We start from the raw sequence: 121,896 nt of genomic DNA, 5'->3' as shown, positions 1-121,896 counted from the left end.
GTTCTGAATACTTTCCGTAGGCACTGTATACTATTCTATCCTACGTATTCTACAGATACACTAAATATTATACCCACATACTGTCCATAATGTCTATCACACCCACACACAGGAGAGGCATTTGAACCTTTATGATTTTTTTGTATTTTTTTTCTAAATGCGTTTTTTGGCAGAAATGCCTTATGGAACATTTGAACTTTCATGTGCCTTAATAACAAACTTGTATGCCATCTGTAAATACTTTTCCGCTAGCCATGATGGCCTGAAATAATGAAGGGGCTGGACATGCCGAGAGATGAGTTTCGGATTGGTCAACCACATAGCATCTTATCTCTATTTGAGCTGGTCAGTAGGTGTTGATAATCCTTTCTACTGCAGTTTTTTCAAAAGATATAATGTTAGCCATGGAGAAGTGAAAATGTGTTATCGAGAGCATTAGCAACATTGCTGTCCTAAATGTATCAGGTGCCATCGACAAAGGTCAGTGGAAAAAAGTTGTGATCGACTACTTTCAGGAGGACGATTGTAGCATGCTGACTCTCTCCGAAAGAAAACATTGTAGAATCTTCCGATGACAGCGACGGGGAAGAAACGGAGATCAACAGTGTTGTCACGGAAGACGTTGACATGAGTTTTGAAATCTGGGGAACGTCTGGTAGAAGCAGAGTATGATAAGGAGATTAATACAATTCTGGCGTTTGATTGCAAATGCAGAGGGAGTTGAAAAGAGAACACAGAAGGCGGTTGTATAAAACACTTTGTCTCCAGATTACATCTTCAAACTTAGGGCAACCATGGCATCCGTGACAGAGGGAGTAAGATCTGAAAATTCTCATGGCATTGCACACGGTCAGTGTGAACCAGAGTGACTTGACACAACGCGGGCCAAGCAAGTTGTACAAACAAAATGGAAATGACACAGGACGTGTCTTATTTAATGAAAGGGGTTGCAGTCTGCCGTGAAGCGTTCATCCATGTTTACGGGTGAGAGTCTAGCTACAGTTTCAGATATATGTTTCTAATTTGTCCAAGTTGTTTTCATTGCAAGTTAATGCTTACTGTTAAGATAGCTAGCTATCTGACGTTAGGGTGACTGGCTCACTAGCTAACATTAGCATTAAGTGTATGATCTGTGTAGCAATATTATCTCATAAAGCCATTTGCATTGCTAGTTATAGCCTAATGTTAGAAAGCTAACTAGCTAACATTGGTCCTATTTGGTTAACTTTAGCTAGCTACGACAATCTATTTTTATTGCTAGTACTCTATGGATTAGGATTATGGTTCCTTGTTTAGCTAGCTAGCTAGCTACATGATTTCATGACCCATCAAGTTAGCCAGGTGTGTCTGACAGTGATTACGGCCATCAATTGTATAATAATGCTAAAATGTGTGTCTGGAATGTCTTTCAGCATCAGTAGAGCACGCCTGACTCTCCTCCACCAGTCATACAAGGAGAACGGTCCTTGAACTTTAACTACGCAGAGAATAATGCAATAGTATTACCAGGACACAAATACTTTGGTAGAAAGCTGTTGCCATCTCATGTGACAAAAGCAGCGGTGTGGTGTCTCCACAAGGAATCGATGACAACACTTGGTATGTAAAGCATAAACACGTTTTGATTATTTAATTTACCTCCAACATGATTGGCATTACTTTTATTGATCTCAAGTCATTTCTGTATTCTCCAGAGGTACGTGTAGTCGGGTTGTCAAATGCTCCACAGAGTTCAAGTAAGAGACATCTCAACATCAACTGTTCAGGGGAGACTGTGTGAATCAGGCCTTCATGGTGAAATTGCTGCAAAGAAACCACTACTAACGGACACCAATAAGAAGAGACTTGCTTGGGCCAAGAAACACAAGCAATGGACATTAGACCGGTGGAAATCTGTCCTTTGGTCTGATGAGTCCAAATTGGAGATTTTTGGTTCGGACCACCGTGTCTTTGTGAGACGCAGAGTAGGTGAATGGATGGATGATCTCTTCATGTGTGGTTCCCACCGTGAAGCATAGACGAGGAGGTGTGATGGTGCTTTGCTGGTGACACGGTCTGTAATTTATTTAGCAATCAAGGCACACTTAACCACCATGGCGACCACAGCATTCTGCAGCGATACGGCATCCCATCTGGTTTGCACTTAGTGGGACTATCATTTGTTTTTCAACAGGACAATGACCCCAACACACCTCCAGGCTGTATAAGGGCTATTTGACCAAGAAGGAGAGTGATGAGTGCTGCATCAGATGACCTGGCCTCCACAATCACCCGACCTCAAACCAATTGAGATGGTTTGGGATGAGTTGGACAGTAGAGTGAAGGAAAAGCTGCCAACAAGTACTCAGCATGGTTGAGAGAATTCCAAAAGTGTGCAAAGCTGTCATCTAGCCAAAGGGTGGCTATTTTGAAGAATCTAAAATATAAAATGTACTTAGAATTTTTTTTAACACTTTTTTGGTAACGACATGATTCCATATGTTAATTTCATAGTTTGATGTATTCACTATTATTCTACAATGCAGAAAAGAGTAAAAAAAAATATACCTTGAATGAGTCCAAACTTTTGACTGGTACTGCATGCATTTTATATATATTTATATTATATATACACAGTTGAAGTCAGAAGTTTACAAGCGCCTTAGCCAAATACATTTAAACTCAGTTTTTCACAATTCATGACATTTAATCCAAGTAAAAATTCCCTGTCTTAGGTCAGTTAGGATCACCACTTGATTTTAAGAATGTGAAATGTCAGCATAATAGTAGAGAAAGATTTATTTCAGCTTTTATTTCTTTCATCACATTCCCAGTGGGTCAGAAGTTTACATACCCTCAATTAGTATTTGGTAGCATTGCCTTTAAATTGTTTAACTTGGGTCAAACGTTTTGGGTAGCCTTCCACAAGCTTCCCACAATAAGTTGGGTGAATTTTGGCCCATTCCTCCTGACAGAGCTGGTGTAACTGAGTCAGGTTTGTAGGCCTCCTTGCTCACACATGCTTTTTCAGTTCTGCCCACAATTTTCTATGGGTTGAGGTCAGGGCTTTGTGAAGGCCACTCCCAACATCTTGACTTTGTTGTCCATAAGCCATTTTGCCACAACTTTAGAAGAATGCTTGGGGTGAATGTCCATTTGGAAGACCCATTTGCCACCAAGCTTTAACTTACTGATTGATGTCTTGAGATGTTGCTTCAATATATCCACATAATTTTCCTCCCTCATGATGCCATCTATTTTGTGAAGTGCACCAGTTCCTCCTGCAGCAAACCACCCCCACAACATGATGCTGCCACCCCCGTGCTTCATGGTTGGGATGGTGTTCTTCAGCTTGCAAGCATCCCCTTTTTCCTCCAAACATAACGATGGTCATTATGGACAAACATTTTCATTTTTGTTTCATCAGACCAGAGGACATTTCTCCAAAAAGTACAATCTTTGTCCCCATGTGCAGTTGCAAACCGTAGTCTGGCTTTTTTATGGCGGTTTGGAGCAGTGCCATCTTCCTTGCTGAGCTGTCTTTCGGGTTATGTCGACTTGTTTTGCTGTGGATATAGATACTTTTGTACCCGTTTCCTCCAGCATCTTCACACGGTCCTTTGCTGCTGTTCTGGGATTGATTTGCACTTTTCACACCAAAGTATGTTCATCTCCAGGATTCAGAACGCGTCTCCTTCCTGAGCCGTATGACAACTACGTGGTCCCATGGTGTTTATACTTGCGTGCTATTGTTTGTACAGATGAACGTGGTACCTTCAGGCATTTGGAAATTGCTCCCAAGGATGAACCAGACTTGTGGAGGTCTACAATTTTGAGGTCTTGGCTAATTTCTTTTGATTTTCCCATGATGTCAAGCAAAGAGGCACTGAGTTTGAAGGTAGGCTTTGAAATACATCCACAGGTACACCTCCAATTGACTTAAATGATGTCAATTAGCCTATCAGTAGTTTCTAAAGCCAAGACATCATTTTCTGGAAATGTCCAAGTTGTTTAAAGGCACAGTCAACTTAGTGTATGTAAACTTCTGACCCACTTTAATTGTGATACACTGAATTATAGGGGAAATAATCTGTCTGTAAACAATTGTTGTAAAAATGACTTGTGTCATGCACAAAGTAGATGTCCTAACCGACTTGCCAAAAACAATAGATTGTTAACAAGCAATTTGTGGAGTGGTTGAAAAACGAGTTTTAATGACTCCAACCTAAGTGTATGTAAACTTCCGACTTCAACTGTATATACTCCGACAGGGCTCGTCTTAATAATTATACATTCATTAATTCCATTATTTTACTTTTAGATGTGTGTGTATTGTTGTGAATTGTTAGATACTACTGCAGTGCTGGAGCTAGGAACACAAGCATTTCGCTACACCTGCAATAACATCTGCACGTGACCAATAAAATTTGGTTTGACTATGAGCTTTCTTTGTATACGTGGGTTTTCCCCATTTACTGACTGACAAATGTGTTGTTATTACCACAACACATGCCATTTGCAAGATGCCAGAGCATGTCTCTGTACTGTGACTTATGTGCCAACCGTCCGTAGGCCAACAGCCATGTGAATGTGTGTGTGTACGCAGCATGCCAAAGCATGTCCCTGTGCTGAAGCATGTGCCAACCCTTCCACATTAAGGGCAACAGCCTTCCCAATATAGCCTTCACACAAACTGCCAATAGCTAAATAATTTAACAATTGAAATGTGTCAAACACAAATCCTTCAATATGTATATCTTAAAATGGCCATAACTAATGAACATAAGCTATTCACCATTTAGCTTTGAATGTGACACAATATGAAGGAACAGATTGGTTCCATCCAGTGAACGTCTTTAAGGACAAATCTAGCTGGATATAAAAAGTAAGGCAGAGCCGGCCCGCTCACTAGGCGGCCGCCTATGGCGGCAGATTGACAAGGGCGGCATTTTCTAAGCTTAACTGGCCAACACGCGCCTCCAACAACACATCATACCTCACATGATTCTGCCCAAAAACAATGACAATTTCTCTCAACCAGTGGCATATGGGCTTTTTAGGTGAGCGCTGATGCCGCCCTATGATTAGCAGTGCCCACTTTGTCAATGGCAGGGACGCAAAATATTTATCTTGTCCATTCCCAGCGCACCTCTCCAGGGTGCTGTTGGAGAGACGGGTGGCTGCGGCACTCAACCTACATTCCGCCCCCCACCCCCCAAAAAAATCAAACATAAACCATGTAGCAGATATGGAATAAAGAGTGTGTGGCCTTTTCTGTAGCCTTCAGGCTGGAGATAAAATGGATGACAATGTAATTGAGATGGAAACTTTTTAGGATACATCATGCAGGTTTCTCTGATCAAATAGCCTAACCTAAATGCAATCAAATAAAAATAAAAAATGCACTGACATGTTAACAAACAACATATCCTAAAAACAGGACAGGTCAAAGTAAAACAGATAATATGGAATGGACAATCACAACTGTTGTCCAGGAGTTTTACCCGGTTGTCATGATCAGTGGTTTCAAGTTTGTATCAGTATATTTTTGACAAGCGAAAAAGCAAATACTAATAGTGCATTTCCCGCTGTGTAAACACATTGCAAATAGGTTCAGGATAACTCCTGATAAAGTTGGGTAGCTGATATTTAGCACTTAAATAGACTAATTGATTAGTCACAGGAATCAGGAGTAATAAAGACAATGCAACGGCCTGTTTTACAAAACGGTGGGCCTACCACATGGATGGGAATTCATTCATGTTATGGGGGGTGCAACATGGTAGACTACACCCCAGTAAGCACGGTCCGACGTCTTTTGGACATCCTTTTTTGGTCCTGTCCGGACCGGCCATCTTTTTTCGGGCGTTTTACAAAATGATAGGCCTACAACATAGATGGGCACCTGAAATAACATTTCAAATGCCACTGTAGGCCAGGGATGCACAACTCCAGTCCTCTGGGCCCTGATTGGCGTCACACTAACACATCTGACAGCAACAGTGAACTAACTAATAATGATCCTCAGTTTAGAATGCAATTAGTTTCATCAGCTGTGTTGATTAGGGAAGGGGAAAAAGTGTGACACCACTCTGCCCCCCCCAAGGACTGGAGTTTCCCCATCCCTGTTGTAGGCTATACCTCAGTAAACACAGACCGATGTTGATGCCTTCTGGACGTCGTTTTTTTTTGCCCTGTCCAGACCGGACTTGTATTTTTGGTGCAGTCCGGACCGACCTTGGATTTACACAAAAGTTGTTTTTTGGTCCGGTCTGAACCAATCAGATTTTGTCTGGTCTGGACCAGCCTTGATTTGGCCCAAACATAAGACTCTAAAAATGACATATTTTCAACTTTCATTCAGAACCAAAAACAAACCTGATTTCAACTTCCGGAAAATTCATATCTCAGAACCTAAATTGAATAACTTCAATATCTGGACAAATACGTATTTTAGACATCTTTACAACGAAATTTTGCTTACTGTCACGATCCTTGTAGGGGCTGCAATTTTTTGGGTCTCACCTACGGTAGCAGAAAGGCCAGGACCGGCCCTGATGCATGGCTTGGTAATCCCCCCCATTACGATATTTCTCTAATTCAATCTGAACGAATGTGGACTAGAGCGCGACAGTGAGTGTATTTTGTTGTTACAACGTTTACATAAACACTCATAATTAAATATTAAACGGATTATGGCAGTAGGTAGATTACACAAATCATGTAAACACCATACTCTGTTTATCTTAATCGGCACAAGGTCAATATCGCCGATTAAAACACCTGGTTTTCTGAGTAATCTTTGTAACTATTAGAACATGTAAACACCTTAATCGGCGTTCCAGTGTTGCATTCAATCTGCGGATGTGCTAGCACCAGCCGAGCGAGCCTCCCTCTTTAGCGCGAGTGAGTTGTGTTCTGAACAACTGAATGTATGCGTCTTTTAGAAGTAGTTTTCACATATAAACTTTAATGTCCGAACATGTTCGCTGTTGTAGAAAGAGCGTTTATTTTGATTGGCGATGTTCTACATTTTATAGAGCCATTATGTAGCCTGATTTCAGATGTGTCCATGTAAACAGGATTATTATGGAAATCGTTCGTGCAAAGTATGTACACGTTTTAATCGAACTATTATTAATCTGATTATCTACAATCACATTATTGTGTGCATGTAACCGTACTAATTAATGTTCCAACGGTGTAATAGCATTAACGTCCGCTATATGGCAACATTGTAATCACATTTGTGGCGATGTATCATTTGCAAAACAAGGGGACGAGTTTCAACCGGCCTAAATCAAACCACCAGAAAATATCGGTTAGTATTGACAAATACTTCTCTACAATCTGTAGTTTGACAGCCTTTGAGGCACAGCGAAAGCAGCACCATTTAAACCGATTACATACACCGAAACTTGACACGTTATAAAATCTTACCCTGTGTGTGTTGAGGACTTCCAAACAAGCTGCTTTGCACCGTTAATCACACAGCGACATAAGCGGTCGTTTGTTTTCTGTCGCATCTACAGATGCAACTGGACCTCTTCTGGCGCACGTGGGCATGACGTTTGGGCGCTGGGCACGGCTCGTGCACTGGCTCGCCTGTTCAATTAGGCTACTAATGCAATATGTATTTTAATAAATGTCATTAAATTACGTTATTCTTTTTATTTCTTAGCCTAATAATTGATGTTCCAACACGACTCAATATCAGATAAAAAACATCCTATAGGTCTACTATTTGGAATGAAAAACTACAGATCGTGTGTGTGTGTGTGTGTCAGTCAGTCAGTCTTTTTTTTCTTACTGTTCTTTTTTTAAATTGTTAATTTCACATGTTTATTATCAATTTCACTTGCTTTGGCAATGTAAACATATGTTCCCATGTCAATAAAGGCCATAAATTGAATTGACATTTAATTGATACTGACCGGCACAGACAAGAAGCAGGACCGAGTTTGGGAAAGCCAAAGTCTGTTGTTACCTACCTCAATGGCTGCAACAGCATCAACCGACACAGACAAGCGAGATGGTGGGCTTTAAGGGTAAGACGTTTAACGCTACTAATTCATACATTAAGGACATAACCAGCTATAGATTTGACTGTTTAATATAGTTTTTTTGTGTTGTTTTTCGGGAATTCTCTTTACCGACAACTTTCTTTGCTGTGTCTAGCCAAAACGGCGGATTAGTCTATGACTAGCTAGGGTGTTATGATAACACTGGTTGTTCGTAATGAAGGCATTGATTTGAATAGTTGATTGCTATTTGGTAACTCAGAAGCTATTTGATAGCCTTTACATGTACACTACAGCGCTTGAGCAAAGGACGTAATGTATGCTTAGAATGGCATGCTAACCTTCAAGCCAACATCTACCGGTAGGTTTTTATTTATTTAATTAACTAGGTAGGCCAGTTGAGAACAAGTTCTCATTTACAACTGCGACCTGGCCAAGATAAAAGGTTTTTCCATCTCACAACCAAAATAAGAGCCTAAAAATGGGCCTGGTATAACCTACATGTATAAAGGTGCTCAATGTTGAACTATTTTTCAGACGTCCATGTCATCATCACAGGAAAAGATAAACGGTTTAGTTTGATATACTTTAAAAGCTTACAAACGGGGTTGCCAAACTATTTTATAATTTCTTTTAAAAAAAGCTTAAAATGTATGACTTTAACCTCAATTCTCAAAACTGTTTTTTTTTCTTCTCATAAGTGTATGTTGTAGTTTAGACCCTCATCTAAGGTGTGTGTTGTGCCTGCCATCGGTTGAAACACAACAAGCTCTTGAATACAGGGTAGGTGTCATTTTAATCATTGAAATAGATTTCATAAAATTGACCTATCCCTTCAAACCACTGCAGTTTAGCTGGTACCTGAAATTTAAATTGAACTGAAATGTTTACTTCTAATTACTACCACAAAGATGGCCGCCGATCCACCCACCGTCGAATCTCTTCTTCTATGGTGTCATAGCGGTCCGCAAACAATCTTTTAAGTGCATGCTGCCACCTACTGTGTTGGAATGTACGCTCAATCATGATCTGCCCAATTCTGTACTGTCATGAAAATAAAATTGTAAACCAAATGAATCCCAAACCAAATGAATCCCTAACTTCTACCTTCATTGTGTCTCTACCGATGGCAGGCACAGCACAAAAACCTCAGATGATATCAAATGGGGTCTAAGCTACAACATAGGCTAGGCAAATATGGAGAAAGAAAAAAAATCGGAGTTTACAGGTTTAGATAATTGACGTTTAATAGGTTAAAAATGTCCATTTTTATTAAACAACATTTTTAAATAGTTAAGCTTTAATATGTTTTCAATCTCAACCGTAATTTTTTTTCCAATGATGAAGACATGGATGTCTCATTGTATGGTGGGTATGCAAAATAGGTCAACTTTGAGCACCTATATTATCTTTGAGAACCTTTATCTATTTTGACATTGAGGTCCAAAAAGTCACTTTTTGAGCACTTCTACCAGAGGAGGTTGGTGGCACCTTTAATTTGGGAGGATGGGCTCGTGGTAATGGCTGGAGCGGAATAGGTGGAATGGTATCAAATACATCAAACAGAAGATTTCCATAGATTTCCCCTATATAGTCAACTATTTTATGCAGGTATTTATGCTATTTTATAGTGTTTGTTACTTGAGTACATTCAGCTTGTGATGTTGCAGACTGAGAATTTATAATAGAATTAGATAAAATACATTTCACATAAACCGACAAATGACATTGCGATATAAAGAAGACGAAACACCCCTTCCATTCCTTCCCGTACAGATGTGGAGGAGGCTCTACACTCCAATGGAGAGCTGATCCCTTGTAAGATCTATGGAAGGACCTTCTACACTACATTCCTGGGAAGACAAACACACAGATTTGTGTACAGATTCATGTTGCTTTCTCTGATGAGCCACAGCTGGTATACACCCCCCCCCCCCTTACCAAACACTGGTGAGGTTAAGTATCCATGTTTACAGCAGCTAAAAATATGGAGTCGGTGATGAAATAATGACCACTATCTGTGTTTTGTTGCCAGTTTCCACAGCAGTTGTCATCAGATGGAGGACCGAGGCAGCAGCTGCTAGTCATTCTGTTGCTGTATCGCTGAGTTGAGGTGTGACTCCCTCCACAGATTAATCAGGTGTGACTCCCTCCACAGATTAATCAGGTGTGACTCCCTTCACAGATTAATCAGGTGTGACTCCCTCCACAGATTAATCAGGTGTGACTCCCTCCACAGATTAATCAGGGATATTATGTACTGTTTCAACGTACACACACAAGCAGCTCTATTTTTGTGAAATTTCAGACTTTTTGGGGAGTAAAAACATTTGACCATTAAATTGTATTTTCCCTACACCTAACCATTACCTTAACACAAAACCCTCAACTTAACCCTTGAGCTTAAAATAGCATTTGAACAAATTCGGGACATTTAAAATAAGTCCTGACTTTTCAAAAAAGTTGTTGTTTTCCTACGTTGTCAAGATATTCAGGTGAATTTGTTTGTACACTGGGGCCCTGATAAGATAGGAAAACAAGTACATACACACACACACTATAGCAGTTGCATGCGTGTATTGAGGTTTAAACCTCCCTGCCCCTTTCCTTGTCCCCCTGTCGAAGAAACATACCCCCCCCCCATTTGTCAGCAAGCACCAGCTAAGACGAGGAAGGTGTTTGACTATGGCAAGCAGAGAGCTGAGGGAACAGAGATCGACATTTTCAAACCCGTCAAACCAAAGGTGAGACAAGACAACAGCACACGGTTCATAATAGGAGAACAGCTCCAATAACCATGCCAAAGCTTGCAGCAGACTGCTGTGGAAGGGACCTAGTGATGAATTGAATGAAGACAAAGACCCACTCTACTGTAATACAAGCCCACATTTATTAGCTAAATGTGAACGACACTATATATGCAAAAGTATGTGGACACCCCTTCAAATTAGTGGATTCTGTTATTTCAGCCACACCCATTGCTGACAGGTGTATAAAATCGAGAAAGAAAAAAATCGGAGTTTACAGGTTTTTAGATAATTGATGTTTAATAGGTTAAAAAAGTAATTTTTTTTATTAAACAACATTTTAAAATAGTTAAGCTTTAATATGTTGTCAGTCACAACCATAACATTTTTCCAATGATGAAGACATGGATGTCTCATTGTATGGTGGGTATGCTAAATAGGTCAACTTTGAGCACCTATATTATCTTTGAACCTTTATGTATTTTGGCAGTGAGGTCCAAAAAGTCACTTTTTGAGCACTTCTACCAGAGGAGGTTGGTGGCACCTTTAATTTGGGAGGATGGGCTCGTGGTAATGGCCGGAGCGGAATTGGTGGAATGGTATCAAACAGAAGATTTCCATGTATTTCCCCTATATAGTCAACTATTTTATGTAGTTAATCATGCTATCATATATTGTAAAATAAGCCTACATTTGTTAGCTAAATGTGACCTACACTATATATTTAAAAGTATGTGGACACCCATTCAAATTAGTGGATTTGGCTATTTCAGCCACACCTGTTGCTGACAGGTGTATAAAATCGAACACACAGCCATGCAATCTCCATAGACAGACATTGGCAGTATAGTGGCCTTACTGAACGTGGCACCGTCATAGGATGCCACCTTTCCAACAAGTCAGTTTGTCAAATGTCTGCCCTGCTAGAGATGCCCCAGGCAACTGTAAGTGCTGTTATTGTGAAGTGGAAACTTCTAGGAGTAACAACGGCTCAGCCGCTTAAGCGGTTGGCCACACGAGCTCACGGAACGGGACCGCAGAGTACTAAAGCGCGTAGCAGGTAAAAATCGTCTGTCCTCGGTTGCAACACTCACTACCGAGTTCCAAACTGCCTCTGGAAGCAACGTCTGCACAATTCAATATATATATATTTAAATGAATGAAATGTATGCAATGTAAGTCGCTCTGGATAAGAGCGTCTGCTAAATGACTAAAATGTAAATGTAATAACTGTTCGTCGGGAGCTTCATGAAATGGGTTTCCATGGCCGAGCAGCCGCACACAAGACTAAGATCACCATGCGCAATGCCAAACGTCGACTGGAGTGGTGTAAAGCTTGCTGCCATTGGACTCTGGAGCAGTGGAAATACGTTCTCTGGAATGATGAATCACGCTTTACCATCTGGCAGTCCGACGGAAGAATCTGGGTTTGGCGGATGCCAGGAGAACGCTATCTGCCTGAATGCATAGTGCCAACTGCAAATTTTGGTGGAGGAGGAATAATGATCTGGGGCTGTTTTTCATGGTTCAGGCCCCTTAGTTCCAGTGAAGGGAAATCTTAACACTACAGCATACAATGATGTTCTAGACGATACGGTGCTTCCAACTTTGTGGCAACAGTTTGGGGAAGGCCCTTTCCTGTTTCAGCATGACAATGCCTATGTGCACAAAGCGAGGTCCATACAGAAGTGATTTGTTGAGATCGGTGTGGAAGATCTTGACTGTCCTGCACAGATCCCTGACCTCAACCGCATCGAACACCTTTGGGATGAATTGAGCCAGGCCTAATCGCCCAACATCAGTGCACAACTTAATTAATACTCTTGTGGCTGAGTCCCCGCAGCAAAGGGGAGACCAACTCCATATTAATGCCCATGGTTTTGTTCGACGAGCAGGTGTTCACATACTTTTGGTCATTTAGTGTATCATAATTTCTGTTTCCAGATTTGTTATATACCTTAAACCACTTATGTATTTCAGTCAACTTCTACCACTGGGGCTGTGAAAGTAAGTTGAATAGTCTTTTTTATGTGTGGTTTTGAAAGACATCATTGCTGTGTGTATTAGCTAGAGTATTCAAACGTGTATTGGCCTAGCCCTTTGGGCACTGCAGAAGCATAATTAGTGTCAGAAGCATAATTAGAAACAGTAGCCTGACATCGGTAGTGCTGGCCTGTAGCCTGACATTGGTACCCTGGGCATTAACAGTGCCTTGATGCCAATTCAATACATGAACCTACAGGCCTGCACTACATATGGAAGAGATCATAACCATGAGAGGGAGACAAAGTATCTATCGTGTTGGAAAATCCTATGATCTCAGAATATCATATGACCAATTCAAGACTGTCGTCTGACAACTGCATGCACTAATCCACCGCTAAATTATCTCCCTATGTTTGAAATTAACTTTTTCAAACCAATCTATTTCGGAAACTGGAAATGTAATTCTGGTCTAAAGCTGTATGTGCTTGGGCCTTCCAGAGCAGAGCTTGGCTCCTAGCCCTGTCCCAGATCTGTTCTTTAGCTAAACTAGCTTGGTCCCAGATTTGTCTTTAGCTCAACTAGTCAGACTATTGCTTGTTGTGTAGACGGCAGTCCAATTGACAAGGAGTAGCTAGATGCCTAGACTATTATCCACTGCTTCTGCCTGAGTTTGCCACGCTGCCTGAGTTTGGCGCTCGTCACTTACTGTTGAACAGTGAAAGAAGGTTTGTTGTTTTGGGAAATTTTGAAGTCTATTGAGTTGAGTTACTAGCTAGCTACCTTTTTTTGAGTTTGAATCCTGCGATGTGATTGGCATCAGTTGCTGGGACTGTTATTATCTGTCCAGTGATCCTGCCCACCAAGGCCGGGTCTGAGGAGCAGTTTGTCGTAGCAGGTAACCTAGCTGCTACCTAGCTAGCTTGGTTTTCTTGAGGGCTTGAACGCAGCCCGCGATGCGGTTAGCCATTGTGGCTGGGACCGCGGATTGTGGCTGTCTAGATTCCTGCTGTTTGTTGTTATTTTCAATCTTCCTTGCGACCTGCCCTGTCTGGAACTGCGAGGAGTAACAGCGTAACCTCCGTTGTTACCATGACAAAGACCAAAGCCAGCGGGAGTAACGTTACCATTGAGGACAGTGGTGTCTCTGTCACAGGTGAAGGATCTTTTAAACTAACAAGAATTGCAGCATCTCTATAGGAGACCTGGGTGGAGTCTGAGGACAAAGTGAGAGAAATGATCTCAGAGAAACTGAAGCGGGACCACGGGATGATTAAGGTGGAGCGGGCCCACAGGACTGGAAAACCCACCACTGGCCCAGATGACAGGCCCAGGCCGATAGTGGTCAAGTTCCTGAGGTTCAAGGACAAGGTAGCTGTTCTGGAAAGAGCCAAGAACTTGAGAGGAACATATATCTTCCTCAATAAGGACTATCCTGAAGCTGAGCGCCAGAAGAGGAAAGAACTTATCCCAGCCAAGAAAGCTGCCAGAGCCCGTGGGGACTATGCTTACATCCAATATGACAGGCTCATTGTCCACCATCCCTCCCAAAAGTTTGGAAGGGCTGAGAGAGCCCATGGGTTCGTAGCATTGACCCCGCAGCGCTCACACACACACACACACACACACACACACTGATTAATGGAATGTATGTTTTTCTCTTGCTTTGTTTGCTCTTTTTTTGATAACAGTCAGTATCTAATATGCTTGCTAATGTATGTGATGTAAACAGAGAGGTCTACTTTCTTGGGGACCTGAATATTGACAGTCCACTCAAGAGGAAACTTCTCACTGTAACCATTGCCAGTAATCTGGTTCAGGTTATTAATCAACCTACCAGGGTGTTTACAAACACTACAGGAACAAGATCATCCACAGGTATTGATCACATTTTTACTAATGCTGTAGAACTTTGTTCTAAAGCTGTATCTGTACACATGCAGTGATCACATATAGTGACTATATCCAGGAAAGCCAAAGTTCCAACAGCTGGGCCTAAAATAGTATATAAAAGATCATACAAAAGAGTTTGCTGTGACTCTTATGTGGATGATGTTACAAAGATTTGTTGGTCTGATGTGATTAATGAGGAGCATCCAGACGCTGCACTTGATGAATTTATGAAATTGCTTCTTCCACAATTATTGATAAACGTGCACCTGTTAAGAAACCTTCCCTGTAGCTCAGTTGGTAGAGCATGGTGTTTGCAACGCCAGGGTTGTGGGTTCGATTCCCACGGGGGGCCAGCACAGGGGGAAAAAATGTATGAAATTTTATGAAATGTATGCATTCACTACTGTAAGTCGCTCTGGATAAGAGCGTCTGCTAAATGACTAAAATGTAAACTGACTGTTAGAACTGTTAAGGCTCCATGGATTGATGAGGAATTGAAAAACTGTATGGTTGAAAGAGATGGGGCAAAAGGAGTGGCTAATAAGTCTGGCTGCACATCTGACTTTCTGCAAATTGAGAAATGATGTGACTAAACAAAGAAAATAACTAAAAGAAGGATAAACTGTATTATGAAGCCAAGATCAATGATATGAAGAATTTTAAATGAAAGTATGGGCAGAAAGACAAGTTCAACTCCATCTTTCATTGAATCAGATTGTTTATTCATCACAAAACCATTTGATGTGGCCAATTATTTTGATGATTATTTAATTGTGGGCAAACTTAGGCAGGAAAGGTGAACAGTGAGCCATTGTATTCATGCATAAAAGAAAAACAAATAATGAAAGAAAAGCATTGAAAGTTGAATTTTGTAAAGTTAGTGTGGGAGACTTGGAAAAATTATTATTGATCAATATTGACAAACCTCCTGGCATTGACAACTTAGATGGAAAGCTACTGAGGATGGTAGCTGACTCTATATCCACTCCTATCTGTCATAACTTGTATCTGAGCCTAGAGGAAAGTCTTTGTCCTCAGGCCTGGAGGGAAGCCAAAGTAATTCCGCTACCCAATAGTGGTAAAGCGACCTTTACTGTTTCTAACAGCAGACCTATCAGCTTGCGTGTGTTTGACCAAATAGAATGCTATTTCTCTGTAAACAAATTAACACAGACTTTCAGCATGCTTATAGAGAAGGGCACTCAACATGTACTGCGTTAACACATATTACTGATGATTGGTTGAAAGAAATTGATAAGGAGATTGTGGGAGCTGTACTGTTAGATTTCAGTGAGCCTTTGATATTATTGACCATAACTGGTTGTTCAGAATCGTGGATTCAGAGCTATCTTTCTAATAGAACTGAGTGTTTTATTTTAATTGAAGCTTCTCTAATGTCAAAGCCCATCTACTCTTTTCTATTTTTACCAATGACCTACCACTGGCAATAAACAAACAAAGCATGTGTCCATGTATGCTGATGACTTAACCATATACACATCAGCAACCACACCTAATGAAGTCACTGAAACCCTTAATAACCTGTTGCATCTAGGCGTTCCCCTAGCGGAATGTCTAGCCAATATCCAATGGAACAGCGTGGCGCGAAATACAAACACCTCAAATCCAATCATTTCAAATTTCTCAAACATACGACTATTTTACACCATTTTATAGATACACTTGTCCTTGATGTAACCACATTGTCCGATTTCAAAAAGGCTTTACAGCGAAAGCAAAACATTAGATTATGTTAGGAGAGTACATAGACAAAAATAATCACACAGCCATTTTCCAAGCAAGCATATATGTCACAAAAACCCAAAACACAGCTAAATGAAGCACTAACCTTTGATGATCTTCATCAGATGACACTTCCAGGACATTATGTTATACAATACATGTTTGTTTTGTTCAATCAAGTTCATATTTATATCCAAAACAGCTTTTTACATTGGCGTGGGATGTTCAGAACATGTATTCCCACCAAAAACTTCCAGTGAATTTACAAAATTACTCATCATAAACGTTGACAAAATACATAAATAATTTAAAGAATTATAGATACAGAACTCCTTTATGCAATCGCTATGTCAGATTTTAAAATAGCTTTTCGGCGAAAGCACATTTTTCAATATTCTGAGTACATAGCTCAGCCATCACAGCTAGCTATTTTGACACCTGCCAAGTTCGGGGCAAACTAAACTCAGAATTAGTATTAGGAAAATTGTATTACCTTTGCTGAGCTTCATCAGAATGCACTCCCAGGACTGCTACTTCCACAAGAAATGTTGTTTTTGTTCCAAATAATTCATAGTTATGTCCAAATACCTCCGTTTTGTTCGTGCGTTCAGGTCACTATCCAAAGGGTAACGCGCGAGCGCATTTCGAGACAAAAAAAGTCAAAATGTTCCATTACCGTACTTAGAAGCATGTCAAACGCTGTTTAAAATAAATTTTTATGGTATTTTTCTCGTAAAATAGCGATAATATTCCAACCGGACAATAGTGTATTCATTCAAGGAGGAAAAGAAAAAACAGCGTGCTCGCGTGAATGCTCATATCCAATCCCTTTGTCCTCAGTCAGACCACTGAGAAACTGAGCTACTATACTCTGCCCAGAGACAGGAGAAGGCTCAATCCGCTTTCTGAAGGCAGCCAATGGAAGCCTTAGAAAGTGCAACGTAACCCCACAGATACTGTAGTTCCGATAGAGAATCAAAAGAAGAACTACAATTCTCAGACAGTCCACTTCCTGCTTGGAATTTTCTCAGGTTTTTGCCTGCCATATGAGTTCTGTTGTACTCACAGACACCATTCAAACAGTTTTAGATACTTCAGAGTGTTCTATCCAAATCTACTAATAATATGCATATTCTGGGCAAGAGTAGTAACCAGTTTAAATCGGGTACATTTTTTTCATCCGGCTGTGAAAATACTGCCCCCTATCCTAAACAGGTTTTAACAAAGAGTTGCAGTCTGTTTTGGAATGGGTGGCCAGTAATAAACTGGTCCTGAACATCCATTATACCCCTTTAACCTCTTACATCTAGATGTTCCGCTAGCGGAACGCCTCGCCAATATCCAATGATAGGGCGTGGTGCAAATTACAAACCCCTCAAAAATCCCAAAACTTCAATTTTTCAAACATATTTTAAAGACAAGACTCTCCTTTATCTAACCACATATATCCAAATAGCTGCGTTCTGTTCTTGCGTTCAAGACACTATCCGAAGGGTGACGCGCCGGCGCATATCGTGACAAAAAAATTCAAAATATTCCATTACCGTACTTCGAAGCATGTCAAACGCTGTTTAAAATCAATTTTTATGCGATTTCTCATAAAATAGCGAATTTTTTTTTTTTTTTTTTCCCCTGCGTGTAACTTGTCAACAAGTATTTTCTTTAGTGTAGACATTCATTTTTTTATGATTTCATGACTTTGATAGTAGATCCCTGAATGGTCAAAAAACCTCTAGAAATAGAAGTATGTTTGTTTGTAGCACAATATCTTACAGCTAGGCCCCCTTTCACTCACTCATGTAACAAGCGGATAGGCTGAAAAAGAATCGAATCAACAATTACATAATATGCAATTATTTTGTAAATCATTGTTACGGATACAGGTAGTGTGTATCCTGTATGTGTATTTCTTTTCTCTCCTTCTCCTCACAGGTGGCAATCATCATTCCCCAATCAGAAGACACCTGCTCCTTTTTCATTACCCTATCACATCCCTTTCCCTTGGTTTAAAACCCCAGTCAATCTCTCTCTGTAAGCTCGATCTCTCTGTGTTAAATCTCTGTCTCAAGCTCTTGCTATCTCGCTCTCTCTCTCTTTGTATGCAGATCGCTCGTTTGTGTTGCCCATTACATGTCACATTTGTCCGGTACCTGTGAGTATTGTTTTGTGGTGCATGATTGTTTGTTTGTGGGAAAAGGGGATACCAAGACAAGTCGCCCATGGGCATACACTACCCGTAGGTAATTGTCTAAATACCCTAGTTAGAACTGGGCAGACCACCCACTGTATTTTTGGTTAGTTAGCTGTTATTGGAATAGACTAGCCTATCTTAAGGGTGTTTTTGGATTGTTTCTTTCCTTGGGTCCAGGTCAGCCTCTTTTCTCACACCCCCATTACCGTGTGTTTTAGAAATAAACCAATAGTGTTTGACGGTAAATTTAAGTTGTCTGTGGTTATTTGTTCTGTTTCTTTTTCACTATTATAATTTTCATGAGTTATGTTACGGGTCTCGTCTCCATCCCCCCTAGACTGCAGGGCCAAAGGGATCCGTAACAATCATTATAACCCAAATTAAACCTAGAGTGTGGTTTATATAGCCATGGGGGGGAATGAATCCTAGAGTGTGGTTTATATAGCCATGGGGGGAATGAAAATTTGTATATGTATTAGGTTGTGAAGATCTTAGATTACATGGAAGGAGACGTGTTCTGTCTCCTAGAGATGAACGTACTTTGGTGCGAAAAGTGCAAATCAATCCCAGAACAACGGCAAAGGACCTTGTGAAGATGCTGGAGGAAACAGGTACAAAAGTATCAATATTCACAGTAAAACGAGTCCTATATCAACATAACCTGAAAGGCCGCTCAACAAGGAAGAAGCCACTGCTCCAAAACCGTCATAAAAAAGCAAGACTACGGTTTGCAACTGCACACGGGGACAAAGATCGTACTTTTTGGAGAAATGTCCTCTTGTCTGATGAAACAAAAATAGAACTGTTTGGCCATAATGACCATCGTTATGTTTGGAGGAAAAAGGGGGAGGCTTGCAAGCTGAAGAACACCATCCCAACTGTGAAGCACGGGGGTGGCAGCATCATGTTGTGGGGGTGCTTTGCTGCAGGAGGGACTGGTGCACTTCACAAAATAGATGGCATCATGAGGAGGGAAAATTGTTCTGTCTAGCAACAGAGATGCATTGGCTTTTCAGTTGTGGAGGAGAAGACTCAGCCTAGGCGGAAGGGTTAAATATCAGTGCTTGTGTGAAATGTGTTTTGTCTGAATTACAGCTGTATCGACCCTTTGGGAAGAATTAAACTTGGTTAAGCTTCTATAGTGTCTGATTTATTTACTCAAATTTAGAACCTAAAATGATCCTGCTGTTTAATCAGCTTCTTGATATGCCACACCTGTCAGGTGGATGGATTATCTTGGCAATGGAGAAATGCTCACTAACAGGGATGTAAACAAATTAGTGCACACAATTTGAGAGAAATAAGCTTTTTGTGCATATGGCAAATTTCTGGGATATTTTAGCTCATGAAACATGGGACCAACACTTTACATGTTGCATTTTTTAAATTTTTGTTCAGTGTAGATTCAATGGTTGTATAGATGGGGCTCTGCTTTTTTGACACCTCACTCCACAAAGCAAGTCCTGCAGGCTCTAGTTGTATCTTATCTTGATCATGGTCCATTCTTGTGCTGCAAGGAAAGACCTGGTTAAGCTGCAGCTGGACCAGAACAGAGCGGCACGTCTTGCTCTTCATTGTAATTAGAGAGATAATATTAATACTATGCATACCAGTCTCTCTTGGCTGAGAGTTGAGGAAAGAATGGCTGCGTAATGTCTTGTTTTTATAAGAAACATTCATGTGTTGTGAATTCCAAATTGTCTGCATAGTCAACTGACACACACACTTACCCCACCAGACAAATTCAAGGAAACGTATGGTATTATACAGAGCCATGAGTGCATTGAACTCCCTTCCATCTTATATAGCGCAAGTGAACAGCAAACCTGGTTTCAAAAAACAAATAAAGCAACACCTCACGGCACAACGCCTCTACCCCATGTGACCTACTTCTTGTGTGTATGTACTGACATGTGACCTACTTGTGTGTGTATGTACTGACATGTATGTGGAGCTGATAGATGCAAACACACTGTTAATGTTTTTAAATGTATGTATTGTAAAGTATTTTGTCTGTAATGTCTTTTTTGTTATGTGTCGGACCCCAGTAAGAATAGCTGTCACCATTGGTGTTGGCTAATGGGGATCCTAATAAATCAAATCAAAGCTAGCCACGGTGCCTGACAGCTAACTGAGGTAGCCACGCTGCCTGACAGCTAACTGAGCTAGTCACGCTGCCTGACAGCTAACTGAGCTAGTCACGCTGCCTGACAGCTAACTGAGGTAGCCACGCTGCCTGACAGCTAACTGAGGTAGCCACGCTGCCTGACAGCTAACTGAGGTAGCCACGCTGCCTGACAGCTAACTGAGGTAGCCACGCTGCCTGACAGCTAACTGAGCTAGCCACGCTGCCTGACAGCTAACTGAGCTAGCCACGCTGCCTGACAGCTAACTGAGCTAGTCACGCTGCCTGACAGCTAACTGAGGTAGCCACGCTGCCTGACAGCTAACTGAGGTAGCCACGCTGCCTGACAGCTAACTGAGGTAGCCACGCTGCCTGACAGCTAACTGAGGTAGCCACGCTGCCTGACAGCTAACTGAGGTAGCCACGCTGCCTGACAGCTAACTGAGCTAGCCACGCTGCCTGACAGCTAACAGCTAACCCAAATTACACCCCATTTCCTATAGTGCAATACTTTTGGGACAGAACTAGGTGTGTTCTCCTGTAGTAACGTTTTCATGGGAGAAATCAAATGTAGGTAGACTATGTGTAATAGGTAGGCATGCACTTTGGTACCTATAACATTAATTCAAATTTAGGAATCTAATTCACTGTCACTATTCTCCAGGGCTTGCAGGTGCTTAAACATTATGGTAAATGCAATGTTTTGGTACTGTCCTTTTAATGACCGTACTAAACCCGGAGCATGCAGATATCTAGAGGAGATAATGTGTTTTGAATTGGGACTGGTGAACTGCACTGCACTTTTAAAGGGAGTATCCACTTATTGGATGTGCATATACAGTGTAGTCTGTATTAAACCCAGTTTAATCACTGAGGGATACAAGCGTGTGATCTGAGCTGTAACCAGATATGAGGTGACTGCGAGTGTCATGTGACCAACCGTGAAGTGGTATGACGCCAAACCACTTCTGTCACTAGTGGTACATCTCAGAGTCCAGGAAGACCTAAAGCACTGTTATAGAGGACTTTACAATATATGCTGGCCAAATATATCAGCATCACAATCAGTGGACAAAACAGTTTCTTAGAAGCAATTGAGAGACTTTGCTCAGAGGATTCTTGGTGTTGCTCAAGGCTAAAAAAAACAACAGCCACCAACACTGACGGCACCACCTCGGACCTAGTTAGCCCTTCATCATTCTATACCAATGGGTCACTGAAGTGTGTGTGTTCCAGCCAGAGCCTTCCAAGAAGCAGTCCAACTGGTGTAGGAAACACGAGGACTTCATCGCCACCATCAGAGCTACCAAGGGCCTCACTCAGGTCAGGGAGGGGGGGGGCTTTCCCCTACTCCACCCCCCTCCTACGTACCAGGTAACACCACCCTTATCTCCCCCCCCCCCCCCCCCCCCACGTCCCAGTGACTGTGTTCCAGATTATATCCAGTGACTGTGTTGTTCCAGATTAATTCCAGTGACTGTATTGTTCCAGATTAATTCCAGTGACTGTGTTGTTCCAGATTAATTCCAGTGACTGTGTTGTTTCATATTAATTCCAGTGGCTGTGTTGTTTCATATTAATTCCAGTGACTGTTGTTTCATATTAATTCCAGTGGCTGTGTTGTTTCATATTAATTCCAGTGGCTGTGTTGTTTCATATTAATTCCAGTGGCTGTGTTGTTTCATATTAATTCCAGTGGCTGTGTTGTTTCCTATTAATTCCAGTGGCTGTGTTGTTTCATATTAATCCCAGTGACTGTGTTGTTTCATATTAATTCCAGTGGCTGTGTTGTTTCATATTAATTCCAGTGGCTGTGTTGTTTCATATTAATTCCAGTGACTGTGTTGTTCCAGATTAATTCCAGTGACTGTGTTGTTTCATATTAATTCCAGTGACTGTGTTGTTTCATATTAATTCCAGTGGCTGTGTTGTTTCATATTAATTCCAGTGGCTGTGTTGTTTCATATTAATTCCAGTGGCTGTGTTGTTTCCTATTAATTCCAGTGGCTGTGTTGTTTCATATTAATTCCAGTGGCTGTGTTGTTTCATATTAATTCCAGTGACTGTGTTGTTTCATATTATATCCAGTGGCTGTGTTGTTTCATATTATATCCAGTGGCTGTGTTGTTTCAGATTATATCCAGTGGCTGTGTTGTTTCAGATTATATCCAGTGGCTGTGTTGTTTCAGATTATATCCAGTGGCTGTGTTGTTTCAGATTATATCCAGTGACTATGTGATTGTGTTGTTTCAGATTCCATCCGGTGACTATGTGATCAAATAAAATGGTATTTGTCACATGCGTTGTAAAAAACAGGTGTACATATACAGTGAAATACACTCTTACAGGCGATTTCCAACACTGCAAAGCGAGAAGAAATAATTAAAAAATAAAATCACAAGGAATAAATACGCAATGAGTAACGAAAACTTGGCTATATACACGGGGTAACAGTACCGAGTAAATGTGCTGGGGTACGAGGTAATTGAGGTAGATATGTACATGTACAGTGCATTCAGAAAGTATTCAGACCCCTTGACTTTTTCCACATTTTGTTACGTTACAGCCTTATTCTAAAATGGATGAAATAAAAAAATCCTCAGCAATCTACACACAATACCCCATAATGACAAAGCGAAAACAGGTTTGTAAAAAGTTCTGAAAATGTATTAAAATAAATAACAGAAATACCTTACTTTCATAACCATTCAGACCCTTTGCTATGAGATGCGAAATTGAGCTCAGGTGCATCCTGTTTCCATTGATCATCCTTGAGATGTTTATACAACTTGATTGGAGTCCACCTGTGGTAAATTCAGTTGATTGGACATGATTTGGAAAGGCACACCTGTCTATATAAGGTCCCACAGTTGACAGTGCATGTCAGAGCAAAAATCAAGCTATGAGGTTGAAGGAATTGTTTGTAGAGCGCCGAGACAGGATTGTTTCGAGGCACAGATCTGGGGAAGGGTACCAAAACAATTCTGCAGCATTGAAGGTCCCCAAGAACACAGTGGCCTGTTGCATTCTTAAATGGAAGAAGTTTGGAACCACCAAGAATCTTCCTAGAGCTGGTTCCCGGCACAAACTGAGCAATCAGGGGAGAAAGGCCTTGGTCAGGGAGGTGACCAAGAACCCTATGGTCACTGACAGAGCTCCAGAGTTCCTCTGTGGAGATGGGAGAACCTTCCAGAAGGACAACCATCTTTGCAACACTCCACCGATCAGGCCTTTATGGTAGAGTGGCCAGATGGAAGCCACTCCTCAGTAAAAGGCCGTTGTCACCTTGGCTGCTGTAGGTTCATTCACCTCAGTCCACCAACAAACACATAGCCTATTAGCTTTACAATTGTAATGTTTTACCCCTGAAAGAGGGGGAAAATGATTCACACTGACACTTAGCATTAGCGATAAAACAAGTGTTTTGCCTTTCAATGTAGGTTTATAGGAGGCCTAGGCCCATGTGGAGATCTTCATATTGATTGGTAACTTGTTTCGTAAGATTAGTACAGATTTTCTCATGGGACCCCCAACCCCAAGAGCAAATGTACTAACTGATAAAGGAATTCTATATCTTGATGATAATAATCAATACTCAATACGCCTTGACTAATGCCCAAGGTTTGTAAGACAATGGGTTAAATAATTAGGCAAGGACTCAGCTTTCTGCAAAAGGTTTCTGTAGCTTTATTCAGAGAACGTTCTGAGGTCAGGATAACAAAACAGTCATTTTATAGTTCTTGCTTACTTACGCACATGCATTTACACACAAACTGTTGGTGAACTGCCTCTCCACTTTGACTCCCCACACTGTTTATCACTATCCAGCTCAGCCTGTTCCTTTCCTTCAAGGTTAGGAACTCTTTGAAGTTTTTACTCCCTTTACCATCTGGTTCCTGTTCCCATGGGCACACTAAATACTCACACACATTTCTTTCCCTCTACAGCCTCTACTAGATTTTCTGGGACTAATCGGACTAATCGATCACTACATTGATCATTACATTGATTATTCATTAACCATGCTGTATGACTAATAATTCATCATGGTTTATTGATTCATTTACCTTTATTAGATAATTCTCTTATCACTAACCTCTCTCTTTCTCTGCTTGCTTCCTCTCTCTGTCTCCACTGCTTCCTCCTGTATGCATTGCAGCTTGCCTCAGCCTCACCACTGAGCGCTGTATAGCAAAGTTAGTCTGAGAACTGTGTGATTATGTTGTCTCAGATTATGTCCAGTATCCATCCTGCCAGCGGCGGTTCAGTGAGAATGCAGCAGACACATTAAATTATGTAAGGAGCTGCACTGACGCATGGGTATGAGTGTTTAACGGTTCTTTTAAGTGTGTGAGCCATACACAGGGAGTGTGTTGCACAGCATAGAACAGTGTGGGTGTGCGCACACATGCACTCTCCACAGTTCAAGCCTCCTGCTCCTGTGAAGAAGGCCAACTCTCCTGCTGTGTCCTACTCTTCCTCCTGTTTACCCCAGAGATCTGGCCTGGCCCAGCACTCGGGTAACACACACATTTAACACACACTGACTGAAACTAACACTGGAGCTTGTACTCTGTAGTACTGTACTAAACTAATATGAGCTAGTACTCTGTAGTACTAAACTAATATGAGCTAGTACTCTGTAGTACTAAACTAATGGGAGCTAGTACTCTGTAGTACTAAACTAATGTGAGCTAGTACTCTGTAGTACTAAACTAATATGAGCTAGTACTCTGTAGTACTAAACTAATATGAGCTAGTACTCTGTAGTACTAAACTAACGCTGGAGCTAGCACTCTGTAGTACTAAACTAACACTGGAGCTAGCACTCTGTAGTACTAAACTAACGCTGGAGCTAGCACTCTGTAGTACTAAACTAACACTGGAGCTAGCACTCTGTAGTACTAAACTAACGCTGGAGCTAGCACTCTGTAGTACTAAACTAACGCTAGAGCTAGTACTCTGTAGTACTAAACTAACGCTGGAGCTAGTACTCTGTAGTACTAAAGTAATAGGAGCTAGTACTCTAGTACTTAACTAACACTGGAGCTAGCACTCTGTAGTACTAAACTAACACTGGAGCTAGCACTCTGTAGTACTAAACTAACGCTAGAGCTAGTACTCTGTAGTACTAAACTAATAGGAGCTAGTACTCTGTAGTACTTAACTAACACTGGAGCTAGCACTCTGTAGTACTAAACTAACACTGGAGCTAGTACTCTGTAGTACTAAACTAACGCTGGAGCTAGCACTCTGTAGTACTAGACTAACACTGGAGCTAGTACTCTGTAGTACTAAACTAATGCTGGAGCTAGCACTCTGTAGTACTAAACTAATGCTGGAGCTAGCACTCTGTAGTACTAGACTAACACTGGAGCTAGCACTCTGTAGTACTAAACTAACACTGGAGCTAGCACTCTGTAGTACTAAACTAACGCTGGAGCTAGCACTCTGTAGTACTAAACTAACGCTGGAGCTAGCACTGTAGTACTAAACTAACGCTAGAGCTAGTACTCTGTAGTACTAGACTAACACTGGAGCTAGTACTCTGTAGTACTAAACTAATAGGAGCTAGTACTCTGTAGTACTTAACTAAGACTGGAGCTAGCACTCTGTAGTACTAAACTAACACTGGAGCTAGCCCTCTGTAGTACTAAACTAACACTGGAGCTAGCACTCTGTAGTACTAAACTAACGCTGGAGCTAGCACTCTGTAGTACTAAACTAACGCTAGAGCTAGTACTCTGTAGTACTAAACTAACGCTGGAGCTAGTACTCTGTAGTACTAAAGTAATAGGAGCTAGTACTCTGTAGTACTTAACTAACACTGGAGCTAGCACTCTGTAGTACTAAACTAACACTGGAGCTAGCACTCTGTAGTACTAAACTAACGCTAGAGCTAGTACTCTGTAGTACTAAACTAATAGGAGCTAGTACTCTGTAGTACTTAACTAACACTGGAGCTAGCACTCTGTAGTACTAAACTAACACTGGAGCTAGTACTCTGTAGTACTAAACTAACGCTGGAGCTAGCACTCTGTAGTACTAGACTAACACTGGAGCTAGTACTCTGTAGTACTAAACTAATGCTGGAGCTAGCACTCTGTAGTACTAAACTAATGCTGGAGCTAGCACTCTGTAGTACTAGACTAACACTGGAGCTAGCACTCTGTAGTACTAAACTAACACTGGAGCTAGCACTCTGTAGTACTAAACTAACGCTGGAGCTAGCACTCTGTAGTACTAAACTAACGCTGGAGCTAGCACTGTAGTACTAGACTAACACAACCTCTTGGGCTGTGCAGCCATCAGCCATTCAGATACAACGTCACTGAACTAAAGCCACTTTGCTGGAGAGAAAGGACTGTCATGTTTTTGTCTACACCCTGTATTCCTCTCCCCTCTTCGCCTCCTCTCACCTCCTCTCTCCACTCATCCTCTCTCCACTCCTCCTCACATCCTCTCTCTGCCTTTCCTCTCTCTCCTCATCTCCTCTCGGCTTTCCTCCCCTCGTCTCCTCAAATCAAATTTTATTTGTCACATACACGTGGTTAGCAGATGTTAATGCGAGTGTAGCGAAATGCTTGTGCTTCTAGTTCCGACCATGCAGTAATATCTAACAAGTTATCCTCCTGTCTCCTCTCCACTCTCCTACTTTCCTGTCCTCATCCCCCCTCTTCTCTCCTCTCTCCCCTGATCTCCTCCCCTCTTCTCCGCTCTCCTCATCTCCCTTCCTCTCTCTGCTCTCCTCATCTCCCTTCCTCTCTCTGCTCTCCTCATCTCCCTTCCGCTCTCTGCTCTCCTCATCTCCCTTCCGCTCTCCTCATCTCCCTTCCTCTCTCTGCTCTCCTCATCTCCCTTCCTCTCTCTGCTCTCCTCATCTCCCTTCCTCTCTCTGCTCTCCTCATCTCCCTTCCTCTCTCTGCTCTCCTCATCTCCCTTCCTCTCTCCGCTCTCCTCATCTCCCTTCCTATCTCCTCATCTCCCTTCCTCTCTCCGCTCTCCTCATCTCCCTTCCTCTCTCCGCTCTCCTCATCTCCCTTCCGCTCTCCTCATCTCCTCATCTCTCTTCCTCTCTCCGCTCTCCTCATCTCCCTTCCTCTCTCCGCTCTCCTCATCTCCCCTTCCGCTCTCCTCATCTCCCCTTCCGCTCTCCGCTCTCCTCATCTCCCTTCCGCTCTCCGCTCTCCTCATCTCCCTTCCGCTCTCCTCATCTCCCTTCCTCTCTCCGCTCTCCGCATCTCCCTTCCTCTCTCCTCATCTCCCTTCCTCTCTCCGCATCTCCCTTCCTCTCTCCTCTCTCCGCATCTCCCTTCCGCTCTCCTCATCTCCCTTCCTCTCTCCGCTCTCCTCATCTCCCTTCCGCTCTCCGCATCTCCCTTCCTCTCTCCGCATCTCCCTTCCTCTCTCCGCTCTCCTCATCTCCCTTCCTCTCTCCGCTCTCCTCATCTCCCTTCCGCTCTCATCTCCCTTCCGCTCTCTGCTCATCTCTCTGCTCATCTCCCTTCCGCTCTCTGCTCATCTCTCTGCTCATCTCCCTTCCGCTCTCCTCATCTCCCTTCCTCTCTCTGCACCTCCTTTCTGTGCACCTCCTCTCCTGTCCTCATCCCCCTCTCCTCCTTCCTCTCCTCTATTCTCCTTTTCTCTCTCCTCCCCTCCCTATAGGGATCCCATCCATTAAGGTTACATCTGCAGGATCAGTGAGGAGCACCCCTTCTGGTTACTCTCCGAACTGCACTGCTGCGTCGGGCCTGACTAGTCCTCCTTTAGGGTTAGTACACACACACACACACATATAATGTACATACCATGAGTGTGCGCGTGCACACACACACACAATGTACATACCATGCGCGCGCACACACACACACACACACAATGCACATACCATGCGCGCGCACACACACATACGCACACGTCAATAAATCCTGTCAATATGTAACACAATATTAATGTAAGACCACCAGTAAAAACTATTCCCTATTCCTTCTTTCGCTTTCATTCCTTCTCCTTTCATTCTGTCCCTCCTCCTTTCTCCTCCTCTCAGTGTTGGAGGTAAGACCCGTCCAGTAGGTTCCTACGGCTCTGTGAAGACCTGTCTGTCAGCAGGGGGACTCAACAACAGGGAAGCAGACAGCTCCAACTCCAGGTAGGAAAGGGCCTGTCTGAGTGACTGGGAGTGTATTGTGTGTGATGACGTTAGACAACTCCAAGTCTGGAGAATGAATACTGATCTCTTGTAGTATTGCTCAGCATAATTAAACCTCTGCAGTGGTTGCCCTCTCTCTCGCTCTCTTTGCCTTTCTCCACTTCAGGAACGATGCTAAACGCGACAACGATGTGGATAATGGTGGAATGATGACAATGTTTTGCCATGAGTGTGTATCCAAGTACCCTGTAGACTGGGCCAAGTTCTGTTGTGAGTGTGGATCCAAGTACACTTTAGACTGGGCCAAGTTCTAATGAGAGGAGAAATAGAAGGGAGGAGGAGAATAGGAGAAAAGAGAAGTGGAGAGGAGAAAAATAGGAAATGAAATTGAAGGGTGGTAGTTTACTGGAACCCTGGGCTATATTGGTGTTATGACACATACCGTTACCTAGCTAAAATAGCACATGGCCTGCCAGACATTTTTGGGGGATCCTAACATCAGTCAATTTGGCATCAGTTGCCATAACTTTTTATGACATTATTAGGACAGGGTTATGTTGGCTTAATTTCCACTATAAACATGAGCCCATCCAGTCCCTATGAACCATGGTCTATAAACCCTCTCCAATGCAACTCACCCTCTCATCCCATTCAGTCACTCTCTACCGTATTCAATGTGTTACTATTGAAGCGCAATATGATTGACTACTGATTTTTTTTTAAATAAAAAATGTTTTAAATAGTTTCATAATTTTATAATGAAGCTGAATGGAATGTGTCATTTGTGCTAAGGGGACGCATTATTTTCATTGGGTCATGAGTAGAATGAACTGTTAAGTATTTGGCAAATACATTATTTTCACTGGGACCAATGTGAGGCCATTGCTGTTAAATAGTTGTGGTACAGGTCAGGGTTTTAAAGTCCACCATTTCAATACGATACAACATATACAATACCAAGCTTTGAAATGGACCATAATTCATACCCTGATATTTCCACATACAGTTGAAGTCGGAAGTTTACATACACTTAGGTTGGAGTCATTAAAACTAGTTTTTCAACCACTCCACAAATGTATTGTTATTAACAAACTATAATTTTGTCAAGTCGGTTAGGAGATCTACTTTGTGCATGACACAAGTAATTTTTTCCAACAATTGTTTACAGACAGATTATTTCACTGTATCACAATTCCAGTGGGTCAGAAGTTTACATACACTAAGTTGACTGTGCCTTTAAACAGCTTGGAAAATTACAGAAAATGAAGTCATGGCTTTAGAAGCTTCTGATAGGCTAATTGACGTAATTTGTGTCAATTGGAGGTGTACCTGTGGATGTATTTCAAGGCCTACCTTCAAACATCCTGTGGCGTTCTGCATTAGCATCGAATAGCCCCCGCGATATGCAACTTTTCAGGGAAGTTAGGAACAAATATACACAGGCAGTTAGAAAAGCGAAAGCCAGCTTTTTCAAACAGAAATTTGCATCCTGTAGTACTAACTCAAAAAAGTTCTGGGACACTAAAGTCCATGGAGAATAAGAGCACCTCCTCCTGCTCTGAGGCTAGGAAACACTGTTACCACCGATAAATCTACTATAATTGAGAATTTCAATAAGCATTTCTCTACGGCTGGCCATGCTTTCCACCTGGCTACCACTACCCCGGTCAACTGCCCGGCACACTCCACAGCAACCCGCCAAAGCCCCCACCATTTCTCCTTCACCCAAATCCAGATAGCTGATGTCCTGAAAGAGCTGCAAAATCTGGACCCATACAAATCAGCCGGGCTAGACAATCTGAACCCTCTCTTTCTAAAATTATCTGCCGAAATTGTTGCAACTCCTATTACTAGCCTGTTCAACCTCTCTTTCGTATTGTCTGAGATTCCCAAAGATTGGAAAGCTGCCGTGGTCATCCCCCTCTTCAAAGGGGGAGACACTCTAGACCCAAACTGCTACAGACATATCTATCCTACCTTGTCTTTCTAAGGTCTTCGAAAGCCAAGTTAACAAACAGATTACCGACCATTTCGAATCCCACCGTACCTTCTCCGCTACGCAATCTGGTTTCAGAGCTGGTCATGGGTGCACCTCAGCCACGCACAAGGTCCTAAACGACATCATAACCGCCATCGATAAGAAACAATACTGTGCAGCCATCTTCATCGACCTGGCCAAGGCTTTCGACTCTGTCAATCACCACATTCTTATCGGCAGACTCGACAGCCTTGGTTTCTCAAATGATTGCCTCGCCTGGTTTACCAACTACTTCTCTGATAGAGTTCAGTGTGTCAAATCGGAGGGCCTGTTGTCCAGACCTCTGGCAGTCTATGGGGGTGCCACAGGTTCAATTCTCGGGCCGACTCTCTTCTCTGTATACATCAATGATGTTGCTCTTGCTGCTGGTGAGTCTCTGATCCACCTCTATGCAGACCACACCATTCTGTATACTTCTGGCCCCTCTTTGGACACTGTGTTAACTAACCTCCAGACGAGCTTCAATGCCATACAACTCTCCTTGCGTGGCCTCCAACTGCTCTTAAACGCAGGTAAAACTAAATGCATGCTTTTCAATCGATCACTGCTCGCCCGTCCAGCATCACTACTCTGGACGGCTCTGACTGAGAATACGTGGACAACTACAAATACCTGGGTGTCTGGTTAGACTGTAAACTCTCCTTCCAGGCTCACATTAAGCATCTCCAATCCGAAATTAAATCTAGAATCGGCTTCCTATATCGCAACAAAGCATCCTTCACTCATGCTGCCAAACATACCCTTGTAAAACTGACCATCCTACCGATCCTCGACTTTGGTGATGTCATCTATAAAATAGCCTCCAACACTCTACTCAACAAACTGGATGCAGTACATCACAGTGCCATCCGTTTTGTTACCAAAGCGCCATACACTACCCACCATTGCGACCTGTACGCTCTCGTTGGTTGGCCCTCGCTTCATACACGTCGCCAAACCCACTGGCTACAGGTTATCTACAAGTCTCTGCTAGGTAAAGCCCCGCCTTATCTCAGCTCACTGGTCACCATAGCAGCACCCACCCGTAGCACGCGCTCCTGCAGGTATATCTCACTGGTCACCCCCAAAGCCAATTCCTCCTTTGGTTGTCTTTCCTTCCAGTTCTCTGCTGCCAATGACTGGAACGAACTGCAAAAATCTCTGAAGCTGGAGACTCATAGCTCCCTCACTAGCTTTAAGCACCAGCTGTCAGAGCAGCTCACAGATCACTGCACCTGTACATAGCCCATCTGTAAACAGCCCATCTATCTACCTACCTCATCCCCATACTGTATTTATTTATTTATCTTGCTCCTTTGCACCCCAGTATCTCTACTTGCACATTCATCTTTTGCACATCTACCATTCCAGTGTTTAATTGCTATATTGTAATTAATTTGCCACCATGGCCTATTTATTGTCTTAACTTACCTCAGTTACACTCATTGTATATTGACTTTTTGTTTTCTTTTGTTCTACAGTATTATTGACTGTATGTTTTGTTTATTCCATGTGTAACTACAGTGGATATAAAAAGTCTACACACCCCTGTTAAAATGCCAGGTTTTGTGATGTAAAAGAATGAGACAAAGATAAATCATGTCAGAACTTTTTCTTGTTAATGTGACCTATAATGTGAACAATTCAATTGAAAAACAAACTGAAATCTTTGAGGGGGGAAAAATAAAAAAAACTCACAACCTGGTTGCATAAGTGTGCACACCCTTAAACTAATACTTTGTTGAACACTCTTAAACTAATACTTTGTTGAAGCACCTATTGATTTTATTACAGCACTCAGTCTTTTTGGGTAGGAGTCTATTAGCATGGCACATCTGGATGTGGCAATATTTGCCCACTCTTCTTTGCAAAAGCGCTCCAAATCTGTCAGATTGCGAGGACATCTCCTGTGCACAGCCCTCTTCAGATCACCCCAGAGATGTTCAATTGGATTCAGGTCTGGGCTCTGGCTGGGCCATTCCAAAATGTTAATCTTCTTCTGGTGAAGCCATGCTTTCTTGGATTTGGATGTGTGCTTTGGGTCGTTGTCGTGCTGAAAGGTGAACTTCCTCTTCAGTTTTGTAACGGACACCTGAAGGTTTTGTGCCAAAATTGCCTGGTATTTGGAAATGTTCATAATTCCCTCCACCCTGACTAAGGCCCCGGTTCCAGCTGAAGAAAAACAGCCCCAAAGCATGACGCTGCCACCACCATGCTTCACTGTGGGTGTTCTTTGACTGATGTGCAGTGTTGTTTCTGCGCCAAACATACTTTTTTGGAATTATGGCCAAAAAGTTCAACCTTGGTTTCATCAGACCATAACACATTTTCCCACGTGCTTTTGGGGGACTTGATGTTTGTTTTTGCAAACTTCAGCCAGGCTTGGATGTTTTTCATTGTAAGAAAAGGCATCCGTCTTGCCACCCTACCCCATAGCCCATTCATATGAAGAATACGGGAGATTGTTGTCACATGTAGCACACAGCCAGTACTTGCCAGAAATTCCTGCAGTTCCTTTAATGTTGCTGTAGGCCTCTTGGAAGCCTCCCTGACCAGTTTTATCGTCTTTTCATACATTTTGGAGGAACGTCCAGTTCTTGGTGGTGTCATATTTTCTCCACTTGATGATGACTGTCTTCACTGTGTTCCATGGTATATGTAATGCTTTGGAAATTCTTTTGTACCCTTCTCCTGACTGATATCTTTCAACAATGAGATCCCTCTGATGCTTTGGAAGCTCTCTGCGGACCATGGCTTTTGCTCTGAGCTGCAACTAAGAAAATGTCAGGAAAATCCTACTAGAACAGCTGAACTTTATTTGTGATTAATCAGAGTCACTTTAAAATGATGGCAGGTGTGTAATGACTTCTATTTAACATGAGTTTGAATGTGATTGGTTCATTCTGAACACAGCCACATCCCCAGTTATAAGAGGGTGTGCACACTTATGCAACCAGGCTATTGTAAGGTTTTTATTTTTCATTTTTCCCCCTCGAAGATTTCAGTTTGTTTTTCAATTGAATTATTCACAATATAGGTCACATTAACAGTAGAAAAAGTTCTAACATGATTTATCTTTGTCTCATTCTTTTACATCACAAAAACCTGGCATTTTAACAGGGGGGTGTAGACTTTTTATATCCACTGTATGTGTTGTTGTATGCATCGAATTGCTACTCTTTATCTTGGCCAGGTCACAGTTGCAAATGAGAACTTGTTCTCAACTAGCCTACCTGGTTAAATAAAGGTGAAATAAAAAAAAACTCAGTGCCTCTGCTTGACATCATGGGAAAATCAAAAGAAATCAGCCAAGACCTCAGAAAACAATTGTAGACCTCCACAAGTCTTGTTCATCCTTAGGAGCAATTTCCAAATGCCTGAAGGTACCATGTTCATCTGTACAAACAATAGTATGCAAGTATAAACACCATGGGACCACATCGCCGTCATATCGCTCAGGAAGGAGACGCGTTCTGTCTCCTAGAGATGAACGTACTTTGGTGCGAAAAGTGCAAATCAATCCCAGAACAACAGCAAAGGACCTTGTGAAGATGCTGGAGGAAACGGGTACAAAAGTATCTATATCCACAGTAAAACGAGTCCTATATTGACATAACCTGAATGTCCACTCAGCAAGGAAGAAGCCACTGCACTAAAACCGCCATAAAAAAGCCAGACTACGGTTTGCAACTGCACATGGGGACAAAGATCGTACTTTTTGGAGAAATGTCCTCTGGTCTGATGAAACAAAATAGAACTGTTTGGCCATAATGGCCATCGTTATGTTTGGAGGAAAAAGGGGGAGGCTTGCAAGCCGAAGAACACCATCCCAACCATGAAGCACGGGGGTGGCAGCATCATGTTGTGGGGGTGCTTTGCTGCAGGAGGGACTGGTGCACTTCACAAAATAGATGGCTTCATGAGGGGGGAAAATTATGTGGATATATTGAAGCAACATATCAAGACATCAGTCAGGAAGTTAAAGCTTTGTCGCAAATGGGTCTTCCAAATGGACAATGACCCCAAGCATACTTCCAAAGTTGTGGCAAAATGGCTTAAGGACAAGAAAGTTAAGGTATTGGACTGGCCATCACAAAGCCTTGACCTCAACCCTATAGAAAATTTGTGGGCAGAACTGAAAAGGCGTGTGCAAGCAAGGAGGCCTACAAACCTGACTCAGTTACACCAGATCGATCAGGAGGAAGGGGCAAAATTCACCCAACTTATTGTGGGAAGCTTGTGGAAGGCTACCTGAAACGTTTGACCCAAGTTGAACAATGTAAAGGCAATGCTACCAAATACTAATTGAGTGTATGTAAACTTCTGACCCACTGGGAATGTGATGAAAGAAATAAAAGCAGAAATAAATCATTCTCTCTAATATTATTCTGACATTTCACATTCTTAAAATAAAGTGGTGATCCTAACTGACCTAAGACAGGGAATTTTTACTAGGATTATTTGCCATGAATTGTGAATAACTGAGTTTAAATTTATTTGGTTAAGGTGTATGTAAACTTCCGACTTCAACTGTACATGGGTAAGGACCCTAATTCATATTATGCTATTTCCACATACCTGGGTAAGGACCGTAATTCATACCCTGCTATTTCCACGTACTTGGGTAAGGACAATAATTCATATCCTGCGGCCCGCCTGGACCAGGGATGAAAAGCATGTTCACTACAATCACTTCCAACCACATCTGTCAGTTTCTATCTGGAAGAAAACTAAGATGTACAGTATCTGCCTGCTACCCAGCTCATTGTAAATAATAATTACTGTAAAGTCTGCCTAATGCAGACATTATTACTGTAAAATGATGCCTGATGTAGGCATTATTACTGTAAAATGCTCCCTGGTGCAGGCATTATTACTGTAAAATGCTCCCTGGTGCAGGCATTATTACTGTAAAATTCTCCCTGGTGCAGGCATTATTACTGTAAAATGCTCCCTGACGTAGGCATTATTACTGTAAAATGCAGCCTGATGCGGGCAATATTACCTGACTGAATAGGACATTCCTATTCTGGATATTGATTTGAGACGCACTAGTATGGACATGCTTTAATGCCACTTCCATCCTTTAAATTTAACAATAAACATTGATGAAGAATTGTCTGTGTGTGTGTGTGTGTGTGTGTGTGTGTGTGTGTGTGTGTGTGTGTGTGTGTGTGTGTGTGTGTGTGTGTGTGTGTGTGTTCTTTAGCTAGTAGAAACAGCAGACTGTTTTTAATGTCCTTTAATTTGCAGGTTAGTTGGTCTTTAAAGAAGGAATATACCGTAGAAGGTATTTGCTGTTGAATTTAAAAATATACACTGAACAAAAATATAAACACAAGATATAAAGTGAAAACTTGTTCCAAGGATCAAGCAAAGCTCATTTTCCAGTTGAGTTTATTCAAGCAATTGCAAGGAAGTTCTCTCTCTGGATATACCGGGGAGGAACTTCATTATTTACATGTTAGTCTTTATATGCTGTATATACACACACAAAAAGTATGTGGACACCCCTTCAAATTAGTGGATTCGGCTATTTCAACCACAAGCGTTGCAGACAGGTGTATAAAATCGAGCACACAGCTATGCAATCTCCATAAACAAACACTAGCACTAGAATGGCCTTACTGAAGAGCTCAGTGACTTTCAATGTCGCACCGTCAAAGGATGTTAGCTTTCCAACAAGTCAGTTCGTCAAATTGCTCCTCTGCTAGAGCTTCCCTGGTCAACTGTAAATGCTGTTATTGTGAAGTGGAAACATCTAGGAGCAACAACGGCTCTGCCTCGAAGTGGTAGGCCACACAATCTCACAGAACAGGACTGCCGAGTGCTGAAGCACAGCGCGTACAAATCATTTGTCCTCAGTTACAACACTCACTACCGAGTTCCAAACTGACTCTGGAAGCAACATCAGCACCAAAACAGTTTGTCGGGAGCTTCATGAAATGGGTTTCCATGGCCGAGCAGCCGCAGACAAGCCTAAGGTCACCATGCGCAATGCCAACGGTCGGCTGGAGTGGTGTAAAGCTCGCTACCATTGGACTTTGCAGCAGTGGAAACGCGTTCTCTGGAATGAGGAATCACGCTTCACCATCTGGCAGTCCAACGGCCAAATCTGGGTTTGGCAGATGCAAGGAGAACGCTATCTGCCTGAATGCATAGTGCCAACTGTAAGGTTTGATGGAGGAGGAATAATGGTCTGGGGCTGTTTTTCATGGTTCAGGCCCCTTAGTTCCAGTGAAGGGAATTCTTAACAGTACAGCATATTATAGACGATTCTGTGCTTCCAACTTTGTGGCAACAGTTTGGGGAAGGCACAAAAGTCAGATCCATACAGAAATGGTTTGTCGAGATTGGTGTGGAACAACTTGACTGGCCTGCACAAATCCCTGACTTCAACTGCATTGAACACCGATTAGCCAGGCCTAATCGCCCAACATCAGTGCCTGACCTCACTAAAGCTCATGGCTGAATGGAAGCAAGTCCCCGCAGCAATTCTTAAACATGTAGTGGAAAGCCTTCCCAGAAGAGTGGAGGCTGTCATAGCAGCAAAGGGGGGACTAACTCCATATTAATGGCCATGATTTTTGGAATGAGATGTTCGAAGAGCAGGTGTCCACATACTTTTGGTCATTTAGTGTACTTCATCTACAAAAAGAGCTATACTCCCTTCTAGGGAGAGGTAAGCTTACAAAAGAGAAGGGATAACATCCTGAGGTTCCACATCCTTAGAAGAATAGTACAAACAAGAACCGGTACTAACCAGTTCTCACAGCGTTCGTGTCGAAGATAGGGGAGTGATAAGATCTTTAGAGTCTAAACAGACAGAACAAGAATTTAGCCTGGTTGCTAATGAGACAATAACAAATCACTCCTTTCTGTGGTGTATGAAGAGGTTACTGGACATCAGGGGAAATTACCAGTGAATAGCACTATTCAACTCAAGCATTTCATAGCATTTTAGGCTAACGAAACCATTTTACCCCACACTACCTTACAAAGCTTGAAATCAAGATAAGCATCGTTCATCAAATAAGGGGAGAAGACCTGCACGAAGGCTATGGCTGAATTTCACAAGATCTAAGTTGGATTTAAAAAATGTTGGAAGTCTTTAGTAACTTGGATTTCATTTAAGAAACCAGAGTTGAAAGCAAACATTCAGCTTTGTATGTTTGCTTTGGGATAATTGTCACATGCTTACCATTGCAACAGAACAACTCCCACTCTGTCTTTTATTTACTTTGCCACGTACATATTTTCCCCTTTTTGTATATTATATACTGAACAAAAATATAAACGAAACATGCAACAATTTCAAATATTTGACTAAATTACAGTTTATTTGAGGAAATCAGACAATTGAAATAAATTCATTAGGCCCTTAATCTATGGATTTCACGACTGGGAGTACAGATCTGCATCTGTTAGTCACTGACTGATACCTCTGCGGTTGTGATGCCTGTTGCACCTACTGCCAAATTCTCTAAAACGACGTTTGAGGTGGCTTATGGTAGAGAAATTAACATTCAATTATCTGGCAACAGCTCTGGTGGACATTCCTGCAGTCAGCATGCCAATTGCACGCTCTCTCAACTTGAGACATCTGTGGCATTGTGTTGTGTGACAAAACTGCACATTTTAGAGTGGCCTTTTATTGTCCTCAGCACAAGGTGCACCTGTGTAATGATCATGCTGTTTAATCAGCTTCTTGATATGGCACACCTGCCAGGTGGATGGATTATCTTGGCAAAGTACAAATGCTCACTAACTGGGATGTATACAAATGTGTGAGATATAAGATTTTTGTGCCATTGGAACATTTCTGGGATCAATTATTTCAGCTCATGAAACATGGCCCCAACACTTTACATGTTGGGTTTATATTTTTGTTCAATGTAGTAATTCCATAGAATTTAGCATTTTTTCTAAACACGTTTTTATCAGGATTATACAACCTTAAAGGACTATATATAGACTATACTACCTTTACAGGAATTAACTACCTTACAGGATGATATAGTATACTGTACATAGACTGTCGTACCTCACAAGACCATACCACCTTAAGGACTATACACTATATACAGATAATACCACCTTACAGGATTGTACTGCCTTACAGGCCTATATACTATATATGGACAATACCACCTTACAGGACTATATATTAGACATAGACTATACTACCTTACAGGGCTATATATAAACTATACTTCATTACAGGTCTATACTACCTTACAGGACTATATACTATATATAGACCATACTACCTCCCAGGATTATACTAATTACAGGACTATAAGTAAATTACTATAAGTAATTACAGGACTATAAGTAATTTCCTTACCATCTTAAATAAGCATGCCCCTTCAAAAAAATGTAGAACTAAAAACAGATATAGCCCTTGGTTCACTCCAGACCTGACTGCTCTTGACCAGCACAAAAACATCCTGTGGCGGACTGCAATAGCATCGAATAGTCCCCGCGATGTGCAACTGTTCAGGTAAGTCAGGAACTAATACACACAGTCAGTCAGGAAAAAATGCTTTCTTTTTCAAACAGAAATTTGCATCCTGTAGCTCTAACTCCAAAAGGTTTTGGGACACCGTAAAGTTAATGGAGAACAAGAGCACCTCCTCCCAGCTGCCCACTGCACTGAGGCTAGGCGACACGGTCACCACCGATAAATCCATGATAATCGAAAATTTCAATAAGCGTTTCTTTACGGCTGGCCATGCTTTCCTCCTGGCTACACCAACCCCGGCCAACAGCTCCGCACCCCTCGCAGCTACTTGCCCGAGCCTCCCCGGCTTCTCCTTCACCCAAATCCAGATCGCAAATGTTCTGAAAGAGCTGCAAAACCTGGACCCGTACAAATCAGCTGGGCTAGACAATCTGGACCCTCTCTTTTTAAAATTATCCGCCGCCATTGTTGCAACCCCTATTACCAGTCTGTTCAACCTCTCTTTCATTTCGTCCGAGATCCCTAAAGATTGGAAAGCTGCCGTGGTCATCCCCCTCTTCGAAGGTGGTGACACTCTAGACCCAAACTGTTAAAGACCCATATCCATCCTGCCCTGCCTTTCTAAAGTCTTTGAAAGCAAAGTTAATAAACAGATCACTGACCATTTCGAATCCCACCCTACCTTCTCCGCTCTGCAATCCGGTTTCCGAGCTGGTCACTGGTGCACCTCAGCCACGCTCAAGGTACTAAACGATATCATAACCGCCATCAATAAAAGACAGTACTGTGGAGCCGTCTTCATCGACCTGGCCAAGGCTTTCGACTCATTCAATCACCGTATTCTTATTGGCAGACTCAATAGCCTTGGTTTCTCAAATGACTGCCTCGCCTAGTTCACCAACTACTTCACAGATAGAGTTCAGTGTGTAAAATCGGAGGGCCTTTTGTCCGGACCTCTGGCAGTCTCTATGGGGGTACCACTGGGTTCAATTCTTGGGCCGACTCTTTTCTCTGTATATATCAACGATGTTGCTCTTGCTGCGGGTGATTCCCTGATCCACCTCTATGCAGACGACACCATTCTGTATACATCTGGCCCTTCTTTGGGCACTGTGTTAACTAACCTCCAAACGAGCTTCAATGCCATACAACACTCCTTCCGTGGCCTCCAACTGCTCTTAAATACAAGTAAAACTAAATGCATGCTCTTCAACCGATCGCTGCCTGCACCCGCCCGCCCGACTAGCATCACTACTCTGGACGGTTCTGACCTAGAATACACGGACAACTACAAATACCTAGGTTTCTGGCTAGACTGTAAACTCTCCTTCCAGACTCATATCAAACATCTCCAATCCAAAATCAAATCTAGAATCAACTTTCTATTTCGCAAAAAAAGCCTCCTCCACTCACGCCGCCAAACTTACCCTAGTAAAACTGACTATCCTACCGATCCTAGACTTCGGTGATGTCATCTACAAAATAGCTTCCAATATTCTACTCAGCAAATTGGATGCAGTCCATCACAGTGCCATCCGTTTTGTTACCAAAGCGCCTTATACCACCCACCACTGTGACCTGTATGCTCTAGTCGGCTGGCCCTCGCTACATATTCGTTGCCAGACCCACTGGCTCCAGGTCATCTACAAGTCTATGCTAGGTAAAGCTCCGCCTTATCTCAGCTCACTGGTCACGATAACAACACCCACCCGTAGCACGCGCTCCAGCAGGTATATCTCACTGGTCATCCCCAAAGCCAACACCTCCTTTGGCCGCCTTTCCTTCCAGTTCTCTGCTGCCAGTGACTGGAACGAATTGCAAAAATCGCTGAAGCTGGAGACTTACATTTCCCTCACTAACTTTAAACATCAGCTATCTGAGCAGCTAACCGATCGCTGCAGCTGTACATAGTCCATCTGTAAATAGCCCACCCAATCTACCTACCTCATCCCCATATTGTTTTAATTTACTTTGCTGCTCTTTTGTACACCAGTATCACTACTTACACACCATCCTCTGCTCATCATCATCTATCACTCCAATATTAATCTGCTAAATTGTAATTACTTTGCTACTATGGCCTATTTATTGCCATACCTCCTCATGCAATTTGCACACACTGTATAATGACTTTCTTTTTTTTCTATTGTGTTATTGACTGTACGCTTGTTTATTCCATGTAACTCTGTGTTGTTGTTTCTGTCGCACTTCTTTGCTTTATGTTGGCCAGGTCGCAGTTGTAAATGAGAACTTGTTCTCAACTACCTTACCTGGTTAAATAAAAGGTGAAATAAAAAAATGTAATAAATAAATAAAAAGAGACTATACTACCTCACAGGATGATATACTAAAGATAGTCCTGTAAGGAAGTATAGTCTATGTACTATATAGAGACTTACAAACAGGACAATACTACCTTAAAGGATTAGATACTATACATAGATTATACTGCCTTACAGACTCATACTACCTTTCAGGACTATGTACTATATATAAACTATCCAACCTTACAGGACTATACTACATTATGGGAGTATATACTATACATAGACTTTACTATCTTACAGGAATGTATACTATATAAAAAGACTATACCACCTTACAGGTCTATGCTACCTTATAGGACCTTATACTCTATATATTGCAGGATATTCTACCTTACAGGACTATATATGGACTACACTACCTTACAGGACTATACCACCTTACAGGACTATATACTATATATATACTATACCACCTTACAGTACTATACTACCTTACAGGACCTTAAATCAAATCAAATTTATTTTTATATAGCCCTTCGTACATCAGCTGATATCTCAAAGTGCTGTACAGAAACCCAGCCTAAAACCCCAAACAGCAAGCAAAGCATGTGAAAGAAGCACGGTGGCTAGGAAAAACTCCCTAGGAAAAACTCCCTAGAAAGGCCAAAAACCTAGGAAGAAACCTAGAGAGGAACCAGGCTATGAGGGGTGGCCAGTCCTCTTCTGGCTGTGCAGGGTGGATATTATAACAGAACATGGTCAAGATGTTAAAATGTTCATAAATGACCAGCATGGTCAAATAATAATAATCATAGTAGTTGTCGAGGGTGCAACAAGCACGTCCGGTGAACAGGTCGGGGTTCCATAGCCGCAGGCAGAACAGTTGAAACTGGAGCAGCAGCACGGCCAGGTGGACTGGGGACAGCAAGGAGTCATCATACCAGGTAGTCCTGAGGCATGGTCCTAGGGCTCATGTCCTCCGAGAGAAAGAGAGAAAGAGAGAATTAGAGAGAGCATATTTAAATTCACACAGGACACCGGATAAGACAAGAGAAATACTCCAGATGTAACAGACTGACCCTAGCCCCCCGACACATAAACTACTGCAGCATAAATACTGGAGGCTGAGACAGGAGGGATCAGAAGACACTGTGGCCCCATCCGATGATACCCCCGGACAGGCAGGATATAACCCCACCCACTTTGCCAAAGCACAGCCCCCACACCACTAGAGGGATGTCTCCAACCACCAACTTACCGTCCTAAGACAAGGCCGAGTATAGCCCACAACGATCTCCGCCATGGCACAACCCAAGGGGGGGCGCCAACCCAGACAGGAAGACCACGTCAGTGACTCAACCCACTCAAGTGACGCACCCCTCCCATGGACGGCATGGAAGAACACCAGTAAGCCAGTGACTCAGCCCCTGTAAAAGGGTTAGAGGCAGAGAATCCCAGTGGAAAGAGGGGAACCGGCAAGGCAGAGACAGCAAGGGCGGTTCGTTGCTCCAGCCTTTCCGTTCACCTTCACACTCCTGGGCCAGACTATACTTAATCATAGGACCTACTGAAGAGATAAGTCTTCAGTAAAGACTTAAAGGTTGAGACTGAGTCTGCGTCTCTCACATTGGTAGGCAGACCATTCCATAAAAATGGAGCTCTATAGGAGAAAGCCCTACCTCCAGCCGTTTGCTTAGAAATTCTAGGGACAATTAGGAGGCCTGCGTCTTGTGACCGTAGCGTACGTGTAGGTATGTATGGCAGGACCAAATCGGAAAGATAGGTAGGAGCAAGCCCATGTAATGCTTTGTAGGTTAGCAGTAAAACCTTGAAATCAGCCCTTGCCTTAACAGGAAGCCAGTGTAGGGAGGCTAGCACTGGAGTAATATGATCAAATTTTTTGGTTCTAGTCAGGATTCTAGCAGCCGTATTTAGCACTAACTGAAGTTTATTTAGTGCTTTATCCGGGTAGCCGGAAAGTAGAGCATTGCAGTAGTCCAGCCTAGAAGTAACAAAAGCATGGATTAATTTTTCTTTCTTATACTATATATATATATATTGCAGGCTATATACCATACAGGACTATATACTATATATAGACTATACTACTGTCATGACGTTGGCCTCTTTTGGTACAATTTTGTGATACTCAGAAGAGACAATATAGCCATATTACCATAAAACTGTTTATATAATAGACTCAGTTTAAGACTTGCCTCATATGGGTGTATGGAATGTATTAATAAGGATAAAGCTTTTGTAAGACATTGAGATGCTATGTACTGATGTAATGTGATAGAATTGTATTTCTGTAACCAAATCTAACTCAGTCATAGGCACGCCCCAGGGACACATACAGGACCAGGCGTCATTTGACCAGCCTGTTCGATGGGCACTATAAAACACTCCCTGATTTACATTTCTCCAGACCAGGCCTACACTCTATGGCCAGAGGTTTGACCATCCAAGTACTCTACTGAAAGTGAACCATACCACGTGGTTAACTTTTAGACTATTGATACCGACAGAATAAGAACAAGTCTTTGATATTAATTATTAGTCTGCAGCTAAGTAAATTATATCATCGAACGCGAAGACCAACGAAACAACCATTCGATGACGACATTAATGAATGTCGCTCTGAAAGATCCATTCTAACCGAGAGAGAGAGAGAGAGAGAGAGAGAGAGAGAGAGAGAGAGAGAGAACGCGGACAAAACTCCCCAACAGAACTACTCTCCAACAAGAATCAGAACGACACACTGAGCGTAAATATATATTGATTGCAATTGTTCCCGAATGAGTGAGCCTTCAATTGTAATATTAATGAACTCTGTGTAAACTTCTCAGCTGACCATTTATGACCCATTGTTCAACAGGCCGACCAGCCTGTTTAGCCCACAAGGGCACATTCCGATACCAATCCTTTGTTGACAATAATTACTGTTTGTATGTTTTTCTGTTAATTAATTAGTGTAGTAAATAAATGATTTTAAGACAATTGATGTATGGATCATTTTAGTAAAGACTGGGTTCGTGCAGATTCAACAATTTACGACGTTTTGGAATGAGACTGGACTAGAGGTAAATCCACCATTTAAACTTAGAAGATAATCGACCTATACTATAATAGAATATAATATTATAGTACAGGAAAGTTATATTAGGAAAATTATAGCTTTGTAATTTGAATATTCTCCTTGGTGCCCCGACCTCCTAGTTAATTACAATTAAACGATTAATCAGTTTAATCGCGTGATAATAATTACAGGGAGCTAATTGATAAACATATCTTCAGTTTAATGGTACCCCCAAAGACACGACATATTGGTGCCCCCGTGTGAATCAAACGCACGTTGGTTCAATTTGATAATACATTTGGAGCCCCCGTGCGAGGAATCTAAGATAGAATTGGACTTTGCTGTGAAATTCTATATATCAATTGTGCAAACAGAATTGTACAAACAGCCTGCTATGTAAACAAAGTGATTGTGCATTTTCCATTGAGATAAGCTATTTAGAGTAGCTCCGGTCTTATGTCGATAGCAGTGAGGATTTAAATTCCAGATTTAGTCCGTTAGGCCAAACGGTACTATTTCTGTCGGTAAATATTAACTTCTAGAGTAAGGTTAGAAATTAGAAGATAACTGTCCGGGAACCGAGCCGAATAATTTGCCTACCGCACTAAGAAAGTGTGGGCAGACCGTATGCGTATTTGTAGTTAAGTACCGTGTCGCTCCGGTCAACATAAACGCTAGCAGAATATGCTGAATGGGGTTAAGGTGAGACGTCACTAGAAAACCGACCCTTTCCATAAGGGAAAGGATCCTATTTTGATGCTTGGAAGGATACTCCTGAACCAAGTAGCAATAGCTTAGCATTACGGGTAAGCTAACAGAGAGGGAACATTTTACCCTCCACCGTAACACGTTTAAAATTTCTCCGCTAGCGCGACGGAAGTCCGACCTTTGTACTTCCGTTTAAATTTCAGCATTCTGCACCCTGGTGGTGAAGAATTGCTAGTACATCTCTAGGGGAAATTCAAACGTGGAGCACGTCTCATTCAATTTAACTAACAAGTGAAATTGCCAGATTTACCTTTTCAAGTGGATCTTTCAAATAATATCCAAAATTGATTGGGCATCTACAATGAGACATGATTAACATTTTCCAAACTTAACTTAGATGAAGCAATGCTCTCAGGTTAATTGAAAGTTAATTCCCAGATAGCCTATACAGGTTTGATATATCATAAATAGATTAATCAGTAAAATCTGCTTTAGCAAGGCACAGTCAGTAAAACCCCTTTCCTGACGTTCAGCCCCAGGTAGGAGCGTACCCTAGTGGTGAAGGGTCCCAACATTTGAACTACGGTTTACACTTATGATATCCAATCAATGGAGATTGTATGGATTATCGTCTCATTCAATTTAATAAGTTAAATTGTCGAACATACCTTTCTAGGTTCTTCCAATTAAATGAGACAACTTAAACTTTGCATATTAACCTGGATGAAGCAACCTCTCAGGTAATTCAAGTTTAATACCCAGATAGCCTACCCAGGTAGGACTAATCATTGGCATTGATTAATTCAATTTGCTTTTGCAAATTCATTCACGTCCAACTTCCACAGTACTGTACAGTACTGATGGTTCATTAACGTCTATAAATAGATTAAAATCGTCTTTGCAGTTTTCCACATTCCAAAACCAAATTTTGGAAAATTAGGAAAAACAATTTTTTCCTTTCAAATGTTCTAATAATGTGCAAGCTATCAGAGGGGTGGTTCCCACTCGCCCGCTAATTAGTGAACCTCCACCCGTAAATGGATTGATCTCTGACCTCAGCAGCGATAACAACCCTAATTATGCCATTAGTGGAAAAGCAGACAACAATGTTTTCCAAAATCAACCATCGGGCGCAGGCCTCGTAAAGGTTCTCTCCAGTCTAGCTCTGATGTCTTGCCATCCGAGATTGCCATCTGTCCAATACTGCAGTGCACAGCTGAAGCACGAGCAGGTAACGGTAGACATAAAGGGACAGGTGGAGAGAACCGGGAAACCAATCACAAATGCAGAAAAGGGAAAAATTCTGCTAGCTATGGAACTGCGTTCGAAAACTGAACAATTAAATGTAATTGCAAAAACGTACGACGATGAACAAGCACAAGCTCTTCAACAAAATCGTTTTCTACAGGAACAAAATCATATGCTACAGGAACAACTTGATTTAGCCAAAACTAAATACGATGATGTCCACGCCAAACGAGATAAATCTGAAGAGTTATCTACAAACAGGAGCGCTCAACTTGACAACATGCATGCTGTTTTGTTGAATGTTACTCAAAATAACACGGTGCTCCTCAAAGCGCTGCAGACCAAAGACGATCAGTTAATGAACACAATGACAAAGTTGGATGATAAATCAGCAGAACTTATTGAAGTCGCTGACCAAATGAATGATGAGAGAACTCAGGTGATGAGGTTGGAAATATTGATTTCTAAGCAAGCAGAGGAAATCTCATCACTGAATCTCTCGCTCCGTACTCAAGACCTCTATCTGCAAACCATGACAGATAAGTTTGAGACCGAAAGGAGCAGGTGTGACACTCACGTGTCCAAAATCAGTACTCTAAGCGCTCAAGTGGACTCTGCAATGCAGCAGAATTCCACCATTAGGTACCATCTGGAGGAAATCCAGAATGGTCACGCTCTACAGCGCGACTTCCCATCCAAGCAACCGGAGCCCTGTACTCACAGGAGTGAAGACAATAGGTTTCAGACCTTGCCTCCCTCATGTGTCCCTCAGTCTTCTCCTCTTGGCCCTTCGGCACTGAGTAATATGGTGCCTCTTGGCCAACAACAACAAGGCTTGGCTTCTTCTCTTGGCCTTTCGGCCCCAATCTCTCCACAGGATGAAGCCAACCCTCTCCGCCCGCTTGGCGCAGAATACCTTGACAAACTCGTCAAGAATTTCCCCACCTTTGACCCCGTTCCAGGTCAGCCAAACGATACTGAGACGTTCCTAGCTGACATAGAAGACGCGTTGGGTGGCTAACCGAACGCTACGGGTTCTGACAGGGTTTACCTGTTGAAGCGAACGTCGAATAGACACGTGACGAGGTTCCTTCGTCTACAACAGCAACACGTGCTAAATGACTATGCTAAACTTGCCACAGCTTTGAAATTAGAATTCAGTGGTTCTGCGACTCGCAAACACGATAGCTCACTGGCTAACACCGTCAAACAAGCTCGGAACGAACACCCACAAGCTTTCTATCATAGGCTTCGTTCAGCTTACTTTGGCCTACTCACAGAAACAGGAATGGAAGAGCTGTTACCATTCAAACAAATGTTTCTGTCGAACATGTATCCCACCTTCATTACCTACTTGGGCCCTGCAGCCCACGTTGGCTTGCCTATCTTACAACTCAGAGAGCTTGCAAGCACAGCTTTTGAGGCATCAAAAGTTCACAACGCTAAGAGCCCTGACCACTCAGTTTTGAAGTTTAACCAGGAGCACTCACTCCAGTTAGAGGGTGCATTAACAGGTATTGGAGCATCGAGAGATGACGCACAACATCAGTTTCTACCACGAAACCCTGATTCCAATAACCTCCGCGGTCGAAATAACTGTAAAATACGTAGCCATCAACATGACTACCGCTACAATCGACCCGTTCGCTACGTTCCTGCACCCAACCCACAAAAAGTGTCAGAGCACAAGGGTAACAAAGGGTTGAAGGACGACCAAAACGTAGACCAATGTTCTCCAGAAGTCCCACTACGGGAAGAACTTAAGCGAGAACAATTTGAGAAAAGGGTAAAAGATAAGTCACAAGGACTAGACGGGGAATTACCGGACACCAGGTCCGCAGGAATTAACACCCATAGCATTGACGTTAAAGTTCAAATTTCTCCCGCTCTCATTCAAGACCCTATCCAGGGCCCGCTTGATCAAGAAACAAGCCCCGGGCTCTGTCTATAGACTCTGATACAAAAGTTGCGAAGAAAAAGGTCAAACGCTTCGTTAAAGCCAAGCCCACTCAAAATCAGAAAAGTCAATCTGCTTCCATCTTGAACAGACATGGCACATCACGTCGTTGCGAACGACCACTCCACTTTGTGGGGAATATGTCCACTAACCACGAATCTAAACGGCCATACCTGGAAACAGTCCTGGAGGACTGCTTAGCTTGTCATGCGCTAATTGATTCGGGTGCGACAATATCACTCATCTCTCAAACATTGTTTGATGATCTCAAAAGGGCTTTGAAGCCAACTAAACGTTGGTTAAAAGTGGAACGATGCGACACTAAACTTCGAGGGGTCACTCAGACTACCTCGCCTCTCACATTGAGAGTCATGCTGAAACTACACTTCCAGGACGTATCGCTCGTTCACCCTGTGTATGTTACCAGCCTCGAAACTGTAACCCTGCTACTTGGAGCAGACTTGATGGATCGGTTACTCCCATTGATGGATTGGAAAACCAACCAGGTATGGTCACAGGCCACAGTGCCTTCTCCACTGACCACACCGTCTCCCCTAACGCTAGCTGCAACGCAGTCCTTCACGAGGGGTATCTGTCGAAAGCACCCCTTGAGAAAAAGACGTTTAGAAACCTCTTGGTACAAAATCCGATCCACGGAGATAGTACGATATCTCGACACATTCCATCAGCCAACCTGATTGACCATTCTTTTCATGATTTTGAGCCAGCTGTCTCTGTGAATAAGCAACTTCCCTCCTCCTTGCAGTCATGTAATACGGTAGTTGAGATGAACTTTTCTTTCCCTTTGGACACTTCCGCAAGCACTGCGGCCGTCCCAGCAAGAAAAACATTGATGCGCAGAGTATACTCTGCTTCTGATGATACACCTTCCGCTTTGTTGGGGACTGTCACCCCTTACAATGACACTAATGGCGTCAGTCCAGCAACTGACCCGATGACTCCCACTTGTGAAACACTTTGCGATATCACAGACCGATATCCTCGTCTCAGTTCACAGGTAATGAAGAGGTTGCCACACGCGGACGCGGTGGTGACTGACATGCCTTGACAGCCACTGAGCGTTTTGAAGCACAAACACCAGGAGATTTGGTTGAAAGGTTACAGCCACTCTCATAAAAACGCGGCCGCTGACAACTCGTACATAGGGTCCGACCTTTTCATTTGCGCATCGGACACCAACACCACCCGCTGGTGGGGGGGTCCCGAGGCACAAAGGGGGGGAATAGTAGCCCAGACCCATGATGAGCCTCGTCGAGGCCGGTGGGGGGGTCGAGACTACGGACAACACCGTACGAGGCCGCCAGAGCATAAATCAAATCTAGTTGTAAACTCTCCTATGAGAACAGTGAGGAGCAGACAGGCCCCTAGACGGGGATTATCTTAGAAGACATCTAAGATAGTACTGAGGTGTACCACACTGGTCGTAAAGGAAGTCCAGTGGACTTGTCCACCTCCAAAACTAATGGCATCAATAATCATTCTTTGCCATGCGTAGGTTCAACTACAATACAACTAGTAAAATGCTCCAATCATGTGTTCCGGTAGATAATATTTCAGAATAAATCGGTAGGATAACTGGTCCCCTTGAGTACCAGTACCAATACCAGCTACACTCAGTAAGAGGATTAGTAACCTCACAAGTTAAATTGCTATTGATAATAGCGACATAGGAGTCACTCAGAGTGCAACACGTGGAGGGGAATCTCCAGTGCCCTCTTCAAATGGTTAACACACATGTCACTAATAAATAGGACCCTCCATTCAGGAGTAAAATTATTAGAAGTCATGAACCATGATCACACCACGTATGACTGGTCCAATACTTAAAGAGTACTTCCGTCGTGAGGTTAGCTCCTCCGTGGATAACATAGCTATGAAATAGACTTCATACCTATCGCCACTACAATAGTGGAAGACAGTGACTTGTAGAAAACTACTACAGACTCCCTTGACACCAATTCTGACTGACCTCCAGGCATTGACCTGAAAATTACCTGACTACGTCAGACTCATTCTGAACAAGTTGTAATCTGCCCGGATACTTGGTTTTCTTCCCTTGACATGCGCGCTTGTGTAAGCATAAACGCACATGCACAACGGAACATCCAATTAGGATTTATGCTAGGACCACTTAAGGGCCCAAGCAATATACCAGCCTTAGTAAAGTTGAACATTTACTTCTAGGCCTTTGACTCTACAGCACTCACCAGTTTTCTTCCCAGAAGTCCGTAGGTCATACCTGTAGACTGCCCAAAACTAGTGCATCACAGCTGTAGACTTATCATATTGTTATCAACTTAGGATAGCGCCTAAGCAACACACCAAGTAGGAAAACCCTAGATATGGCATTAGAGACAATGCCATGATAATCATTTTGCCAGAACATTGGACGTATATAGAATACAGTCCAATTAGATGATTTTTTTGTGTGAACTATATTTTGTATATTTTTGTTTTGTTTATGCTTTCATTCCTTTTCGGTTCAGTTCCTTTGACACTTAGGAAGTGATAGAGCCATAAACAAAGTCCCCATACAACCATCACTTAGTGCCACAACGCCGCTCATTGGGGAATGAATGTAATTATATATATTTCATGAGTGTGTGTGTGCGTTGTTAACATCTGCCTAAGTTACTGCCCAGATCTTCCAGTCTGGACGACGGGTCCGAACGGCGACCCCAAATCCGGACACCCACAGCCTATCCTTGTGGCGGCATGCCCGCTGTCAGAGAGACTACCAAGGTAAACCACCAGAGGGAGGGACCGCAACGGCGATCACCAACCAGGACATCCCCTGGCCGTTCCTGGGGTACTTTACAGCTTCCAGGGAACCTACCAAGGTACACCAATTGAGGAGACCGCAACGGCGATCACCAACCGGACATCAACTGCCCATCCTTGTGGTGGACGGCTCCGCTTTCAGAGAGCCTACCAAGTTCAACCACCAGAGAGGACTGCAACGATGATCTACCAATGAGACATCACGTGGTCATGATTTTATGTTGATTTGTAACTTGCAGGATAAACAAGATCCAAACCACCAGGGGGGGTATGTCATGACGTTGGCCTCTTTTGGTACAATTTTGTGATACTCAGAAGAGACAATATAGCCATATTACCATAAAACTGTTTATATAATAGACTCAGTTTAAGACTTGCCTCATATGGGTGTATGGAATGTATTAATAAGGATAAAGCTTTTGTAAGACATTGAGATGCTATGTACTGATGTAATGTGATAGAATTGTATTTCTGTAACCAAATCTAACTCAGGCACGCCCCAGGGACACATACAGGACCAGGCGTCATTTGACCAGCCTGTTCGATGGGCACTATAAAACACTCCCCTGATTTACATTTCTCCAGACCAGGCCTACACTCTATGGCCAGAGGTTTGACCATCCAAGTACTCTACTGAAAGTGAACCATACCACGTGGTTAACTTTTAGACTATTGATACCGACAGAATAAGAACAAGTCTTTGATATTAATTATTAGTCTGCAGCTAAGTAAATTATATCATCGAACGCGAAGACCAACGAAACAACCATTCGATGACGACATTAATGAATGTCGCTCTGAAAGATCCATTCTAACCGAGAGAGAGAGAGAGAGAGAGAGAGAGAGAGAGAGAGAGAACACGGACAAAACTCCCCAACAGAACTACTCTCCAACAAGAATCAGAACGACACACTGAGCGTAAATATATATTGATTGCAATTGTTCCCGAATGAGTGAGCCTTCAATTGTCAATTGTAATATTAATGAACTCTGTGTAAACTTCTCAGCTGACCATTTATGACCCATTGTTCAACAGGCCGACCAGCCTGTTTAGCCCACAAGGGCACATTCCGATACCAATCCTTTGTGACAATAATTACTGTTTGTATGTTTTTCTGTTAATTAATTAGTGTAGTAAATAAATGATTTTAAGACAATTGATGTATGGATGATTTTAGTAAAGACTGGGTTCGTGCAGATTCAACAATTTACGACGTTTTGGAATGAGACTGGACTAGAGGTAAATACACCATTTAAACTTAGAAGATAATCGACCTATACTATAATAGAATATAATATTATAGTACAGGAAAGTTATATTAGGAAAATTATAGCTTTGTAATCTGAATATTCTCCGTGGTGCCCCGACCTCCTAGTTAATTACAATTAAACGATTAATCAGTTTAATCGCGTGATAATAATTACAGGGAGCTAATTGATAAACATATCTTCAGTTTAATGGTACCCACAAAGACACGACACTACCTTACAGTACTATACTACTTTACAGCACCATATTACCTTGCAGGACTATATACAATATTTAACCTGTTAGGGCTAGGGGGCAGTATTTACACCGCCGGATAAAAAACGTACCCGATTTAATCTGGTTACCACTCCTACCCAGTAACTAGAATATGCATATACTTATTACATATGGATAGAAAACACCCTACAGTTTCTAAAACTGTTTGAATGGTGTCTGTGAGTATAACAGAACTCATTTGGCAGGCAAAAAACTGAGAAGGTTTCATGCAGGAAGTGGCCTGTCTGACAAGGTGTCGTTCTTCTTGTCTCTGTTTATTGAAGAGTGAGGATCTTAGCTGTCCCGTGACACTTCCTACGGCTGCCATAGGGTCTCAGAAGGCGGTAAAAAGCTGAATCGTGGCTTTGCAGGCTCTGGCTGAAAAAAAGTAGCTCGTTTGGGTAGTGGCTGGTTACAGTACTGTGAGACTCAGGCTCGTGCCCGCGTCGACCGAAAGCTTTGTTTACTTTCCTCTGTTTAGCGAAATGGACATTCCCGGTCGGAATATTATCGCTTTTTTATGAGAAAAATGGCATAAAAATGGATTTTAAACAGCGGTTGACATGCTTCGAAGTACGGTAATGGAATATTTAGATTTTTTTTGTCACGAATTGCGCCATGCGCACGACCCTGATTTACCATTTCAGATAGTGTCTGGGATGCACGAACAAAACGCCGCTATTCGGATATAACGATGGATTATTTTGGACCAAACCAACATTTGTTATTGAAGTAGCAGTCCTGGGAGTGCATTCTGACGAAGACAACAAAAGGTATTCAAACTTTTATAATAGTAAACCTGATATTGGTGAGTGCTAAACTTGCCGGGTGTCTAAATAGCTAGCCCGTGATGGCTGGGCTATGTACTTAGAATATTGCAAAATGTGCTTTCACCAAAAAGCTATTTTAAAATCGGACATATCGAGTGCATAGAGGAGTTCTGTATCTATAATTCTTTAAATAATTGTTATGCTTTTTGTGAACGTTTATCGTGAGTAATTTAGTAAATTCACTGGAGGTTTGCGGGGGGTATGCTAGTTCTGAACGTCACATGCTAATGTAAAAAGCTGGTTTTTGATATAAATATGAACTTGATTGAACAAAACATGCATGTATTGTATAACATAATGTCCTAGGGTTGTCATCTGATGAAGATCATCAAAGGTTAGTGCTGCATTTAGCTGTCTTCTGGGTTTTTGTGACATTATGTGCTAGCTTGAAAAATGGGTGTCTGATTATTTCTGGCTTGGTACTCTGCTGACATAATCTAATGTTTTGCTTTCGTTGTAAAGCCTTTTTGAAATCGGACAGTGTGGTTAGATTAACGAGAGTCTTGTCTTTAAATAGCTGTAATATAGTCATATGTTTGAGAAATTGAAGTAATAGCATTTCAAACGTTTTGAAAATCGTGCCACAAGATTCAACTGGCTGTTACGTAGGTGGGACGAATTCGTCCCGCCTAGCCCAGAGAGGATAAACTATGCTACCTTTGTCACAGGCGTCAAAGTGAGTAGACCAAGGTGCAGCGTGGAATATGTTCATCTTGATGTTTAATGAAAGAATGAACACTTACAAATTAAACAAGAATGACAGCAGACAGTTCCGTCAGGTACTCACAACTAAACGGAAAACAACTACCCACAAAAAACAAAGGAAAAACAGGCTGCCTAAGTATGGCTTCCAATCAGAGACAACGATAGACACCTGCCTCTGATTGGAAACCATACCCGGCCAAAACATAGAACACAAAACATAGGTGGGTGGGCATTCTATCACACCCTTGCCTAGCTAAACAGAGAAAACACAGCTCTCCTAGGTCAGAGCGAGACAGTACCCCCCCCCCCAAAGGTGCGGACTCCAGGCCACAAACCTGAACCTATTGGGGAGGGTCCGGGTGGGCATCTATAATTGGCGGCGGCTCTGTTTCGGGGTGTAGCCCCCACACCGCCTGCTGATCCCCCCGCTTCTGTGTCGCCGGAGGAACCAGACCATGGATCAGCGCCGGAGGCTCTGAACTGCCGACCGCCGCTGAAGACTCTGGACTGCCGGCCGCCGCTGAAGACTCTGGGCTGCGGGCCGCCGCTGAAGACTCTGGGCTGCGGGCCGCCGCTGAAGACTCTGGGCTGCGGGCCGCCGCTGAAGACTCTGGGCTGCGGGCCGCCGCTGAAGACTCTGGGCTGCGGGCCGCCGCTGAAGACTCTAGGCTGCGGGCCGCCGCTGAAGACTCTGGGCTGCGGGCCGTCGCTGAAGACTCTGGGCTGCGGACCGTCGCTGAAGACTCGGGGCTGCGGACCGTCGCTGGGGGCTCCGGGCTGAGGAGCGTCGCTGGGGGCTCCGGGCTGAGGAGCGTCGCTGGGGGCTCCGGGCTGGGGAGCGTCGCTAGGGGCTCCGGGCTGGGGAGCGTCGCTGGGGGCTCCGGGCTGGGGAGCGTCGCTAGGGGCTCCGGGCCGGGGAGCGTCGCTGGGGGCTCCGGGCCGGGGAGAGTCGCTGGGGGCTCCGGGCCGGGGAGCGTCGCTGGGGGCTCCGGGCCGGGGAGCGTCGCTGGGGGCTCCGGGCCGGGGAGCGTCGCTGGGGGCTCCGGGCCGGGGAGCGTCGCTGGGGGCTCCGGGCCGGAGAGCGTCTCTGTGGGTTCCGGACCAGGGACCTTCGCTGCCGGCTCCGGGCCATGGATCATCACTACTGGTTCCGCGCTATGGATCATCACTGGAGGCTTCATGCCATGGATCATCCCTACAGGCTCCGGGCCATGGGTCATCACAACTGGTTCCGCGCCATGGATCATCACTGGAGGCTTTGTGCCATGGATCATCATGGAGGCTCCGGGCCATGGATTATCACTGGAGGCTTCATGCCATGGATCATCCCTACAGGCTCCGGGCCATGGGTCATCACAACTGGTTCCGCGCCATGGATTATCACTGGAGGCTTTGTGCCATGGATCATCATGGAGGCTCCGGGCCATGGATTATCACTGGAGGCTTCGTGCCATGGATCATCACTGGAGGCTTCGTGCCATGGATCATACCTATACTATACTACCTTACATGACTCTATACTATATATAGACTATAGTACTTTACAGGGCTTATAAACACTACTACATTACAGGTCTACACTACATTACAGGACTATATACACTGTGCACAATTATTAGGCAAGTGAGTATTCTGATCTTATCATTGTTTCTATTCACATTTTCGAACTCCAAACCATATAAACTTGAATGCTTATTGGATTTAATCATTTTCAGGTGATATGTATTTGTGTAATGAGGGAGGGTGTGGCGACAGTGAATAACACCTTATATCAAGGTGTGCATAATTATTAGGCAGCCTCATTATGTCACGGGCTGGCTCGAGGAACAACAGGAGAGGTAGAGTCAGGCGCAGGAGACAGAGAGAGTTCGTGACCACACTTCTTTATTTGAAGCACTGTACGTGGTCGACAAGGTATAGGGGCGCAGCCCTGAACGATTCTGCGGTGGTGTACACAAATAAAAGAAACCACTGGCAGAAGGAAAAAACTCAATACACGTTCTTTACGAACACACAACACCCGGACAAGCAACACAATCACGTACAACCACATACATCCTACGCTAACCTAAATAACCCCCCCTTACTAATGACTAACCCAAAACAGGTGCGTGCCTACCTAGACCTAACCAAACGAAAGTGAAACAAAAAGGGATCGATGGTAGCTAGTAGGCCGGCGACGACGACCGCCGAGCTCCGCCCGGCCGAGGAGGGGCGCCACCATCCGTCACTGTCGTGACAGTACTCCCCCCCTGACGCGCGGCTCCCGCAGCGCGCCGACGCCGGCCTCGAGGACGCCTCGGAGGGCGAGGCGCAGGGCGATCCGGATGGAGGCTGCGGAACTCCCGGATGAGCGCTGGGTCCAGTATGTCCTCCACCGGTACCCAGCACCTCTCCTCCGGGCCGTACCCCTCCCAGTCCACGAGGTACTGCAGGCCCCTCGCCCGGCGTCTGGAGTCCAAGATGGACCTGACTGTGTACGCCGGGGGCCCCCCGATGTCCAGGGGGGGTGGAGGGACCTCCCGTACCTCATTTTCCTGCAGCGGACCAGCTACCACCGGCCTGAGGAGAGACACATGAAACGAGGGGTTAATGCGATAATAAGAAGGAAGTTGTAATCTGTGACACACCTCAGGACTTTAAATGGCCCCACAAACCGCGGACCCAGCTTCCGGCAGGGCAGGCGGAGGGGCAGGTTCCGGGTCGAGAGCCAGACTCTCTCCCCTGGGGTGAACACGGGGGCCTCGCTGCGGTGCCGGTCAGCGCTCGCTTTTTGTCGTACCCTGGTTCGTTCCAGGGATTCCTGCACAGCGTTCCAGGTCTCCCTTGAGCGCTGGACCCATTCCTCCACCGCAGGGGCCTCCGTCTGGCTCTGATGCCATGGCCCCAGGACCGGCTGATAACCCAACACACATTGGAATGGTGATATGTTGGTGGAGGAGTGGCGCAAAGAGTTCTGAGCCATTTCGGCCCATGGCACGAACCTTGCCCACTCCCCTGGCCGGTCCTGGCAGTAGGACCGCAGGAACCTGCCCACCATCCTGGTTTACCCTTTCCACCTGCCCATTACTTTCGGGTGAAACCCCGAGGTCAGACTGACCGAAACCCCCAGTCGCTCCATAAACGCCCGCCACACTCGGGACGTGAACTGGGGGCCTCGATCTGAGACGATATCCTCGGGCACCCCGTAGTGCCGGAAGACGTGGGTGAATAAGGCTTCCGCGGTCTGCAGGGCCGTAGGAAGACCGGGTAACGGAAGCAGACGGCAGGACTTAGAAAACCGGTCCACAACGACCAGGATCGTAGTGTTGCCCTGAGACGGCGGGAGATCGGTCAAGAAATCCACCGCCAGGTGGGACCATGGTCGTTGTGGAACCGGGAGGGGTTGTAATTTCCCTCTAGGCAGGTGCCTGGGAGCCTTACTCTGAGCGCACACCGAACAGGAGGAGACATAGTGCCTCACGTCCCTCACCAAGGTGGGCCACCAGTATCTCCCACTAAGACCACGCACTGTCCGCTCAACCCCTGGGTGACCCGAGGAGGGAAGCGTGTGAGCCCACCGAATCAGCCGATCGCGAACATCGAGCGGAACGTACTTACGACCCACTGGACACTGCGGAGGAGTAGGCTCCGTCCGTAACGCCCGCTCGATGTCCGCGTCCACCTCCCAGACCACCGGTGCCACCAGGCAGGAGGCTGGAAGTATGGGCGTGGGATCGGTGGACCGTTCCTCGGCATCATGGAGACGAAACAGTGGGTCGGCCTTAGTGTTCCGGGAACCTGGGATATACGAGATGTTAAACCGAAATCTCGTAAAGAACATCGCCCACCTGGCTTGACGCGGGTTCAGTCTCCTCGCCGCCCGGATGTACTCCAGATTGCGGTGGTCAGTCCAGATGAGAAAAGGGTGACGTGCCCCCTCAAGCCAATGTCTCCACACCTTCAGGGCTCTGACCACAGCCAACAGCTCCCTGTCCCCCACATCATAGTTACGCTCCGCCGGACTCAACTTCCTAGAGAAGAAGGCGCAGGGGCGGAGCTTTGGGGGGGCGCCCGAGCGCTGGGACAGCACGGCTCCTACCCCAGCCTCGGACGCGTCCACCTCCACTATGAAGGGCAAAGAGGGGTCCGGGTGCGCCAGCACCGGAGCGTCGGTGAACAAAACCTTCAGACGACTAAAGGCCCTGTCCGCCTCCGCGGACCACTGCAACCGCACCGGGCCCCCCTTCAACAGTGAGGTAATGGGAGCCGCCACCTGACCAAAGCCCCGGATAAACCTCCGGTAGTAATTGGCAAATCCCAAAAACCGCTGCACCTCCTTCACCGTGGTGGGAGTCGGCCAATTACGCACGGCTGAAACGCGGTCACATTCCATCACTACCCCTGATGAGGAAATGCGATACCCCAAGAAAGAGACGGCTGGTTTGGAAAACTCACATTTCTCAGCCTTGACGTATAGGTCATGCTCCACCAGTCGCCCAAGCACTTTACGCACCAGAGACACATGCTCGGCGCGTGTAGTGGAGTAGACCAGAATGTCATCGATGTACACCACTACACCCTGACCGAGCAGGTCCCGGAGAATCTCGTCCACAAAGGATTGAAAGACTGCGGGAGCATTCTTTAACCCATACGGCATGACGAGGTACTCATATCCGTATCCTCGGATACGCACCAGATTATATGCGCTCCTGAGATCCAATTTCGTGAAGAAGCGCACCCCGTGAAATGACTCCATCGCCGAGGCGATGAGAGGTAGTGGGTAACTGAAACCCACTGTGATGGCATTTAGACCTCTATAGTGAATGCACGGGCGCAGACCTCCCTCCTTCTTCTTCACGAAAAAGAAGCTCGAGGAGACGGGTGAGTGAGATGGCCGAATGTATCCCTGCCTCAAGGACTCAGTGACGTATGTCTCCATAGCCGCTGTTTCCTCCTGAGACAGGGGATAAACTTGATTACGAGGAAGGGCAGCGCCCACCTGGAGGTTTATCGCACAGTCTCCTCGTCGATGAGGTGGTAATTGGGTCACCTTCGTTTTACTGAAGGCGATAGCCAAATCGGCATACTCTGAGGGAATGTGCACGGTGGATACTTGGTCTGGACTCTCCACCGTAGTCGCACCGATGGAAACTCCTATGCACCTGCCCGAGCACTCATTTGACCACCCCTTAAGAGCCCTCTGTCCCCACGAAATCTTAGGGTTGTGAGTGGCTAGCCAGGGAATCCCTAGAACCACTGGAAATGCTGGGGAATCGATGAGGAAAAGACTAATCCGCTCCTCATGACCCCCCCGCATTACCATGACCAGAGGCACAGTGACCTCCCTGACCAGCCCTGACCCTAGTGGTCGACTGTCTAGGGCGTGCACAGGGAAGGGTTGGTCCAACTGGACCAGGGGAATCCCTAACTTAGCCGCGACCCCACGGTCCATAAAACTCCCTGCTGCGCCTGAATCGACTAGCGCCTTAAACCGGGAGTGAGGGGAGAAACAAGGAAAGGACACTGACACATACATGTGACGGACAGGGGGCTCTGGGTGAGGCTGGTGCTGACTCACCTGAGGTGTCAAAGGAGCGCTCTGCCTGCCCTCTGGACTCCTAGGGGAGTCTCCCCAGCACCGGTCCACAGTGTGCCCTCTGCGACCACATGAGGTGCAGGAGCGACCTCCCCCTCCAGTCTTCCTGGCTGCTGCCCCCCCTATCTCCATAGGCGTGGGAGCAGGAGGGCTGGAGGGTGGAATGAGCAGGGCCCGGGTCGGACGTCCGCGGGCGGCCAGCAGATTGTCCAGTCGGATGGACAGATCCACCAGTTGGTCCAGTATGTGGGTCGTGTCCCGACAGGCTAATTCCCGGCGGACGTCCTCCCTCAAACTACAACGGTAGTGATCTATAAGGGCCCTCTCATTCCACCCTGCTCCCGCGGCCAGGGTCTGGAACTCGAGAGCGAAGTCCTGCGCGCTCCTCGTCTCCTGCCTCAGGTGAAACAGCCGCTCACCGGGAAACAGCCGCTCACGTCCGGGAGCACGCAGCAATGCTTCACCATCTTGGCACCGCCATGGACCGCGTTGTCCATGGCGCTGGGAGAGACTGCTGGGAGAGACAGGGAGTTCTTCCAGCACCTCCACCAGCACAACCGGGGTCTCCCCTGAGCGCCCCTTTTCCACCTGGTTCTAGTGGGATTCGTCTCTCCCTGCCCCAGGAGTACGACGGAGAGGCTGCGAACTGCCAGGGGTTCCTGCTTCAACTGGAGCTATACCTGGCCACCGTCCACCCGGCTACATCAGGCCGTGAGAGGGTGTCCGCCCTCGTCTCGTGCCTCACTGGGAAAGCCCTGGAGTGGGCCAACGCCGTGGAGAGAGAGAGATGCGGCGTTGGACCAGTTTGAGGAGTTCACCCGCCGTTTCAGGGCAGTCTTCGACCACCCGCCCGAGGGTAGAGTGGCGGGTGAGTGCCTCTTTCATCTGAGGCAGGACCCTGGCTGCCGGCGCGGGATGGAGCGACAGAGCCCTGACTGACCATTACCGCTGAAGTCTGCACAAGGACGTCTGTCAGGAGTTGGCCTGCAGAGACACCACCCTCACGTTCGGCCAGCTGGTGGCCGTGTCCATCCGGCTGGACAACCTGCTAGCTACCCGCGGACGTTCTGATCGGGGTACGGTGGTTCCATCCTCCCGCACCCCCTCACCGATACCCATGGAGCTGGGAGGGGCGGTGCGCAGGGAGACCGGAGAGGGTTCCCGCTCGTGCACCATCTGTGGTCGCAGAGGTCACTGCTGGTCGGTGCCAGGTTGGTTCCTCTGGGGATCGAGGCAGCAGGCAGGGTGAGTCACCCCAGGTGAGCCGGCACCATTCTCACCCAGAGCCCTCTGTTGCACATATGTTTGTGTTTGTCACTTTCCCTGAGTTTTCCCCGCATTCCCAGCATAAGGTGCTCGTTGATTCAGGCGCGGCTGGGAATTTTATTGTTAGAGCTTTAGCCCATAGTTTAGGGATCCCCATTGTTCCCGTGGATGTATCTTTCCCCGTTCATGCCTCAGATAGTCGACCATTAGGGTCAGGGATGATTAGGGAGGTCACCGCTCCTTTAGGCATGGTGACGCAGGGGGGTCATACGGAGAGAATTAGTCTCTTCCTTATTGACTCTCCTGCGTTTCCCGTGGTGCTGGGCCTACCCTGGTTAGCTTGTCATAACCCCACTGTTTCTTGGCCACAGAGGGCTCTCACAGGGTGGTTGTGAGAGTGCTCAGGTAGGTGTGTAGGGGTTTCCGTTGGTGCTACTACGGTGGAAAGTCCAGACCAGGTCTCCACCGTGTGCATTCCCCCTGAATATGCCGATTTGGCTCTCGCCTTCTCCAAAAAGAAGGCGACTCAATTACCAACTCATCGACGGGGCGATTGTGCAATAGATCTCCTGGTAGACGCTGCACTCCCCAGCAGTCACGTGTATCCCCTCTCACAGGCGGAGACGGAGGCTATGGAAACATATGTCTCTGAATCCCTGCGTCAGGAGTACATTTGGTCCTCCACTTCACCCCTCCAATTTTTTTTGTGAAGAAGGAGGGAGGTCTGCGCCCGTGTATTGACTATCGGGGTCTGAATCAGATCACTGTGAGGTATAGTTACCCGCTACCGCTCATAGCCACAGCGATAGAGTCAATGCACGGGGCGCGCTTCTTCACCAAACAAGATCTCAGGAGTGCTTACAACCTGGTGCGTATCAGAGAGGGAGATGAGTGGAAGACGACTTTCAGTACCACCTCTGGGCACTATGAGTACCTCGTCATGCCGTACGGGTTGATGAATGCGCCATCAGTCTTCCAAGCATTTGTAGACGAGATTTACAGGGACCTGCATGGGCAGGGTGTAGTGGTGTATATTGATGACATTTTGATATACTCCGCTACATGCGCCGAGCATGTGTCCCTGGTGCGCAGAGTGCTTGGTCGCCTGTTGGAGCATGACCTGTACGTCAAGGCTGAGAAATGCTCTTCTTTCAACAGTCCGTCTCCTTCCTAGGGTATCGCATTTCCACCTCAGGGGTGGAGATGGAGAGTGACCGCATTGCAGCCATGCGTAATTGGCCGACTCCCACCACGTTAAAGGAGGTGCAGCGGTTCTTAGGGTTTGCCAACTACTACCGGAGGTTTATCCGGGGTTTTGGTCAGGTAGCGGCTCCCATTACCTCACTGCTGAAGGGGGGCCCGGTGCGCTTGCAGTGGACAGCTGAGGCGGACAGGGCTTTTAGTCACCTGAGGGCTCTGTTTACTTCGGCTCCCGTGCTGGCCCATCCGGATCACTCTTTGGCGTTCATAGTGGAGTTGGACGCATCCGAGGCTGGGATAGGAGCTGTGCTCTCTCAGCGTTCTGGTATGCCACCGAAGCTCCGCCCCTGTGCCTTCTTCTCGAAGAAGCTCAGCCCGGCGGAGCGAAACTATGACGTGGGGGACCGGGAATTGTTGGCTGTCGTCAAGGCCTTTCAGGTGTGGAGACATTGGCTTGAGGGGGCTAGACACCCTTTTCTCATCTGGACTGACCACCGCAATCTGGAGTACATCCAGGCAGCGAGGAGACTGAATCCTCGCCAGGCAAGGTGGGCCATGTTTTTCACCCGTTTTGTGTTTACCCTTTCTTACAGACCAGGCTTCCAGAATGCGAAGGCAGACGCATTGTCCCGGCTGTATGACACAGAGGAGCGGCCCATGGATCCCACTCCCATACTCCCCGCCACCTGCCTGGTGGCGCCAGTAGTGTGGGAGCTGGACACGGACATTGAGCAGGCGTTGCATGCAGAGCCCGCTCCCGTCCAGTGTCCCGCTGGGCATCTGTACGTTCCGTCTGCTGTCCGTGACCAGTTGATCTATTGGGCCCACACGTCACCCTCCTCTGGTCATCCTGGGATCGGTCGTACAGTGCGCTGTTTGAGCGGGAGGTACTGGTGGCCTCCCGCTCGGTGTGCACCCAGTGTAAGGCTCCTAGGCACCTGCCCAGAGGTAAGCTACACCCCTTACCCATTCCACAGCGGCCTTGGTCGCACCTGTCGGTGGATTTTCTTACTGATCTTCCACTCTCACAGGGTAACACCGCGATCCTGGTCGTTGTGGATCGTTTCTCTAAGTCCTGTCGTCTCCTCCCTCTGCCCGGTCTCCCTACGGCCCTACGGACTGTGGAGGCCTTGTTTACACATGTTTTCTGGCACTACGGGGTGCCTGAGGATATAGTGTCTGATCGGGGTCCCCAGTTCACGTCTAGGGTCTGGAAGGCGTTCATGGAACGTCTGGGGGTCTCGATCAGCCTTACTTCAGGGTTTCACCCCGAGAGTAATGGGCAGGTGGAGAGAGTTAACCAGGATGTGGGCAGGTTTCTGCGGTCCTATTGCCAGGACCGGCCGGGGGAGTGGGCGGAGTTCGTGCCCTGGGCCCAGATGGCACAGAACTCGCTCCGCCACTCCTCCACTAACATCTCTCCCTTCTAGCTGGGGTATCAGCCGGTTCTGGCGCCTTGGCATCAGGGTCAGACCGAGGTTCCTGTGGTGGACGACTGGTTCAGGCGTGCAGAGGAGACATGGGAAGCCATCCGTGTCCACCTTCAGCAGACTGTGACGCGCCAGAAGGTTAATGCAGATCGCCACCGCAGTGAGACCCCGATGTTCGCACCGGGGGAACCGGGTCTGGCTCTCGACCCGAAACCTGCCCCTCTGCCTGCCCTGCCGGAAGCTGGGTCCGCGGTTTGTGGGGCCATTTAAAGTCCTGAGGTGAGTGAACGAGGTTTGTAATAGGTTACAGCTTCCACCCGATTACAATATTAACCCTTCGTTCCATGTGTCTCTCCTCAGGCCGGTGGTGGCTGGCTCGCTCCAGGAGTCTGAGGTGCGGGAGGTTCCTCTGCCCCCTCTGGACATCGGGGAGGCCCCGGCGTACTCCGTTCACTCCATACTGGATTCGAGGCGCCGGGCAAGGGGCCTTCAGTATCTCGTAGAGTGGGAGGGGTACGGTCCGAAGGAGAGGTGCTGGGTTCCGGTCGAGGACGTGTTGGACCCATCTATGCTGCAGGAGTTCCACCGTCTCCGTCTGGATGTTCCTGCGCCTCTCCTTCCGGGTCGTCCCCGAGGCCGGTGTTGACGCGCTGCTGGAGCCGCACGTCACGACTTCCGCCGAAGTTGGTCCCTCTCCTTGTTCGGGCGGCATACGGCGGTCGAAGTCACCGACCTTCTAGCCATCGCTGATCCTCTTTTCTTTTTCCTTTGGTTTTGTCTTGTCTTGTCTTGTATCACACCTGGTTCCAATCCCATTCATTACATGTTGTGTATTTAACCCTCTGTTCCCCCTCATTGTCCTTGTCAGTGATTGTTTGTTTGTAAGCATTGTGCAAGATATGTTCTGGTGTGTGACGGGTTTTGTACCCACTTGTATTATTTTGTATATTTTGGTTTTCGGAGTCTGAGCACTTATTAAACTGCTCCTTTTATACCAAGTTCGATCTCCTGTGCCTGACTTCCCTGCCACCAGCACGCACCCTTACAACTTGAAACGTCTGATTCCAACTCACACCCTCAAACACCTAGATCCCCTGAACGCAGCTCACTCTCCAGATCCCAATCACTTGAATTCTAATCACCTGTTCACATTTCTGTAGGTCATTATCACACACTATTTAGTTCAGTTCTTTGCACCCCATCACTGTGAGATATTGTTTGTTTTATGACACTTCTTTCGGATCGCTGGTTTTCCCGTGATTTACTCTTCCCGTGTATGATAGTTTTTGCCTGTCTCACTAATGACGCCTTTTGCCTATTCCCTGCCTGTACTTTAGCCTATCGGATTTCCTGTTACCTATCTATTGCTTGATCTCCTGGACTAAGTTACTAGCTTTTCCCTGCCTGTACTGTTGCCCTTTTGGACCCCCTGTGTACGACCTTCTGCCTGCCCCTGGACCCAGCTACCTGCCTCCTCCTGAGGTCCTTTGCAATAAACACCTGCTGCGCTTGAAACCAGCTCTCTGTCTCCCCTCATGTTCATTACAGAATATCTCACCAAAAATGACAGATGGATTCAGCGTAGCTGCCGCTACGTCTGGCCCGACAGGAGGAACGAGTTGATGAACTCTGCAACCTCCTTCGCCAGTCCATTCCTACTTCACCGATATCAGGTGCTACAGCCTCCTCTCGTTCAACTCCCCCCATATTCATGCCTAATCAATATGATGGCTCCCAAAGGAAATGTCAAGGATTTCTCATGCAGTGTAACCTGTACATTGACCATCATCCCGCTGACTTAACCGCTGACAAAGACAGGGTGGACTTCGTTATCTCCCTACTGTGATGGATGAATCAGAATTAGTTGGGTAACATAGATAATTAAGATGTTTTATTAGTATAATATGCTTATGTGAGATACTTGTCATTAGAAAGTGTCCTTTGGACTCTGGTGTCTTTCAGATGCACGTTTCCCTTAGCTGGGGCTCAGTCACCTGGGGCCCAGAGAGGGGGGAGGTCAGACTTGTCTTTTACATGTCTCTGTTGCTATGCAGAATATCAGCAAGAGAGGAGGACAGAATGAAACTGTCTTCATATGTGAATATGTCTTTACCGATTCTTAAACCATGTGAAGGGATGGTGTGATTAATGGGGAACCAATTATTTGTCTCCACAATGTCTGTGCGCAGGTCACTCCCCTCAGTGAGCTTGTCCAGGAGTAGGGTCAAGAGGGGGTTTTCTTGAGATGGGAGTATCTAGAGTTGACAATTGATATATGCCATTGGATGAAATGGTGTTTTGTTCTATGAAGTACCAGGGATGAGATTAGAACCTCGTCATTAGGGACCAAACTGAACGATAATTTATAGCGAATGCTATCTGGCTGTAGATACTCCTCTCTAAAGTAAACAATCTTTCTTTGTGAACCGTTCCTAAATGTCTGTGGTTTGTCATGTCAAAGGGGGGTGGATATTTGCTATAAAATATCTCAGTAGCCATTGAACCTTCCTGGTTCATTCAAGAGAGTGCATTATTAAAGGTCAAGTGCTTTTGCAAAAGTATCTTAAGTATTAAAGATGTAGTTTAACTCAGACCGGTGTGTTTGTAACTCTCCTCATTTGGTAATGCAGCAATTAGCCACCACACTACTCACAGGCAAAGTTCTGATCTGTCCTCTGAATCACGTTTTCACACCCTCTTCAAGGAGGTGTTCGACCATTCAGTTTTAGGTCGTCACACCGGTGACCTGTTATGTGAGCTGCGACAGGGCCGTCGCTCCACCACTGAGTATGCCCTTGAGTTCCGTACCATGGCTGCCGGCAGTGGATCGATTGAACCAGCTCTCCTTACAGTCTACTGGAGGGGTCTTAACTTCACTAGGGTAGGGAGCAGCATTCAGAATTTTGGATGAAAAGCGTGCCCAAATTAAACTGCCTGCTACTCAGGGCCAGAAGCTAGGATATGCATGTAATTGGTAGATTTGGATAGAAAACACTCTAAAGTTTACAAACTCTAAAGTTTACAAACTCTAAAGTTTACCGTGGGTGCTAGCGTCCCACCTGCCCAAGAGAGGTTAAATCTATGTATAACACTTGTATGTTTTCTGAATTTTTATAATGAATATTTCTGTTTTTGAATTTGGCGCTCTGCAATTTCACTGGATGTTGGCCAGGTGGGACGCTAGCGTCCCAGGTTGGCCAGGTGGGACGTACACTAGTGAGGTTAATCGGGAGTTACAGACCGAACTGGCCTGCAGAGGAGATTTAACAGACCTAAACCAATACATCCGGATGTCCATATCCATTAGCAACCTACTGGTGGACTGCAGACCTATTCAGTTGCCCATGGCCTGTGAGTCTTCCACGCCCGTCTCTCGTCCACCACGGTCTAATAGCCCCGAACACATGCAACTCGGCCGCACCCCTCTTTCACGCCTGCTGAGAGACTCCGGAGGTTACGTGAAACCCTGTTCCTATATTGTGGAGAGAGTAACCGCCTACTCAATAGCTGTCTGATTCCCCCCCCACCACCCATGAAGGGGTGACCACAACCCGTCCACTTCCGCCCGGGTAAGCACCTCTACGTTTTTGAACATTACCTAAAGGCAGTTTGGGATCCCGGCTCTTCTTTCTGCTAATGGGGTCACTCAGTTTGTGGAGGGACTAGTGGACTCGGGGGGCTGCAGGAAATTTTGACAAACAATTGGCACAACAGTTAACAGCTTTCTCTCCAGAACCCAATCCCCTGAATTATAATCACCTGTTCACACACCTGTAGGTCATTATCACACACTATTTAGTTCAGTTCTTTGCACCCCATCACTGTCTTTGTTTTTCCTGTAATTTACTCCTCCCGTATATGATAGATTTTGCCTGCCTCACTAACGACACCTTTTACCTATTCCCTGCCTGAATTTTAGCCTATCGGATTTCCTGTTACCTACCTATTGCCTGATCTCCTGGACTACGTTACTAGCCTGTACACTACTAGCCTGTACTGTTGCCCTTTTGGACCCCCTGTGTATGACCTTCTGCCTGCCTCCTGGACCCAGCTACCTCGCCTCCTGTGGTCCTTTACAATAAACACATGCTGCGCTCTGCGCTTGAAACCTGCTCTCTGTCTCCCCTCGTGTTCAATAGAATACTATACTACCAAACAGCTCAATATATAAACTATACTACCTTACAGGACTATATAATATATATATATATATATAGACTATAGTACCTTACAGGACAATATACTACATATAAACCATGCTACCTTTCCTTGACTATATACTACACATAGACTATAGTACCTTACAAGACTATACTGTTTTACAGGACTATATACTATATATAGACTATACCACCTGTACAAGACTATACAGTTGAAGTCGGAAGTTTACATACACTTAGGTTGGAGTCATTAAAACTCATTTTTCAACCACCACAAATTTCTTGTTAACAAACTAGAGTTTTGACAAGTCGGTTAGGACATCTACTTTGTGCATGACACAAGTAATTTTCCAACAATTGTTTACAGATTATTTCACTTCACTTATAATTCACTGTATCACAATTCCAGTGGGTCAGAAGTATACATACACTAAGTTGACTGTGCCTTTAAACAGCTTGGAAAATTCCATAAAATGATGTCATGACCTTAGAAGCTTCTGATAGGCTAATTGACATAATTTGAGTGAATTGGAGGTGTACCTGTGGATGTATTTCAAGGCCTACCTTCAAACTCAGTGCCTCTTTGCTTGACATCATGGGAAAATCAAAAGAAATCAGCCAAGACCTCAGAAAAAAATTGTAGATCTCCACAAGTCTGGTTCATCCTTGGGAGCAAGAACACCATGGGACCACGCAGCCGTCATACCGCTCAGGAAGGAGACGTGTTCTGTCTCCTAAAGATGAACGTACTTTGGTGCATTCACGCCCTGACCTGAGAGAGCCTTTTTATGTCTCTTTTTAGGTTTGGTCAGGGTGTGATTTGGGTGGGCATTCTATGTCCGTGTTTCTAAGTTTAGGATTTCTTTGTTTCGGCCGGGTATGACTCAATCAGGAACAGCTGTATATCGTTGTTGCTGATTGGGAGTCATACTTAGGCAGCATGTTTTTCCTTTGGGTTTTGTGGGTAGATGTTTTCTGTATAGCTACTTTGCCTTATGAAACTGTGTAGTCGTTGTTTTTGTTTATTTTGTAAGTGTTCACTTTTCTCAATATTAAAAAAGATGAGCATTCATATTCCCGCTGCGTTTTGGTCCTGTGTTCACGACGACCGTTACAGGTGCGAGAAGTGCAATTCAATCCCAGAACAACAGCAAAGGACCTTGGTATTGGAGTGGCCATCACAAAGCCCTGACCTCAATCCCATAGAAATTTTGTGGGCAGAACTGAAAAAGCGTGTTCGAGCAAGGAGGCCTATAAACCTGACTGTTACACCAGCTCTGTCAGGAGGAATGGGCCAAAATTCACCCAATTTATTGTGGGAAGCTTGTGGAAGGCTACCCGAAACGTTTGACCCAAGTTAAACAATTTAAAGGCAATGCTACCAAAAACTAATTCAGTGTATGTAAACTTCTGACCCACTGGGACTGTGATGAAAGAAATAAAAGCTGAAATAAATCATTCTCTCTACTATTATTCTGACATTTCACATTCTTAAAATAAAGTGGTGATCCTAACTGACCCAAAACAGGGAATTCTTACTTGGATTAAATGTCTGGAATTGTGAAAAACTGAGTTTAAATGTATTTCGCTAAGGTGAATGTAAACTTCCGACTTCAACTGTAGTCATGTAAGGTAGTATAGCCCTGTAAGGTAGTATAGTCTATATATAGTATATGGTCCTGTAAGGTAGTATAGTCTATATATAGTATATATTCCTGTACGGTAGTATAGTCTTGTAAGGTAGTATAAAAATGACTTGTGTCATGCACAAGGTAGATGTCCTAACCGACTTGCCAAAACTAGTGGTTGAAAAATGAGTTTTAATGACTCCAACATAAGTGTATGTAAACTTCCGACATCAACTAGATGCACTATATATATATATATATACTATTCCACCTTACAGTACTATATACTACATATAGGGGCGGCAGCGTTGCCTAGTGGTTAGAGCGTTGGACTAGTAACCGAAAGGTTACAAGTTCAAATCCCCGAGCTGACAAGGTACAAATCTGTCGTTCTGCCCCTGAACAAGGCAGTTCACTGTTCCTCCGTCATTGAAAATAAGAATTTGTTCTTAACTGACTTGCCTAGTTAAAAAAAGGTAAAATAAATATATACTATACTACCTTACAGGACCATATACTACCTTACAGGACTATACTACTTTACATGATTATATACTGTATATATACACTATCTTACATGACTATACTACCTTGCAGGACTATACAGTGGGGGAAAAAAGTATTTGATCCCCTGCTGATTTTGTACGTTTACCCACTTTCAAAGAAATGATCAGTCTATAATTTTAATAGTAGGTTTATTTGAACAGTGAGAGACAGAATAACAACCAAAAAATCCAGAAAAAAACGCATGTCAAAAATGTTATAAAATCACAGGAAAAACAAAAAAATGCAAATCAATTTATAACATTGTTGACATGCGTTTTTCTGGATATTTTTGTTGTTATTCTGTCACTGTTCAAATAAACCTACCATTAAAATTATAGACTGATCCTTTCTTTGTCAGTGGGCAAACGTACAAAATCAGCAGGGGATCAAATACTTTTTTCCCCCACTGTAGACTATACTGCCTTACAGGACTACATACTAGATATAGACTACACTACCCAACAGGACTATATACTAAATATAGATTATGCTACCTTACAGGACTATACCACCTTACAATACTATATACTGCATATAGATTATACTTCCTCACAGGACTGTACAGACATACAGGACTATGTACTTTTACATGACTACAACCTTACAGGACTTTACTACCTTACATTACTATATACTATATATAAAATATACTACCTTACAGGTCTATTCTGCCTTACAGGACAATATACTATATAGACAAAATTACCTTACAAGACTATACTACCTTATAGGACTATATACTATATAAAGGCTATAATATCTTACAGTACTATACTATATATATACACAATATTAACTTACATGACTATATTACCTTGCAAGACTATACTGACTTAAGGGACTGTATACTACATATATAGATTATACTACCTCACAGGACTATACTACCTTATAGGACTATATACTATGTAAAGGCTATAATATCTTACAGTACTATATACAGACTACACTACCTCACAGGACTATATACTATATAAAGGCTATACTACCTTACAGGACTATAGACTATGCTACCTTACAGGACTGTACTACCTTACAGGAATAAACTAACTTACAGGACTATATACATGTACACTATACTATACAGGACTATACTACCTTACAGGAATATATATTATATATACACTATACTACCTTACAGGACTATATTACTCTATATAGACTTACTACCTTACAGGACTACACATAGACTATGCTACCTTACAGGACATAAATACCTTACAGGACTATACTACCTTACAAGACTATGTACTATATATACACACTATGCTACCTTACAGGACTATATACTATATATAGACTATACTACCTTACAGGACTACACATAGTCTATACCTCCTCACAGGATTTACTACCTTACAGGACTATATGTAGACTATGCTACCTTAAAGCACTGTACAACATTACAGGACTATACTACCTTACAGGACTAAAGACTACGTATAGACTATACTACCGTACAGGAACATATACGATATATAGACTATACTACCTTACAGGGCTATATACTATACATCGACTATACTATCTTATAGGACTATACTACCTTACATGACTATAGTACCTTACATGACTATATGCTATATATAGACCATGCTACCTTATAGGACTATATATAGACTATCCTACCTTACAGGACTGTATTACCTTCCAAGACTATACTGTCTTACAGGACTTATTACTATATATAGACAGTACAGTCCTGTGAGGTAGTACAATCTTACATGACTATATACTATATTTAAACTATACTACCTTACAAGACTATATATAGACTATATTACAGGATGATTCAACCTTACATGACTATATACTACAGATAGTATAGTCTATCTTACTCAACTTTATTTACAACCTTACATGACTATATGCTACATATAGACTATACTGTCTTACAGGACTATATTACCTTAAAAGACTATATACATTATATAAACTTTGCTACCTTACAGGACTATACTACTTTACATGACTATATTACCTTTCAGGACTATACTTCCTTTAATGACTATATACTATATATAGACTATGCTACCTTATAGGACTATATATAGACTATACAACTTTTCAGGACTATATTACCTTACAAGAATATGCTGTCTTACAGGACTTTATACTACATATAGACTGTACTACCTTAAATGACTATATACTATATATAAACTATACTACCTTACTGCACTATACTACCATACATGACTATATACAATCTATAGACTATACTACCTTACAGGACTATATATAGACTATAGTACCTTACATGACTACATATAGTCTATACTACATATACTACATATAGACTATACTACCTTACAGGACTATATATACTATATAAAGGCTATATTGTCTTACAGGACTATATATAGACTACACTACCTTACAGAACTATACTTCCTTACAGGACTTCACATAGACTATACTTCCTTACAGGACTATATGTAGACTATGCTACCTTACAGGACCATACTACCTTACAGAACTATACTAATTTACAGGACTATATACTGTGTATAGACTATATTACCATACAGGAACATAGACTATATATAGAGACTACACTACCTTACAGGACTATACTACCTTACAGGACTATATGCAGACTATGCTACCTTACAGGACTATACTAACTTACAGTACTATATATAGACTATACTACCTAACATGACTATATACTACATATATACTATACTACCTAACAGGACTACACATAGACTATGCTACCTTACAGGACTATATATAGACTATACTACCTTACAGGACTATATATAGACTATACTACCTTACATGACTATATACTATATATACACACACTATACTACCTTACAGGAATATATACTATATATAGACTATTCTACCTTACATGACTATATACATATACACACTATACTACCTTACAGGAATATATACTATATATAGACTATTCTACCTTGCGTGACTATATACTTTATATAGACAATACTACCTTACAGGACTACACATAGTCTATACCTCCTTACAGGACTATAAAACCTTACAGGACTATCTGTAGACTATGCTACCTTACTGGACTGTACTACCTTACAGGACTATACTACCTTACAGGACTAAATACTATGTATAGACTATACTACCGTACAGGAATATATACGATATATAGACTATACTACCTTCCAGGACTATACATAGACTCTACTACCTTACATGAGTTTACTACCTTACAGGAATATATACTGTATATAGACTCTACTATCTTACATGACTATACACTATATATGGACAATGCTACCTTATAGGACTATTTATAGACTATACTACCTTTCAGGAATATAGACTATATATAGACTATACTACCTTGCAGGACTACACATAGACTATACTTCCTTCCAGGACAACACTTCCTTATAGGACTATGAACTATACAGTCCCCTTGGAAAGTATTCAGATCCCTTGACTTAAATATATCAAAATCCTCAGCAATCTACACACAAAACCCCATAATGACAAATCAAAAACAGGTTTTTAGAAATGTTTGGAAATTCATCAAAAATAAAAACAGATACCTAATTTACATAAGTATTCATACCCTTTGGTCTGAGACTCGAAATTGAGCTCAGGTGCATCCTGTTTCCATTGATCATCCTTGAGATGGTTCTACAACTTGATTGGAGTCCACCTGTGGTAAATTCAATTGATTGGACATTATTTGGAAAGAATCACACCTACAGTGGCTTGCGAAAGTATTCACCCCCTTGGCATTTTTCCTATTTTGTTGCCTTACAACCTGGAATTAAAATGGATTTGTATCATTTGATTTACACAACATGCCTACCACTTTCAAGACGCAAAATATTTTTTATTGTGAAACAAATAAGAAATAAGACAAAAAAACTGAAACTTGAGCGTGCATAACTATTCATCCCCCAAAGTCAATACTTTGTAGAGCCACCTTTTGCATCAATTACAGCTGCAAGTCTCTTGGGGTATGTCTCTATAAGCTTGGCACATTTTGCCACTGGGATTTTTTCCCATTCTTCAAGGCAAAACTGCTCCAGCTCCTTCAAGTTGGATGGGTTCCACTGGTGTACAGCAATCTTTAAGTCATACCACAGATTCTCAACTGGATTGAGGTCTGGGCTTTGACAAGGCCATTCCAAGACATTTAAATGTTTCCCCTTAAACCACTCAAGTGTTGCTTTAGCAGTATGCTTAGGGTCATTGTCCTGCTGGAAGGTGAACCTCCGTCCCAGTCTCAAATCTCTGGAAGACTGAAACAGGTTTCCCTCAAGAAGTTCCCTGTATTTAGCCATCCATTATTCCTTCAATTCTGACCAGTTTCCCAGTCCCTGCCGATGAAAAACATCCCCACAGCATGATGCTGCCACCACCATGCTTCACTGTGGGGATGACGTTCTCGGGGTGATGCGAGGTGTTGGGATTGCGCCAGACATAGCGTTTTCCTTGATGGCCAAAAAGCTCAATTTTAGTCTCATCTGACCAGAGTACCTTCTTCCATATGTTTTGGGAGTCTCCCACATGCCTTTTGGCGAACACCAAACGTGTTTGTTTGTTTTTTTCTTTAAGCAATGGCTTTTTTCTGGCCACTCTTCCGTAAAGCCCAGCTCTGTGGAGTGTACGGCTTAAAGTGGTCTTATGGACAAATACTACAATTGCCGCTGTGGATCTTTGCAGCTCCTTCAGGGTTATTACATTACATTACATTTAAGTCATTTAGCAGATGCTCTAATCCAGAGCGACTTACAAATTGGTGCATTCACCTTATGATATCCAGTGGAACAACCACTTTACAATAGTGCATCTAAATATTTTAAGGGGGGGGTTAAAAGGATTACTTTATCCTATCCTAGGTATTCCTTAAAGAGGTGGGGTTTCAGGTGTCTCCGGAAGGTGGTGATTGACTCCGCTGTCCTGGCGTCGTGAGGGAGCTTGTTCCACCATTGGGGTGCCAGAGCAGCAAACAGTTTTGACTGGGCTGAGCGGGAACTGTGCTTCCTCAGAGGTAGGGGGGCCAGCAGGCCAGAGGTGGATGAACGCAGTGCCCTTGTTTGGGTGTAGGGCCTGATCAGAGCCTGAAGGTACGGAGGTGCCGTTCCCTTCACAGCTCCGTAGGCAATCACCATGGTCTTGTAGCGGATGCGAGCTTCAACTGGAAGCCAGTGGAGAGAGCGGAGGAGCGGGGTGACGTGAGAGAACTTGGGAAGGTTGAACACCAGACGGGCTGCGGCGTTCTGGATGAGTTGTAGGGGTTTAATGGCACAGGCAGGGAGCCCAGCCAACAGCGAGTTGCAGTAATCCAGACGGGAGATGACAAGTGCCTGGATTAGGACCTGCGCCGCTTCCTGTGTGAGGCAGGGTCGTACTCTGCGAATGTTGTAGAGCATGAACCTACAGGATCGGGTCACCGCCTTGATGTTAGTGGAGAACGACAGGGTGTTGTCCAGGATCACGCCACTCTGGGAGGAGGACACAAGGGAGTTGTCAACCGTGATGGCGAGATCATGGAACGGGCAGTCCTTCCCCGGGAGGAAGAGCAGCTCCGTCTTGCCGAGGTTCAGCTTGAGGTGGTGATCCGTCATCCACACTGATCCACACTGGTTATCTTTGGTCTCTTTGTTGCCTCGCTGATTAATGCCCTCCTTGCCTGGTCCATGAGTTTTGGTGGGCGGCCCTCTCTTGGGAGATTTGTTGTGGTGCCATATTATTTCCATTTTTTAATAATGGATTTAATGGTGCACCGTGGTATGTTCAAAAATTGTGGTATGTTAATAAAAAATTTAACCCAACCCTGATCTGTATTTCTCCACAACTTTGTCCCTGACCTGTTTGGAGAGCTCCTTGGTCTTCATTGTGCCGCTTGCTTGGTGGTGCCCCTTGTGGTGTTGAAGACTCTGGGGCCTTTCAGAACAGATGTATATATACTGAGTTCATGTGACAAATAAAGTCCACCTGGTAATTGGTTGCACCAGATCTTATTTAGGGGCTTCATAGCAAAGGGAGGGAATATATATGGATGCACCTTTTTTCCGTTTATTTATAAAATAAAAAAATGTAAACAATAAATTTTTTGAATTTCACTTCACCAATTTGGACTATTTTGTGTATATATATTTTGTATAAATCCAAATAAAAATCTATTCAAATTACAGGTTGTAAAGCAACAAAATAGGAAAAATGCCAAGGGGGATGAATACTTTTGCATGGCACTGTATCTATATAAGGTCAGTTGACAGAGCATGTCAAAGCAAAAACCAAGCCATGGTGTTGAAGGAATTGTCTGTAGAGGTCCGAGACAGGATTGTGTCAAGGCACAGATCTGAGGATGCTTCCTCAGATCTGTGCCTTGACACCAAGATTCTCTGGTCTGATGAAACCAAGATTGAACTCTTTGGCCTGAATGCCAAGTGTCACGTGTGGAGGAAACCTGGCACCGTCCATACGGTGAAGCATGGTGGTGGCAGACTCATGCTGTCGGGATGTTTTACAGCGGCAGGGATTGGGAGACTAGCCAGGATTGAGGCGAAGATGAACGGAGCAAAGTACAGAGAGATCCTTGATGAAAACCTGCTCCAGAGCGCTCAGGAACTCAGACTGTGGCGAAGGTTCACCTTCCACAGGACAACGACCCAAAGCACACAGCCAAGACAACGCAGGAGTGGCTTCGGACCAAGTCTTTGAATGTCCTTGAGTGGCCCAGCCAGAGCCCAGACTTGAATCTGATCGAACATCTCTGGAGAGACCTGAAAATAATTGTGCAGCAATGCTCCCCATCCAACCTGACAAAGCTTGAGAGGATCTGCAGACAAGAATGGGAGAAACTCCCCAAATACAGGTGTGCCAAGCTTGTAGAGTCATAGCCAAGAAGACTTGAGCCTGTAATCGCTGCCAATGTTGCTTCAACTGAATATTGGGTTTAAATACACTGCTCAAAAAAATAAAGGGAACACTTAAACAACACAATGTAACTCCAAGTCAATCACACTTCTGTGAAATCAAACTGTCCATTTAGGAAGCAACACTGATTGACAATAAATGTTGTTGTGCAAATGGAATAGACAACAGGTGGAAATTATAGGCAATTAGCAAGACACCCCCAATAAAGGACATTTTTACATTTTACATTTTAGTCATTTAGCAGACGCTCTTATCCAGAGCGACTTACAAATTGGTGCATTCACCTATAATATCCAGTGGAACAACCACTTTACAATAGTGCATCTAAATCTTTTAAGGGGGGGGTTAGAAGGATTACTTTATCCTATCCCAGGTATTCCTTGAAGAGGTGGGGTTTCAGGTGTCTCCGGAAGGTGGTGATTGACTCCGCTGTCCTGGCGTCGTGAGGGAGCTTGTTCCACCATTGGGGTGCCAGAGCAGCGAACAGTTTTGACTGGGCTGAGCGGGAACTGTGCTTCCTCAGAGGTAGGGAGGCGAGCAGGCCAGAGGTGGATGAACGGAGTGCCCTTGTTTGGGTGTAGGGCCTGATCAGAGCCTGAAGGTACGGAGGTGCCGTTCCCCTCACAGCTCCGTAGGCAAGCACCATGGTCTTGTAGCGGATGCGAGCTTCGACTGGAAGCCAGTGGAGAGAGCGGAGGAGCGGGGTGACGTGAGAGAACTTGGGAAGGTTGAACACCAGACGGGCTGCGGCGTTCTGGATGAGTTGTAGGGGTTTAATGGCACAGGCAGGGAGCCCAGCCAACAGCGAGTTGCAATAATCCAGACGGGAGATGACAAGTGCCTGGATTAGGACCTGCGCCGCTTCCTGTGTGAGGCAGGGTCGTACTCTGCGAATGTTGTAGAGCATGAACCTACAGGATCGGGTCACCGCCTTGATGTTGGTGGAGAACGACAGGGTGTTGTCCAGGGTCACGCCAAGGCTCTTAGCACTCTGGGAGGAGGACACAAGGGAGTTGTCAACCGTGATGGCGAGATCATGGAACGGGCAGTCCTTCCCCGGGAGGAAGAGCAGCTCCGTCTTGCCGAGAGTTCAGCTTGAGGTGGTGATCCGTCATCCACACTGATATGTCTGCCAGACATGCAGAGATGCGATTCGCCACCTGGTTGTCAGAAGGGGGAAAGGAGAAGATTAATTGTGTGTCATCTGCATAGCAATGATATGAGAGACCATGTGAGGATATGACAGAGCCAAGTGACTTGGTGTATAGCGAGAATAGGAGTGGGCCAAGAACAGAGCCCTGGGGGACACCAGTGGTGAGAGCACGTGGTGCGGAGACAGATTCTCGCCACGCCACCTGGTAGGAGTGACCTGTCAGGTAGGACGCAATCCAAGCGTGCGCGGTGCCGGAGATGCCCAGCTCGGAGAGGGTGGAGAGGAGGATCTGATGGTTCACGGTATCAAAGGCAGCAGATAGGTCTAGAAGGATGAGAGCAGAGGAGAGAGAGTTAGCTTTAGCAGTGCGGAGAGCCTCCGTGACACAGAGAAGAGCAGTCTCAGTTGAATGCCCAGTCTTGAAACCTGACTGATTAGGATCAAGAAGGTCATTCTGAGAGAGATAGCAAGAGAGCTGGCCAAGGACGGCGCGTTCAAGAGTTTTGGAGAGAAAGGAAAGAAGGGATACTGGTCTGTAGTTGTTGACATCGGAGGGATCGAGTGTAGGTTTTTTCAGAAGGGGTGCAACTCTCGCTCTCTTGAAGACGGAAGGGACGTAGCCAGCGGTCAAGGATGCGTTGATGAGCGAGGTGAGGTAGGGGAGAAGGTCTCCGGAAATGGTCTGGAGAAGAGAGGAGGGGATAGGGTCAAGTGGGCAGGTTGTTGGGCGGCCGGCCGTCACAAGACGCGAGATTTCATCTGGAGAGAGAGGGGAGAAAGAGGTCAAAGCACAGGGTAGGGCAGTGTGAGCAGGACCAGCAGTGTCGTTTGACTTAGCAAACGAGGATCGGATGTCGTCAACCTTCTTTTCAAAATGGTTGACGAAGTCATCCGCAGAGAGGGAGGAGGGGGGAGGGGGAGGAGGATTCAGGAGGGAGGAGAATGTAGCAAAGAGCTTCCTAGGGTTAGAGGCAGATGCTTGGAGTTTAGTGTGGTAGAAAGTGGCTTTAGCAGCAGAGACAGAAGAGGAAAATGTAGAGAGGAGGGAGTGAAAGGATGCCAGGTCCGCAGGGAGGCGAGTTTTCCTCCATTTCCGCTCGGCTGCCCGGAGCCCTGTTCTGTGAGCTCGCAGTGAGTCGTCGAGCCAGGGAGCAGGAGGGGAGGACCGAGCCGGCCTGGAGGATAGGGGACAGAGGAAATCAAAGGATGCAGAGAGGGAGGAGAGGAGGGTTGAGGAGGCAGAATCAGGAGATAGGTTGGAGAAGGTTTGAGCAGAGGGAAGAGATGATAGGATGGAAGAGGAGAGAGTAGCGGGAGAGAGAGAGCGAAGGTTGGGACGGCGCAATACCATCCGAGTAGGGGGAGAGTGAGAAGTGTTGGATGAGAGCGAGAGGGAAAGGGATACAAGGTAGTGGTCGGAGACTTGGAGGGGAGTTGCAATGAGATTAGTGGAAGAACAGCATCTAGTAAAGATGAGGTCAAGCGTATTGCCTGCCTTGTGAGTAGGGGGGGAAGGTGAGAGGGTGAGGTCGAAAGAGGAGAGGAGTGGAAAGAAGGAGGCAGAGAGGAATGAGTCGAAGGTAGACGTGGGGAGGTTAAAGTCACCCAGAACTGTGAGAGGTGAGCCATCCTCAGGAAAGGAACTTATCAAGGCGTCAAGCTCATTGATGAACTCTCCAAGGGAACCTGGAGGGCGATAAATGATAAGGATGTTAAGCTTGAAAGGGCTGGTAACTGTGACAGCATGGAATTCAAATGAGGAGATAGACAGATGGGTCAGGGGAGAAAGAGAGAATGTCCACTTGGGAGAGATGAGGATTCCAGTGCCACCACCCCGCTGGCTCGATGCTCTAGGGGTATGCGAGAACACGTAGTCAGACGAGGAGAGAGCAGTAGGAGTAGCAGTGTTATCTGTGGTGATCCATGTTTCCGTCAGCGCCAGGAAGTCTAGGGACTGGAGGGTAGCATAGGCTGAGATGAACTCAGCCTTGTTGGCCGCAGACCGGCAGTTCCAGAGGCTGCCGGAGACCTGGAACTCCACGTTGGTCGTGCGCGCTGGGACCACCAGGTTAGAGTGGCAGCGGCCACGCGGTGTGGAGCGTTTGTATGGCCTGTGCAGAGGAGAGAGAACAGGGATAGGCAGACACATAGTAGACAAGCTACAGAAGAGGCTACGCTAATGCAAATGAGATTGGAGTGACAAGTGGACTACACGTCTCGAATGTTCAGGAAGTTAAGCTTACGTTGCAAAAATGTTATTGACTAAAATGATACAGTACTGCTGGCTGGTGGAGTAGGCTAGCTAGCAGTGGCTGCGTTGTTGACTTTGAACGTGTAGCTGGCTAGGTAACCTCGGTAGTTTCAGTACTACACCTTGTCATGATACAAAGCAACTTTGTAGCTAGCTAGCTAACATAACACTAATCAAGACGTTCCTTGTAGTGTATTTAGTTTCAACAATGCTGCTCGTCGGTAATAGTTGGCTAGGTTAGGAAAAATGGCGTCGCGGGGGACGGAAATAGCTGGCTAGCTAACCTCGATGGCTGGCTAGCTAACAATTATCAATTAACAATTATCAAGCTATGACAAAGACAACTAGGTAGCTAGCTAGGTAACACTGCACTAGTCAAATCGTTCCGTTGTAAAGTATTAGTAACTACAGCGCTGCTAGTCGGTAACGGTTGGCTAGCTGGCAGTGGGTTAATGGTGACTAGGTGTGTTGAGTAAGTCTGGCGCCGCGTCGCGGCTGGCTAGCACACCTCGATAATACTCAAACTCAAACTACACAATTATCTTAGATACAGAGACAGCAAAGACATCTATGTAGCTGGCTAACTAACACTAACGCCACACTAATCAAGTCGTTGCGTTGTAATGTAATAGTTTCTGCGGTGCTGCTAGTCGGTAGAAGTTGGCTAGCTAACAGTGATGACTAGCTAGCTAGCAGCTAGCAGTGTTGACTACGTTAGGAGGACGAAGATAGCTAGCCTCGATAATTACTCAGTTACTCTAAACTACACAATTATCTTTGATACAAAGACGGCTATGTAGCTAGCTAAGAAGAATTGCTCAGATAAAACAAATCAAGCCGTTGTAATGTAGCGAAGTGTAATATTACCTGTGGAGCGAAGCGTGGTGCGACTGCTCGCTCCAAACCGGAAGTCTGAGTGGTTCTGCAGGTGGGGACCACAGACCACTTCTCAGTTCCTATGCTTCCTGGCTGATGTTTTGGTCACTTTTGAATGCTGGTGGTGCTTTCACTCTAGTGGTAGCATGAGACGGCATCTACAACCCACACAAGTGGCTCAGGTAGTGCAGCTCATCCAGGATGGCACATCAATGCGAGCTGTGGCAAGAAGGTTTGCTGTGTCTGTCAGCGTAGTGTCCAGAGCACGGAGGCGCTACCAGTAGACAGGCCAGTACATCAGGAGACGTGGAGGAGGCCGTAGGAGGGCAACAACCCAGCAGCAGGACCGCTACCTCCGCCTTTGTGCATGGAGGAGCAGGAAAAGCACTGCCAGAGCCCTGCAAAATTATCTCCAGCAGGCCACAAATGTGCATGTGTCTGCTCAAACGGTCAGAAACAGACTCCATGAGGGTGGTATGAGGGCCCGACGTCCACAGGTGGGGGTTGTGCTTACAGCCCAACACCGTGCAGGACGTTTGGCATTTGCCAGAGAACACCAAGATTGGCAAATTTGCCACTGGCGCCCTGTGCTCTTCACAGATGAAAGCAGGTTCACACTGAGCACGTGACAGAGTCTGGAGACGCCGTGGAGAACGTTCTGCTGCCTGCAACATCCTCCAGCATGACCGGTTTGGCGGTGGGTCAGTCATGGTGTGGGGTGGCATTTCTTTGGGGGGCCGCACAGCCCTCCATGTGCTCGCCAGAGGTAGCCTGACTGCCATTAGGTACCGAGATGAGATCCTCAGACCCCTTGTGAGACCATATGCTGGTGCGGTTGGCCCTGGGTTCCTCCTAATGCAAGACAATGCTAGACCTCATGTGGCTGGAGTGTGTCAGCAGTTCCTGCAAGAGGAAGGCATTGATGCTATGGACTGGCCCGCCCGTTCCCCAGACCTGAATCCAATTGAGCACATCTGGGACATCATGTCTCGCTCCATCCACCAACGCCAAGTTGCACCACAGACTGTCCAGGAGTTGGCGGATGCTTTAGTCCAGGCCTGGGAGGAAATCCCTCAGGAGACCACACGCCACCTCATCAGGAGCTTGCCCAGGCATTGTAGGGAGGTCATACAGGCACGTGGAGGCCACACACACTACTGAGCCTCATTTTGACTTGTTTTAAGGACATTACATCAAAGTTGGATCAGCCTGTAGTGTGGTTTTCCACTTTAATTTTGAGTGTGACTCCAAATCCAGACCTCCATGGGTTGATAAATTGGATTTCCATTGATTATTTTTGTGTGATTTTGTTGTCAGCACATTCAACTATGTAAAGAAAAAAGTAGTTAATAAGATTATTTCTTTCATTCAGATCTAGGATGTGTTGTTTAAGTGTTCCCTTTATTTTTTTGAGCAGTATACTTATGTAAATGTCATATTTCAGTTGTTTTTTTTTTATTTGCAAAAATGTCTACAAACTTGTTTTTGCTTTGTCATTATTGGGTATTGTGTGTAGATTGATGAGGGGGAAAAAATGATGTATTACATTTTAGAATAAGGCTGTAACTGTAGGAGCGAAACTCATGCCAATGACTACATTTCCAGTATTCGGACTGATCACTTTGAAGTGTGGAGACAGAAAAACATATATAACGAATAAGACATATGTGGGCAGAATATCTGCTGAGCTCAGATAAATGGACAGAGCTAGATAAACATAGAGTTGGCCATTAGACTACAGTAAAAACATAATGTCAGCAGAAAAGACATATGGAATTCATCACCAGACATGTAGAAATTGCATGTCAGCAGGAACGGTATATGAAGCTGATAACCAGACATGTAGAAACAGCATGTCTGCAGAACATGTAACAAAGAAACCATGGTTGTACTGATCTAGGATCATCGGAAAATAACTAATACTGGAAAAATATGTATGCAATAAATGTATTCTATTTTGTATCCCAACCAGGGCCCCACCACCAGACTGGAAGATAATGGTGGTGCAAGGCCAAGGTGAGTTAATCATATACATACAAGGGAGTATGTGTTATGTAAAGAAGGAAAACTAGACAGAGCTCTGTGATAAGAAGGGGGGTTGTTCCATGGAATTGCTCGGCTCTGTTACTTTGTAATGAAGTCTAATTGAATTTACAAGTTCCGGTATCTCTGAAATATTTTGAGTCAATATTCCACAACATAAACTAACAAAATGTGGAAAAAGTCAAAGAGTCTGAATACTTTCCGAAGGCACTGTATATAGACTATACTACCTTACAGGATATTTACTATACACTTTCTTTTTACAGTAACTGTATACATTTGACAGTAATATCCCTTTCATACACATACCAAATACCCACAAATTTACCATGCCTGCATTTTTATACCAGCTATTAGTTTTTCTAACCAGGTTTCCTGCTAACATTTTTATGCGAGTAAAGTACATGTCGGATAAAAAATGTCAAGACAGGCTTGATGGAAACAGCTAATTTGTCGGTAAACTTTCCAAATGTCGACAAAACAAAATACTCTAGACAAGATGGGATCGTTGTTTGTCAAATGAATTATGCGAGAAATGGCAGCGGAAACTCTTATGTGCAAATATTGATATAATAACCATCATATGGAAGTAAACTTGGAGGCACGTGATGACATGGTGTGTGGTCCTCCTCCTACGACTCAGAAAAGCATGTCGTTTATTAGGCTGCAGATGAAATAAGTTATGATGAACTTTGCAGGGTGGTGAAAGTGTAAGGTGATGGGCTTTATGCTCTTTTCCAATAAATATTGAGGGTCTTATTCTGGTGACATGATGATCGATGCTTGGCTGCTGTTTGACAAACAAAAATGATCTTGCTCTTTTGTCAATAACAATCTCATCATGTAGGCACTGTATCTGCGATAGAGCGTACATGCCAATACCTGAGTGGGTACAATCGTTATATAACTCAACATGTTTAGTGACAAAACCATCAGTAGAGTTAAATTCAATGGAAAGCCATTTAACTTGTATTTTTTTATTCTGTACATGGTAATTTAACTGCAAAAGTAATTTTTATGTGCACTCCATCCTTACGCACAGCCTTTTATCAGCAACAAGTAAATTTGATGGAAACATGTCTGGTGGGAAAATTTGCATATTTTTTTATGTGCATTTTAGAATATTCACATCTGTCACCAGTTGAATGGAAACCTAGCTTATGAAAGGTGTAGAAAGCATGGAAAATAAAAAGCACCTAAAGACCTAGTCATGATTCCTGCATTTTCACAGACCCTGTAAACAAAATACAGGAATGAATCTGTGTGAATGTTTCTCTTTGCTTTTTTGCAGGTAAATGAATTAACACTTCATTGTTTAACCCCTTCCTAATTTGAAATGCAAACAGCCCCCATGGTTTAAAAACACTCTCCACCCCTCTGATTTTGCCAGTTACCCACTGATATGCATAAAGGGGTATACCTGCAAGAAAGTGGTAAATGAATGCTTGGTGCGGTTAGCTCTGCCTCATCTCTCCTCTCATTTCAGGTCTCCATGTATTTCAGCCAGGGACATGTAGCACACCTGCAGGCTGTCCACAAACACCTTCAGTCCACACTGTCTCCTCCTCCTTTTCATGGCCTCTGTGCTCCTGCTTATCTCCTTTCTCAACCGTCCCTGCTGTTTCCCACTGTCCAACCTCTCCCCTCCCTCCGTGGTCCCTCTGTTCTCCTCCGTTCTCTCTTTTTCCTCCACCGTTTCTCCTCCTGGCTTCTTCTTCTTTCTCCTCTGATGCTGATGGGTTGTGTGCTGTCCTTGTGAACTCTTCTGGACGTTGAGAAACCGGAACATTGACAACACAATAATAATATGCTCAATCAATATCTTTGGTCAGGAGAAATACACTGATTAGATGTAAGGAGAAGTGTAGTTGGTTTAATAGTTGGTAACGTTAGTTCTACTAATGAATGGATCTCACCTGTTTTCTAGGACAGTAGCGGCCCAGTGAGCACAGGATTTCTCTCTTGAGCCTCTCTAGCTTAAAGAGCCTAATGAGTCTGGTATGGCTACACATCATGTTGTAAATAAACTGTCTCTCCTACAAAACAATGTGACCAGAGCAATAATTTAGATGGAAGGAAGTCCAGAGTAGATTTTTAGAAGAAACAGTGGATTGTTCAGAATATTGTAAATACTCACGTTATCCTTCTCACATTCAGGCATTTCCCCTGTGCAGCTTTTATGAGACACTTTTAATGATTCAGTGATGTTGTTCTCCTAGGAGTGAGAGCAGAGATCTCAGTTTAACACAGTTTAAACTCCATAAACTCTATTGATATCTCAATGGCAACATGAAAACTCCTTGTCCATCATGTTACTTACAAGGTTCTGAAGGAGCAGGGAGATGACAGTCTCGTAGTCCTCAACGATCTCTCTCATAGTACGGTTGCTGTCACAAGACAACACCAGAGGTAGCAGCATGAGAGAAAAGACAGAGGTGCCAAGAAGATGCTGTGTGTGTGTGTGTGTGTGTGTGTGTGTGAGAGAGACATACAGAGAGAGAGAGACATACAGAGAGAGAGAGACATACAGAGAGAGAGTGAGAGAGACAGAAAGGTGTACAAAAATCAGTCTTGTAGCATTATTCACACCAGTTAAAATAAGACATTTTTGACCTATTCATACTTTACCGATCCAGGTGAGTGCCATTGAGGTTTTTGTTATTTTTACAAGGGATCTCTGGTCTGGCAGTAGCCTAGCCTACTGTGGAACTACAGACAGATGGTCACATGTTTTCGGAATTATAAAAAAAATGCCAAAACACCTTAGTTTGCTTACACAAAAGCCTAGACTAGAGCATAATAATACTAGGCTATTTTGCCAGGACTGATTTCAACAATATCAGCGTTTTATGGAAAATAATGAACTCTGTGGAATGTGTGTTCCACGACGCACTTGCGGAGCGGAACTGACCTTCCACAGTGTTGAAATTATTTTCCAGAGAATGTATAGAGCCATGAGTTGATTATCCCTTTTATAGCATGGCTACAATTTAACACATTTGCCACAAAAAAATGTGTTCATTTGCCGGTATAAATTCTTCAACATCCACTGAAGTAGATAGCAAGTTTACTAGATAGCTATGGTAGTTTCAGTTGGTAACCAAACAGATTTGCTAGTTTAGCTAACCAAACAGTCCTAGCTTGCTATTATGACAATCGAATTCAACAATACTAATACTGTTTTCTAATCGACTTCTGCTTTCAAAATCTGCTCAAACAAAACATGTAAAAATGAACTAAAGCCATTGAATTCTACCATGCAAATATACCGTGATTTTACAGGAAATTATAAAATGGGTTGGTCTAATCTTGAATGCTGATTGGTTAAAACCGCATTCCATCTGGTGTCTATTCCACACGTTACCACCAGCTAAATCTATGAAGTTGAAATACCTATTTACTCTGTTCCATCTGACTGCGCAATCCACTGTCTCATCAGCCCATTTAGTTTTTAACAGTGGAGATTTGTATAAACCTTGGTGTCTGTCTCTCTGACATTTGCAATATTGTTTTAATATTCAAATTGGATTTCCAGCTGTCGCATAGTAATGAATGTGTCGGGAGTCAGGATGAGACGGACAGGCAGGAAGGCAGCGTTTCTCAGCCAGTCAAAATCATCAATCGGCATCATTTATTTCGGAGGTTGCAGTCTTTCCAGCTTCAGTTTGAAGTTATTGTGTTAGCTGTGTTGTTGGCTAGCTCCTCTGAACAACACTGTCCTGACAAGAGAGCACATTTTCTATGCCAGGTGAAATCTCACATCATTAGCTCATTGATATGGATGTATCCAAATAAATATCACTAGAAAACAGCTTAAACAAACGCAAATGCAGATACTTTGTTGTTATTCTGGCTGCACTGTTAGACATGACTGTAAGTTAGCCATAGTAGGCTAGCTAAGCAGCAAAGGATAAGAACGTTGCCAGCCCGTCTGGCAATAGAGCATTTAGAACGAACAACTGGATTGTGTCCACAGATACAGTCGTATGAAAAAGTTTGGGTACCCCTGACAATTTCCATGATTTCCATTTATAAATAATTGGGTGTTTGGATCAGCAATTTCATTTTGATCTATCAAATAACTGATGGACACAGTAATATTTCAGTAGTAAAATGAGGTTTATTGGATTAACAGAAAATGTGCAATATGCATCAAAACAAAATTAGACAGGTGCATAAATTTGGGCACCCCAATAGAAAAATCATCAATATTTAGTAGAGCCTCCCTTTGCTAAAATAACAGCCTCTAGACGCTTCCTATAGCCTCCAATGAGTGTGTGGATTCTGGATGAAGGTATTTTGGACCATTCCTCCTTACAAAACATCTCCAGTTCAGTTAGGTTTGATGGTTGCCGAGCATGGATAGCACGCTTCAAATCATCCCACAGATTCTCAATGATATTCAGGTCTGGGGACTGGGATGGCCATTCCAGAACATTGTACTTGTTCCTCTGTGTAAATGCCCGGGTAGATTTTGAGCAGTGTTTTGGGTCATTGTCTTGTTGAAATATCCAGCCCCGGCGTAACTTCAACTTTGTGACTGATTCTTCAACATTATTCCCAAGAATCTGCTGATATTGAGTGGAATCCATGCGACCCTCAACTTTAACAAGATTCCCAGTACCGGCACTGGCCACACAGCCCCACAGCATGATGGAACCCCCACCAAATTTTACTGTGGGTAGCAAGTGTTTTTCTTGGAACACTGTTCTTTTGCCGCCATGCATAACGTCCCTTGTTATGACCAAATAACTCAATCTTTGTTTCATCAGTCCACAGCACCTTATTCCAAAATGAAGCTGGCTTGTCCAAATGTGCGTTTGCATACCTCAAGCGTCTCTGTTTGTGGTGTGTGTGCAGAAAAGGCTTCTTCTACATCACTCTCCCATACAGCTTCTCCTTGTGCAAAGTGTGCTGAATTGTTGAACGATGCAGTGACACCATCTGCAGCAAGATGATGTTGTAGGTCTTTGGAGGTGGTGTGTGGGCTGTTTTTGACCATTCTCACCATCCTTCGCCTTTGCCTCTCCGATATTTTACTTGGCCTGCCACTTCTGGCCTTAACAAGAACTGTGCCTGTGGTCTTCCATTTCCTCACTATGTTCCTTCGGGGTGGACAGTGACAGCTTACATCTCTGCGATAGCTTTTTGTAGCCTTCCTCTAAACCATAATGTTGAACAATCTTTGTTTTCAGGTCATTTGAGAGTTGTTTTGAGGCCCCCATGTTGCCACTCTTCAGAGGAGAGTCAAAGAGAACAACAACTTGCAATTGGCCACCTTAAATACCTTTTCTCATGATTGGATGCACTTGTCTATGAAGTTCAAGGCTTAATGAGCTCACCAAACCAATTGTGTGTTCCATTTAATCAGTGCTAATTAGTTACAGGTATTCAAATCAACAGAATGACAAGGGTGCCCAAATTTTTGCATAGCCTATTTTTCACATCTGATTTAATTTCATACAACTTAATATTTCTACACTAAAAATCTTTGTCTGGACAATACCCCAGTACTCAGCTTTTATTAGAAAATGAATGGCACGCCACTGTGATCATTTTCTGTGACGACAGAGTAAATTATTATGCAGCCTCAGAGGGGTGCCCAAACTTTTTCATACGACTGTACAGATTAAAATGACAACAACTGGGTCGCGTCTCTGGCAACTGAACCGATAGAACGAACGACCAGCCGGCCTGGGTAGCAACCCTAGATTTGGGTCGGGAATATATCTTGTGGAAGGATGAAATAGTATGAATAAATTAATCAAAATAAAGTTTTTACTGAAAATATGTAAATCATTTACATTTTAGTCATTTAGCAGAAGCTCTTATCCATATGGTCAACATACCAAGGCCAAGGGCTGGTTTTAAGCACGACGCAACACAGAGCCGTGGTATATTGGCCATATATCATAAACCCCCGAGGTGCCTTATTGCTATTATAAAGTGGTAACCAACGTAATTAGAGCAGTAAAAATAAATGTTTTGTCATACCCGTGGTAAACGCGCTGATATACTACGAATGTCAGCCAATCAGCATTGATTATATTATGGTGTTTATAATTCTGTACGTCATAACTGAACTTTGGCTAGATATGCAGTCGTCTATTGTTTCTAACCTACCATTTGTATGTAGGCTACTTGGTTCATATTCACAAAAAGATGCCACTCCCACCACATTTACAAAAGTTGGCATAAATTGTAGTGTTTCTCACTGAAACCGCTTCTGTACATTCTTAGCTATAAGCCTAAAATTTCCCGGGCTTGTTTCTCTATCAATCTCCCTGCGTGGTTGGCGAACAGCAAGACATGACCTTTAAAGGCCCAGTGCAGTCAAAAAAGGGATTTTGCTGTGTTTTATATACATGTCCACATGATGAGGTTGGAATATTACTGTGAAATTGTGAAAATTATGATAATGCCCTTTTAGTGTAAGAGATGTTTGAAAAGACCTGAAATTTCAGCCTGTTTTGTGGGATGGAGTTTTGGCCTGCTGGTGACATCACCAGGTGATCAGTTACTTAATAGATCAATAAGAAAGAGTTCCAAATAGGGCTGGGCAATATGGCCTTTTTACACGGGCGATTCACAATATATAGATTTTGTTTTAATGTTTTCTCTAAATAAGCTTTGTTGCACGATTAAAAAAGGTCAATGCACTGGATGTAAAATTATACCTAACCTGACTATAAAAGCCTTCCACAACCATAAGGTAAAATAATGAAATTATCAAAATAGTTTAACCTGCTTTTTAGAATTAATCACTGCTCTGGCTTTCAAGTCTGTCTATGAAAATTCAATATTTGCACAACCCACATCTGCTAAAAACAATGACCAACTTCTTGTAGCAGGAGTTATTGAAAATGAACACAGGTCTCAAACAATCTCTCAAGCCAATGTGCTAGTGAGTAGCCAGCTTATCTTTAAATATAAAGTCTAGCCAACTTGGATCTATTCTGAATAAAAATATTAAAAGACGCAACATGCAACAATTTCTAAGATTTTACTGAGTTGCATTTCATATAAGGAAATTAGTCAATTGAAATAAATTCATTAGGCCTGATTCTATGAATTTCACATGACAGGGAATACAGATATGCATCTGTTGGTCACAGAAATCTTAGAAAAAAAGGTAGGGATGTGGATCAGAAAACCAGTCAGTATCTGGTGTGACCACCATTTGCCTCATGCAGCGCAACACATCTCCTTCACATAGAGTTGATCAGGCTGTTGATTGTGGCCTGTGGAATGTTGTCCCACTCCTCTTCAATGGCTGTGCGACGTTGCTGGATATTGGCTGGAACTGGAACACGCTGTCATACACATCGATCCAGAGTATCCCAAACATGCTCAATGGGTGACATGTCTGGTGAGTATGCAGGCCATGGAAGAAGGCGACATTTTCAGCTTCCAGGAACTGTGTACAGATATTTGTGACATGGGGCCATGCATTATCGTGCTGAAACATGAGGTGATAGTGGCAGATGAATGGCGCGACAATGGGCGTGGTGTAGGGCCTCTTGGATGGCTGCTTCGATTTCCCACTGTATGGGTCCCCAAGACGGAGGCAGGATGGGCTCGGGAGCTGAGTTAGAGGAAGGGGTGTCAAATATACGGGATAAAGAATCAGCCTTCACATTTTTCTTGCCGGGCAGAAAGGTGATGGTGAAGTTGAAGAGGGTGAAGAAGAGTGCCCCGCAAGCCTGTCTGGGGTTGAGCCTCTTAGCACTTCTTAATTACTCCACATTGCGGTTGTCTGTAAGGACAAGGAATGAGTGATGAGCTCCCTCTAACCAGTGGCGCCACTCTTCGATTGCCAGCTTAATGGCGAGGAGCTCTCGGTTCCCGACATCATAGTTCCTCTCAGCGGGTGACACTTTCTTGGAAAAGCAGACACGAGTGTAATTTGGTATGTGTCCCGACCCGCTGGGAGAGAACCACTCCCACGCCGACCTCGGATGCATCCACCTCCAGAACAAAAGGAACGGTAGGATCTGGCTGCCTAAGGATGGGTGCAGAGGTGAAGAGGCGTTCCAAGGTCTCAAATGCATTAAGGGTGGTGTCGGTCCATTGGAGGGTATGGGTTTTTAGATTGGTGAGAGCTGAGAGAGGAGCGGTTGTGCTGCTGCAGTTTCGGATGAACCGGCGGTAGTAGTTGGAGAATCCTAGAAAATGTTGTAGTTCCTTTACCGTGGTAGGTTTGGGCCAATTAATCACGGCCGTGACTTTGCCTTCGTCCATGTTGACCCCTCCTGGTGTCAGCACGAACCCTAGGAAGGTTACCGTAGTAACGTGAAAGGCGCTCTTCTCGGCCTTGACATAAAGATGGTGGTCCTGTAGTCGGAGGACCTGTTGCACATGCTGTACGTGTTCTGCAAGGGAGTGAGAGTAGATCAAGATATCGTCAATGTACACGATGAGGAACTGGTTGATCATGTACTGGAAAACTTCCTTCATGAAGGACTGGAAGACTGCGGGAGCATTGGTGAGACCATAGGGCATAACCAGGTATTGGTAGTGACCCCTAGCGGTGATGAATGCCATCTTCCACTCATCCCCACTTCGGATACTTACCAGCTTGTAAGCACTACGTAGGTCCAGTTTGGAGTAGATGGTAGCCTGTCCAACTTGTTCTAGTGCGGCCGGAATCAGAGGAAGAGGGAAGCGATTCTTGATGGCAAGTGTTTACTTGATTGCTACAAATAGCTAGCTAGAATAAAGTGTTAATAAGATAAAAATTCATTTAAAAGATTTAAAAGCAATAAAAATTATCGGAATGCAGCCGGAGATGTGAATGGACGGATGAATCCCACGTCGAGAGCCTCTTCTATATAGTTGACCATAGCCTCATTCTCTGGGATGGACAAGGGGTAGATCCGACCCTTAGGGGGCGATGCCCCAGGAAAGAGATTGATCACGCAGTCCTCCGGGCGATGAGGGGGCAGAATGGATGCCTTTTTCTTGCTAAAGACACTCAGGAACTGGGCATATACAGGTGGGATGTGGTTTGGAATGGAAGAATCCGATCCTTCTATAGAGGTGACTCAACAGGGTGGACTGAAGCAGTTTTTAAAACAGGTGGGAGACCATGACAGCAGTTCCCCTTGCCGCCAGGAGATGGCAGGGTCGTGAAGACTTAGCCAGGGGTGACCGAGAATGAGGGGTTCTTTAGGTGAAGACAACACGATTAACTGAATGAACTCAGAGTGAAGGAGGCCAATCTGAAGGGTGATACTTTCGGTCATGCGAGTCACAAGACCGGTTCCGAGAGGTTGTCCATCCAGCACATTAATCCTAAAGGGAGGATTAACAGGGATTAGTTTGACCCTTAACTGATGTGCCAATTGCTCGTCAAAATTTCCTGCAGCCCCCGAGACCACTAGTCCCTCCACAAACTGAGTGACCCCATTAGCAGAAAGAAGAGCCGGGATCCCAAACTGTCTTTAGGTAATGTTCAAAAACGTAGAGGTGCTTACCGGAAGTGGACGGGTTGTGGTCACGCCTTCATGAGGGGGGTGGGGGGTGGTTGAATCAGACAGCTATTGAGTAGGCGGTTACTCTCTCCACAATAGAGGAACAGGGTTTCACTTAACCTCTCTCGGGTATGTGGGACGAAATGGAATCGAGTGGAATCGAGTGGCGCGAAATTCAAAAACCTTAAAAATGCTATAACTTCAATTTCTCAAACATATTACTATTTTACACCATTTTAAAGACAAGACTCTCGTTAATCTAACCACATTGTCCGATTTGAAAAAGGCTTTACAACGAAAGCAAAACATTAGATTATGTCAGGAGAGTACCCAGCCAGAAATAATCACACAGCCATTTTCAAAGCAAGCATATATGTCACATAAACCCAAACCACAGCTAAATGCACCACTAACCTTTGATGATCTTCATCAGATGACACTCCTAGGACATTATGTTATACAATACATGCATGTTTTGTTCAATCAAGTTCATATTTATATCAAAAAACAGCTTTTTACATTAGCATGTGACATTCAGAACTAGCAAACACACCGAAAACTTCCGGTGAATTTACTAAATTACTCTTGATAATTGTTTACAAAATACATAACAATTATTTAAAGAATTATAGATACAGAACTCCTTTATGCAATCGCGGTGTCAGATTTTAAAATAGCTTTTCGGCAAAAGCACATTTTGCAATATTCTGAGTAGATAGCTCGCCATCACGGGCTAGCTAATTTGACACCCACCAAGTTTGGCGTTCACTAAACTCAGAATTACTATAAGAAAAATTGGATTACCTTTGCTGTTCTTCGTCAGAATGCACTCCCAGGACTTCTACTTCAACCACAAATGTTTTGGTTCAAAATAATCCATAGTTATGTTCAAATATCCTCTGTTTTGACCGTGCGTTCAGGTCCCTATCCGAACGGTGACGCGCGGACGCATGTCGTGACAAAAAAATTAAAAATATTCCATTACCGTACTTCGAAGCATGTCAAACGCTGTTTAAAATCAATTTTTATGATATTTTTCTCGTAAAATAGCGATAATATTCCAACCGGGCGACGTTGTTTTCGTTCAAAGGCTGAAAGAAAAACATGGCCACTTCTCGGGGCCGTGCATCTCCTGTCTCTGAGCCACCAGCCTGACCACTCACAAACAGCTCTCCTGTACCTAGCCCAGAGACAGCAGAGATCTCATTCCATTTTCTGGCGCCTTCAGAGAGCCTATGGAAGCCTTAGAAATTGTCTCGTTACAGCAGAGATCCTGTATTTTCGACAGAGATGCCACAGAAGCAAAAGAAATGGTCAGAGAGGGCACTTCCTGTATGGAATCTTCTCAGGTTTTGGCCTGCCATATGAGTTCTGTTATACTCACAGACACCATTCAAACAGTTTTATAAACTTTAGAGTGTTTTCTATCCAAATCTACCAATTATATGCATATTCTCGTTTCTGGAAAAGAGTAGTAACCAGTTTAAATCGGGTAAGTTTTTTATCCGGCCGTGAAAATACTGCCCCCTACCCTAGAGAGGTTAACCTCTGGAGTCTCTCAGCAGGCGTGAGAGGGGCGCGGCCAAGTTGCATGGGTTCGGGGCTATTAGACCGTGGTGGACGAGAGACAGGCGTGGAAGACTCACAGGCCATGGGCAACTGAATAGGTCTGCAGTCCACCAGTAGGTTGCTAATGGATATGGACATCCGGATGTATTGGTTTAGGTCCGTTAAATCTCCTCTGCGGGCCAGTTCGATCTGTAACTCCCGATTAACCTCACTAGTGTACGTCCCACCTGGCCAACCTGGGACGCTAGCGTCCCACCTGGCCAAACTCCAGTGAAATTGCAGAGCGCCAAATTCAAAAACAGAAATATTCATTATAAAATTCAGAAAACATGTTATACATAGGTTTAAAGTTTAACTTCTTAGGAATCCAACCACGGTGTCAGATTTCAAAAAAGCTTTACGGCGAAAGCAGACCATGCGATTATTTGATAACATCGCCCAGCAGACAAATCATTACAAACAGTAACCAGCCAAGTAGAACAGTTACACAAGTCAAAAATAGAGATAAAATGAATCACTTACCTTTGATGATCTTCATATGGTTGCACTCAGAAGACATTCATTTACTCAATAAATGTTTGTTTTGTTTGATAAAGTCCCTGTTTATATCCAAAAACCTCCGTTTTGTTCGCGCGTTTTCTTCAGTGATCCACAGGCTCAAACGCAGTCACAACAGGCAGACAAAAAATCCAAATTGTATCCGTAAAGTTCATAGAAACATGTCAAATGATGTTTATATTCAATCCTCAAGTTGTTTTTAGCCTAAATAATCGATAATATTTCAACCGGACAATAACGTCGTCAATATAAAAGGTAAACAAGAAAGGCGCGCTCTCAGGATTGCGCATGAAAAAGCTCTGACACTTTAGGGTCCAGTCATTCAGACTGGTCTTACTCCCTCATTTTTCAGAATACAAGCCTGAAACAATTTCTAAAGACTGTTGACATCTAGCGGAAGGCATAGGAACTGCAATTTGAGTCCTAAGTCAATGGAGACTGTAATAGCATTGAATAGAAAACTACAAAAATTAAAAATTACAACTTCCTGGATGGATTTTTCTCAGGTTTTCGCCTGCCAAATCAGTTCTGTTATACTCACAGACATTATTTTAACAGTTTTGTAAACTTTTGAGTGTTTTCTATCCCTATCTACTAATTACATGCATATCCTAGCTTCTGGGCCTGAGTAGCAGGCAGTTTAATTTGGGCACACTTTTCATCCAAAATTTTGAATGCTGCTCCCTACCCTAGTGAAGTTAAGACCCCTCCGGTAGACTGCAAGGAGAGCTGGTTCACTCGATCCACTGCCGGCAGCCATGGTACGGAACTCAATGGCATACTCAGTGGTGGAGCGACGGCCCTGTCGCATCTCACATAACAGGTCCCCGGTGTGACGACCTAAAACTGAATGGTCGAACACCTCCTTGAAGAGGGTGTGAAAACATGATTCAGAGGACAGATCAGAACTTTGAGCAGCCCTCAGGGCTGAAACTCAATCCAGAGCATTGCCAATGATGAATGAATTATGCTAAATCATGCAAATATAACTGTGTATATCCGCATATAAGACAACTGCTGGGTCTGCCCAGGGACTAGTTGGTTGGAACCTCTCCAGCACTCTGACAATAAACAATGATTCACTTAAGATTAACTTTGAGTGTCCCTGTGTAAGAATTTCCACATCTATGTATGTAAATACCCTCAAATTAATGGTGACATTCTGTATTGTCGCCTCAGAACATGAATTTGGATTTGAGATCAAATTTTGATTTTCAATCCAAAATCCTGGAGTATAGAGCCAAATTAAATGTTTTAGCTTCACTGTCCAAATAAATACATAGTATATTCTGGTGATGGAGCACCTTACCATTAGGCAAAAGTGATAACTAAGTGGATCGGGGAACAAAACATTGATATTTTGGGTCCATAGCCAGGAAACTCCCCAGAACTTAATCCCATTGAGAACTTGTGGTCAATCCTCAAGTGGCGGGTGGACAAACAAAAACCCACAAATTCTGACAAACTCCAAGCATTGATTATGCAAGAATGGGCTGCCATCAGTCAGGATGTGGCCCAGAAGTTAATTGACAGCATGCCAGGGCGGATTGCAGAGGTCTTGAAAAAGAAGGGTCAACACTGCAAATATTGACTCTTTGCATCAACTTCATGTAATTGTCAATAAAAGCCTTTGACACTTACAAAATGCTTGTAATTACACTGCAGAATTCCATAGTAACATCTGACAAAAATATCTAAAGATATTGAAGCAGCAAACTTTGTGGAAATTAATATTTGTGTCATTCTACAGTTGAAGTCGGAGGTTTACATACACCTTGGCCAAATACATTTAAACTCACAATTCCTTTAATCTTAGTAAAAATTCCCAGTTTTAGGTCAGTTAGGATCACCACTTTATTTTAAGAATGTGAAATGTCAGAATAATAGTAGAGAATGATTTATTTCAGCTTTTATTTCTTTCATCACATTCCCAGTGGGTCAGAAGTTTACATACACTCAATTAGTATTTGGTAGCATTGCCTTTAAATTGTTTAACTTGGATGAAATGTTACAGGTAGCCTTCCACAAGCTTCCCACAATACGTTGGGTGAATTTTGGCCCATTCCTCTTGACAGAGCTGGTGTAACTGAGTCAGATTTGTAGGCCTCCTTGCTCGCAAACGCTTCTTCAGTTCTGCCCACATATTTTCTATAGAGTTGAGGTCAGGGCTTTGTGATGGCCACTCCAATACCTTGACTTTGTTGTCCTTAAGCCATTTTGCCACACACATTTTCTATAGGATTGAGGTCAGGGCTTTGTGATGGCCAGTATGCTTGGGGTGATTGTCCATTTGGAAGACCCATTTGCGACCAAGCTTTTTAACATCCTGACTGATGTCTTGAGATGTTGCTTTAATATATCCAAATAATTTCCCTCCCTCATGATTCCATCTATTTTGTGAAGTGCACCAGTCCCTCCTGCAGCAAAGCACCCCCACAACATTATGCTGTCACCCTGTGCTTCACGGTTGGGAGGGTGTTCTTCGACTTGCAAGCCTCCGCCTTTTTCCTCCAAACATAACGATGGTCATTATGGCCAAACAGTTATATATCAGACCAGAGGACATTTCTCCAAAAAGTACGATCTTTTTCCCCATGTGCAGTTGCAAATGTAGTCTGGATTTTTTTATGGCGGTTTTGTAGCAGTGGCTTTTTCCTTGCTGAGCAGCCTTTCAGGTTATGTCAATATAGGACTCGTTTTACTGTGGATATAGATACTTTTGTACCTGTTTCCTCCAGCATCTTCACAAGGTCCTTTGCTGTTGTTCTGGGATTGATTTGCACTTCTCGCACCAAAGTACGTTCATCTCCAGGAGACAGAACGCGTCTCCTTCCTGAGCGGTATGATGGCTGCGTGGTCCCATGGTGATTATACTTGCGTACTATTGTTTGTACAGATGAACGTGGTACCTTCAGGCGTTTGGACATCTTTCCCAAGGATAAACCAGACTTGTGGCGCTCTACCATTTTGTTTCTGAGGTCTTGGCTGATTTCTTTACATTTTTCCATGATGTCAAGCAAAGAGGCACTGAGTTTGAAGGTAGGCCTTGAAATACATCCACAGGTATACCTCCAATTGACTCAAATGATGTCAATTAGCCTAACAGAAGCTTCTAAAGCCATGCCATAATTTTCTGGAATTTTCCAAGCTGCTTAAAGGCAGTCAACTTAGTGTATGTAAACTTCTGACCCACTGGAATTGTGATACAGTGAATTATAAGAGAAGTACTCTGTCTGTAAACAATTCTTGAAAAAAATTACTTTTGTCATGCACAAAGTAGATGTCCTAACCGACATGCCAAAACTATAGTTTGTTAACAAGAAATGTGTGGAGTGGTTGAAAACAAGTTTTAATGACTCCAACCTAAGTGTATGTAAACTTCCGACTTCAGCTGTATATATATATATATATATATATATATATATATATATATATATATATATATATATATATATATACACACACAGTACCAATCAAAAGTTTGGACACCTATTCATTGCAGGGTTATTCTTTATTTGTACTATTTTATACATTGTAGAATAATAGTGAAGACATCAGAACTATGAAATAACACATATGGAATCAAATAGTAAACAAAAAAGTGTTAAACAAATCAAAATATATTTTATATATTTGAGATTCTTCAAAGTAGCCACCCTTTTTGAAGGGGTGTCCACATACTTTTGCCTATGCCTTCATTTAAAAAAAAAAAATAGACTAATAGCTTTGATTTGACACCCAATTTACCATGCTTCTATGCACTTCACATGTTGGTGCTCATGGGTCCTTTTAGATGGAAATGTCCCTAGCTAGCTAGATTTCTCTCTCCAGAGACCAGCAAAGTAAAAGATTGGATCTTTTTTTTCTCTCCACAGTATTAACTCTTTTCCTTTCCAACACAAACTGAATAGATTCAATCAGAATGTCAATGACCATGTTTACATACATGCCAATATCCTGTTATTATTCGGGATACTCAAGTATTCTGTTTTTGAGTTGGCACATGTAAACATCATATCCCATTTACAATAACCTTAAAAAGCTTGTATCCCGGTTATGAGAAACCCAGATAAGATGCATGGTATATACTGATCTTAGACGGGATACAGTGGCATGTAAATATCTTATCCTGTTTACTGTTGTTTTTACGGTCTGTGCAGGCTCAGTTTCGCGTACCATGGGTGTTGTGTGATGATGTTTTCATCTGACTGTCAAACAAATCACTTAAAAAAAGTAGACTCCTTGAGCAGTTTGATCCACCATAATAATTCCACAATAATTTATTTTGCTCATACGCCGTACTGGACCGTATAGCCTACTTGCTATTTTCACCCCTAATTTAGACAACTTTCTGCTTATAATTTCCGACATTTGGGAGGCCATTGTTTGTCAACTATAGTTAGATATATGCAGCCTCTCTTCTGTCATAACTTGTTGCCCCAGAAGACTAAATAAAGTAGTGCTCACCAGAAAAGGGGTGATAGAATGAATACATTATTTTACTAAGGAAGTCAGTTAAGAACAAATTCCTATTTACAATGACAGCCTACCAGGGAACAATGGGTTAACTGCCTTGTTCAGGGGCAGACGACAGATTTTTACCTTGTCAGCTCAGGGATTTGATCTACCAACCTTTCTCTTACTGGCCAAAAGCTCTAACCACTAGGCTACCTGCCACCCCATTAGTAATCTAGTCAACACTTTTAAATGTGTCTATTTCTTTTAGGGACCAGGGAGAAAAATGTATAAGTCACCTTGTCCAAGAGAGATTCACACGGTTATCAAAACATCCCACCAGGATAAACCTACACGAAACACAGCCCTTATTTTAAGTGTTTCTAAAATCCCCCATGGAAAAAATGAATGTTGGAAAAACGATTGGAAACATTTCCCTGTTTGACCGACAGGTTTTATGGGTATTATGACTCATACTGTGGTACTCTATTGCTATTTGACCGGTGGGGCTCTATTTGGGACCAAATATTAAACTTTTGATTACTTTAAACCACTAAGTGAATTTGTCCAAATACGTATGATATGACACCTTCAAATGGGGAACTAGATACAGTGCTTTCATTTCTAAACGGTAAAACAGATACCTTCGAATAAAATGTGACATTCTGTACTATACTATCGCCTCCTAAAAACACATTTGCACACAAATCCAAAATGCTGGAGTAGGCTATATCTTCAAATTAAACGTTTTCGCTTCACTGTCCAAGTAAAAACAGATGGGAACGCATAAAATGTTTACATGGCGCGCGCATTACAGTAACTATTCCTACTCCCGTCTCCCCATCCACGCGTGCCAAGCCCCAAACGCGCTGAGTGCGTCGCTGACGCTGCGCATGATATCACCGGAAACACCAATGCAGTCGACCTACCTGTAGCTTTGGTCCGCTCATACTCCAGCCAAGTGATAAACACGCGCGACAACACTTGATGAGAGAATCGACACTGGGGGTTTTACTTGTCAAACTCTCCTGAAATCCGCCCATTGGGACGTCCCACACTGGGGGGAGACTAGGGCAAAGTAAGGGGAGTCGATTGCAACACCTGGAACTTCTCCAATCAGAAACCAGCTAGAGTGAAGAAACCAGCATATTTGCATGAAAAGTTAGTCAAATATCTCGCTATTTCCAAGTTTTTCTTATACTCTCCTGAGCCTAATGTCCAATAATTTGAAGTAGTATAATTTTGTATCACTATATGTTGGCTAAACCTTGACATGATAGACATACGTCAATGATGTTGTCCCTTGGAAGGAACATGAGGTTTTGTCATGAGTTTCAGGCAATTTTGTAAGTGTGTGTATGAGAGAAAGAGAGTTAGTGGCTGTGTGAGAGAGGGGGCATGCAGGTCTGTGTCTGTGACAGTGGAATGGCTTAATTAATGAATGAATTAAGAAAAAAAACGGAGAAAAAAAACAGGGGAAAAAAAATCATAATTAATGAATGAATGAATTAGTCATCCATCAGAGTTTGATAGCTGGGAACTGGTGCATCCTGGGAAACAGAACTTCAACGGGATAACCATAACAACCATTGCTTGACTTGGGCAGGAGCTCACCAGGGCTTTTGCCTGGAAACCCAACATTGAATTGCACAGAATTCTACATCAGGCAGAAATGAGTTTGAATAAGGAAAGTTTCCTCGCACGACCTCTACAAGCCAGAATGTTGAATAAAATGACATTTTACTGTACTTTACCAGTTGTTCATGCCGTTGATCCTTTCAGACAATATATTCACAGGAAAGTATTACATCAACTTTTCAATGCGCTGGTAGTGTGTTCAGATTTCTATCAATGAGATAGCACCTAAATATTAACTGTACCACCACCCAAAATGAGTACCAACATGTATTTCAGTCCAAGTCAAGCACTGATGACAACAGTCATCACATTCCAGGCTGACGATCCAGCATGATAACTCTTGTCCTCATTTGCAGGAGTTGACATTGGCAAGGCAGATCTAATTTCATGCAATGCACCCGTTTCCGTATTATAGTGTGTGGTATGTTAAATCTTAGGGGTGAGTCATGTAGCCTTGCGCCATTCCCTGAGCCAATAATAACAAGTTAAAAGGACTTTTCTCTGGGAACTAGTACGTTACTGCCTTTCATCATAACTGTGTGTTTATCTATCACCCTGTTCAGTCCAAATCACTGCCTTTTTGAGTAGGTGAAAGCAATATGGTGGAAAACTGACTTGGGGTCAGGGTCATAGTCAATTTCAATTGAAGGTAGTCAATTCAGGACTTTAATTTAAAAATGAATACGTTCTCAATCAGCTTAAAACGAGAAGCTATTTATGTCAAAATGTCATTCTTTCATCATCACTTCCTGAATGAACTGCCTTCAACCCCCTCAAACAGGGTTGGTGTCAATTCAGTCCATGGTATGGAAAGAAATGACATAAAAATAACAAACGGAGTGCTTGATAATCAATTGATTAGTTGAACGTGTTTGTGCTGGGCTGGAACAAAAATGTGCATCTCTTGGGAACAGAAACACTTTTCAGTCCCTGAATTTGTATGCCAATAATTCATTGGTCACCCCTGCTACCATATTCTCACGTCAGTGGTCATCCTCGATAGGGAAGGAAGGCAATTGTTTGAGAGTAATCAGACATCGATCCACTTTCCCTGATGTGACATGTCGGTGTGTAAATTAAAAGGGATTTGAAACAACTGTTGCCTTTGAGAGGATGTGGGTGTGGTGGACTACGCCTAAAATACAGCCGACAAGTTGGATAATTTCTGAGACAGAAGTCAGAATGAGGGAACCCTTACCAGAGCTACCGGTATGTGCATTGCAACACAACGATACATTTAGCCATTGACAGATATACCGCTCCTGTGAGTGAGATGCTTCACACATGATAAGTATCTTAGTCCTACAGAGTAGAGTGGGATGAGGTGAGGATGTTGATGGTGTTGAGTCAAAAGCATGTCTCTAATCATTTGGAAATGTGAGAGATGTGTTTAAACTGTGTGTGTGATGAGATTTCCTCATACTTCATCAGCCCTTCATAGCTCCAGGAAGTCTAGAGCTAAAGTAAACAGTTCCCTCCCTTCGTTTGAAACATGCCAATATATATACACAAGCGCAGTGGCGGATTTAGGTATAGGCGACATGGGCAGCCGCCCGAGGAGGCATCTTGGGGGGTGGCACGGGGTTCCTGCACCAAAAAATAATAATGATAATAATACAAAACTACATTCGGGAATGGTGACATTAGCGCGATCAGTTTTCTATCGCTCATTTGCACGTCACGTCCATGATATCATGTCACCGTGTCGGACTGTGGGTCAATTAACCTTGTCAGAGTGGGCGCCCTGATTGTAGTTTGTGATCTAGGCAGGCTACTGCCTGGGAAGGTCTTCCACTCAGAAGTACGAGATGGGGAGGGGGACGGGGACGGGGGTAGGTTGACCTCAGGTCTCCCCACTGGAAGCCCGAGGTAGAGGGGAGTGGGGGAATCTATCAAATAGTTGTGCAGTTTAGTTTGTGTGTTTCTTGTTTGAAGTGCAATAATGTAATAATCAGGTTCTCTTCTTTATATGTGTGTTATTCTATTTGTGTGATATAGGATTTGTGCAATTTAGTTTTATTTGTGTGTTTTTTGTTAGCAACAGGGTAATAGTGTAGTAATTCAATTCTCTTTTTTATTTGTATTTATATACTACAATTTGTTTCTATTTGTCCTTGTTACTTCTTTTTGATATTTACGAGGGGGGTGCAAGCTAGAACCGCCACTGTACACACACTCACACACTCTCACAGTCTCTCTCTCTCACACACACACACACACACACACACACACACACACACACACACACACACACACACACACACACACACACACACACACACACACACACACACTCACACACACACACTCACACACACTCACACACACTCACACTCTCACAGTCTCTCTCTCTCACTCTCACAGTCTCTCTCTCTCACACACACACACTCACACACTCTCACTCTCACAGTCTCTCTTACACACACACACACACACACACACACACACACACACACACACACACACACACACACACACACTGGTTGCATTGATTTCATCATCAGATTGTTTACCATAACATGGTATTCATTTAGATTGATATTGATCTAACTACCTTTTTACCATGTCATTTCTGGTGTGTTGTGGACTGTGAAATACAGGTATTTTTTAATCACGTTGGTACTATTTTCACAAGTACGTGGTGAATTTTCAAAACTCCAAACTGGTATCACTTGTAACGCAGCTAGTCTTACATTCAAAACCTTTCATTGTGCATTAATTTTGTTTGTTTGTAGACATCAGTTCACCACACAACCATTCCATCCAAAATATACATGTACTGTGAAATATAATACCTTGGTTTAATCACCAAAACACAACATGATGACATCTTCTCAATTTAGCTATTTCAAATCAGTTAATCCATAGTGCAGAAATATTTGGTATTACGTTACTGCATTGGTCAATGCAGTTTTAGTACTGCAGGTTAGGGTTAGGTTAGGGTTAGTGGCAGGTTAGGGTTAGGTTAGGGTTCGGTTAGGGTTAGTAGCAGGTTAGGGTTAGGTTAGGGTTAGGTTAGGGTTAGGTTAGGGTTAGTGGCAGGTTAGGGTTCGGTTAGGGTTAGTAGCAGGTTAGGCTAGGTTGCGCCAGGCCAGGCCAGCAGCAGGCCAGGCCAGGCCAGGCCAGGCCAGCGGCAAGGCCAGGCCAGGCCAGGCCAGGCCAGGCCAGGCCAGGCCAGGCCAGGCCAGGCCAGCCAGGCCAGGCCCGGCCAGGCCAGCAGCGCCAGGCCAGGCCAGGCCAGGCCAGGCCAGCAGGCCAGGCCAGGCCAGGCCAGGCCAGGCCAGGCCAGGCCAGCCTAGGCCAGGCCAGGCCAGGCCAGGCCGGCCAGGCCAGCGCCAGGCCAGGCCAGGCCAGGCCAGGCCAGGCCAGCCAGGCCAGGCCAGGCCAGGCCAGCGCGCCAGGCCAGGCCAGGCCAGGCAGAGGCCAGGCCAGGCCAGGCGGCCAGGCCAGTGGTCAGGCCCGGCCAGGCCAGCCAGCCAGGCCAGGCCAGGCCAGGCCAGCAGCGGCGCAGGCCAGGCCAGGCCAGCAGCAAGGTCAGGCCAGGCCAGGCCAGCAGCAGGCCAGGCCAGGCCAGGCTAGTGCGGCAGGCCAGGCCAGGCCAGGCCAGGCCAGGCAGGCAGCGGAGGCCAGGCCAGGCCAGGCCAGGCCAGCGCCAGGCCAGGCCAGGCCAGCCAGCAAGCCAGGCCAGGCCAGGCAGGCCAGGCCACAGCAGGTTAGGGTTCGGTTAGGGTAGTGGCAGGTTAGGGTTAGGTTAGGGTTCGGTTAGGGTTAGTGGCAGGTTAGGGTTCGGTTAGGGTTAGTAGCAGGTTAGGGTTAGGTTAGGGTTAGTAGCAGGTTAGGGTTAGATTAGGGTTAGGTTAGGGTTATTAGCAGGTTAGGGTTCGGTTAGGGTTAGTGGCAGGTTAGGGTTAGGTTAGGGTTCGGTTAGGGTTAGTGGTAGGTTAGGGTTCGGTTAGGGTTAGTAGCAGGTTAGGGTTAGGTTAGGGTTAGTAGCAGGTTAGGGTTAGGTTAGGGTTAGGTTAGGGTTCGGTTAGGGTTATTAGCAGGTTAGGGTTAAGTTAGGGTTAGTGGCAGGTTAGGGTTAGGTTAGGGTTAGGTTAGGGTTAGGTTAGGGTTAGGGTTAGGTTAGGGTTAGTGGCAGGTTAGGGTTAGTGGCAGGTTAGGGTTAGGTTAGGGTTCGGCTAGGTTATTAGCAGGTTAGGGTTAAGTTAGGGTTAGTGGCAGGTTAGGGTTAGGTTAGGCTAGGTTAGGTTAGGGTTAGGTTAGGCCAGGGTAGTGGCCGGTTAGGGTTAGTGGCAGGTTAGGGTTAGGTTAGGGTTAGTAGCAGGTTAGGGTTAGGGTTAGGTTAGGGTTAGTGGCAGGTTAGGGTTCGGTTAGGGTAGGTTAGGTTAGGGTTAGGTTAGGGTTAGTAGTAGGTTAGGGTTAGGTTAGGGTTAGTAGCAGGTTAGGGTTAGGTTAGGGTTAGTAGCAGGTTAGGGTTAGGTTAGGGTTAGGTTAGGGTTAGGTTAGGGTTAGTGGCAGGTTAGGCTTGGGTTAGGTTAGGGTTAGTGGCAGGTTAGGGTTAGGTTAGGGTTAGTAGCAGGTTAGGCTTAGGTTAGGGTAGGTAGGGTTATTAGCAGGTTAGGGTTAGGTTAGGGTTAGTGGCAGGTTAGGGTTAGGTTAGGGTTCGGTTAGGGTTAGTGGTAGGTTAGGGTTCGGTTAGGGTTAGTAGCAGGTTAGGGTTAGGTTAGGGTTAGTAGCAGGTTAGGGTTAGGTTAGGGTTAGGTTAGGGTTATTAGCAGGTTAGGGTTCGGTTAGGGTTAGTGGCAGGTTAGGGTTAGGTTAGGGTTCGGTTAGGGTTAGTGGTAGGTTAGGGTTCGGTTAGGGTTAGTAGCAGGTTAGGGTTAGGTTAGGGTTAGTAGCAGGTTAGGGTTAGGTTAGGGTTAGGTTAGGGTTCGGTTAGGGTTATTAGCAGGTTAGGGTTCGGTTAGGGTTAGTGGCAGGTTAGGGTTAGGTTAGGGTTCGGTTAGGGTTAGTGGTAGGTTAGGGTTCGGTTAGGGTTAGTAGCAGGTTAGGGTTAGGTTAGGGTTAGTAGCAGGTTAGGGTTAGGTTAGGGTTAGTAGCAGGTTAGGGTTCGGTTAGGGTTAGTAGCAGGTTAGGGTTAGTTTAGGGTTAGTAGCAGGTTAGGGTTCGGTTAGGGTTAGTAGCAGGTTAGGGTTAGGTTAGGGTTAGTAGCAGGTTAGGTTAGGGTTAGGTTAGGGTTAGTTTAGGGTTAGGTTAGGGTTAGTAGCAGGTTAGGGTTAGTAGCAGGTTAGGTTAGGGTTAGTTTAGGGTTAGGTTAGGGTTAGTAGCAGGTTAGGGTTCGGTTAGGGTTAGTAGCAGGTTAGGGTTAGGTTAGGGTTAGTTTAGGGTTAGGTTAGGGTTAGGTTAGGGTTAGTAGCAGGTTAGTGTTAGGTTAGGGTTAGTAGCAGGTTAGGGTTAGGTTAGGGTTAGTTTAGGGTTAGGTTAGGGTTAGGTTAGGGTTAGCAGCTAGTTAGTTGAAATGTTACTGAGAGTCTGTAGAGCGTCTACATGGGTGGACTATCCAAATAAAGTGTTACCAAGTTTTGTACTAAGAGTTGTGAAAATGTACCACATACATGCAGCAAAGTGCAAAACAAATCTATAAAGCGGACTGTAACCTGAATATATGGAATTTCCATAGATTTCAGATTCAGAGATTCAGAGTGTTTAATAATCACATGTACAGGGTTGCAGGTGTGATTGCAGGGTACAGTGAAAATCTTAGGCTTTGAGCTCCAACATGCAGAACTAAGTGAAATAAAATAAAAAACAACAATATAAATATAACTATATACAGATGAAGTCAGAAGTTTACATACACCTTAGCCAAATACATTTAAACTCAGTTTTCACAATTCCTGACATTTAATCCAAGTAAAAATTATCTGTCTTAGGTCAGTTAGGATCACCACTTTATTTTAAGAATGTGAAATGTCAGAATAATAGTAGAGAGAATTATTTATTTCAGCCTTTATTTCTTTCATTCCATTCCCAGTCGGTCAGAAGTTTACATGGTAGCATTGCCTTTAAATTGTTTCATTTTGGTCAAACGTTTCGGATTGCTTTACACAAGCTTGAATTTTGGCCCATTCTTCCTGACAAAGCTGGTGTAACTGAGTCAGGTTTGTAGGCCTCCTTCCTCGCACACGCTCTTTCAGTACTGCCCACAAATTTTCTATAGGATTGAGGTCAGGGCTTTGTGATGGCCACTCCAATACCTTGACTTTGTTGTCCATAAGCCATTTTGCCACAACTTTGGAAGTATGCTTACGGTCATTGTCTATTTGGATGACCCATTTGCCACCAAGCTTTAACTTCCTGACTGATGTCTTGAGATGTTGCTTCAATATATCCACATAATTTTCTTTCCTCATGATGCCATCTATTTTGTGAAGTGCACCAGTCCCTCCTGCAGCAAAGCACCCCCACAACATGATGCTGCCACCCCCTGCTTCACGGTTGGGATGGTGTTCTTCGGCTTGCAAGCCTCCCCCTTTTTCCTCCAAACATAACGATGGTAATTATGGCCAAATAATTTATATTTTTGTTTAATCAGACCAGAGGACATTTCTCCAAAAAGTACAATCTTTGTCCCCACGTGTAGTTGCAAAACGTAGTCTGGCTTTTTTTTATGCCGGTTTTGTAGCAGTGGCTTCTTCCTTGCTGAGTGGCCTTTCAGGTTATGTCGATACAGATACGTTTGTACCTGTTTCCTCCAGCATCTTCACAAGGTCCTTTGCTGTTGTTCTGGGATTGATTTGCACTTTTCGCACCAAAGTACGTTCATCTCTAGGAGACAGAACATGTCTCCTTCCTGAGCGGTATGACGGCTGCGTGGTCCCATGGTGTTTATACTTGCGTACTATTGTTTGTACAGATGAACGTGGTACCTTCAGGCATTTGGACATTTCTCCCAAGGATGAACCAGACTTGTGGCGGTCTACAATTTTTTTTCTGAGGTCTTGGCTGATTTCTTTTGATTGTCCCATGATGTCAAGCAAAGAGGCACTGAGTTTGAAGGTAAGCCTTGAAATACATCCACAGGTACACCTCCAATTGACTCAAATGATGTCAATTAGCCTATCAGAAGCTTCTAAAGCCATGACATGTAATTTTCTGGAATTTTCCAAGCTGTTTAAAGGCACAGTCAACTTAGTGTATGTAAACTTCTGACCCACTGGAATTGTGATGCAGTGAATTATAAGTGAAATAATCTGTCTGTAAATAATTGTTGGAAAAATTACTTGTGTCATGCACAAAGTAGATGTCCTAGCCGACTTGCCAAAACTATAGTTTGTTAACAACAAATTTGTGGAGTGGTTGAAAAACATGTTTTAATGACTCCAAACTAAGTGTATGTAAACTTCCGACTTCAACTGTATATCATAACAACTGTAGCAGTGATGAATGAATAAATGTCCATTGGGTTGGAGGTAGAGTTAAGACCGAGGGGGAGGGTAATTGAAGCGGGGAGAACAGAGCATGGCTTGGGCGGCTGGGGTCCCTGATTATCTTCTTGGCCTTCCTCTAGGGCAGGCAGTGTGCACCTAATGGTGCGTTCGGCTGCACATAGCACCCTGAAAAGCCTTGTGGTCCGTGGCAGTAGAATTCCCGTAATGAGGAAGGGGGCGTGTCCAGCCTGGTTCTTCCTGAAGTCGAAAATCAGCTCCTTTGTTTTGCTAACGTTAAGGGAGAGGTTGTTTACCTGGCACCACGCCGTCAGAGTGCCTACCTCCTCCCTGTCGGCTGTCTCATCGTTGTTGGTAATCAGTCCTACTACTGTCGTGTCGTCAGTGAACTTGATGATGCAGTTGAAACTGTATGAGGCCACGCAGTTGTGGGTATACAGGGAGTACAGGAGGGGACTGAGGACACACCCTTGTGGACCGTGTTGAGGATCAGTGTCGAGGCGGTAATGTTGTCTACCTTCACCACCTGGTGGCGGCACTTCAGGAAGTCTAGGACCCAGTTGCATAGGGAGGAGTTCAGACGCAGGGCTGTGAGCTTTGTGAAGATCTTATAGGGCACTATGGTATTGAAGGCCGAGCTGTAGTCGATTAACAGTATCCTCACATGTGCATTACTTTTGTCCAGGTGGGTAAGGCAGTGTGCAGTGTGATGGCGATTAAGAGTTTGTGCCACTTGTCCTATTCAATTCGATATTTATACTAGACCTGGGTAAGGTGAACGGGGTAAAATATGTAAAATACTTTCACGTTTGGGACTATTCCATTGGTTTCATCGTACTGAGCAAACTAAGTCAAGGGCAGCTCAAGGATTTGAAAGTGTTTCACTGATGCAGTGAATTTTCAGGTTCAAATGCACCACCTATTGGCCATTTACAGACACACACACACACACACACACACACACACACACACACACACACACACACACACACACACACACACACACACACACACACACACACACACACACACACACACACCCTGTCTCTGTCCCATAACCGAGAATTATAGTGACAGTTGGCCCCAGAGAGATTAGGTTACAGTGTTCCCATGAGAAGAAGCTTCACAGTGTCAACGTGCAGAGACACACTACAGACCTGATATCTCATAGCCTCGCCTCATTGAGATGTCCATCAGCAGTGCTGTGAAGCTTAATGGCCCCTCTGTGCAAGGTTGGGGTCAACACCATGTCAACTAGCATATCCATTAATCTCGCCTGTTGAGTCTCCAGCCATCTCACTATCTTGCACCCTATTCCCAATATAGTGCACTACTTTTAGCCAGAGCCACATAACGCTGCTATTTGATATTGGAGTTTGTTTTACTGGGTTGATTAGTGTCAGTGGCACCACTGTCATGTTCCTGTGATTATAGCAATGCCCAGCTAGTATATTTAGTTTCTTGGAAGTTGTGGGAATATAGGTTTTTGGTTTCCCATTGATTCTGGGAATGAAGCCAGTAGTTTCCTGTCAGGTAAAATTGAAAAAAAAAGGGAAACATTTTGAAAATGTCACTTGTTCTGGGAACGTAAATGTTTTAATCGCAGGGAGGTTCTGAGAACGTTTTACTATGGTTCCAGGGATGTTCTGAGAACGTTTTACTATGGTTCCAGGGAGGTTCTGAGAACGTTTTACTATGGTTCCCTGAAAGTTTTCCTGGAAGGTTTTATTAACGTGCTGAGAACGGAAATGATAGGTTATTCAAAGGTAATTAAATAGCGTTCCGAGAACATGTTTCAATATGACTTTTTAATAACACTGCTAGCTTAATTTGGGTTAACTGCTTTGAACTCCAAGCACAGATAGGACACATGGAAATTAATTTGCTTAGGTATTAATCATGCAAGCACAATTTCTTTTAAACTTTTTTTGCGGAGTGTTAGTGAGATTCAAACCTATGATCTTTTGTTCTCTTATCATGGAATCAGTCCACTGCACCACCAGGATGAAGCTACCATGCCATGTGTTTTTGTAACTCATGCAACACTGTTCATTTTTGTCTATTTTAACAGACCCCATTTCAAAGGAAACAGGCACTTATTAAGATCCAAACAGTGGGTGCGGCCAACACACCTGAACACACTTAAAAAAATGGAGGATAGAGAGTTTTGTTGATGCTGAGAACGGACTATATACGTTTTCAAATAACATCCGTTATTTGAATAGAACCAGGAGGAAACCTTGTAGGAAACCTTATGCTGAAGGACTGAAATTCCCACCATATGGTTCTCAGAACGTTATGCGCTAGCTGGGTGTTTTCCTTTCAATAAAAACTATATGATGATGTCACTAACTGACCTGATGTTATTTCTCAAAGTGTGAATTCCTACAGTGTGTGTGTGTGTTTAAAATAGCTGACCCTTACTGCCAAGGGAGGAGACAGGAAGGCTGGCTTTCAAAAAGGTCTTCAAGTGCAGAATAGTTTATTTACAAGTACAGGAGTGCAGGTGCAGGATACCCATATGTACAGTGAAAGGATGACGAAAGACAAAAAGTGACATGTAGGCTTACAGATCTTAGCTGAATAAACTTTTCAAGACAATTTCACAGCTACATCAAATCAAATGTATTTATATAACCCTTCTTACATCAGCGGATATCACAAAGTGCTGTACAGAAACCCAGCCTAAAACCCCAAACAGCAAGCAATGCACGTGTAGAAGCACGGTGGCTAGGAAAAACTCCCTAGAAAGGCCAAAACCTAGGAAGAAACCTAGAGAGGAACCAGGCTATGAGGGGTGGCCAGTCCTCTTCTGGCTGTGCCGGGTGGAGATTATAACAGAACATGGCCAAGATGTTCAAATGTTCATAAATGACCAGCAGGGTCAAATAATAATAATCACAGTAGTTGTCGAGGGTGCAACAAGTCAGTATCTCAAGAGTAAATGTCAGTTGGCTTTTCATAGCCGATCATTGAGAGTATCTCTACCGCTCCTGCAGTCTCTAGAGAGATGAAAACAGCAGGTCTGGGACAGGTAGCACGTGCGTTGAACAGGTCAGGGTTCCATAGCCACAGGCAGAACAGTTGAAACTGGAGCAGCAGCACAGCCAGGTGGACTGGGGACAGCAAGGAGTCATCATGCCAGGTTGTCCTGAGGCATGGTCCTAGGGCTCAGGTCCTCCGAGAGAGAGAAAGAAAGAAAGAGAGAAAGAAAGAGAATTAGAGAGAGCATACTTAAATTCACACAGGACACCGGATAAGACAGGAGAAATACTCCAGATATAACAGACTGACCCTAGCCCCCCGACACATAAACTACTGATTTGATTTGATTTTGATTTACACAGCTACATACATATGCCAAGGTGGCATGGCATAGCCCAAAGAAGCATGTGCATTAGACCTATAGCCCCTGTTGCTTCCACAGCTTGCTTAAATACAATAACGGCTATATTTTCTTAAACCTCATAACAGGAAAGTATCTCAGTGATATAAAAAAACGTAGATATAATAACGTATTTGATTCCGTACACGGATTGATCGTATTTCCAGTAGTACAGTATATTTCCAATCCAAACTGCATCAACACTGAGCCTTTCATCCAAAGCAAAATATCGACATTTAATCTCCATCTTTACCATCTCAATTTAAATGTTTACTTTGTTTGTTTTGCTTTTTATGAGCTTTAAGATTATTTTCTGTAATGAAAAGCACTAAATAAGTTACATATATTATTATTATTGACCTTCACTATTGATATAAATCAATACAGAAACACAATAACAATCAATGTAATATTAGTTAAATACAGTGGTAATGTCACGGCTGTTCAAATGATCGGACCAAAGCGCAGCGTGTTCGTAGTTCCACATCTTTATTAACCGTGAAACTAAATGCAATACACCAAACACTTGAAATAACAAAACAACAAACCATGACGCAGAGAGGAAAACACACTACTCAAAAATGAACAACCCACAAAACCAAAAAGGAAAACCCCCTACATAAATATGATCTCCAAGTAGAGACAACGAGAACCGGCTGCCTCTAATTGGAGATCATCCCAATGTCGTGTCTTTGGCTATGCCGGATTAAGTGATATGACATGCTAACCTATAAAATTCTTTCTCTGTAATTAATATTACCTGATTAAGCTAATCATGTAAATGTAATTAACTAGAAAGTCGGGGCACCACGGAAGAACGTTTATAGAGCCGTTATCTTCCGAATAAACTCTTAAAATACTTAGTAATCTTTTACATCGATAGCAGTCAATATTAACCCTTATCTTATTTTCAGTCTCATAATGAAAGTTGTAAATTCTTGGCTATCTTCACGAACCCTGGCTAACAAGTTGAATCAGCAATACAAAATTGGGTTTAATTATTTATTTACTAAATACCTAAACTAATCACACAGAATTACAAATACACAGAATACAAATGATGTCATACAGAAAACATCCCTGGTGGACGGAACCTGTATGAAAGCTGGTTACACAAAGGAAAGGGGGTTGGGCTTGAATGAAAGAGCGGGAAGACTTAGGAACAAAGAAACAGCAGCTATGCTATCGTAAATACATTATCTTATGCATTCTAAATTACCGCCCATTTGGAAAAGGAAAATGCAATAAATATTTACTCTCAGCTGTGCTTTGGTATATTGGTCGTAGATGCTGGCCGGGTTGGCCAACAGATCTTCCTGTCCTCGGAAGAATGTCTCTGGTGGTAAATTGGATACGTGGTGGTATCTTCGTCTGTTCGTTGTTAGACTGGATCCGTCGTCCGTCCTTTCCTAGCCCACGTCTACAGCGGCCGCTGCTAACTCAACGGCTAGGAAGTGTCACTTCTGTAGTGAATAAGCTCAAAGTTCATACCATTCGCCACCAAAGCTCACGCCGAGGTTGGCTTAGTTCTGTACTTGACGTGTGTCCTTCTAACGTAGAGGCTGCAGACCTCACGTACTGGAACATGTGGTTATCTTTTCATCAAAGGCTTATATAGTGGAGAGGGGGAAGGATGTGTTTCATCGTTTATAACCCCTGTCTCTTCACAGGGGTGGGCCACTGATCAAGCAGGGCACTTTCCTTATGAAAACCCAATTCTCTCATTTGGAAGCTAAAATTACATTTAATCTCCTAACAAACAATTTCAATATCAAACATTTCAATTGCATAACAATTCCATGTGACTCTGATAACTAGAGGGTGTATACTTTCTCAGGTACAGTTTATGTCGTCCTGTCATCAGTCATAATGTCTCAGATGACAACCGAACTGACATCCATACTCATTACGTTCCAAAGCATACTTACAACTGGTTTTATTACCAAAATATGGTTCCTTTCCCCATTTGTTTGATGTTCCCAGACTCTCTATATTTAACCGGACAGCAGTCCTTCAGGACAGCAGTCCTTCAGTAGGGTCAGAGAGGGGAAGGGAGAAAGGTATTTATGGGGGGGTCATAAACCTTACCCACAGGCCAACGTCATGACACCAATAACCCAACATAGAAATAGAAATCTAGAAAACCCACATAGAAACAGAAAACAAGAAAACCACCCAAAACACCCCCTGTCACGCCCTGACCACTCTACTATAGAAAATGACCTCTTATTCTGTTACCTGTCAGGACGTGACAGGTAATAAAATGCTCTGGCAGAAAGGATGGAAATCTCTCTATGGCTCTGGACCCAGTTTCCCAAAAGTATTTTAAGGCTCAATGGTTCTAACGATGAATTTAGCCTTAAGATGCTTTTGGGAAACCGGGCTCCAGTCTACTCCAATGAAGTCACACCAATAACCGCGTACCTCTGGACAAGGATTCCGCTTGGCAGAGCGGATCAGAACCAGGAGCTAACAGTGAGTATCAAATGTTTGTTAGACTGAGCTAAACAACAACAACAAATACTTGCCACCGGCTTTCTGAATAAATGTAGGCTACGTAGGTAACTGCCACCTCTCTGTTTCCTACAGAGGTGTAGTGAGTTAATATTGACAAACGCTAAAACAAATGGACCATTAATTGTCTATGCAGAGGTTTAAATAGCATGTTACACAGTATCAATGAATCTAATCCATATCAGGAACACAGGCAGATAAGGAACACAGGCAGATAAACAATAAATATACAATATATATTCAGGCAACAATGTTTTAGTCCAGGCTCCCCCCCCCCCAAAATAAAAAAATACATATAAAATGTATTTAGTCGCAGTGTTTTCATAATTTTTCTTTAATTCACAAAAGGCGGAATTTATCTCACTGGAGAAAGCATCCAAGTGAGCGAAACAGCACCCCCCTTTCTCTGTAAGTGTAGGCCATCTATGTGATGCAGTCTGGTCAAAAAGAGTATGAAATTGTTGCCACCTGTAGAATTGAACGCAAGGGAAGCCAGTAAGCATTTGGCCTCCTTTGATAAAAAAAGTATAAAATAATAGCCAATCAGCAAGTGAGCTTATCTGAGTGAGCTCAACTGTGAATGGCCCTGGTGCACCAAAAAAAAGTTTAAAGGGAAGCCAGTTTGGATTTGACTTCACTCCTATCATATTGCATCGAGATAAATATGTAAATGACAGAAACAACTTGAATTGTTGCATCTCGTTGTGTTGTTTTCCTCCGGCAGCTAATAAGAAAGCTACATTTGTCCTTTCCTAAATTAGCAATGGATGGGGATAGGGATTTGGACTTGTGGTTTCACTTAATTTTCCGTACTGGTCAATGTTTATAACGGTGATTCTGATTCAACCATAAATTCATACATTGTTGTGCCCCTCGACTGAGAGGATGGAAGTTCAACATGTAGCTAGATGTAGAAGGCTAATGTTAACTAGTGTTGGGTTCTGAGAATATGAAATATACTTATACATGTCACCGAGGGAGTGCTGAGGTTTAAAGGGTCTACACCCGAAGTTAATGGTTATCTGTAGGAGGACGTTATATAGTAAGCTTGGAATGTGTTGAGTGCAGGGAAGCGATCAGATGTGGCAGGCATTGATAAGGGGAGAGAGCCATGGATTAGTGATGAAGGGTCAGGTTAGGTCACGTTAAGGGAGAAAGAAAAGTTTATGACCCATGTTATTTAGTGTCCTGCCGAGCAGTAAAGATACAATGTTTGTACAGATGTGTAGGAGACTCAGCCTAGGAGGAAGGGTTAAATATCACTGCTTGTGTGAAAATGTTTTTGTTTAATGCAGCTGTATTGATCCAATGGGAAGAATAAACTTGGTTGAGCTTACACTTTTCGTGATTTCCGGTCACAACTTGTAGACTTGTTTCCGTGCTGCTGTGCAGTTTGTTGCTAACGTTACTTTGCTACCTGACAACTTTACGGTTTTTACTTTTTAATTACCGTTTTATATTTAACATTTTTTCCTCACTTGTCTTTTTTCATTAAACTTTTTCACCCCGGATGCTTTATCTGGACGTGGTTCGTCAGGACCTCCACCAGCCAAAGCTAAGTAGTAACATTAACATTATTCCATCTAAATGCAGTCGATGTACTCATAATATACAGGGGTGCTCTCATCTTATCTACAAACATAGACAGGGCTCTAACTCCCCTAGCTCCACAATTAGATAGGGTGCGGGCCAGGCAGCAGGCTGTTAGCCAGCCTGCCAGCTTAGTGGAGTCTGCCACTAGCACAGTCAGTGTAGTCAGCTCAGCTATTCCCATTGTCTGTGCCTCGATCTAGGTTGGGAAAGACTAAACATGGCGGTGTTCGCCTTAGCAATCTCACTGGAATAAAGACCTCCGCCATTCCTGTCATTATTGAAAGAGATTGTGATATCTCACATCTTAAAATAGGGCTACTTAATGTTAGATCCCTCACTTCCAAGGCAGTTATAGTCAATGAGCTAATCACTGATCATAATCTTGATGTGATTGGCCTGACTGAAACATGGCTTAAGCCTGATGAATTTACTGTGTTAAATGATGCCTATCCTCCTGATTACACTAGTGACCATATCCCCCGCGCATCCCGCAAAGGTGGAGGTGTTGCTAACATTTACAATAGCAAATTTCAATTTACACAACAAACAAAACGGCTGCGTTTTCGCATTTTGAGCTTCTAGTCATGAAATCTATGCAGCCTACTCAATCACTTTTTATAGCTACTGTTTATAGGCCTCCTGGGCCATATACAGCATTCCTCACTGAGTTCCCTGAATTTCTATCGGATCTTGTAGTCATGGCAGATAATTTTCAACATTTTGGTGACTTTAATATTCACATGGAAAAGTCCACAGACCCACTCCAAAAGGCTTTCGGAGCCATCATCGACTCACTGAGTTTTGTCCAACATGTCTCCGGACCTACTCACTGACCGTCATACTCTGGACTTAGTTTTGTCCCGTGGAATAAGTGTTGTGGATCTTAATGTTTTTCCTCATAATCCTGGACTATCGGATCACTATTTTATTACGTTTGCAATCGCAACAAATAATCTGCTCAGACCCCAACCAAGGATCATCAAAAGCCGTGCTATAAATTCTCGGACAACCCAGATTCCTAGATGACCATCCAGACTCCCTCCACCTACCCAAGGACGTCAGAGTACAAAAATCAGTTAACCACCTAACTGTGGAACTCAATGTAACCTTGCGTAATACCCTAGATGCAGTCGCACCCCTAAAAAACGTCATAAGAAACTAGCTTCCTGGTATACAGAAAATACCCGAGCCCTGATGCAAGCTTCCAGAAAATTGGTACGGAAATGGAGCTACACCAAACTGGAAGTCTTCCGACAAGCTTGGAAAGACAGTACCGTGCAGTATCAAAGAGCCCTCACTGCTGCTCGATCATCCTATTTTTCCAACTTAATTGAGGAGAATAAGAACAATCCAAAATGTATTTTTGATACTGTCGCAAAGCTAACTAAAAAGCAGCATTCCCAAAGAGAGGATGGCTCTCACTTCAGCAGTGATAAATTCATGAACTTCTTTGATGAAAATATCATGATCATTAGAAAGCAAATTTCGGACTCCTCTTTAAATCTGTGTATTTCTCCAAAGCTCAGTTCTCCTGAGTCTGCACAGCACTGCCAGGACCTAGGATCAAGGGAGACACTAAAGTTTTTTAATACTATATCTCTTGACACATTGATGAAAATAGTCATGGCCTCTAAACCGTCAAGCTGCATACTGGACCCTATTCCAACTAAACTACTGAAAGAGCTGCTTCCTGTGCTTGACCCTCCTATGTTGAACATAATAAATGGCTTCCTATCCACCGGATGTGTACCAAACTCACTAAAAGTGGCAGTAATAAAGCCTCTTGAAAAAGACAAACCTTGATCCAGAAAATATAAAAAACGTATTGGCCTATATCGAATCTTCCATTCCTCTCAAGAATTGTAGAAAATGTTCTTCACTGCCTTCCTCACTGCCTTCTTTGTCGACAAACAATGTATACGAAACGCTTTAGTCTGGTTTTAAAGCCCATCATAGCACTGAGCCTGCACTTGTGAAGGTGGGATATGACCTTTTAATGGCGTCAGACCGAGGCTCTGTATCTGTCCTCGTGCTCCTAGACCTTAGTGCTGCTTTTGATACCATCGATCACCACATTCTTTTGGAGAGATTGGAAACCCAAATTGGTCTACACTGAAAAGTTCTGGCCTGGTGTAGATCTTATCTCTCAGAAAGATATCAGTTTGTCTCTGTAGATGGTTTGTCCTCTGACAAATCAACTGTAAATTCCGCTGTTCCTCAAGGCTCTGTTTTAGTACCACTATTGTTTTCACTAAATATTTTACCTCTTGGTAATGTCATTCGGAAACATAATATTAACTTTCACTGCTATGCGGACGATACACAGCTGTACATTTCGATGAAACATGGTGAAACCCCAAAATTGCCCTCCCTGGAAGCCTGTGTTTCAGACATAAGGAAGTGGATGGTGGCAAATGTTCTACTTTTAAACTCGGACTAAACAGAGATGCTAGTTCTAGGTCCCAAGAAACAGAGAGAACTTCTGTTGGATCTGCCAATTAATCTTGATGGCTGTACAGTCGTCTCAAAAAAAACATGTGAAGGACCTCGGCGTTGCTCTGGACCCTGATCTCTTTTTTAACAAACATATTAAGACTGTTTCAAGGACAGCCCTTTTCCATCTACGTAACATTGCAAAAATCAGAAACTTTCTGTCAAAAAATGATGCAGAAAAATGTATACATGCTTTTGTCACTTTTAGATTAGACTACTGAAATGCTCTACTTTCCGGCTACCCGGATAAATCACTAAATAAACTTCAGTTAGTGATAAACAAGGCTGCTAGAATCTTGACTGGAACCAAAAAATGTGATCATATTACTTCTGTGCTAGCCTCTGTACACTGGCTTCCTGTTAAGGCTAGGGCTGATTTCAAGGTTTTACTGCTAACCTACAAAGCATTACATGGGCTTGCTCCTACATATCTTTCCGATTTGGTCCTTCCATACATACCTATACGTACACTACGGTCACAAGACACAGGCCTCCTTACTGTCCCTAGAATTTCTCAGCAAACAGCTGGAGGCAGGGCTTTCTCCTATATAGCTCAATTTTTATGGAATGGTTTGCCTATCCATGTGAGAGATGCAGACTCGGTCTCCACCTCTAAGTCTTGATTGAAGACTCATCTCTTTAGTAGGTCCTATGAATGAGTGTAGTCTGGCCCAGGAGTGTGAAGGTGAACGGAAAGGCACTGAAGCAACGAACCGCCCTTGCTGTCTCTGCCTGGCCGGTTCCCCTCTCTCCACTGGGATTCTCTGCCTCAAACCCTATTACGGGTGCTGAGTCACTGGCTTACTAGTGCTCTTCCATGCCGTCCCTAGGAGGGGTACGTCACTTGAGTGGGTTGAGTCACTGACGTGGTCTTCCTGTCTGGGTTGGCACCCCCCCTTGGGTTCGTGCCGTGGGGGAGATCTTTGTGGGCTATACTCGGCCTTGTCTCAGGATAGTAAGTTGGTGATTGAAGATATCCCTCTAGTGCTGTGGGGGCTGTGCTTTGGCAAAGTGGGTGGGGTTATATCCTGCTGTTTTGCCCTGTCCGGGGGTATCAGGGCCACAGTGTCTCCCAACCCCTCCTGTCTCAGCCTCCAGTATTTATGCTGCCATAGTTTATGTGTCGGGGGGGATAGGGTCAGTCTAATATCTGGAGTATTTCTCCTGTCTTATCTGGTGTCCTGTGTGAATTTAAGTCTGCTCTCTCTAATTCTCTCTCTCTTTCTCTCTCTCTCTCTCTCTCTCTCTCTCTCTCTCTTTCTCTTGGAGGACCTGAGCCCTAGGACCATGCCTCAGGACTACCTGGCCTGATGACTTCTTGCTGTCCCCAGTCCACCTGGTTGTGCTGCTGCTCCAGTTTCAACTGTTCTACCTGCGGCTATGGAACCCTGACCTGTTCACCGGACGTGCTACCTTGTCCCAGACCTGCTGTTTTAAACTTTCTAGATACAGCAGTTGCGGTAGAGATACTCTGAATGATCGGCTATGAAAAGCCAACTGACATCTAATCTTGAGGTGGTGAACTGTTGCACCCTCTACAACCACTGTGATTATTATTATCTGACCCTGCTGGTCATCTATGAACATTTGAACATCTTGGCCATGTTCTGTTATAATCTCCACCCTGCACAGCCAGAAGAGGACTGGCCACCCCTCATAGCCTGGTTCCTCTCTAGGTTTCTTCCTAGATTCTGGCCTTTTTTCCTAGCCACCGTGCTTCTACACCGGTATTGCTTGCTGTTTGGGGATTTAGGCTGGGTTTCTGTACAGCACTTTGTGACATCAGCTGATGTAAGAAGGGCTTTATAAATAAATTTGATTGATTGATTGATCATAGTGTCCGGTGAGTTTTTTTACTCTGAGAATTAGAACCTAACACTAGCTAACCTTGACTATGAAAGGAAGTTAAGCTAGCGAGGAATCATTTTAGCCAGGTAGCCTAGGACAACAAAACATTTAAGTGTGTACTGTATGACAGAGTCATAGACCATTTTGTCAACATGAGAGAGGAGGATGGCATTGGTTTTTCTCTACAAGTAGGGTGAGTCAATATGTTTTTTCTACATGCACACACACACACAGACAGAGAAATCAGACCCCTGGACAGCCACCATATTTAGCTTACGTTGATTGGACTAAACTTGTTCTTGGTATATTTTAGTTGTCACTGTATTAGACTAAGCATAGCTGATTTGATGATGTTGAATGTTGAAGTTGAAATGGTGCTGGAATAGTGGAGGCAGCTCCTGTTTTCTTTGTGACTTGCAGTGACTCTCTGTGGTTCTAAATCAATAGTTGTTTAGTAGTCCGAAAATGTTGGAAACATTAACTTGCTTGACCATGCTGTAGGTTATGTAACTGTTTGTTACATGCATTATGCGTTGTGGACAGTACATTTTTATTCGGAATGAAGTATCTGAGCCACGAGTTGTGGACCAATGAAATCAGATTCCATCCCTCTCGGAAAGATTGCTTCATCATCCAATTCATTTCAGGAAAGCAACTGATTACATATTTTATTAAACAAATGTTTTTGTGTGTTCAAAAATACCTATCACGTTACACATTTTGTAATGACAATGCATTGCAAACTTCACGCACATTTTACGTTTGTATGACTTAATACAATTATTTTACTGATAGGAGTGGGGAAGAAATGTGCTCGTGCATTGATAACTACACCGAAGTACTACAATAAAGATGGCACTTCTAAAAGTATTTTTCACACATTAGCCTGCTGAATTTGCAAGATAACTTTTCTTTCATTTTGATTTCGGCACCAATGAAAATGTGGCACTGACTTGCCAACTGATTTATCTTTCAGCAATGTCTCAATGAAGAGTTCGACGTTTGGCTAGCCATGTGCAACATGCACGCGCTGTTACAAGCCTGCTAGAGTTAACGGCAGGCGGACGAGCAATATCCACCGTTGTAGTACGGGTGAAGCCTGAGCTGGAATGGGAAGCTAACTGAAGCTGGCTAGATTTAGAAAACTCTCAGTAGATCCAGCTTGCTTCATAGGATACCCATCTGAAGACTCATGTTAGTTCCCTGATCTTGTGACTAGGCTTTAGCTCAGCAGGCAAATGTTTTTGTTGAGCTGTGCAGATGATTCGGGATCAATACCTGTTAGAAAGACAGACAGACAGAAAACAAAGAAAAAGAGAGCTATCATCAAAAATCTACCTCAATTAAATGTCTCTACTTTGACCATGAGCGAGAACATGACCCTGTGAACTACTGCCTAACCTAATACTACAACATCTGGAACACTGCACTGAAGGACATTGGCCCACTGGAGTTGGGACTCGGGAG

The 121,896-nt window shown here is 43.9% G+C and overlaps 1 protein-coding gene and 1 pseudogene across 4 annotated transcripts; one reads left to right on the top strand and one right to left on the bottom strand.

Annotated features, from left to right (window-relative positions):
* Positions 1-7,861: 7,861 nt before the first annotated feature.
* On the top strand, positions 7,862-64,181 carry LOC106590588 (zinc finger C2HC domain-containing protein 1A-like; annotated as a pseudogene).
* Positions 64,182-83,508: 19,327 nt separating this feature from the next.
* On the bottom strand, positions 83,509-100,617 carry LOC106590592 (uncharacterized). 4 transcript variants are annotated; one of them, XM_014181705.2, is made up of 5 exons: positions 100,437-100,586; positions 85,773-85,901; positions 85,590-85,667; positions 85,369-85,488; positions 83,509-85,217 (listed from the first exon to the last, which is right to left on the bottom strand). In XM_014181705.2, exons 1-5 carry the CDS (start codon positions 100,548-100,550, stop codon positions 84,930-84,932), a joined length of 729 nt encoding a protein of 242 aa, XP_014037180.1. In that variant the 5' UTR covers positions 100,551-100,586; the 3' UTR covers positions 83,509-84,929. The 4 variants fall into 4 exon arrangements, with proteins under 4 accessions (XP_014037180.1, XP_014037181.1, XP_045566924.1 ...); XM_014181706.2 differs by having other exon boundaries at positions 85,773-85,839; positions 100,437-100,557; XM_045710968.1 differs by lacking the exon at positions 85,369-85,488 and having other exon boundaries at positions 83,509-85,214; positions 85,773-85,839; positions 100,437-100,617.
* Positions 100,618-121,896: the final 21,279 nt, after the last annotated feature.

The sequence above is a fragment of the Salmo salar genome, chromosome ssa29 (assembly GCF_905237065.1).
Source record: "Salmo salar chromosome ssa29, Ssal_v3.1, whole genome shotgun sequence".
In the NCBI taxonomy this organism is placed as follows: Eukaryota; Metazoa; Chordata; class Actinopteri; order Salmoniformes; family Salmonidae; genus Salmo; species Salmo salar.
This window is presented reverse-complemented; position numbering and strand designations above follow the sequence as displayed.

Coding starts and splice junctions, on each gene's coding strand:
- LOC106590592 (XM_014181705.2), bottom strand. CDS start 100,550: ATGGGCGGATTTCAGGAGAGTTTGACAAGTAAAACCCCCAGTGTCGAT. Junction 85,902..100,436: donor TGAGCGGACCAAAGCTACAG/GTAGGTCGACTG, acceptor ACACACACACAG/CATCTTCTTGGCACCTCTGT. Junction 85,668..85,772: donor CCCTGCTCCTTCAGAACCTT/GTAAGTAACATG, acceptor TCTCACTCCTAG/GAGAACAACATCACTGAATC.